General features: G+C 43.4%; 1 protein-coding gene and 1 long non-coding RNA gene across 3 annotated transcripts; one reads left to right on the top strand and one right to left on the bottom strand.

The window, feature by feature from the left end:
- Positions 1–46,031: 46,031 nt before the first annotated feature.
- On the bottom strand, positions 46,032–53,897 carry LOC112544801 (uncharacterized). The gene is made up of 3 exons (XR_012903230.1): positions 53,808–53,897; positions 47,078–47,313; positions 46,032–46,173 (listed from the first exon to the last, which is right to left on the bottom strand). It is a non-coding gene; the product is annotated as an uncharacterized LOC112544801 (long non-coding RNA).
- On the top strand, positions 50,123–134,377 carry FAM107B (family with sequence similarity 107 member B). Of its 2 annotated transcripts, none has more exons than XM_006117117.4 (4): positions 50,123–50,284; positions 120,735–120,918; positions 127,714–127,867; positions 131,169–134,377. In XM_006117117.4, exons 2-4 carry the CDS (start codon positions 120,791–120,793, stop codon positions 131,283–131,285), a joined length of 399 nt encoding a protein of 132 aa, XP_006117179.1. In that variant the 5' UTR covers positions 50,123–50,284; positions 120,735–120,790; the 3' UTR covers positions 131,286–134,377. The 2 variants fall into 2 exon arrangements, with proteins under 2 accessions (XP_006117179.1, XP_006117178.1); XM_006117116.4 differs by lacking the exon at positions 50,123–50,284 and adding an exon at positions 119,390–119,563.
- The last annotated feature ends 9,802 nt before the right edge of the window (positions 134,378–144,179 follow it).

The raw sequence follows: 144,179 nt of genomic DNA, 5'->3' as shown, positions 1-144,179 counted from the left end.
CAAAGCTGGCAGACATTGCAAGGTCCCCTTTCTGACTGGATGTTATGGTCAAAACCGGACACCTGACTAGTCCAAAGCTGGACCCGGGCTGGAAGGGGAGCTCTGACTGTTGTTCCAGCCATGTTGGAACCTAGTCCACTGCACTCCCTTGATATTCCTCTGCATCCGGTAAGTGTACCACTGCTATAAGGCTTGTTTTCTAATCCTTTGCTCATTCTTCTGCATCTTCTCTAAAGCCTCTCTAGTTTATCAGTGTTTTCTGTTGCTGCTTGCTGATAATCTCACCCATCTCAGCAGGGTACAGGAAACCACACATGCTCATGTTCCTGCTGAAAACGTCAATTTGCCTGCATTTGGTTGAGTCCAATAGTCTCTACCATGCGCTGACCCAGCACAGAAACCTCACTGCCTCCTCTTTGATAAGGGAAAATATGAGTAATGCAGTGCTGTCGCTATTGGATGTGGTTGTGCATGTGCCCTTTAGAATAACATTTGTTCTTCCAAACTTTTGTTAAACCAGAAGCTGGCCAAGTTTCATTGGTAATACTAGATCCAGGATTGTCAAAAATGTCCCTCTTTTAAACATTGCAGGGTTGCTGTAGCCATACTGGTCCTAGGGTATCAGAGATACAAGGTAGGCAAGATAGCATCTTTTACTGGACCAACTTCTGTTGATCTGCTTACAGAGGGGGGCCAGGAAAAAAAGCTGTTTCTCTCACACACAGATGTAGCTGGTACAATATAGGATATTACCTCCCCTGACTTGTTACTCTTTCAGATGAAATTTTTCAAGTTTTTTTCATAAGTTTTAAATGACTCAAAAGATGATGCTTCCACTATCCTAAAGATTAGTAGACTTTGCTGAGAAGACTTTTTTTGATGTTTACATGTTTAAATTTTTGCTTAGTACATTTCATTAAATCCCATCTTGTTTTCAGTGGTTTGACCTATGTACCAAAGCATTCTCTATCTTAGGTACTTACATGGCACCCATCACTCTAGTACCTGAGGGTATGTCTAGATTACACACCTCTGTCGCCAGAGATATGTAAATTAGTCTACCCGACATACGTCAATGAAGCTGGGATTTAAATATCCCCGGCTTCATTAAAATAAAAATGGCTGCCACGCTCTGCCGGCTCAGCTGATCGTTGGCACAGCGCCTACTTTGAAGTAGGAATAAGAGATTCTCCGGAAAAGGGCTTTTTTCCAGAGGATCGGGGCCAGTGTAGACGCTCTTTTCCGGCTTTTCTAAAAGCCGGAAAAAAGCGACGGACATTTTTATTTAAATGCCGCGGGGGATATTTAAATCCCCCGCGGATTTCCCTATTACGACCTGTGAAATTAGCATGCCCTGGGCCACTGTAGACGTACCCTGAGTGTCTCAGTCATTAATGTATTCCTCCTCTTAAGTAGGGAAGTGCAATTAGTCTTGTTTTATGGTGAACGAGGCATAGAAAATGGAATTAATTTCCCAAAGTTACAAAGAAAGTTTGATACAGCAGGGACTTGATTCCATATGGGCCAGGAGAGTTCAAGTACACAGAACTGCAAAAGAGAGAGTTCAAGTGAACATTACTTGCAGAGAAAAATGTTGCATTTTATATTTTTTGTTACTGTCATGTTTAGGTTAACTGAGTATTTTAATAACCAAAGCTTGAATGATTTTAGTAGAAATGTATTTTTGTTTATTAGGTATAGATAGATATACAGGGGCAATATATCAAGAGATTAGATAATTGGACAGGCAGCCAAGAAACCTGGGTTTGTTGTTAGCTCTGCCACTGATTTACTATCTGTTTTTTGTAAACTTTATGTTCTTCAATGTTCTGATGTGCCATACAGAGGTAATGTACTTCCCTTTCTGACAAGGAAGTTATGAAGCTTGATTTTAATGCTAGCAATGTATATTGAGACACTTTAATGGAAGATGCTTTAGAATTATTATTAACAATTCCACATCTCTCATTAACTGTTTATTTGCATTTTCTCCCTCTTTTCTACTTTCTCTTGGGGTCGCAACTGAATGGGAACAGCAAGAAGCTGCAGAGTCCCAGAAGGACATAGATTTGCCAGTCTCAGACAACGAGCCGTTATCAGGTAGAATGCAATGTTTCCTGTTTACTGTACGAAGCATAGCCTGGCTTTTCTAAATCTGCTGTAGACAACCCTACATCTCCATATAAAACCTTCTTAGAAGTGCAGATTTTCAGATCAGTGTAAATGACAAATACAGGCAGTCCCCGGGTTACATGGATCCGACTTACATCGGATCCCTACTTACAAATGGGGTGAGGCAACCCCGCACTAGCTGCTTCCCCGCAGCAGACCAGGGAGACGCGAAGCTAGCGCTCCCCCCCAGATGACCAGGGAGACGCAGAGCAGCTTTTCTCAGCAGACACCTCAGCTTGAGAATAAAGGACTGAGGGAAATGAGGTTTGGGAGAATAAAACTGAGCTCTGGAGAAATGTTTGGCTAGAGTTTCCCCTACAATATGTACCAGTTCCGACTTACATACAAATTCAACTTAAGAACAAACCTACAGTCCCTATCTTGTACGTAACCCGGGGACTGCCTGTATATCCAAAATAGCAAGTCTAAAAATCTGAGGAAAAGCCTAATTCAGATGTCCGTTCTACACCAAGAAACTATATTGGAATTTCTCCAGATTTACTCTGATGTGAGAGCAAAAATTGCCCCAAAATGTTCCAGGGTTTTCCCTAGCTAGTCAAAAAAATCCCATTCACTGAACTTTTTTCATGACGACAACTAGGTTTCATTCTGGTTAAAAACTGTCATGTTTAACATATGGGCTAAACATTTTCTTACTTCCAGTGGATTACTAGATGTGCCACATAAATAAGAAACCAATTTCTTGGTGTTCAGCTGCCATCAGTAAGAAACCTCTAGGGCTTGTCGAGGGCCCTGGCATCTCTTCAACAGCATTGACCTGGTAGTAATATGGAGCCACCAGAATAAAGAGTTTCCTTTTCTAGTGTGCACAACAAAAAGTATTTTGGAGGAATCCATTTTGAAACATAGTAGCCCTAGATATGCCCCACTCATGTTCAGGAACCATTCTCCTCCCACAGACATGTAAAGAACCTGCGGTACCAGGGGCATATGCTCATAGAGGGAGTGAATGGGGAATCTATTAATCTTCCCATGTAACCAAAACCTGCTTCTTATAGCTATAGCCAAGGAGAGAGGCAGCAGGGTGAAGAAAGGGAATGTACCATGTATTTCAAAGAATGTGTCTGTGTCTGTCTGTTTGCCTGTGTGTCTGTCTGCTCCTCAGCAGGGGGACATGCACTACTCCTCCATCTGTGCAGTGGCCATGGACAAGCACTTCTCACCTGGCCCCAAGCTGCTGTGGTGAGAGAGTGTTGGGGTTGTCCTCATTCCCAGCCCCACTCCAGAACAATGATTTAAATGAAGAAAAACAAAACTTATGAGTTAAGGACCCAAGCAATGCTGGGTAAATCTAGTCTACTTTATCTTTGAGGGTATGTCTATACTTGCATCCTAGTTCGAACTAGGAATGCAAATGTAGGCATTCGAAATAGTCAATGAAGCGGGGATTTAAATATCCCGCGCTTCATTAGCAGGATCTCGCCAGCACGTTACTCCGCTCAACAGCCGTTTCGAAAGTCAAAGTGCGTGCCGGGACGCGCTAATTCGAACCAAACCCCTTGGTTCGAACTAACGTTACTCCTCAAAAAATGAGGAGTAATGTTAGTTTGAACCAAGGGTTTGGTTCGAACTAACGCATCCCGGCACACACTTTCACTTTCGAAACAGCTGTTGAGAAGAGTAACGCGCCGGCGAGATCATGCTAATGAAGCGTGAGATATTTAAATCCCCGCTTCATTGACTGTTTCTAATGCCTACATTTGCATCCCTAGTTCGAATTAGGGTGCAAGTGCAGACATACATAACAAACTCTCTCAGGGTATCTTTGTTTGTCTGTTTGTTCAAGAACTGCTCCTAAATGGTAAGAGCCACCAAATTCTGTATACAGCTTCCCTTATCATAACTTAAAGCAAGATAAGGGGGTGGTTGTGCCAGGAAAATGGGATGTGCCTAGAATGGAATTGCTTCTCACAAAACCATACAGAAAAGAGAATCACCAAAAAGGTGAAAGGGGCTGCTGGCTGCAGGCACTGCCCCCCCCCCCATTCCTATGTGGGACTGCCCCAGTCCTGAGCTTCCCAGCCCCCAGACACTCTTTACAACGTCCACACTGCTATTGCGTTCTTTCGACAAAGTCAAAAGAACAGAGGGGGTTTTCCGACAGCAGTAAACCTCTTTCTGTGAGGAAGCCTTTTTCCGAAAAAGCTTTTTTGGAAAAAGGCATGTGTGGACACAGAAAAGAGTTTTTTCGAAAGAAGAGGCCTCCAGGAAAAAGCCCAGGTGCCCTGATGGCCACTGTGTCCAACGTTATCACAACTTAAATGCGAGAGTGTCCCAGCGGCGGATTTAGGGCAAGGCAAGCGGGGCAGCTGCCCCAGGCCCTGCGCTTCCCGAGGCCCCACACATACGCAGTGTCAAAGGGGGAGCCCCACGAAATTTCGCTGCTTGGGGCCCCGCGGCGCTGCCCTGGGCCCCGCGGCATTCTCATCCACCTCTGGAGTGTCCAATCAATGTGGATGCTATCTTTTGAAAAAGCAGATTGCCTTCTCGTTGCACTTTTGCTGTGGGGATGCTCTATTCCAAAAGAAGCCTGCAGTCTAGACATAGCCTCATATGGGGACATTGCTGGCTATTCCTCTTTGTCAGGAAGTGCAGGCAAAGTGCACAGTTTGCTTCATTCCTCACTCTGGCTGGGGAGTGGAGGAGTGCACCTCCAGCCCCTGTTCTGAGCCACTCCTTAAGGACCCAAGCAACGCTGGGTAAATGTGCTAGTATTATATGTGTTAAATTCTATGGCCGGTGATATACAGGAGCTCAGATGAGATGACCTAGTGATCCCTTCTGAGCTTGGAATCCATAAATCTGCAAATAAAATTCCAGTGTTAAATTGACTTAAGTTCTAGCTTATTTTACAACAAGTTGGAAGTGCCCTTTCATTAACATGCATTAAAGGAAGACACCTTATTGTGTATTTCCTATTTAATAACATATGCAGGGAGTACATTTTATAAAATACTGTACGGCTGTGTCTAGACTGGCAAGTTTTTCCGCAAAATCATCTCCTTTTGCGGAAAAACTTGCCAGCTGTCTACACTGGCCGCTTGAATTTCCGCAAAAGCACTGACGAGCTCATGTAAGATTGTCAGTGCTTTTGTGGAAAAACTATGCTGCGCCCATTCAGGCAAAAGTCTTTTTCCAAAAGACTTTTGCACAAAAGGGCCAGTGTAGACAGCAGAGATTTCTTTTCCACAAAAAAGCCCCGATTGCGAAAATGGCGATTGGGGCTTTTTTGTGGAAAAGTGCGTCTAGATTGGCCCCGGACGCTTTTCCACAAAAAGTGCTTTTGCAGAAAAGCGTCCTGCCAATCTAGACACTCTTTTCCGAAAATGCTTTTAACGGAAAACTTTTCCATTAAAAGCATTTCCGGAAAATCATGCCAGTGTAAAAGTAGCCTATATATAATACAGGGAATACACAATGAGGGATTCTCCTTCAATGCATGTTAAAAATAGGAGACTTCCAATTTGTTGTAAGGTAAGTTCTACTTTTTGTCAATTTAACACTGAAATGTATTTGTAGATTCATAGATTCCAAGGCCAGATGGATCATCATCTCATCTCACCTCCTGTATATCACCTGACATGGAATTTAACTTAACTACCACTGGTTTACATATGATTTTAATTCCCTGAGTCACACTTGACAGCAGAGCTGACGTCCTGGTGAGGCAATATCTGTGAAATGGCTTCTTCTATTCAGAGACTGCTGACTCCATTAAGTAACGGACGGGGTAGAGTGGTGACACATACATCATGACCATTCTTATTTTCTAACTTGCCATTATTTCTGTACTCCTTATAAAGGTTGAACTCCCACTAACTTCAGAGGAGCTCTTCCTGTGTAAATGTGACCACTACCTTGACCAGTACACTAGGGAACTGGGAACATCCAGAACTAAAAGCACAAGCTACCAATGGCTGAGCGACACAAATGGTCAACATAGGGGAGGGACCCTGTAATGCATACTTACCAGTATATAAGAACAGGGCTGGACCCTAAGGCACTGTATGTAATTGCAGTAGAACTTTAGAGTTTCGAACACCTGGGGATCAGAAGCTATTCATAATTCTGAAGAAAATGCTCTGGCTGTTCTTTCAAAAACTTACAGCTGAACATTGATTTAACACAGCTCAAACTTTTCTATGCAGAAGAAAAATGTTGCTTTAAACCATCTTAATATGAATGAAACAAGCACAGAAACAGGTTACTTACAAATACATTACAGTAGTGTTAATCATGTATTTTTTGGAGGGGGGGCAGTCTTTTTTTCTCTGCTTCTGCCTGATTGCATACTTCTGGTTCCAAATGAGGTGTGTGATTGACTGGACCATTTGTAACTCTGGTGTTCAAAACGCTGAGGTTCTACTTTATCAGTTTTGTTGTTGAGATGAATCAAATGAGAAACCAGCATGTTTCAATAGTACACTGGCTCCCTCTCACCCCTCCTATTGCAATTTGCTGTAAGTGTAATTAAAATGTATGTATTCTCAGAAGGGCTGTGGCTATATATGCAGTCTGGGCCGGTTTTGACACAGGCCCACCCAAGAAGTAGCTAAGTGATCCAAGACAAAGAAGGCCCCTTTAAAGCCTGTCCATGAATCTATTTAGAGTCAATCACATTTTCTTGGAAACTATATGACTTGCCTCATAACAATCATGAAACCTTTGTGAGCTCTAAATTTAACCCTAGGGTTTATTGTTTTAAAATATAAACTATCTTCCAGGCTTATTAAGTGCCACAACAAGGGGCAATGTTAACTTAATGAACCTAAGATTGTTTGACAGAGAAATAATTGTTGTGGTGCTGGCCCAGCATCATGAAGAACTCCAAAGTATTCTCTCTTGTAGGGGGAGGAATAGTGACACCTATATTGAGGTCACCTAAGGCCATGTCTTCACCCAGCAGAAGATTGATGCTGCCATAATTGATCTTCCAGAGTTTGATTTAGTGAGTCTAGTTAAGACCTGCTAAAGCTAACTCAGAGGGTGCCCCCATCAGTGAGTACTCCTCCTCCTGTGAGGAGTAAGGGAAGCAAATAGGAGCATTTGCTCCTGTCAGCCTCCTGCTGTGGGCACAGCAGGGAAACTTGAATCAAGTATGTCAACTCCAGCTATGTTAATTACATAGCTGGAGTTGCGAATCTTGATTTGACCTTCCCCTTTAGTGTAAACCTGGCCTCACACTTCAGTATAGGACAGATATTCAAAGCTGTAGTAATCAGTGATTTGCCCTGGTGCAGCGCTGGAAAATGTGTACTGTCACTAAAGACTATCATAAATGTACATTCAGAAGGGGGGTCAAATTCAAATTGCCCATGCAACCTTACATTTGGCATTTCCTGTCTTTTAAGTGCTTGACTTTACAGCCTTTGAAACACTCTTTTCACACAGTTAATATCATATCTATGCCATGTGTCAGAAGTTGTCTTGTGAAATATAAGGCCTGGCTGGGATCACTTAGTTGGGGTTGGTCCTGCTTTTAGCAGAGGGTTGGACTAGATGACCTTCTGAGGTCTCTTCCAACCCAAATCTTCTATGATTCTTTGAAATGGCGACAGAATTAAGCACTTGTGCCACATGATCATTTTTACAAACATTTTTTGTTCTGACTGCCCAATTAGCCTGTCAGCGTCAGATTCATAAACCTTCTTCACTGTGTAAGATAAAGAGAAACAAGAGGCTTGACTCTTCATTTCCAAATAATCAAATCAAGGAGCAGTCATTTTCAGGGTATTACAGAGCAGTGTTTCTCAACCAGTGGCACAAGTACTCTCAGGAATACTCGGCTACGTCTAGACTGGCATGATTTTCCGCAAATGCTTTTAACGGAAAAGTTTTCCGTTAAAAGCATTTGCGGAAAAGTTTTCTGTTAAAAGCATTTGTGGAAAAGAGCATCTAGATTGGCACGGACGCTTTTCCGCAAAAGCACTTTTTGCGGAAAAGCGTCCGTGCCAATCTAGACGCGCTTTTGCGCAAAAAAGCCCCGATCGCCATTTTCGCGATCGGGGCTTTTTTGTGCAAAACAAATCTGAGCTGTCTACACTGGCTCGAACAGGAGCAGCATAGTATTTCCACAAGAAGCACTGATTTCTTACATGAGATCGTCAGTGTTCTTGCGGAAATTCAAGCGGCCAGTGTAGACAGCTGGCAAGTTTTTCCGCAAAAGCAGGTGATTTTGCGGAAAAACTTGCCAGTCCACACAGCCCAGGAGTCCTCCTTTATATAGCCCACAGCTGGGCCCTCATTAGCAGAGCTGCCTCAGCTGGGGCTTCACTCTCAGCCCTCACTCAGGGCTTGAGTTTTTGCCCTTAAAAGGGCCAGTGTGGAGCAAACACCCTGTCACAAGGTACTTTTTTTTTTAAAAGAGGTACTTACAATTTTTTTTTTTTTTTGAAAAAGGAGTACTTTATAAAAAAAGGTTGAGAAACACTGTTACAGAATGCCCACTTCAACATGTTGGCAATGCCATAAGGTTTCATAGGCATTTAGCTTCAATGCCCCTTCCAAGAGTTATCTCTTGGTTTGCAATTTATCAGTGTTCCATTGATGAGAGAATCTGAACAAGAATTGTGAATAGAGGAGGCAATTTGGAAAATGGTGGGTATATTCCATCTACATCTTTGAATGAATCTGAAAAAAAAATAATGGAAGTTCTAAGTTTTCACATAAATTTGATTTTTTTTAAAGGGAAAACTACACTTTTTATTTTGGTTTTCAAAGCTTTTTTCAGTTTTTGATTTAAAACTTGGAAACTTTCAAAATAAATGCAAAATTTCCATGATGTTTTTAAAAGCCATTTTTCACCAATCTTTTGAACAAAACTTTTTGACCAGCTATAGTTAAGGTCTGTTTAGGTGCAAGATGGGATGGGAGACAGAGTAAAATCTTTGAATCTATTTATGCCAATGGGAATTTTGCTTCAGTGGGGCTAGGAAAGACTTGGCTTTTCCTTTTCCTTCTCTGTTGTTGAACAATGTGGACACTATTTAGATCAATGATGCCCAGACTGTTTAGACCGGTTGTACCACTCCTGGGCTTTTGTGACTGATATTCTAGGCTTGCCTTCCTGACCTTACCAATAAGTCTTTGTACCAGGACTGTGACATACTGAAGTTGTGTTCTTAGCATGAGTTATGGAGCATCTCAAGCACAGAGTATCAGCGTGCTCACCGCTGACGAGAGGGATTATCTACACAGACACTGAGGGTACGTGTACACTGTAAGCTTTTCCAGAGATAGAGCGTCCATACTACAGGAAAGCCTCAAAATTAGTCCGAGGCAGGCTTCTCTAATGTGGACACGCTATCTCAATTTAGAGCCCCAGGAGGCACTGGGGAGGAATAGCTTTAGAATGGCCCCGGTGAGGAGCTATTTCAACATAGCAGCAGTGGAGTGTCCACACACACCATCTGCCAAAAACGCTTTTTTGGAAAAGGGCTTATTCCTCGTGGAATGAGGTTTACCGCTGTCAGAAAAAGCTGTCTGTTGTTTCGACTTTTTTTCAAAATAACACAATTGCAGTGTGGATATTGTTTTTCTGGAATAATGGCTTTTATTTCAGAAAAATGGTGCAGTGTAGACACACCCTTCATTCGCAGCAAGTTGGGATGTGAATCTACCCTATACTAGCCTTCTGCCACTTCTAACTGTCCATGTGCACCCTGCTCTCACACACTACCAGTTCATGAATGTGTTTTGATCTAGTCCCATTTCAGAGTGTCCTCATAGGGAAATAGTATGGCATAGCTAGAGCACTTTAAATTCACACCCTATTGCACCCTAACTTTCCTATGTAGACAAGCGTACAAGACTAGGAAACCTTGAGTCTTTTCCCATTCTGCCACTGATTCACTGTGTGGCCTTGGGGAAGATACTTAGCCTCTCAGTGTCTTTAAAATGGGATACCTATGTGGGGAGGAACCATGAGACTTTATTAGGTAATCTCGGCACCATGATGTGAACTCTTTAGAGAAATGCAAAGCAGGGTTACTCTGACCACTTGACGGAAGGGTGTTTCAAGGCGTATCAAAGGGAAATGCCTGAACATATAATCTACAGCCCCAACCAATGCTGCAATTCTGCCATATCTGATTCAGATACTTCAAAAACTGAAAATCTTTACCACAGTTTGAGCCACTTCAAACCATTTAAGTATATTGTGGTTTCTTTAGACCTCTCCCACTTTTGTGCGCTTCTGTCACACCCAGCAGTGAGAAGATCAGGCTACACAAGGAAATTGACTCTTGAGCGTAGTTAGACTGTTCTGGTGCAGCATCGTGGCATACGCAGAAGAAAAGTGTAGCCTGTTGTCTGAAGGCTCAGTTTCTGAGCAGCATCTTCCAGGAGGCCCAGCTCAAAAGATGTGACCCACGACGAGGAAGGGTGAGGGCAAGTAGAGGTGGCTTTATATCACCCTTTTATTCCCAAATTCTGGGGCAGAAAGGAGGCTGGCCTTCCATAAGGAAGACTAGTCCCCAGGGCTGTTCTCATATACAGCTGCTGCTCCAGAGCTGCCCATGGACCACTCCATAGCTTACAAGTGATCTCAGAAGCTCATCTAATCCACTAGTTCCCAATCTTTACTCAACTTTTTCAAGCATATGGACCCCTTTTCAATCTATAAACATTTCTCAGCCCCCCCCCCCCTTCCTTGGGGAGAAAAAAAGAAAAGAAAGGATTGGGCCACTGCAGTGGGCCCAATCCTTATTTTTAAACTTTCCAGCCTCCCCCCCCCCTGCAGTACCGTTGCAGACCACCAGGGGTCCGAAGCCCACAGGTTGGGAACCACTGATCTAATCCAACCCCCTGCTCAAAGCAGGATCAACCCCCAACAAAATCATCCCAGCCAGGGCTTTGCCAAGCCAGGACTTAAAAACCTCTAAGAATGGAGATTCGACCAACCCTAGGTAACCCATTCCAGTGCTTCACTGCCTTCCTAGTTTTTCCTAATATCCAAAATATAGTTTTTCCTAATATCCAACCTAGACCTCCCCCACTGCAACTTGAGACCATTGCTCCCCATTCTGTCATCTGCCACCACTGAGAACAGCCTCTCTCCATCCTCTTTGGAACCCCCTTCAGGAAGTTGAAAGATGCCCTCAAATCCCCCCTCACTCTTCTCTTCTGTAGATTAAACAAGCCCAAATCCCTCAGCCTCTTCTCGTAAATCATGTGCCTCAGCCCCCTTATTCCTGAAAATAATCAGCATAGCGGCATCACGCAAGAGGGTTCTTCTTGCGTAAGAAGGGGCAGTGTAAACAGCTCCTTCTGGCGCAAGAGCCTCTTCAGCAAAAATGGCAGCTCTTCAGATATGCAAATGAGGCTTGGCGATATTCCACACTTAGCCTCATTTGCATATTTCTGGCACAAGATCGCGCCAGTGTAGACATAGCCTGGCTATATAGACCCTATCCTGAGGTTGGCAGAGGATGTCTCATGCAGGTGTGGGCCCTCACCACAGCCAGCCAGCAGCCTTGCAAATTGTGGTGAGGAGGCGGGGGTGGGGGTGGGGGGGAAATGGTGCTGGACTTGTAGCAAAAGTAGTTTAGGTTGGACATCAGGAAAAATTTCCTGCCAGGATGGTTAACCCCCGAAATTGTCTAGGCAGGTTGTCGAATCTCCATCATTGAAGATTTTTCAGAGCAAGTTAGACAAACACCTGTCAGGAGAGGACAAGAAGTGGCTAGCAGGCTGGATGTGGCCCAACCCTGACTCGAGCAGTCCAGCATTTCCCAGCCTTAGTAGACACCAGCGGTGATGCCTGGCTGCAAGGTGCCAGAAGAACAATCAGTTCCCAAGACCAAGCTAAACGCATCCCACCCATCTACACTAAACTTGAAAGCAGATCACAACAAGAGAAAATGCAATGTAGCCAAGCCAAGGTTATTCTCTCTGTGCTAAAGGAAATTCACGGGGTGGTTCCTTGCCTTGCTGAGATGGCATGGTGAGGCACTGCATCAAGAGCAAGCCATTCGTTACCCGCATAAACTCTGGGATTCAGTTTGCAGAACACACAGATTGGGGGGGGGGGGGAGGAGAAAGCACAGACTTATTGTAGGTAACTTACGAACAGAAAAAGGGTCCCAATTCACCAAATCAACTGATCACTGAGAATAACTTTAGTCCCTACTAAATGAGCTCTAGTCCTTACCTATTTTGCAGCATCAAGGTGATGATTAATTACTTATTACTTATCACAGTAGCACCAGCCAAGAGTTGGGCCCACAGTGCTACGCAAACACATAGTTGGAGACAGTCCTTTCCCTGAGGAGCTTACAGGCTAAACAGACCCATGGTGGGAGAGAAACAGACGCATGGAGAGGTTAGTGATTTAACCAAGGTCACACAGCACATCAGTGGCACAGCTGAGACTAGCACTCAGGCCTTATGACTCCCAGTTCAGTGGTCTACCCGCCCCCTCCTGGCTGCTTCTAGTGTTAGAATAAATGTTTCCACACCACTTTGTGAAATACTGCATGTGCAAAGCACTATTATTGAGTGCTCTAGAATGATTTTAGAAGTTTTGTTACCGCACCATTGCTCAAGGCTTTGTGAAGTCAATGGTGATAACTGACTTTGATTTCAGCAGCAATAGGCCCTAAATACTTTTGCGTAGCATTGTCCACGGGTAGAAAGAGCTGCGACCGCGCTGGCAGTCACATTGCAGTCAGCCTGTGTGCTCGCTGTCTTCAGGCTGTTTGGGGAGCATCTTGGGCTTTGCCTGCCTGCAGAAGAACCTCGGCTGAGCTACAGCCTCCCGCTTCAGCTAACACAGAGGGGACTTGCTGTAAATACTGCTGATCATCAGGATCTTGGTTTTGTCTAAGATGCGACAGCTTAGCGTGAAGAAAGCCAGGAATGGTCCACATGCTTGTTTCCATGGTGACCCTGGAAACTGAGGTATGGTTGTAGTGTGGGTAGCCGGGGCGTAGCCATGGGTGGACCTGAGTGAGCCGTGGCCCATGCCTTTTGTATCTAGGCCCATTCCTGCAGCTCTCCCAGACTTGCCTCATGCCCCAGCATGTCCCCCACTTTCCAGGTCTGACCAGTGCTCCAGACAGGGACTGGAGGCTTACCCAGCTCTGCCTAACTCTTGAGCCTGGGAGCAGGTTTGGGGTGCCAGGACTTATCCCACGCCTTCAAGTGCTGCAGTCAGGTAGCGAGGCCAGGACATGGAGGCTTATCTTCACTGCAAGAAGGGGTTATGGCAGCATGGACATTGGTATGGACTAGCAACCTGAATACATAGCCAGGGTCCCCAGCAGATTTGTGCTCAGGTGGCTAGCTGGAATTAACACCTGTGCTCCTTTGTCTTCACTTTTATTTTTACCTGTGCTAGCCAGATTAAAGTTAGCCTGGGTGTGCATACCTGAGCTGCATCTACATCTTATGTTGCAATGTCTGGGACAGGAAGGGATAAAGAGCCAGCTGAAGATAACAGGTGTAATAGGGGCAAAATGCATCTCCGGAGGAGGTCTGCTCTAGGGTGCACTATGTATCAATCAAACTGCTTCTTTCTGATTTTCACAAAGGCTTGGTTATAAAATATTGTATGTACCTTGTGAATGCCCATGGGTACCTTAAACAGGGATAGCCAATAGTTGTTTTCAACATCCAAGGTATATTCAAGATCCAAACTCCAGAGAAAACAATAACAACAATAATATGTAAATATAAAGATTTCAGGATCTGTTCAAAAGCTTCTGGTGGTCTGGATTTGGTTCGCGGTCTCCCTATAAACTATCCCTGCCTTAAAGGCTGACCAGCACTGTGTTACTGCTGTTAAGAACCATCCTTTGGGGAAAGCGGAGGAGGGATGGAAACATGGTCTTGTAGTAAAAGCAAAAGACTGACCCTGCATCTTGCTCTGCTACACAATACATGCATAACTTGAGGCAAGTGCTCGTCTTTCTAATGTCATGTGAAAATTTAAAGACAGAAAATCAGAGTAAGTGTAAGAAGAGACAGCTAGGGTCATATGTTTTCTTTTTTAAAGTGAAATAAGGTTTACATCCCCATTAACAAAACGGGCTTTTCTTTACACTGAACTTTAACTTGCTTGTGTTTTGTTTGAAAGCACAAGCGGCTTTGCAAAAAATTCCTCCACAACAGTCCACATGTTTATGATGAAAACAAGAGGATTTTACAACTTTTTTTTTTTATAAATCATCTACCACACTCCCTGGGTACTGAGTGCAATTAGAACAGCATATGTAACTTATTTGAAATATAATTGCTCTACGACATTTTTATTTCAAGGCTATGAGAGTATTTTCTTTTCTTTTGCCTGCAGTAGGGCTATTCCAGCATCTGACCATCCCGAGAGCTCTTACAATGGCTCTCTCCGAACGTGAATAGACAGAGGAAGTGGTTTGCCTAGCAACGGAACTGTATGGAAGCACTTGCTACCTAACTGTTCCTCCTCATGTCTCTTTCCATTGTAGTTGTTTGCTGTCACAGAGAAAGCAGCAAGTATGAATTTATTAGCTGGACCGGAAGTAAATTGCACTGTGATGATGATGTCTGTTTTTGGATAGTGGGTGATGGGCAAAGCTCCAAATATTTAGGCTGTGTCTAGACTGGCAAGTTTTTCCGCAAAATCATTTGCTTTTGCGGAAAAATTTGCCAGCTGTCTACACTGGCCGTTTGAATTTCCGCAAGAACACTGACAATCTCATGTAAGATCGTCAGTGTTCTTGCGGAAATACTGTGCTGCTCCCGTTCGGGCAAAAGCCCTCTTGCACAAATCATTTGCGCAAGAGGGCCAGTGTGAACAGCACAGTACTGTTTTCCGCAAAAAAGCCCCGATCGCAAAAATGGCAATCGGGGCTTTTTTGCGGAAAACTGCGTCTAGATTGGCCACGGACGCTTTTCCACAAAAAGTGCTTTTGCGGAAAAGCATCCCGCCAATCTAAACGCGCTTTTCCGAAAATGCTTTTAACGGAAAACTTTTCCATTAAAAGCATTTTTGGAAAATCATGCCAGTGTAGACGTAGCCTTAGTGTTTCCCTATAATTTGGAGACAAAGCATCCAGAAGTTGGGGAATCTAACAGACGTCTTATGGAGCTGCCAAACTGGGCTGTAAACTTTGTGAGATATATTATTTATCACATGTGGTCAGGCTAAAAATAGAAGAGAGACAACCTCTATCAAGTCATCTTGTCCATTCTCCTGCCAATGCTGGGACTTGCAAACTCTCCTTTGGCATCAGCACCCTTATTTCTCAGTGTGACTACTTGAGCAGGGCCAGTTTAGCTTGGCTACCTTTCAAGCTTTGTAACCAGAAAATGTCCGTAGTGACACCATACAGATTTTTCAAAACAACGTGTTATTTATTAGTCAATTCGAACACAACCATCAGAGAAATGCTTAAAATAACAAAGGAAGTCTACATCCATTCAGCTTACTCACACCACATTTTTTTTCTTGCAAATTTTGGGTCAGTTCTACTGTGCTCAGATGCCCTGCTACTGGGCTGGGAGAGGTGGATCATCTTCGCTTGCAGCATATTCTGGGTTAGAGTGAGATTCACCTATAATTGATGCAGACTGCTCTTTCCCCCTCCTCTCTATCTGGGGTGTTTAGAGTGATTTTGATCCTATGCTTAGGCCTCAGAAAAATAAATTCACTATGTTAGATGGAATGAGGCAGGTTTCCTAGTTAATAGCAGGTTTCCCTGTTCTCTTAAGGACCCTGGGCATTCTTTCTGGAAGTACCTAATATCTGCCATTGTTTCATGAGCTTCTGACAGACTTCTTTGATTTAACTCCATGAGGCCAGGCAGTTACCAAGGAAGTAACCCTGAGGCACACTCATGAATCCCATTTCGTTTGGCAGTGTCGGTTTCCTAGAATGGCTAGTGAAGCCTACAGAAACCTGGAAAAGTCCTATTTGAAGATTTAGAAAAAATAAGTAAGAGCTGCAGAAGAGATATAAACCTTCATGCTTTGGGGCACAAGCCAACATCTGATTACACTGGTGTAGGAAGGAACCTTCCTTGAGGGAAGAGTATTCCAGAACTGGTTACTTCAGGGCTACGTCTACACTGGCATGATTTTCCGGAAATGCTTTTAACGGAAAAGTTTTCCTTAAAAGCATTTTTGGAAAAGCGCGTCTAGATTGGCATGGACACTTTTCCGCAAAAGCACTTTTTGCGGAAAAGCGTCCGTGGCCAATCTACACACGGTTTTCCGCAAAAAAGCCCCGATCGCCATTTTCGCGATTGGGGCTTTTTTGCGGAAAACAAATCTCAGCTGTCTACACCTGCCCTTTTGCGCAAAAGTTTTTCGGAAAAAGACTTTTGCCCGAATGGGAGCAGCATAGTATTTCTGCAAAAGCACTGACAATCTTACATGAGATCGTCAGTGCTTTTGCGGAAATTCAAGCGGCCAGTGTAGACAGTTGGCAAGTTTTTCCGCAAAATCATCTGCTTTTGCGGAAAAACTTGCCAGTCTAGACACAGCCCAGAAGGTTTTGCACCATTTTCTAAAGCAGGGATAGGCAAAAGGGCCCTGTGGAGGCCCTGTTGCTCCCCCACCCCCAGGCCAACCAGGGCCCGGGAACAAGGGAGTGTGTGGCACTAAGAGGCAACCCTGGGGGTTGACTCTAAGCATCATGTGCACAATGGCAGGAAGCCATTTGCTGGCTCCCCCCACCTCAAGCCCTGATTGGCCTGGGAGTGGGGGAAGCGTGTGAAGTCTCATCCCACCCTGCAAGGGGCATGGCAGGAGACTTCATGTGCTACCCCATCCGCCCCCAAGCTCTGATTGGCCTGGGGATGGACGGAGCATGTGAAGTTTCCTTCCATCGCCAGGGACACAGGCACCTAGACTCTAGAGGGAACCGCCAGCTGTTCAGAACAGCTGGTGGTTATGGGCAGGGGGGTGGAGGCAAAGACTTCACATGTTCCCACACCCCCAGACCAATCAGGGTTTATGGGTGGGAAAACACTGAAGTGTCCTGATCCCGCCCCTTCTGCCTGAGGCTCCGCCCCTTCCAAGGCAGACTGGGGTCACTTCAAAAATTTCTGAAGTGGTCCCTGGTCAAAAATTACTGCCCACCCCTGTTCTAAAGGATGTCATACTGGCCAAAGCTGGAGATGGGATACAGAATTAAATGGACTTTCGGTCTGATCCATTCTGGCAATTCCACAGGACAGTGTGTGAGGGTGTGGACCAGATGACCTCTTAGAGTTACCCCACAGCCCCATGCATCTGTAATTCCTTAGGTCCTTTCATGTTTCATATACCATAAGCTCTCCAGCTGAACTTTTTATTAAGAGTCAATTTCACAGCTGGTGCAAATGAACATAGCTCCCTTTACTAATGTTGCTACATTAATTTATAGCTGCTGTGGATCTGGCCCTCTCAGCCTCTAAAAATGTGCTCAAGAAGCAGGATAGCTCAGTCCTATAAGACTAAAACATGTAGCTAGTTACTGAGGGAGGAAGCATGGTTTATTGGATAAAAGGCACTAGGCTAGGAATTGAAAGAAAGGGGTTCTATTAGCTCTACTACCGTACTGCTGTGCAAGTTGCTTCATCTCTCTGGTTGAATTTCCTTTTCTACCAAGGCTATTTTGACTTTGAGCTCTTCCAAGCAGGGAGTGGTTCTCATGGCATCTGTGTATGAAGCTTCAGTGTGTGTTACTAATGTCTGCAAGAAGAGCATTGTCTTCTAGCATTTCAGATATTGCTTTCCAAGTGCAAAGTTGTCGCTGTTTATATTTTTCAGTGCTTACTTTATTTCTGAAATGTGAACTTTAAAACAAAGCAACAGATGTCTTCTCTCAGGGAGGGAGAGGGGAGGAAGGCTGAATTTCCTGCAGATGGGAAAGTCAGACAGGTGGTGTCATCTTTGTAAATAGATTTGTTTTGCCAATTGTAATGACGCAAGATATTCCTCAACCATCCACTGCCCATAAAGCAAGTCTTCTATTTGTCATTTCAGGCAAGAGATTAAAAACCGAAGCTCTTCCTGTGCCAAAAGCCCTATACAGCAGCTCCTTTAGTCCCAAAAAGAATAGTAGTGGAGAAGCTCATCCTTCCATTCAGCTTCTCATACTCTTCTCACAGGACATCTTCGGAGGAGGGGAATATACTCTCTTCTGTTACATCTCCGAGTTAAGAGGAGGTAGAAGGAAATGATGAGAGGTTTAAAAGGAATATTAACAAACTAGTGAGAAGAAGAAAACTATAAGTTGAACCTCTCTAGTCTGACAGCTTCGAGACCTGACTGGTTCCAAATGATAGAATTTTCCATAACACTGGAGGTCAATATTGTGTAGCAGCATTATCGACACTACCACCGCTTACTGGGCTCTGAAAAGACATTCAGGGGTAAATTAGAGCTAAACAACAGCACATAACACTGAGGCTGCATCTAGACTGGCAAAATCTTGCCGCCTGTCTACACTGGCCGCGAGTATTTGTGCAAGAACACTGACATTGTAATGTACAAAATCAGTGGTTCTTGCGCAAATACTCTGACGCTCCCGCTCAGGGATAAGCCCTCTTGCTCAAGTATTCTTGCGCAAGAGGGCCAATGTAGACAGCAAAGTTAATTTCTTGCGCAAGAAAGCCCGATGGCTAAAATTGCCATCAGAGCTTTCTTGCGCAAGAGAGTGTCTACACTGGCACGGATGCTTTTGCGCAAAAGCAAATCTTTTGCGCAAAGGCACATGCCAGTATAGACGCTCTCTTGCGCAAATACTTTTAACAGAAAAACTTTTCCATTAAAAGTATTTGCGCAAAATCATGCCAGTCTAGATGCAGCCTGAGAGCCAGGACTGGTGGATGTAAACAAACTTTATGCAGGAAACTTGGCCACAGTCATGAAAAGTCGACATCCAGCTAACTAAAATCATGCCAGACCACGGATGTGTCTGGACTAGAGAGTTCTTGACTAGAGAGGTTCAACCTGTAGTAAGAACCAACAACACAGAAATGACAGGATTGGACAAGACATAAGGAGCATGTAAGCTAAATGTACCTACTATCTGAGTTGATACTGCAAAAACTATCAATATCTCCAAGGGCTAAGGACTCCATTGTGCATGGTACATATTCTCTGTAACATAGTACAACAGAAGGGCATCCAGGCCAAATGTGAGTGAATGTTGTAGTAACCTGGCACACAGGGTCACTGTGCTACTGTGCCTCTCTGCCAGGAAAACATATTTGGACTGGAAGGGTGAGGGGCAACTTAGTTCAGATTTTATGCTGGGCCCCCAAAACCTTCTGGATAGCACTGATATAATCTAGACCCAGGCCAGTGCCATAACCATTGACCCAACTTGCTTCTCATTGAGATTAAGTTTAATCGAGCAGAGCAAAATGTAACATGATCCGGAGGCTGGAAGTTGAAGCTAGACAAATTCACACTGGAAATAAATCATACCTTTTACACCACGAGAATAATTAACCAGTTTGCCAAGGATTATGATGGATTTTCCATCACTGACCATTTTAAACTCAAGATTGGATGTTTTACTAAAGGATCTGCTCTAGGAATTATTCTGGCTCAGTTCTCTGGCCTGTGCAATACCAGAGAGCAAACTAGATGATCACAATGGTTGCTCTTGGCTGTGGAATCTATGAATCCAAGAATCTGTAAGTGTGGGCTTACCCTGTCCCATGGGCAGGGCCATGATGAATTCTGCTTCAGGCACCAGAACTTTCAAAGGATTTCTGAAGTTCGAAGCAGCAAGGTTTACATCCCACAGAGGTGAATTTCAAATACAAATCGATGGGGATAGAACAGGGATGGGTAATTTTTGACTGGGGGCCACTTTGGAAATTTTTAAAGTGGCCCTGGGCCACCTTGGAAGGGGTGGGGCCTTAGGCAGAAGGGATGGGGCCAGGACACTTTGTGCTTCCCCGCCCACAGACCCTTATTGGTCTGAGGGAGGGGGAGCATGTGACATCTTTGCCCTCCCTCCCTCCCTCCCCCGACAACCACCAGCTGTTCTGAACAGCTGTCAGTTCCCTCTAGATGCCATGGCCCTGGTGGTGGAAGGAGACTTCACATGCTCACCCCCTCTCCCCACGCCAATCAGGGCTTGGGGGGGGGGAAGCTCATGAAGTCTTCTCCTGCCCTGCCCCACCCCTGCTAGGTGCGCAGTGCTTAGAAGTGCCGTGCCCCTTGCAGGACAGGAGGAGACTTTGCACACTCCCCACACTCCCAAACCAATCAGGCATGTCTGGTCATGTCTGCTCAATCAGGGTGTTGGGGCAGGGGAAGCATGCGAAGTCATTTGCTCCCTGCCCTTGGGTGCATGGTGCTTAGAGTCAACCACCAGGGTTAACTCTAAGCACCACACACTCTCTGGTCCTTAGGCCCGGATTGGCTTGGGGGCGAGGGAGCGGCAGGGCTTCCGTGGGCCAGATCAAGCCACTTGGTGGGCCGGATCTGGCCCATGGAGGCCCTTTTGCCCACTCCGGGCTAGGATTTAGTTTGACAAAGTCAAACAGAGCTGGAGTAGGCGGGTACTTGCTTATTGTTTTTACAACTCTCCTCCCTCAGCTAGTCTAGTGAGGGCTGCAGAACAGAACAGAAGGTGGTGCTGGGAGAAGGCAGCTGTGAGCTGGTACCTGGAGTAGTTAGGAAAGACTGCTCAGTGCAGTCCTGATGGGATTGCCTGAAGCTAACTAGAGCACACCCAAGAGTCCTGGAAACCCTCGCCCTTGTGTAGAATAGGATAAAAGGTGTGTAGACAAGGCAGTGTATATTTCAAGATGGTCAAGTTAAAATCTAGACTCCCTTTTAGGTTATAAAACATCTCAGGACGTGTTAGAGGGGGGTGAGGCTTTTGCCATCTTGACTTTTCGCATATATTAGTTAGAAAGCATTAGCAAGTGCATTCTACCAATATGAGAAAATAAGAACAGCCATACTGGGTCAGACCAAATGTCCATCCAGCCCAGTACCCTGTCTGCCAACAGTGGCCAATGCCAGGTGCTCCAGAGGGAGTGAACCAAACAGGTAATGATCAAGCGATCTCTCTCCTGCCGTCCATCTTCACCCTCTGACAAACAGAGACTAGGGACACAAATCCTTACCATCCTGGCTAATAGCCATTAACGGACTTAACCTCCATGAATTTATCTAGCTCTTTTTTAAACCCTGTTATAGTCTTAAATATGCATTTTATCCTGATCTTCTTAAGGTCCCTGTATCCTTTCAATAAATTTGGCAGGACTGCCAATGTCATGAGAGCTATCTAATCCGTTGTGGACTGGAGAGAAACAGAGAGAGACAATCTTCTTCATAGAAAGAGGTTTACCGCTGTTGGAAAAACCCCTCTGTTCTTTCAGTTTCCCCCCCAGAAGAATGCAATTTCAGTGTGGACATAACTGATGGTTTTTTTCGGAAAAACATAAGTTTTTCAAAAAAACCTGTGAAGTGTAGACATACCCTTAGTGGCTTGTACTTGTAAGACACCCAGTTCTACATGGCCACCTTATATCTTTGCTTCAGGAGCTTTAAATCTTTAAAATCATATCTGAGAAGCACTTTTTGGGGGCAGATCCTGAAGTGGTGTAAACTGACCTTGCTCCAGAGAAGCTGCTGGAACAATGCTTACTGACAAACCGATGATCTGGCCTCCCTAATGGTCCATCCCTCTGCTCTTAATATTTCTGAATAAGGCTGTTGTGTGGAACTTTGTGGGGACAGAACAGGCTGTTGCATTTTGCCTACTTAAAAGCTTGCTGAGGTTTATGCTTAAAGCTGTCTAGTCCTAACAGAACAGGACTACCAACCTGTTTGAGTTCCATACAGGATGGCTGTGTCTAGACTGGTCAGTTTTTCCGGAAAAACTTGCCAGCCGTCTACACTGGCCGCTTGAATTTCCGCAAAAGCACTGACGATATCATGTAAGATTGTCAGTGTTTTTGCAGAAATACTATGCTGCTCCCGTTCGGGCAAAAGTCCTTTTGCGCAAAACTTTTGCGCAAAAGTGCCAGTGTAGACAGCCCAGACTTGTTTTCTGCAAAAAAGCCACGATCGCGAAAATGGCAATTGGGGCTTTTTTGCATAAAAACGCGTCTAGATTGGCACGGATGCTTTTCCGCAAAAAGTGCTTTTGCAGAAAAGCGTCCGTGCCAATCTAGACGCTCTGTTCTGAAAATGCTTTTAACGGAAAACTTTTCCGTTAAAAGCATTTCCAGAAAATCATGCCAGTCTAGACGTAGCCAATGAAAATAAGTTGAACGAAATCAGGAAGACAACTTATCTGGGCTTCAGGATAAAAGACAAAGGTCAGTAGCCTAAGGGCTACTGGAAAAAGAGATTCTGAATGACAACTGTTTATCTTCCTTTGCTCACAGGCACTCGTTTCCATTAGCAGCTGGGGAGGGAGAGACAATATGTCTTTACATCCAAAGCCTTTAGAATAAGAGATAAATCTTTGTGTATGAAAACAACCAATGACCCTTTGACTTCATGCATCAGACTCTGGCAAGGAACATATTGAGGCAAGTGCTGGAAGAGAGCAGAAGCCTATAGACACAAATACTGACCTAGTGTAAATTGGCACAGATACCCTGATTTCAGTGCTGATTCACACCAGCCAAGCATCTGGCCCCAAAAGTGCAAAGATCTCGCACGCTCAGCCAGATGCTTAGCTGGTTTAAATCAGTGTCACTTTGCTGAAGTCAAAGGAGCGAGGCTTATTTACACCAGTAAAGGATATGGCGCCCTTTCTTTCTGGGAGTCTAACAGAGATCACATTCCTGAAAGTCATCCTTAACTTAACCAGGTGACAAATCTTCAGGGACCTTTAAATAGCAAGAATGACTAAAACATGCTTATTCTCCTGTAAAGAGGATGTCTCGTAGCAGATTTATGAAGTGGAGAATGCAAGGCAGGCAATAGAGGAACTCTTTGTAGTTGTAATATTGATTTGTAACCTAGAGTGAAAGGACAGGGAGGTCATACCCATGAAAAAAACTGAGGTATTCATATGATGTGCACAGTAATTGAAATATTCCTGTTCAGGAATGGTTTCCATTTAGCAGAGGTTTGAGGGGTTTTTTTTAAAATCAACCTTCCCTGGATTTTTTATATGTATCTATCCCTGCTGTAAATGTACTCTCTGTTCAAAACTCAACCACTGATACAGCAAGTTTAGTTTCATAATGATCCATTTTTCTAAGGCTCAATAGAACTATGAAGAACTCTCTTTGCCACATTCTCAGCCCTTCTCTCTGGAGGTCACTGACTGATGCATGGAGCAATGTATTTCCTGTTAAGTGTGGCTTTAAATAAGAGATGAATGAAGGAAACAGATGTGGAAATTTCTCCCTAGACTATCTCACTCATAAGAAGCCCAAAGCAGATTTGGTCTCTTTGTTTTGTGAGTTGTCTGTCAGCAGCATTTACATGGTCTATTTTTTTTTTTTTTTTTTTTTGCTAAGGACAGAGGCTGCTATCCTGACTGTGACATTATCATGTTGCCATTTGAGCAGGAGGGAACAGGGGGATGGAAAGACAATATAAGTAGAGATTTTGATAATTGAGGCATCAGAACTGCCATCATTCAGGTAAAACCTAAATGTGATGCCTGACAGAGTTCTTAATCCTATCAATGGAAGTACTGTACGGTTGTGCCACTGACTATAGTGTCTCTGCTGAATGTGATGACTGTACTTGTTTCCTGGCTTCTTATGATGACTGCTAAAAAGCTCCCAGCTAGGCCCAGCCATCTGAAGTTGGCGGAAGCAAGTTTTCTATCCAACAGAGGTGAACATTCATTGCAGTTAGTTTCCATTGTCACCAGCTTAGTTCTCTTGAAGGAAATATATTAATAAAGAAACCAATTACAAATGCAGTAACCATGGAAAACCTAACACTGTAAATCTTTAATCACTGACTGAAATCAATGAGACTTCCCATGCATGTTAGGTTTTGCAAGACTGAGCCCGCATAAAGCGGGTTCCCTGAAGAAAAAGCTTCATTTTGTGCAACTCTAAGCACAACTTTGTTGCTGCTCATTACATAGCAAATAATTATTATAGTCTATATATGCACAGACCCTTTCGTTAAATTGTCTAGCAAAAGCAACCCTCTAAAAGTTTGCAATTATTAGAGATGCAAGCATGGTGGTATTTATTTATGGATAAATACCATATCATTTTGTATCAGGAAGAGAAATCTTATCAGTGTTTTTACTGCATTAGCATGTGTCAAAATACCTTATACAGAATGACTTAAGAAAAATATAGAGTGCTTTTTCAAGTCAGTCATGCTCTGTGCTAGTAGAATAGAATAATCATTAATGTATTACTATTATTATTTTATGTTAATGTCTAGAAACCTCACCAAGACCAGGGCTCCGTCATACAAGTACCTAATTAAGAGACCAATCTGAAGAGCTAACAATCTAAACAGACAAGAAAAGTAGTGTCGATCCTATTGTACAGGTCAGGAACTCAGACCTTATTGATAATCTGGTTTGACTTCCTGCACATTGGGTGGGTGAGGTTCTGTAGCCTGCACTCTTGGGATAGGCCATAACCTCCAGCTCAGATACTCAAATCTTTCTTTAAAGACTTTAAATTATGGAGGCAAGGGAGAGTCTGAAACTTGTTCAAGGACACAGAGGACCTTGGGGCACCCAGGGAGGGTGAATGAAACCCTGATCTCTTGTGTCATTGCTTTGACCACAAGGGCATCTCTCCACTCACAGATGTATCCTGTCAGTGGGGAGCACTAGTATCACCAACCAAAACGGGCGCTGGGGTGTGTTACCCCAAAAATATTCTCACGGGAGACCACCCAGGGTTACACTAGTATGGGTTTATTTCCACTAGGTAAAAGTAAAGAGGAGAAAGCAGCCACCAAAGGTTTAAACTAAAGAAGATAGCACGCGCGCTCGCTCTCGGAAGCACACACCCCTCCATTCATTCACACCCATTCATTCCTGCCCTCAGGCAGTCACACACTTACACAGACACATGGGTTGCAGAAGGAGCCAAGGCATGTGGATCCTGGAGGGTCTGTCTGCTCATCATGGCTGGGGAAGCTGGTCAGGAGGGACACTGGAGAGGAGCTTCTCAGGAGCAGGGGAAGGGGGAAAAAAAGAGTCTCATATGTGCTTCTTCTATTGTGTCTGAATGGCCCCTGTGACTCATTCATCTTGTCATCAGGGAGCATGCCCAGACTTCCCTTTATCCAGCAAGGAGCATGCCCAGACTGCTGACTCATTGCCACGTGGTCCATTGTTCCAAAGCCTTCTTCAAACACACTCACACTCTCCATTCACTCAGGGGAGAATGCATCTTAGAGAAAGTTACAAGCAAGGTGGCTGAATGTTACAAAGATTACAAAGTTGCAGTTTATAGTAAGTTTGAGAGTTACACAGATTACAAAGATTGACAAGGATCACAATAAATTGCAGATTAAAACCTTAGACCTTACAGTTTGGTGTAGCTTTAGAAAATCCATGTATATAAATCTAGTGAGCTCAGGCAGAGGCTTTTTTATGCAACAGGGTGCTGATGATAGAAGTGATGTATTTGGTGTTTGTTATGATTACTTCAAGGCAGGGAGTGTGGCAGAACTCCCTGCAGCCCTAGTTACAGTACCATTCATGTCCTGTGCCTCCTTCTGGCATAAGTAATGTATCTGGGCTAATCAATGGAGCCAAATAGCTGCTCCAATCAGGAGTTTCGTAGGCACAGCATCTAATAGGCCAGAGTTCTGCTAGTCCCCTCCCTTAGTGGTTCTGAAGAGCTATTGTGTCTGGACACCATTTGGGGTCCTTTGGGCCTCTGACCTGTGATTCCTCACATCTCCCTTACTGGAGGTCAGCAGGAAGTAGTCTTTCAAGGAGCTCTGGTTTTCAGTCAGCCCTGGAGCTGAAGAGTGAAGGTCTCTTCTGCCATGAATAGTCACTTCCCTTTTTCAGTTCCTCCCTTCAGGTCTGACATCTCCTACAGGTGTGGCTGAGTGGGGCCATAATAGCTTGTTCAGCCTGTGTTGCACAGGGTGGGGCTTTGTATAGAAATCAGGATATGAACTTTTCAAAAATTCAGCGACACTCAGGAGCATTATTTCTTTAGACTATTTCCTACCAACCCAAGCATTGTAGCATTGTCTTAGCACATAAGACCTGAGAACAGAAATTGACCATGAAGAGATGGGCTGAAGCCTTTTCCAAGCAAAGGCTAATCAAACAGCAATAAACAATGAAAAGTACATTGGCTTTTCCCAACTTTCTTTTTAAAAGCAAAGTGTTGTTAGCAATACAGCGAAGGAGAGAGAGAGGGGTTTTTTTTAATGTAGGTTTTTAGTGAGATAAATGAACCAAATTCATTTACATATTTCAACTGAGTTTTGCCAGAGATGCATCAGGCTCAGTTTGTCTTTAGACACAAATAAAGATGTTTTCATTTGGTTCATTGGACAAGCCTTGGCTCAAGAGGATACATTTTCTTGGCAACAACAATTAAGGATCTGATAAAAAAACATTTTATATTATCAGCACTATTTTTTCCTTACACAAAGGATGCACTTCAGTGTCATCTTTTCTTTTTAAGAAAAACAGATTAAGGGCTCTATCTTGCTTCCTGTGGAATCAGTGACAAAACTGACACTGTACTGACTTCAACCACAGTCAGTTCAGAGTTTACATCAATTAAAAATATTTATCAGATCGAATAGCCTATTTCATAGGCGCTACTGTCTGGATTCTAACTCCATCTGGCTCTGGAATTGAGTGTGTGTGTGTGTGTGTGTGTGTCCCCTTATATTCCTAGAAGGGGTCAACTGTCTGGGGTTCACTTGGCCCTGATCTATACTAGAGAGTTATTTTGAAATAAGCCCCCTTACGTCAAAATAATAAATGGAGTGTCCACACTACCGAGCCTGTTCTTTCAAAATAATGGGCTGGTTATTTCAAAATCTGTACTCCTGCTTTCCACGGGGAATAGGGCTCATTTCAAAATTGTTAGTGTGGACACTGCGGTGCTGCTATTTCAAAATTACGACTCTCCAGAGTAATTCAACATAATTACTCCTCAGTGCTTCCTGGGGCTCTAAGTTGAGATAGCGCATCCACATTAATGGAGCCTGCCTCAGACTAATTTTGAGGCTCCCCTGTAGTGGGACCCATTATTTCAATTGTTATTTCAGGAGTTTTCAAATTTAGTGATTTTGAAATAGTTTCCTAGTGTAGACATGCCATTGGAGACCCAAGCCTCTTACAGCTGGACTGATGTGGTGCAAGATCTGGGTGCCACAGGCCTAGATGAATACAAGGGCATGGACCAGGGCCTAGAGTAGAATTTAGATTTAAACTACTTCACAGCACACCCTGTGCATGGCACATCTCAATTTCTGCTCATGAAGCCCCTATTCTTGGAGGATGAAAAATCAGTGAGTGCTTGGCCATGGATTTCAACAAGCATGATTGTAACAAGACTGACTCAGTGCTGGTTCTTATTGCCATCATATTCAAATACATAACTACCAAGCCCTTGATTTATTCGTCCTAAGGGTGCCTTAATAGTAGGTTTCTTTGCATTTCATTTCTCACTTTTTTTAAAAAAAGGGGAAAAAATAAATATATCTGTTGTTGCTCAGCTTGCAGATTCTGCTTGTTTTGCCAGCAGAGTTTGTAAATGTCTCTTTCCTGAGCTTTAGAGGCCTTACCAACCCCTCCTGTTTTGCTAGCAGAGTTTAAAAGTAATGCTGGGGAGAAATAGTCCATCCCAATTGTTTCAGTGGAAAATTTTTTTTGCCAAAATATTTATGACAGTTGCCCATTTCTGAAAAAAATTAATTACAAATGTTTCAGTGCCTGTAAGCAAAAACTAAAAATGGTTTGTTTTAAAACAGAAGTTTCTTGCTATTTGATGAAAATTCGATTGTTTAATTGCAGAAAACTTTTGATTTCAGCAGTTAATGGCTCAAGCCCCACACTTCCACAATTCCCAGCGTGCAGCCTGAGAGCTGGGGATAAGACATTGCTGGCCAAAGGGCTATGGCTCTGGAATGAATTTGCAGAGCAGAAAAGTCGAATACAGGGCCTGACCAGCTTTAAGAAACACTATGAAATTTTTGTCTTCAAAAAGGACTCACAGCAAATGTGATATTCACAACCCTGACACTTTTTGCCCAAACTCACCTCAAAATATATACTATTTACACTACTATCTGAATAATTTAAAACATTAAAATAATAATATAACAAATCAATCAACAAACAAAAATCACTTGAAGCAATCTTTGGGTTTGTTTGTTTGACCCTAAAAAGTGAGAAGTTAGGGTATGTCTACACTACCCCGCTAGTGCGAACTAGCGGGGTAAGGTATGCATACCGAACGTGCAAATGAAGCCTGGGATTTGAATTTCCCGGGCTTTATTTGCATAAGCCGGCCGGCGCCATTTTTAAATGCCGGCTTGTTCGAACCCCGTGCCGCGCGGCTACACGCGGCACGGGCTAGATAGTTCGGACTAGCAAGCCATTCCGAACTATCTGTACACCTCGTTCCACGTGTCTGGGCTGTCCGCTGCCCGCGTTTTCCGCCGCTTTGCTCCCCGTCCCCCTGGTCTGCAGACCAGGGGGACGGGGAGCAAAGCAGAGCAAAGCCGTGGAGCCCGAGGGCAGCAGGACAGCCATGGCGCGTCTGGGCTGTCCCACTGCCCCCGTGCTCCGCGGCTTTGCTCCGGACGCCTGTGGTACAGCAGCTGGGGCGCTGCCGGTTGGTCCCAACCCGGCAGCACCCCAGCTGCTCTGCCCCAGGCGTCCCCAAGTCAGCCGCTGCTGAAACTGACCAGTGGCTGACTACAGGAAGCCCCTGCCCTGGGCTTCCTGGAATCAGCCGCTGATCAGTTTCAGCAGCAGCTGACTTGGGGATGCCTGGGGTTCTTAAGTTGAATCTTTATGTAAGTCAGAACTGGCGTCCAGATTCAGCCGCTGCTGAAACTGATCAGTTTCAGCAGCGGCTGAATCTGGACGCCAGTTCCGACTTACATACAGATTCAACTTAAGAACAAACCTACAGTCCCTATCTTGTACGTAACCCGGGGACTGCCTGTAGACTAGTAGCACCTTAAGGACTATCAAAACAAGTAGATGGTGGTATGAGCTTTCCTGGGCACAACCCACTTCTTCAGATGACAGGACCCTGAAATCCACTAAGGACTTTGCTGTTGCTATTGATTTTATGTGGAAGATGCACAGCTACTTGGAGATGGGTGGGAAGATGAAAGCTTAAAATAGGCAGGCATATATTCTGACCAACTCTATTCAAAATACTTTGGGAAGCTGGTTTCAGCAGGGTTGCTGTCCTGCCCAATTTAGTAGCCTGAGTACCACTAGAATCTTGTAGGTTCTCCCCCTCCCCCAGCTTCTGTGTAAAAGCCCCATCCCAGGACATTGAGGCTACATCTCGACTGCACTGATCTATTGGAAAAGGCTTTTCTGAAATTTGGCCCGTCTACACTGGGCCAAATTTCAGAAAAGCTTCCTCCTTCAGAAAAGGCCTTCTTCCTCGTGGAAGGAGGAAGACAGGGCTTCCGAAGGAGCGTTTCTGCTCTTCTGCAAAAACAAAACAAAAACAAAAACACACACAAGCACATACCACCACACACACGCACACACACACACCCCAAAAAAACCACACACCGCAACCCAGTAGTATAGATATAGCCTGACAGAATTTAGCTATAAATACTGAAGGAGAGACTGCTACAGAAATCACCTTCGAGGCTGCCTACCACCACGCTGTATTTTTTCCTGAACGCCTTTAAAACCTGTGCATATAAATAACTGTTTAACGATATCAATAGTATAAGAACACTGGAAACATCACAGTTCAATTGACTTTGCAATCTGGATCCCTATGAGCGATCTTATTTCTGCATTGTTTTTTTATTTCAAGACACTGTAGAACAACATTTTAACAAAAACCACAATCAGATTAGGTCAGTCATGGGCATATTTAACAAAAGTTCTTGTATTTCCTGTCAGATAAACAGATTATGTTGATCATGAATGTGTGTCCTAGGGTCCATGTTTAATTTAATTTGCTGCCTGACTTCTATTTATGGTACACAAAATGATATTATTTACCATTAATGCTTTAAACAATGCCAGAAATATGCTGCTGCCTGGGCAATAGAGGAAAGAGGAGATGGCATTCAGGAAATGAGTTATCTGATTTAATTGCTGTCTTGTTTGGATGCTAAGGGAACCACAGCAATGAATTAACAGGATTCAGTGTTTGCACTGGATCCTGACAATTTCATCTTAATAAACAGCCAGGGCACAGGGTTCAGTTAATCATCCAGTGGAAGGGAGGGTTCTCCATTCCAAAGGGGTCTCAACGTTCTCAAGGTCCACTGGTTCTCAGTTCACCATGTCATGCAGGGAAAGGGGAGGGAGGGAGCACTCACTGCTAGTGGTGCTTCCTGCTGGTAATCCTGGGAATTGGCTCCATAAGGCTTGTGCTCTCCCTTGGGCGGTTTCTTCCTCTGTTCTGTTTCACTCTGCAGCCACAAGCACTCTCAGATATTCTGGGCTTGGCCTTCCAGCCAGGTCACTAAGATCCTCCCCTTCCAGGGCATTCAAAGTCAGTCCAGACCTGCTATCTCCAATAGCTGGTGTCTCCAATAGCCAGCATCTCCAATAGCCATCATTGCAGCCCTAGCACTGCATGAGGCTCATTAGCACCACATGCTGTACTCAGCGGCTATGTCTAGACTGGCATGATTTTCCAGAAATGCTTTTAACGGAAAACTTTTCCGTTAAAAGCATTTTCGGAACAGAGCGTCTAGATTGGCACAGATGCTTTTCCACAAAAGCACTTTTTGCGGAAAAGCGTCCGTGGCCAATCTAGACACGCTTTTGCGCAAAAAAGCCCTGATCGCCATTTTCGCAATTGGGGCTTTTTTTGCGGAAAACAAATCTCAGCTGTCTACACTGGCCCTTTTGCGCAAAAGTTTTGCGCAAAAGGAACTTTTTCCCGAACGGGAGCAGCATAGTATTTCCGCAAAAAGCACTGATTTCTTACAGTAGGAAGTCAGTGCTTTTGCGGAAATTCAAGCGGCCAGTGTAGATAGCTGGCAAATTTTTCCAGAAAAGCGGCTGATTTTCTGGAAAAACTGGCCAGTCTAGACACAGCCAGCCAGGATAGTGCTCTAGCAACTTGTCTCAGTCTTTCAGATGCTATTGCTGCTCTACTGCTCCTCTACTTGCCTCTTCCTATTAGGAAGACAATTAGGCCCTCCCCCCTTTCCTCTCCCCCGCCCTTTGCTGCCTCTGTATCAGAGGTAGTAAGGAGGGGAGCAGGAGCTGGTGCTGGGGGGAGTTGGCTTAAAAGCTGGTTCCCACCAGCACTGTCTCCACAGGGTGTGGCAAGGGAGGCAGAGGTGCAGCGGGAAATGGCATGAGCGAGGACTGAAGCAGTCCCCGCTTGCCCTAGGTTCTCTGCTGCACCACTGCCTTTTAAATATAGCAAGAACCATTGAAACCAGCCCCAAACAGCTTCCCAGGAGATGAAAGTTTCAGCTGTTCCCTGCCCAACTGCCAAAACCTCCAGTTTTCCCCTGATAACGTCTGTGATGAAGATATACTGAGTCACAAAAACATGGGACATATTAACATGTGTGAGAACACTGAGGGAATGGAATTTAGTAGTCTACCAAGTGCATCATTCATTTCCATATTTAAACATCTAAATTTAAAAAAAAAAAAGAAACTGACAGAATTTGCATTAGGTGGCTGCACCAGAGCTCTGTAGCCAAGCACTTGGTACAATTTTGGATAAGTGGCCTATATTATGCCCACATATCAGTGAAGTAAAAAAATGCACATGAGCAATTATTTGTGGGTATAAACAAGAATCTGAGTTTGAAGCTCCCATTAAAATCAAGATCCAGATTTTTTCTTCATGAGCGCTAGATCCCGCTCTGCCTTCCACACTGCACAACCCTGTTGGGAGTCAGTTGTGTTTCACAGGGAGAAAGTCAATGCAGAGTCTGGCTGTGTGACCACGCCAGTAGATCTGGACTGTAAGACATGGACTAGAAGACTGAAATTCAGGCATTAATAGACTTGGAGAGATTTTGATCAGTAAATATTGGTACACATAAATTTCATAGTATGCCTTCCTACAAACTGATGAAAAAGTATTTCCAGTAATGATGACAGAAATGTACAGAGAGGCAAAGTAAGCAAAATGCTGCTTGAGAACATATTAGTGTTTGATCTAAGGATATTTACTTTGTACATTTTGACATGTATTGTTGGCCCCATATAATTTCACACAACTGTGAATTTAAATGGATTAAAAACTAAAAAAAAAAAAACCCTGTAAAATAAACATCAATTTTATCTGTCAAAATTATATTAAAAAATTGAATTCTGCCAAGCCCAAGCATGAAGCACTTCTCTTCCCTTCCCCGCTCCCATCCCTGCTAATGTTTATTCTGGCACATTGTATTACAGCTGCATAGCAGGTTTAGTCCTTCATGTCTTCCTGCAGTGTTAGCTCCCAGCAGAGTTTGCCAGAACAGAGCCCTAATTGATACAAGACCTTGGCTGGAGCAGTTAAAGACCTTGTCACAGAGCAGAGGCCAGTGGCTGCTAGGCCTGCCTGCACGTGTAGTTGAAGTATAAAAGGACTCCCTGGAATGATATGAGAAGCACGGAGTGGGGGGGGGAGGAGAAGCAGCTTGGTGGTGGTTGGGGAATTAGGAGGTGGGGTGCACATCATTTCCAGGCAGGAAGGGGAAGAAAGGCAAGCTGAGAGAATAAAATGTGTGGGAGCCGCAGCAGATTAATAAACCCGCTGTCATTGATTGCTGCTATTGAAGGGATAGGAGGCTACAAGCAGTTCCTATGGCTGATCCTTTAGACACATGATAAATGTATTTTACTGTCTAAATTTTTTACTGTATCTGTTGCGTTAATCTAATATATCCAGTCCTTTCACTCATTAAATTATTAACCCATCAAAGACCAACACCTGTCTGGATTGCAAAAGTGCCAGTATTCTAATCAATAGAACTACCTGTGTGTGACGAAGGCATGAAGGATCTGGCCAAAAGGCTATGTCTACACTGTGGAGCTATTTTGGGATAATCCTGGTATCCCAAAAAAGCTATTCTGCATCTTTTGAGCAAGCCCATTATTTCAAAATATAATTAGCTCGCTATTCCAATGTCCCTGTAAACCTCGTTCCATGAGGAGTAAGGGACGTTTTGGAATAGCGCTCTATTTCAAAATTAACTCTGAATAAGCTATGCAATTTTTGTGCTCAGATTGCGTAACTTATTTTGAGCTACGGGTGCAGTGTAGATGTACCCAAAGTGTCTGGACCAAACTGAAAGGTGAATCTGAGTACAGGTCTATGCTACAGTACTAAGTCAACCTAACTTATTTCACTCAGGGGTGTGAAAAAGACACCTCTCTGAGCGATGCTAGTTACAGTGACCTCAGTACTGTCCACACCAGTACTATATCAGCAGGACATGGCTTCTGCTTATGTCATTATATTGATGGGAGAGTGCTCTCCTGTGGGCATAGAGTGTTTTCACCAGGAGCACTACAGCAAGGCAACTGTATCAGAGTAGCTGCACCGATGTAGCACTCTTAGTCTAGATCTGCCCTAACAGTGTCATTTATGCATTCTACCCTTAACATTGGCTACTCCTGGGTAAAGGACAAGTGTAAGGGGACTGCTGGCCCCTTACTAACACTCCATGGGGTTTTTGGTTGGCTAGCCCCCAGTACCAAAGGGAAAGGTTGATAAGAAAGATAGGAAATCAGGACCTTGAGGACCCAGGATCAGTGGGGAGAGGATAGGAGGGGTGCCATCCTCATTGTGAGCTGGATTTGCCTGGGTCACACACAGTGGGGCTGAGCTAAGGAGAGAGCAGGGGCCTGAGCTGAGCTGGGGAGCAGAGCCGTGCCAGCCAGAGAGAGCCAGACACACAGCCCAGAGAGCAGATCCTATGCTGGGAGCAAAGCTGCAGCCACAGAGTCTGAGAGGCCAGAGAAAGCAGCCCAGGGAGCTGGCGACAGAGCAGCAGAGGGTGGAACTGGAGCTGGGACTCAAGCTGTTGGGAGATGGGTGTGATGAGCATCTGGGGAGAGCGAGGGAGGCTCTGGGTCAAAGCCCAGTGCAAGGATTCACTGCCAGTCAAGAAGTCTTGCAGGCCGGTCTGAGGGGGGATCATAACCCCGACAGGGAGATGGATGCTGGCTAGGGAGGGGGCATCTTGCCAGCTAGAGCCTGAAGGTGTGTGACCCAGACCAGAGCAAGCCTCTAACCCACAGCATCCTTGCAGCACAGCCAGAGCCTGGGCAGGAGACCTGGGACCTACAAGGGACAGACTGTGAACTGCCCTTCTATTGCAGAGACGCTGTTTGTGATATCCCCTGCCACAGAGCAGGGTTTTCTTTTAACCTTTCCCATTTTTCCTTACTCTTTTTAAAATTGATTGCTGCTTATTAAAGGGTATTTGCTTTGACCTGTATGTAATGATCAGTGGGTCAGGGAAGCATCCAGCGCAGAGAGAGCACCCCGGAGTGGGGACATCCTGGCTCCTGTGTTAAGTGACCACGACAAGGTTGGGAGTCCAATCCTCCAGGAATCCTGGGCTCGGCTTTGTTGGGGTTATGAGGACTCTGCCACACAGGAAAGTGGAAGGGGAGCCCTTGAGGCCAGGCAGGCCTCTGGGTGAAGGAAGTGGGAGCAGGGACTCAGATCTTTTCACTAGCCCATTTCTCCATGATAATGTAGCAGCCTGGAAAGTTCCTCGCAATAGCAGACCATTCCCCTACTTACACAAGCACAAGGGCCTATGTATCATTCAATGCCACTGAAGCCTTGAAGCTCTGGATTCACAGTGTGTTGGTTAGACACATAGTTCATCCAATCATACATTAGAAACAATACCACATGATTTCTGTATCCAATCAATGCAGCACAGTTTGAGAACTGCAACTAATCCCCCTGAAATATGATGAATGATTTACGGATCAAGAATTATTCTTAGAAGAAATTCAAATAATGAATAAGTGTGTATGTTTTGCAAACAGGAAAAAATGCAAAATTCAATATATTAATAATTTCAAGTTCTTTACTCAGCTCAGTCTCTAGTGTATCTCCTATTCCCCTTTTAGCTGATTTCTTGGTTCGCTGTGATTTCGTCAGTGTTTCTTGTTATTAGACATAGCTGTGCCAGAGAGAGCCCTGTGAAACAAAATGGCTTGTTTCGCTATCCCTAACAAACCGGTCATCTTTCAACTTGATTTTAAAACACTCTTTGAGAAAAACATTTTTTGTTTTACTACAATTTACCTTGCCTTTCTTCCTCTCCCTCCAACTATGGTTTGCTAACAATCAGAGCCTATTTTCAATAGCAAAAGAGGTAACCATGAAACCCTTTTGGTAACCTTCCAGATTTTCTGGGAATGCTGCTGCAGATGTATGGAATACTTCCGGCTCCACCCTTTCCTTGTCTCTCACACTCTCTTTTCCTCCACTTCAGCACATTCCCATGATCCCAGGGACCCAAGGAAATTCTCAAACCTAAGCACTGTATCCTGTCTCCTGTAATAGAACCACATCAGTGGGGTTATATTTTCAGTTCTTTTTTTAGGTGCAGGTTTATGACACTGTAGGCAGTGACATATAAATTTGCCCTTAGAACCTCTGTCATGTTGTTGTAAAATTCTGTTAAAGAAACTAGGGAATAAGTAATGTATTGCATATGGGGTACACTGAAAAATTGTAAAGAAGAAAACATGGGGGGTGAGGGGGAGGGGAGGATTTGATGAGGCAGAGAAACTGCCTGTCAGCACAGAAGGGGTTAAAGAGACAGTTTGGGCCCAGCTATCCCTCTCTGTGATACCTGTATCCAATGCCAGGCCTGGAGGGTAGAGAAAAGGAGGGAACCTGACTCAGTTTGGGGTTGACTGGCAAAGAGGCAAGAGTTAGCTGGCTCCTTACAGAGGGAAGGAGCAATAGCCTGCTGGACAAGGTAGCCACCCAGAAACAAACACTGTCTTCCTGGCCAAAGATGACAGTGGAAGAGGCCTAGGAACACAAGAGAAACCTGGGTGACCAAAACACAGAAACCTTGGGATGTTGTGACCCACCAAACTTGTGGATGCCTCACCCAGAGGAAAATAGGACCTCAACAGGATTCTGTCCAGAAGGGGGCACTGCCAGGGACTTGGACTATAGGGGCCATCATGTCCCAATTTGAATAGACAGTGAGAGGAAGTAGTACAGGGCAGTGGCCATGGACTCCTTGCTGAGAGGTCTCATACTCAGGGCTTGACTTACACAGAGCCCTAGACTGGGACCTGATAGAACAGAAGGACCTGGGCCTCTTTTCCCACCTTTTCCCCACCTTAAAGGCTGAGGCACCTTGACCAAGCAGGGGGCTGGAAATCAAGCGCTCCAACTACTAGGCTACTCTGCCTTCCATGCCCCCTATTACACCAAAGCCGTGTCTAGACTTCTTCCCTTTTTCAAGAAAGGGATGTAAATTAGGCACATCGATATTGCAAATGAAGTCAGGATTTGAATTTCCTGAGCTTCATTTGCATAATGGCGGCCGCTGCTTTTTTTGAAACGGGGATTTTTCGAAAAAAAAACAGCAGTTTAGACGGGGCATTTTCGACAGAGGAGTACAGGATCTTTCGAAATGGGGCATTTCTGTTGAAAAGGCCCCATCTAACCTGCCTTTTTGTTTTTCGAAAAAGCCCCATTTCGGAAAAAAACGGTGGCCGCCATTATGCAAATGAAGCATGGGAACTTCAAATCCCAGCTTCATTTGTACTATCGATGTGCCTATTTTACATTCCTTTCTCAAAAAAGAGATGGAGTCTAGACGTAGCCTAACTGATGTTCTGAAGCTGTGAATCACTTTTAGATCGGGAACACCAGAATTTAATTTCCTAGAGTAGTTTGAATACCTCAGGATCATTTTAATTGGGTTCTGTATTTAGTCTGAATGATCACAAGATGACTCTGAGCAGTGATTAAATAATGGGATTAACACTGGAGATGGATTGAAACAAGAACTGTTTCTCTCAACTCCTTACAATCCAGGAAAGTAAACAACATGAGAACTGCAGCCGCATCTTGAGACCAAAACCCACCTGATAAGGCTTTTGAAAACCAAACACACACATTCACCCAGTAAATCCTCAAGATTTGGGTTGGCCTCTCTGAAAGTCTCCCCGTCATGCTGAGTTTCTGGCACCATCTCTTGCTCCTCTCAATGTTCTGTCTTACCAAACAGACAGACATTTACTGTCCTTTGCCAATGTCTTAGAGGAGTTCCAGAGCAAAGCTCAAGCATATCCACCAGGGGAACTCTCCCATTCAATGCTAAGCATCCCTTCCCAGACTGAGCTTTCAAACAATATCTGAAAACAATCCACATCATCTGCCTTGCCATCGCTGTTCAGGGCTTTCACTATGTGTAGTTTCAGGATCCAATCCATTTTTTCCGCACCTGTGAAGGCTGCCACCCGGATTTGCTCACACCCCTTCTCTCTAGCATTTCTGACCTACTTGCAACCTTGCCTCACGCTTGGCCAGTTCACGAGGATCCATAACCTCTGGTGATCTCCTTCCCCATGTATGAACTGGCAGGCCAATAGGCTGAGCCAAAGCACAATTTGTAGCAGGGGAGGCCAGAATGGGAATTCACTACTGCTATCCAGAAGGCTGCAAGTGAGTCTGCAACTGGGGAGCTCAGTACTCATAGAACTTTGCTGAATCAGGAATGTATGAGATGTGGGCGATTCCCAGAAGAGCAGGAGTGCATGTGACCTTAGGCTCTGTAAACCTTAGGCTGCTCTCTTGCCTTCTTGATACCACATGACACCAGTCTCCAGTGTGTCAAGTCTTTGCCAAACTTGCTCTATCTACTTTATTGTTAATGCAAGCAGGGGTGGACATAGGGCAGGGAGAGTAGGGTGGCTGCCCCGGGCCCTGCACTTCAAGAAGCCCCGCGCATGCGCCGTGGTGCCACCGCGCATGCGCTGTGTCAAAGGGGGGCCCTGCGAAATTGTGCTGTCCTGGGTCCCGCAAAATCGTCATCTGCCCCCGAATGCAACATATTACTTTACCCATCGGTCAGGTCGATGTGTATTGATTAAACATTATTAAATTTACTTCCCTATTCCCACCAAAATCCCCACCAGCAAACAAAATGTTTTCTCTATCCAAAGTCTTCTTTGCACTACTAAGGAATATGAAGGGAAACTCTAGGTTCAGAATTTATGTAAGGAAATATCCCCTCCTTGCCCCAAACTCTGGGAATTCAGATGATGGTGTAATTACTGAAGCTGTCCCTAGAATCAGTAGAGGTGGTAGAAAATGGCTTTTTCAAACAAATGGAAATTTTTCTATAAAATGTCCATTTTTGTGGAGTGACGTTGTTGATAAAAGAAAAAAACCTGAAATGTTTGATTTTAAACTGCAAAAAACCAACAACAACCAGAGTTCCACGTTTTCATTGATACTTCCTTGTCTGGAAAACATACTACTGTCTGTCCCAACCAGCTCTAATAGTGAAACTAGAATTTGGCTTGAGAATAAATGAAATAATTTTGTTCCTCTGCAAAGAAGAGCAGAGCAGTTTATAAGAGATACAGACAGAACAACACCCCATGATCTCATGTATTCAGCCACTTCACCCCAGTTGTTTTCACATGGAAGTCATGCGAGTTTTGTCTTAGCAGATAAGTATTCTCTTCTTCTGCAAGATTGGGGAAGGTATGAAAATGCATTAGGAAGATTCTATTATTCTGCAAAACAGAGGGGCCAAATATTTCAACCATAATATTGTATTGGTGCTAGGATGATTTTTGGTGTTTTATAACGATGTTATATTTCCTTAGCACACTTTGGGAGTGATTTATTTCACTGCTATCCTTCCAGGAAAAGCCAGCAGGAAGCTTTTTGTTTCCTTTTTCTCTTTGTGATCATGGGGATTTATTTATTACAATTGAGAGGCAGAGTTCCCTCCTGAGAGTAGGACTGACACCCCCCCGCCCCCCGGGGCTCAATTTGTAGTTCTGCAACGGCCTCAACATAATAAAAGAATATAAATGCAAAGCATACTGAATATATATGATACGCATAGTGGTGGTGTATGTAACCTAGGAAAAGACTGAGGATTATCCACAAATAATACACATACAATACGGTATCTTACTTTTCAGTCTGTCTCTCTATCTGTTGCTAGCAGAATAAAGAATGGCTGATTTAAAAGATGGTATAAATGTGAAATAATGTCAGTGAGACCATCTGGTTTTGCAGCCATCATTGTAAAGGACCAGAATTTAGCTAAGTGGGCGTTACACTGATATCAGTGCAGACAGAACATTTTATTGTGGCTGTTTTTTCTGTAATTGCTCACAGCAAGGGACAGCCTGATTCACTATTCATTAACATTCACCATTCCTTGAGATATGTATGTAGAGAAGATCCAGTTTCCAGGTGAAATGAATATCATGGTGCTGTCTTTTAGAGTGAGAAAGTATTACAACTCTAAAACAAAGACTATGTAGAGGAGAGTAAACCTTGACTTGACTAGTAACATTTGTAAATTTTAGACTCTCTATAAATATTCAGAATAATCTTACATGGCAGTGAAAAATATGAGCTGATTCAAAGCCCATTGAGGCCAATGGAAATGCTCTGGTTAACCTGGATGGGCTTTGGATTAGGCCTTGTGATCAAGCACCTGCACCACTGAAGTCAATGAGAGATATCTCTTTCACAGATGCAGGATCATGATCTCTACAAGGAAATGTGTACTAGTTTTTTAAAATTTACCCAGCATTAGTATTTATTTATAAAAGCTCATATTCTATCAGTAGTGGCAGATCATCCCTTCCCATGGGAAAACCTGTAGGAGGACATTATGTGGGAGAAAATCTCTAGGAGGATTTCCTTGTGGAGATGGTAACCTTCCACAGTATCTCAGGAAATGTGAGGCAGGATTTACTTTTCTGCATAATCGGCTGTGGGACAGAACCTGAAGGACCCATGGAGACCACAGCCATTTGGGTTCAGGGGGTCCTACATGATTTCTTTGCCCCCCAACACTCCCTAATGGGGTGGTTCTGTTACAACCTTGGTACCTGGGTGTTTCTGGATACAGCTTTCCTAAGTGATCTGTGGGAAAGAAAATACTACCTTAGGCTGTCTTTCATTTTTTCTCGGAATCTATGCAGGGTAGATGGAATTTGGAAAGATGTCCTCTCCAAATCTCAGCCCTCCAGTTCCGGTCCCCAGTCTGCCCCATCTCTGTCCCCTTCCTCTGTGCCAATCTTAGGCCAGGTCTACACTAGGGGGCAAAGTTGAACTAAGGTACACAACTCTAGCTATATGAATAGCTGGAATTGACATTCCTTAGGGTGACATACTGCATCGGCCCTGCTGCAAGGAACTGACAGGACAAACACTCCAATCTAACTGCCTTTACTCCTCGCAACCCAGTGGAGTGTCGGAGTCAATAGGAGTGCAATCAGCAGTTGATTTAGCAGGTCTTTACTACTAGACTCACTAAATTGACCCCAGGCAATTGATCTCCGCCGTGTGGATCTCCCAGTAAGTGTAGTCAAGGATTTAGATTTACTGAGTACCCTACGCAAGGAATGAACTGAGTCTCTACTTCCATGCAAGATGAAAAAATCCACTCCATATGTAGATTTGGGGGAGGAGAGGGTGTATAATCCCAGGGAGGAAGCTCTATGAAAATAAATATATAATTAGGATTGCAATTTATGGTTGGAGTAATTTGTATCAATCACATATGGAATTAAACTCCTGTGGAACTTTGGTTTGGAAGAATTCAGTCATGTTTTTCATTAATTTGATTGCTACAAGAAACGATTGCTGGTGTAGGACACAAAAACAAAAAATTCACCACCCACCCACCCGCCCACACAACCAGACAAACCCCAAAGCCATCTCTACTTTCCAGAATTCTAACTGTACAGATAAAAAAAGTTTAATTGTGCATTAAAATACACCGTGTTCTAGCGCCGAAATGTACATGATTGATTTGCAATCAAAGACAGCATCAAACTCCACACAATTTTCACTGTCTGAAAAGAGGTGAATCTTAATTAAAGAAATGAAGAATCAGGAAATTTTATAGTGCTGACCCTAGTAATGAGTATGGAAGGCAATAGAAATGAAAATGTTCCATCATATTATTAAGATTTTATTTTCAGGGAGTTATAAACTGGACCAATGGATTCTTCTCAGCAATGATACAGTTTGATCTCTTCTTGGATCTGAACTTCCCCTATATATTGTAATGCCTGGGGTGTTATAATGTCAAAGAAACTCTTTCTCATTCCAGTTCCCTTCTGACATTCATTTGCATCATAAATCAAATGTATTACTTTTCATTTCAACTGAACGTCAGGCATCTCCTGAGGCTTTATCCTGCCTGGGGTAGAGCAAAAAAGAAGCAGACTCTGACCTTAGGAAGAGAGCAACCTATCTCGCATGTTTTTCTTGGGTTGCCTCTAGGGTATTGATTTGTCACCCATGTGAGTTCTAGAAGCAGGAGTATTTGTTTTTTGGGCAGCCCTACTGCTAGGCAGAAACGCAGGATATTTTAAACTCACTTTTGCAATGATATTGCAGTCAACATGAATGAGACCAGTAGTGTGCTATTAAATTGGAAGTTCTATGATCATTGGTAGCTGGTGACCTTGCCATTGGGGGAGGCTAGCCCATGGCCCTTCCCCCTGTGCCTGAGGCCTCTCCCTTTTCCCTCACTATTGGCCCTACTCCCCCACAGGAGTCCAAAGCACCCCCGCTGCAGTCCTCAGCCCTTGTGCACCCCAGCCCTGGCGCATGGCTGTAGCACCTGCAGCTCCAGTATGCCATGCAGCCAGCACTAGCGTGTAAAGTGGGTGGACGGTGCAGCTGCAGCACGCTCCGCTCTGGAGTGCTGGGTGGCGTAGCCTGAGAATGGAGCAGGTAACATGGCCCCAGCTCTAGCTGCCCAGAGTCCCTGCTGCAGGGTAAATAGAATCCTCCTTTGTCTGGCAGCCTTTGGAACAAACATATTTTGTATCCAGCTGTGTACCATTAATCACAATATAGATTATTTGAGCTGTAGGTCAACCACAGAGTCCAACTATTAACATATGGGATGTGTCTATATCCCTCCTACAGAAAGATACAGTCTAATAGATAATTAAGTTTTTGAAAGACTGTATGTAAAGTACTCTGTTTTTTCCAGTGCTCTATGTGATTTGATCCAGAATCGTTTCCTTTCACTGAATGCGTAGAAAAAGAGGAAACCAAGGTGGCATCCTGGTCTTGAATTTTAATACACAGGAAAACTCTGAGGAAATCCCTTTTATGCCCCAGGCTTTATGTAAAGAAAAAAGAGAAAGCTATAATTTCATGATGTTCATATCCTTTATAATGCGTATAGCAGATGTTTTCTCAGATACATAACTGATGTTTCTGCTACGTTGTAGCACTAAAAATGACCATAGAACCCTACAGTCATACTGGTTTTGTTTATTAAAAGTCTAGACAACCATTTTAAAAATAAACAAATTCAAACACAGAAGGCTAGATCCTCATCTGATGGAAAGTGGTGTTGCTCCTTTGAACTCAATGGAATGACCCAGCTTGATGCCACCAGAGTATCTGCTCCATGATTTTGCAACAGAAAGTACCTTATGATTATTATTATCTTATTACTGTAGCAGCCAGGGTCCCTTTGCTCTAGGGATGATAGAGACGCCCAGTAAGAGACAGTCTCTGCCCCAAAGAGCTTACAGTCTAAATAATGTAATATACTTTTCTTTATTGTTTCTTTTTAAATATATATATATATATATATATATATATATATATACACACACACAGATAAGAAAACTCAAGATACTTAATAGAAACCATTTTATTCATAAGATACCAAGTATGCCGAATGATTGTGTTACATGATGTTCATAAATTAAATGACTGTGTACTTTTGGCCATAAATATGAATAAAAAAATAAGGCATATCTTGTGAAATATTTCTAGTGTATCTTTCAGTTTGAGAGATGATCTGAAGTGCAGCCAGCTCATTCATGGCTGGGATTCCAATACACTATTTTTGGTAAAATGTCTTGTATAGTAACTTTTATCCAGAAGGATCCCTAAGAGTTTTGCAAGTATTGTCTAGAGTTCACTAGACCCATTATTTGATAAGGCAGTGTAATTTAGTGGAAAAGGCACTGGACTAGGAGTTAGGACAATAGATTTCCATTTCTGATTACTGCTGATGTGCAACTTTGCGCAAGTCATTTAATCTCTCCATGCCTCTTCCACCCTTTGTCTGTTTTGTGTGTGTGTGTGTGTGTGTGTATGGGTGTGTATTGAGGGGTGGGCAGGAAAAAAGTGGTGGCCTGCCAGGGTTAGTCCCTGGAGGACCACTGCCACTACATTTACCAGTGCCTCCACTGGTATCGGGAGACGACAAGCTCTCGTTGTCTGCGGATCACTTTTTGCAGACATTGGGAGCAGCGGCAAGCGGCATGAACTGGAACACCACTTCCTGTCACTCCCATTGGCTGCAAAAGATCATCCATAGCCAATGAGAGCTGAGCTCATCCAATACCTGCAGAGGAACAGGTAAACATGGAGGTGTGGGCGCGCCAGGGAATAACCCTGGTGGACTGGATCCAATCCATGGGCTGGTATTTGCCCACCCCTGATATAGATATGAGATATTCAGGGAAGGAACTGTCTCTCACTGGCTGTGTCTACACTGGCATGAATTTCCGGAAATGCTTAAAACGGAATACTATTCCGTTTTCAGTTTTTCTGGAAAAGGAGCGTCTACATTGGCAGGCTGCTTTTCCAGAAAAGCCCTTTTTCCGGAAAAGTGTCTGTGGCCAATGTAGACGCGCTTTTCCGGAAAAGAGCCCCGATCGCCATTTTCGTGATCGGAGCTTTTTTCCGGAAAAGACTACTGGGCTGTCTACACTGGCCCTTTTCCGGAACAGTGTTCCGGAATAAGGACTTATGCCTGAGCGGGAGCAGAATAGTTTTTCCGGAATAGCAGCTGATTTTGTACAGTAGAGCATCGTTGCTTTTCCGGAAATTCAAGGGCCAGTGTAGACAGCTCGCAGCTTATTCCGGAAAAGCAGCTGATTTTCCGGAATAAGTGGCCCAGTGTAGACACAGCCACTATGTGTTTGTGAGGTGTCTAGCACAATGCAGTCTCTAACCTGTTCTTAAAGATCTCCAATGATGGAGATTCCATAACCTCCCTAGACAATTTATGCCAGTACTTAACCATGCTGACAACCAAGACGTTTTTCCTAATGTCCAACCTAAACCTCCCTTGATGAGTTTAAGCCCATTTCTTCTTGTCCTATTATCAGGGGTTAAGGAGAATATTTTTTCTCCTTTCTGCTTACAACACCCTTTTAGGTATTGATATAGTTGATATCATGTCCTCTTTCAGTCGTCTCTTTTCCAAACTAAACAAACCTAATTATTTCAGTCTTCCTCATAGGGCATGTTTTCTAGACCTTTAATCATTTTGTTGCTTTTCTCTGGACCTTCTCCAGTTTCTTCACATCTTCTCCTTGTGACACCCTTTTAGGTACTTGAAAGCTGCTATCATGTCCCCCCTCACTCTTCTCCTTTCCAAACTAAACAAACCCAGTTCTTTCAGTCTTATTCTAAAGCAACAAAAATGATTAAAAGTCTTCTCTGGACCCTCTCCAACTTCTCCACATCTTTCTTGAAATGTGGTGCCCAGAACTGGACACAATATTCTATTTGGGCCTAATCAGAGCAAAGTAGAGGGGAAGAATTATTTCTCGTGTCTTGCTCACAACACTCCTGTTAATGCATCCCAGAGTGACACCGGATGTTTTTGTAAAGATGTCAGACTATTGACTCATGTTTAGCTTGTGGTCCACTATGACCCCCAGATCCCTTTCTGCAGTTCTGCTTCCTAGACAGTGACTTCCCATTTTGTATGTGTGAAAGTGGAGCACTTTGCATTTGTCTTTATTTAACTTCATCTTATTTATTTCAGACCATTTCTCCAGTTTGTCCAGATCATTTTGAATTATGACCCAAAGCACTTGTAAACCCTCCCAGCTTGGTAACATCTGTACAATTTATTAGCATACTCTTTATGCCATTATCTAAATTGTTGATGAAGCTATTAAACAGAACTAGTCCCAAAACTGATCCCTGAAGAACCCCATTTGTTATGCCCTTCAATCATGACTGTGAATCATCGATAACTACTCTCTGAGAATGGTTATTTGAACCAGTTATGCACCCACCATATAGTAGCCCCATCTATGTTGTAGTTCCCTAGTAAAGAAGTGCATGCGAGACTGTATCAAATGCTTTAATAAAGTCTAGATTTGCTTCCCCCATATGCACAAGACTTGTTATCCTGTCAAAGAAAGCTATCAGATTGGTCTGACATGATTTGTTCTTGACAAATCCATGCTGACTGTTACTTATCACCTTATTATCTTCCAGATGTTTGCAGATGAATTCCTTAATTATTTGCTCCATTACCTTTCCTGGCAAAGAAGTTAAACTGACTAGTCTGTAGTTTCCTGGGTTGTTCTTATTTCTTTATTTATAGATGGGCACTATATTTGCCCTTTTCCAGTCTTCTAGAATCTCTCCTGTCTACCATGATTTTTCAAAGATGAGGGCTAATGGCTCAGATACCTCCTCAAATACCTATTAATTATATACAAACATTTTATGAAAAGGACATTAAAGTTGCACATCAAGCAGTCAAACATTTGGAAATGCCACAGTTAGGGTTCACTGAGCAGGCTTAATTTATTACCCTTATGCATATGCACTACAAGAGTCTTTAATTACATGATCACATACTATTTTTCCACAGGATAACTGCTTCATTCAGTGCTCCTCATTCAGTGTATGATCCCACGTCATGTTTACTGCATACTGTTCAATCCTTACACTAAAACAGAATTGTTAATTTCCTCTGAGACATTTCTGTGATATTCTCTTTGTAGCATATGAGTGCTCCAGAAACAGGGGATGGGGAAGAGAACAAAGGGGGCAACTGCCCTGGGACCCAGTGATTTGAAAGGGCCTGGCTACCACCACTACTGCATCAGTGGAGTCAGCTAGAGCCCTGGGCCCTTTAAATTGCCACCAGAAGCCCTTAAAATGCCCCTGTGTAGGACATTCCGGGAGGTGCTGAAAAGCTAGCGGGGGGGAGGCTAGCCCCAGCCCTGCCCTTTCTGCCATACCCCCCTCCCCAAGTGGCCTAGGGACCCAGCAAGTCTCTTGGCCCCCATCCATAAACAATTACACATTTATCTTCACAATGCATTGGTAAAGTGGTATTATCAGTCTCCTTTTACAGATGGGAAGCTGAGGCATTGAATGACTGAGGCCAAAACTGTCAAAATTATCCACTAATTTTTGGTACCTAATCTCAGATGCCTGTGGGCTAATATTTCAGAGGACTCAGTATTTTAAAACAGTTGTTTATTTGTTCATAGCACCACTCCAGTTGAATTCAGTTGTAGCTGTGAATATTCAGCACATCTGCAAATCTGATCTTTGCTGTCCTAAATTAGGCACCAAGAAAATAAGGAATACACAATTTATGGTCACCCCCCAAAAAAAATGTTTTCAGTGATTTGCCCAGCATCACAGCCTGTTCTCCTAGTGAAGACATAGCCTTACAGAAAGTGCCAAACAATCCTTAAAAACCACATATGGTCAGGACTATAGCTTTACATCTTACCCTAAAAAAACAAAAATAACTACAACAAAAAAACCCAGTAATTCCAACCATACACTAATGTCCATAACCATGCTGGGATAATGACTCAGTTAAAAGAGCGCCTCACCTTCTTCTGTACATCTGAAGTCTTTTATTCAACAAATTGTTGGATTTTTTTCTCGAAGGTTTCCCATATTTAAGTTTTGCTTATTGTCTAACCCTGCTTGGCTGCTGAGATGAGATCCTGAGATGGTATGGCTGAGTGCCATGAAAGAGATGTTCATTATTTGTATGATTCAAGATTCTGCTGCTATTGCAACTGTCCTTCACTGCAATCCAAGTTATTTGCTAAAGAAAAGTTTCCTAGTAATAAAAATACAGAATGACTAGGTGAATCCAAGGATGTAAAACATGTATTGCAATTAACAATCCAAGAAGGCTCATTAATGATTTGTGCATTCTCAAAGTATCTGTGCTGTTGTTCCAAATTGTCTTTTACTTTTCCAGTGTGTACTGTCTATATTGAAACAGATTTCCATCTTATATATTCTGTAATTTCAGATGCACTATTATTAATATATATGTTTTACAGAGGAGGAACTATGACAAAGAGAGATTAAATTACTTGTTTAGGATCACCCAAGAAGTGTATTGAAGAGTCAGAAATTGAACTCAGCTAGCCCACATACCCATCTAATGCTATCAGTTACACCAGTGGTCTCCAGCCTTTTTAAGCACGAGATCACTTTTTGAACGTAAGTGCAATCCAAGATCTACCTCAAATATAAATACCCTTGCCCCGCCTCCTTCCCTCCTCCTCTCCGAGGCCCCACCCTGGCTCACTCCATCCTCCGTCTCTTGTCTTGGAGTAAGGGATCTGGAGTGTGAGAAGGGCTCTGAGCTGCTCTTGGGGCAGGCAGTTGGGGTATCAGAGTGGGTTCTTGGTGTAGGTTCTGGGATGGTGTTTGGATGCAGGGGTGCTCAGGGCTGGGGCAAGGGCTTGGAGTGCCAGAGGGGTTCCTGACTGGGGTAGGAGTTTGAGATGTGGGCTCCAGCTGGGCACTACTTACCTCAGGTGGCCTCTGGGTGGTGGTGCAGTGGGGCTAAGGCAGGCTCACCCCTGCCCTGGCCCTGCACCACTCCCTAAAGTAGCCATCAAACTCCATCTCGAGTCCTGTTGTGCCCCTGTCTGCTCTGTGGAGCTAGGATAGAGTGGGAGGGGGCAGCCTGACATCGGCTCCTCTTCTGCCTCCCCTGCCCTGCACAGAAAACAGGGGGCTCCCAAGGGGGAGGGGCAGCTCCAAGGCAAAGGGCAGGAGATGACCAGCAGTGGGGGGAGGGGCAGCTGAAGTGCTGGCACTTGACAGCCTCTTGGCCAAACCAGTCAGGATCACCTGTCAAAGGCTCCAAGATCTACCGGTAGGTCTCGATCTACTGATTGGTGACCACTGAGTTACACCCTCATGCGACACTCGGATCCACAAGGATGCCTAGGTCTGTCTCCATGGATCCATTGCTTGGATTGGGGCTTCAATCCACTTTTAGTAATAGGCAGAAATATTAATTGGGGATGGGATAGATTTGTTTTATTTTTGGATAAAAAAAGAGAAGAAATAGACGGGGGGGGGGGGGGAGGAAAATTAAAACAAAAATACAGTTGGAGCTTACTCTTTGGATAAAGAAAAGAATGAGTCACTTTCCCAAGTAAATGAGATACCAAAAAGGATTTAATGCTTTACTATCTTCAGAAAATATCTACAATTAAAGCAAACCATATTTTTCCTGCCATAAAATTCAGTCCACTGCAGTTTGATCTGTTTCCTCTTTTAAGAGAGAGACAACTACAACATCAAGGAAAGACTCCTCAATCCCAGCTCTTAAACAATGTGTCAACCTGCGTGGAACATCTGGGATTTATACAATTGACAGGAAACCCTTTTTCCCATTGCCTTCTCTTTTCCCACTTTCCTCCCTTTCTCTTTTTGTTTTATTTTTATTATGGTACTGCCTAGAGGATTAGTCCTCAGACTTTTTACCTCATGCCCTCCTTACCTCATCCATGAGCCGGCACTAGGAAGGGGGCCCTGCCTCCAAGGGAAGATCATGGACATGGGTAAGAGAGCTGGGAACCAGGGCCAGCTGCTGGGGCTGGAGTCAAGAGCAGAGCTAGGTGATGCTTCCTCCCTGATTCCCAAGAGAACTGGTCCAGGTCCCAGCTACACTCCCCAAATTTCTCCATGTCCCTCTGGAAGGGCGTGCCCCATACTTTGGGGACTTTTGGTCTAGAGACCTGGGCCCTATTTTGCTACGGCACCATACAAATACACATTAAGAAACAGTTCCATCTCTGTCTAAATAGACAAAATAGACAAGAATGGGAAGAAAAAAAAAATTAATCCCCATTTTAAATGTGGAGAAATTGAAACACCAAGAGATGAAGGATATGTTTATGCTGCAATGGCACAGCTATGGTGTTTTACTAGTACCACTGTAGAACTGTAATGGAGATGCTTCTTACATGGAGGGAAAACTTTTCTGTTGCTATACTTAATCCACCTCTTCCTAGGGTGATAGGTAGATTGTTGGAGGAATTTTCCGGCCTAACCCCTTTGCAAAGGGGTGAAATTTTTCTTAGGCCTGAGCAAGGTGGCTAGGTCAAATCTGATTCTGAGGCTTAACCCAGGCTTAGGTGATTTGCCCAAGGTCACACAGAATGTCTGTGGCAGAGCCAGGACAGCATTCCCTATCCCCCAGTTCCAGTCCAGTACTTTAACCATGCAACAAGCCCGCCCCTGGCCTAACACCAGCACAATTCTCCTCCTCCTCCTCTCTGGCCCCCGAGGCAGCCCCAGCCTCACAGGAGCACTGTGGGGTGGGGCAGGTGCACACACCCTTCTCCTCGGGTGTGTGGGGCTCAGGCTACCAGTCCTAATACCTTCTCCTGCTCCCTGCCTCCCAAACACAACGCTCGCTAACCCCCTCCTTGGGAAGCTCACAGCAGAGCGTGACCTCCCGCCCCCAACTTCTCCCCGCAGACCCCCTTCCCCGGGAGCGCGACAACAAAGGAGGCGCGAGCTAGGTGCATGCCCCGCCAGCTGGGCGGGGTGCCGAGGAGGAGGAGCCGTGACTCAGCACCAGTCCCCGCCTGTTCCCCCGCCCCGTGCCGGAGCCAGGGCTTGCCTGTGTCTGAGCGAGGGCAGCAGCAGCGCAGCAGCAGCGGCGGCGGCACGAGCGCGTGTGGGAGCCTCTCGCGCGGAGCGCAGCGGGCGCTGCCAGCGGGGGAAGGAAGGTTCCTTTGTGGCAGCTCAGGGGCAGAGCCGCCCAGAGGGGCGAGGTAGGTGTCTGGGTCGCGCGCTCTGCTTTGCACTGCACACAAAGACTCTCTGCTCGAGGGGCTGTGCGTTTGCTGGGGGAGCTGCTGGAAAAAATCAAAGCCAGTTGGTTTATTCACGAGAGGCGCAGGGGGCTAGGGAGGGCGGAGGAAAAGCACCTTCCCTACGTTTTTCTAACTTAATAGCAAATACATCTCTTCCCTCCCCCCAACCTTCCCCCGCCGCCTTGGGCTGCAAATCTGCTCGTGTGTGTCAGGGGAGCTGCAGCTCCTGGCCTTTCATTGAAGAAAAGTTCCCTCTAGCCGCCCCATGCGGGGTGCAAATGCTGTCGGGTTGCATCCGAGGAACTGACCTGGCGGTGGGGGAGTGCCCCTTCTTTGCTCCCAGACAGAAACGGAAGGAAGGGGTCTGTGTGCCCGTCTTGTAGGGCTTTTCCTTAAGTGCCGTACAAAGGAAATTTAAAAAAAAATAGGCACAGAGAGTTGATCCTTTAAAAGGAAGGATGCTCAGTGAATCGTGGTTCCCTGGACAGATAATGAGCTAAATCTGGATCTGAAATCAGGGTTCTTGGCCACGAGGCATTTTTAATCTAGGGCAGAACAGTTATTTTTTGCAGATAATGGTAGGTTTCCCCTTCGTTTGGCTTCTACCCTTTTAAGGAGTTTGTGGGGTATCTTTGTTCGCCAGCATGTGTCTCCGAAGTAACTTCTATTTCCTGAGTCTCTTTCCAGCGTGTCTTTTCTGTGTTAACTCTTCATTGCTCTTCCATGTGCTAAAGAAGGTGGGTGAGACTTAGATCCTCTTTCCATTAGTCACAGACGTCTAACAAGACATCTAGGAATATATGTGTGCACTTGGATTGACAATTAAAGATACGATAGGGTGGCAAGACCTATTAGGTCATCCTGGCACTAAAGTGTGAAAACAATGTCCCACCTTGAAGTTCTGACGGTAGGCGGATGGATTATGAGCGTGCTCTTCCACTCACCAAACTTACCATAAATTGTGTAGCCACAGAGAATGTTTTTTTCCTGTGTTTCTCTTCTTGGTTTTACTCTTACAGTTTCTGATTTTGTCAGAATTCCCCTTAGTGTCTGGGAGGATGTAAATCACTAGATTTTTGTAATGCTTTGGGTTAAAAACCCAGTACAAAAAGTTAACAGCCTAGATACAGTTTTGCTAATAAAATCTGTGTTTATTTGATTTAGAGATCAGAAGGGAAACGGTGTATATTATACGTTTACAGGTAAAATTATTAATTCTGTTACGTCATTTGGCATTGTGACATCAGCCATATGTAGTCTGACTAGCCTGCAAGCCTGTGTACATGCTAGACTGGATTGTGAGGCTTTGTGGGACAATGTGCACAGGATCTCAGTTCTGCATAATGAATCTCATGCCTGTTTGTAGCAAACTCAGGAATGCGACAGGAACTCATGAACATTTAATTTAATTGAGACTTCTGAATAGTAAAATTAAAACCATAAAGAGTTATTTCTGAATGATATAATTGCTGTGTATAGTCAATGATAAGAGGATTGTTCCAAGTCACTTTTGGCAGTAGTAGTATTCTAAATTTGGGGAGAGGGAGGGTGTGCGCACTCCCAGGGGTTGGTTAACTACCAAATCCTATAGCAATGACTGGGATATTCACAGTATTGATTTCTGTTGAATTAGCAGAGTCATGCTGGCATGGAAGAATGCTGTGTTCACTTGTGTAGTTGATTGAGGATCTCATGGGATACTGTGCAGGCAATTGAAGCAGCAGTGCAACTCTATTTTTTTAAATGTTCCTTTCTGAAATGAACCTTTACGCCATCTGATGTTAATATTACTTGGAGCAATAATGTTGGGAAGATAGCTAATGCATCATATGGATGTGATACCTGCTTTTTTGTGGTGGGTGATATTTGCTTAGTCACCAGTGGTTAGGCCGTAAGCCCCCCTGCCGTGCCCCCAAAAATATTTTATTGTATTAAAATATCTTTGGGCCAGTTCATTCCTGCTGGAACTCCATGACACCACAGGTGACTTTGGCATGTTAAGTCTGAATTTCATTTTACATGATCCAAGAATGTTGGAATTAAATTTGCTGCACTATCCTCAGTGCTCAGGTAATATTAATTATTTGTGTTATGGTAATGCCTAATAGACAGTAGTGAGCTGTGCTGGAGAGTCATTTGAGGAGACCCTCTCAATCAACTTTTTTCTTTCCGAGGCTTCCCCCTCAACATGCTATAAAACTTCTCTGCCCCTCCGTGCCATAGTAATTGGTTTTCTGTATTTAAAAGTCAGGATTGGCATTAGGGGATAGCAAGTAGGGCCATTGCCTGGGGCCCCATGCAGCAGGGATCCTTGTCTACTTACACTGCTCATGCTTTGGCGTCAGCCCCAGGTGCCAGGACTCGGGGACCAGGACTTCAGTTTGATATGGTGGGGCTTTGCCTTTCTTCCCTGAGACCAGCAAGTCTAATGCTGGCCCTGCTTGGTGCCCCCCATAAACCTGCTCACAGCCCCCTTCCCCCGGAATCCCCAGATTTTGGATAACAACTCCTCTAAATATTCTGTCCACTTACTTTCTCTTATGTCCCTTAACTTGCAAACTCACTTCTGCAGTCCTTGCATCTTAATTCAGAAAAGGTAGTGGAGCATGGCTCCTCTGAACTCCAGCTTACCTTGAGGTTGCTAACTGCACTGAAGCATCTGCTGGTAACAGTCCATAGCTTGGTAAGTTAAGAACTAGGTGGTAACTGGAGTTCTGAATGTCTTTTCTGCACACAACTTTCTTTTAGAGCCCTGCAAATCTGCAAATATCTGCGGGTCTCCATATTCTCTGCAGCTCATTTTTGCAGATACAGATGTGGATACACATTTTTTTTATTTGTGCAGGGTTCTACTTATTTTTACAAGCTAATTCCTATAATAAACAAATTCATGTACATTTACTCAGGTGGCAGACTTTTAAAATAAAGTTGCCTCGTGTAACAGCCAAGTTTGAAACAGTTTGATAAGTCAAAGGTGCAATTCAGTGTATTTTTGTATAGTTCAATGCGTTTAAGAGATCAGTGCTTCTCAATGAGATCAAGAAGCAGTATTGATTTACGGAGTTGGGTAAAGTGTTCTTCATAAGAGCAGATGCAGAAAAATGATATGCAAAGATGGAGCACAGGAAGAAACAGTTAGCAGGGTTTTTGTATATTAGCTACAGGAAGGAGAAGAAGATGGAAGGATGTGACAGCAAGGCTAAGAATCAACCCTAAGATAAATGGAAAAAGGTGGCTTAAAGCTGAGTTGAAGCAAACATGTCTTCTTTAGGGAAGGTAGTTCTGGATAGATGGGATGATTGAGGGGAAAGAGGGTCTTAATCTTAGGGTTAGGGTTAGGTACTTGTATAGTCTCCCGTTAGTGAAGCATGTGAGCAGCTCCCAAACTTTTAATTTATTTATCCTCACAACATCTTTGTGGAGTAGGAATTGCTATTTTCCCGTAGGGGGAACAGAAATGCAAGGAAACAAAATAACTTACCCCTTGTCACAGAGGAGAGCTGTGGAACATCCTTTCTTCTCCCTACAAATCATGAGGAGTGAAACAAAGAGACATGGCCAAGCCTGACTGAGCAGACCAGCAGGAAACCACTTTTATCATAGGATTTGGTTTGATTGTGGTGTATGTAGTTGTGACTTAAGGCACATATTTATATGGCAACTACTTTTTGATAGAGAGGCCATACAACCAGGAGAGACCTCTGGAGTGTGAAATGAGTGTACAGGTGGGACTCTTACCCTAATCTCAACACAGATACATGGTTCTGTTCCAAGTGTTAGGAAAAAAGCTGCTGTCTGCCTTGCATGATGTGCAGTCACTACATGTGTGTAAAACATAACCATTCACATTTTGTTTTGCATATATTTTCATCTGTTAATGACCACACAAGGTGCATAGTAGTGGGGAACCGAGTCTGTGACTTCCCTACATGAGAGGAAATAGCATGAAGATTATCTCAGCTTCAGAGCAGAAAGTCCTGACATCTGTGAAGGGGAAAGGCGTGTTTTGACCAAACCAACACTTCCTCTGTAACTGTAATCTTAAAACTTTTCAGAATCTCCTGTCTGGGCTCTTTGCTTGCTTAATGACTAGAAACACTAAAGTCAAAACAACATTTTCTTACAACATTGAGATTGGTAGTTGGCAGTTCTGTGTGCAAAATTTATGTAATCCTGTATGGATTGTTTTGCACAACCCTACAATAACAAGTCTGTGTGTGTGTGTGTATAAAAGCAATGCAGAAAAAGATATTTTGATGAGGGAGCAGATATTTAATTTCAGGCTTCCAGCTGTGATTATAAATGAATAATCCAAAAGGGATTTTGGCTGCTGTGTGTGTGTGGAACTCCAGTAGGGCACTCTATTTTTTTTAAAAGAACATCTCAATTAGGCTGTCACAAATCCAAAGTAGGGTACAGAAAGTAGCAATCATGCCAATGTTTCTAATGACCTAGTGGAGTTTACATTTTAATATAGCTGAATATGTCTTGCCTTACATTCAGGGGTAGGCCTGTAGTGTGTCATAGACCTAGGCAAATGTATCCACAATTGTAATTCCACAACCAAAGCAAGAACTTGAAACCGTTTCTCGTATGTCTTGTTCCTTGGTTTTTCATATATTATTTTTTAACATTTCTGGTTTCATGTTGCTAGAGAATGCACAGGTGCGTACTCTCAAAGAAAGGGAGAAGCAATGCAGTCAGGAATTGAGGATGAAATTCATTTTATCCTATAGTCCAAGAAACCAGGGTTTGTGCAGTTGAGGAAGAGAAATCCCCTCCACTTCCTATGTCCGTATTCCAACCTATAAGCAGTACCAAGCAGTGATCCTTGTAACCTGCATGCCTGTGCAGCCACTCAGGAGAGATTCAGATGCTGCCCAGCTGATTAGCAGAGTGCCCAGGGCTAGGTTTTTTGTTTCTGTTGGTGGTGTGTATTTGCACATGCTTTAGCGCGCACAAAATTATTCTGCACATGGATGGAAAAATCCCGTACATGGATGGAAAAGTTTAGAGAGAACATTGCTTCCAAGATATATTGCAAATTCTGTATTTCCCTCTCCTGGGATATCCTAGCTAGCTACTATTGGTAGCCTTTGGCACAATCAATATGGAAGTCTTCTTTGTGACATGAAAAGGCACGGAAGACAGTATAGCTGTTGGGAGGGTTCAAAAGCTTCACCACTGGCTTCTCTCCTACCCCACACTGATCTAAAAGGGGGAGGGGGGGAATAGGCATGTTTTGGTCCTCTGTGCCTGGGTGATTTTTACAAGAGAACAAGTTAAGAATCTGAAATCTACTGGACTAATCCAGGGGAGTCTTTTCTCCCCTTACTTGTGGTAAGAGAGGTCCCTCAGCTTTGCGATCAATGTACATTTATTTAAGTGATGTATATTTGATCCTTGAAATAGCTTAATATAATTTAAAAAATATTGAATAGTCTAATAGCACCTTAAAGACTAACAAAAGACTAACAAAACATGTTGATGGTATCATCAGCTTTCGTGGGCACAACCCACTTCTTCACATGACTGCAGTATTAAAAGTCCAGATCCAAGAATAAATAAGGGAAGTGGGGGAGAGGGGGAGGAGAAAAAAGACAGTGAATAGATTGTTTTTATCAACCTCTTGTAATTTGAACAATTAGCACCTCCATTGTTTGCTCGGTTGAAGTCATAGGATGTGGAAGGTAGTGTGCCAGCCAGTCATTTTCCAGGATAGATTGTTGATGATATAATTGGGGGTTTCCCTTCATGCCCATAACTTTGTTTAGTTCAATAGTGAGGGTTCCCCCCTTTCTGAGAGACACTGATTTCACCGCCCCTGTGCCAGCTGAAGCTAGCTAATTCATGGAGTGAAGTGAGTTGAATCAGCTCCAGAAGGAAGCTGTGCCAGTCGGAGGTAGCTTATGGAGATGACATCCACAAAGTCTTTTTATGGTGAGAGAGAGAGTGCTGGGGGAGTGTGTGTTTCTATGAGGGGGAGATAATGGAATAATTCTTTCAGTGCCTTGTGTGTAGAGTGAATAGGCATTCACGTGACCTCATGTATTTACACTGTCCTTTGTTCTATTGAAAATAATAAATATCTAGGGATGTTAATTCTCTTTTAAGAGGACGTGACAAGAAGTGGGTCAAGAATGGTCTGCTATACATAAATACATCCTAGATCTAGGGCTGCACGTATGTATGTGCACTTGTATGCAAACTTAAATGATTTCTAAGGAATTAATTTACACTTTCGGACGTGCTGTTTAGACCCCTGCCAAGCAAAGCACTTAAGCACGTGGATCAAAGTTGTTTAGTTACCTTTGAATTCAGATTCAAAGTAAAGGGAAAATATTATTGTCAGGAAGCTCAGGAAGGCAAGGAATCTAGTTTGAACAAGGGAAGTAAGGGTGTAGCCATTTCAGTGGGTAACCGAGATGCATAAGCTTATCCGTTTTACCCAAATGGCTACTACACACAGCTCCCAGTCTGGCTCCCAACGAGCCACCTACCATTTCATATCGCTATCTCTTATACAGAGGCAGCAGCGAGGAGTGGGAGGCAGGAACCAGTACATGCAGAGAGCTGGCTTAAAAGCTGGCTCCCTGCATGCACCAGCTCCTGGGGAGCAGCTTGCTGTAACCGCTGACATTTTCAGCGGCTACATGGTTAGCCATTTACATGCATTTTAACATCTCTAATTTGGACCAAGTGAAATTTTATGCCTTCCTGGCAGGTCAGGAGGCATGAATCAATGTTTGTCACTCTCCCCATCAGCATCTCTGGGGGAAGCTAATGATCCAACCAGCGGGCTGAATTGAGTGGTGAAACCTGGTCACATGCCACCTGAGGCACGTTGTGCCATATGCTAAGAAGATGACTGGCAGGTCAGGTTGCTGAGTAGCACCTAAAAATAAACACTAGGTACATTGATCTGCTTTTTAAATTGAAAAATGGTTTTGCTCCTTTAGTTTCCTTGAAGTGCCACCAGCGAAATGGATGATTTGCCTTCAACTCCGTTGACTTGATAAAATCTTCTAGGTTTTCTCTCTTTGTGGTATTCCATAAGGGACTTCATGGAAGGGTATATGTGGTTAGTTACATCTGAGCTCTCTCTGGGCACGTCTACACAGCAGGGCAAAAGTCGAATTAAGATAGGTAACTTCAGCTACGTCAGTTGCATAGATGAAGTCAAAATAGCTTAACTCGGCTTTTGGCTGTCTATACAGCAGGAAGCCGAAGGAAGAACATTCTTCCTTCGACTTCACTTACTCCTCGCGAAATGAGGCTTACAGGAGTCCGAGAAAGAAGTCCTCCAGCTCAGTGTTATTTCGAAATAATGGCTTGCTGTGTAGAGACATGCATTTTGTTGTTTTGAAATAACGTCAGTTATTCTGAAATAACGTTGCTGTGTAGATGTACTCTTTGAGATGTAGAATGGGATACAAATGTCTCTGGGAGGTCAGTTTGTGAGGTAAGTGAGGCAGGAGGCCAGTGTTCACTTGCAGCCTAAAGATTTTTTTTTTGGCCTTTGGCCAGTTTAGATTATGATAATTATTCATTATATAGTGCCTTTCATTCAGAAGGTTTCCAAGGCAACTTGTTCTTGAAGTAGAGCTATACTGTAAAATATACTGAAAACAACTTACCGTATTTTAGCAAATATAACCCGTGGGTTATATTCGTTATTACAATCCCCGCACACCCCCTGTGGGGTATACTCGGGTGCGGGGTATACAAAAATGTTTTTACTCACCTGGTGGTGAGCGCTCTCCCGCCCCTTTTCCTGCTGCACAGCTGCCAGCCTCTGGGCAGGGGAGTGCTCACCTCCTGGTTCCTGCGCAGGATCACTCCCCCTGCCCCTTCTTGAGGCTGCGCAGGAACCAGGAGATGAGCACTCTCCCACCTGGAGGCTGGTGGCTGCGCAGCTGCAGGAAGGGCCGGGGGAGCGCACTCATTTCACCGCCAAGAGGTTTTGCGGCCGCGTGGGAACCAGGTGGGGTGAGTTCTCCCCCGTCCGGAGGGTGTCTAATTCCCCCCCCCCCCCACTCGTAGATGCCCTCCCTCCCCCGCACAGTTTAGAAAAAAAGTCTTGTATACCCTGCGGGTTATACTTATGTGCAGGGTATACAAGATTTTTTTCACTCAAACTGCAAAAACCGCGGGGTATATTCGATAAAAGACTGTATATATTTTTTAAAACTCTGCTTGTTACCTTCCCACTTCAATGCTCACAATGTCCAGCAAGACCTGCCAGAAATTTGGAATTTAGTTTTCCTTCTGACAATTCTTTACAGGAATGGGGGTGGGGGAAAAGGAGAATCAGTTTTGTTTGTATCTTTTAGTTTGCTTCTTTATGATATATAAGGAGGCTTGAAATGTATTTTAAAGGCATTTAAAATATTCACATTTTGAAATATCAAAAGTGTCAAATCTGGTAATTTCATCTCTCATCATGCTGGAAGTGTCTGGAGAATCCGGAGAGGCCCTTTGTGAGCAATTCTTACCGTCTGAGTCTATATGCCCAATATGCATGAGTATCTTTACTAATACAAGTCCTAAATCCAGTGAGACTACTTGCATATGAAAAGTTTCTTACATGTTTTTGTGTTTACAGGATTGGCTCCTCCGGCCTAAGGGCTGAGATTGACCATCCTTTAAGAAAAGTGTTTTTCTTCTGTTTCTCAGGACTTTGAATCAAAGGGACGTTAATAAAAATGCAAATCTCAATACAAATTTCTTCCCTACTCAGTTAACTGAATTTCACCTTCCTTGAGGCCTGTGATTTCATAGAATTACTATTTCTCCAGTTGTCCCTATATTCTTCCAGGAAAAACAGACTGTACTAAAGCTAGATTTCTAATGTAAAAGATTGCTCAAATACCCCCTCCCTTCCAAAAAACCCAACCCAAACCAACAACTTTCAGGCTGTCTTAATAATTGAAAAAAAAAATCCGAATCTGTTGTTCCCCTTTGTATGTGGTCTTTCAAAAGGTTAATGTATTAAAAAAACAAAACAGAGACTTATTTAAAATTGTAGAGCGGCAGTAGGCATTTCATAGATAAAGCTGCAAGTGAAGTTGTCCATGCTTGTTTAAGATCTGCTGTAAAAGTTCTGGAGAATACTACAGTGTTTCGACTGCATTGGGGCAGTTTACTTGGGTGTGACTAGCTGGTTGTGGGAGTAAAACCTTAACTCTGAATTTCCTAGGTTTCTGGTTTTCTTTCTTAACTAAGATTCATGAAAAAGTGATGTACGCACTAAAAACAGATTCCTGAAGCTAAACCTTAACCATTTTGTTCAGTACAGTTATAATAACTGAATCATTTCTCTAATGTATGTGTTGTTTATTATTCACTTATATGATGCTTTACAAACACAAAGCAAGACATAGTCCCTGATCTTCCAAGGAGCCTGCAATCTACACATAGAAAAAGAAAACGAAAACTAGTAATTCATAAGACGATTATGGCCCTATAAAAGCACTTTTTATTACGATTTTTGGTAGTGTTATTCATATATAACTTGCTTTTGTTTTCATCTGTTGAATATCCGGTTAACTCATCTCTAGTACCCTCAAATTGCTTGATAGACATAGAGCCCAGGAGTCTGATAATCTTGATTGTATTTGCTCACTTGTAGCTTTGAATGGCAATTATTAGTATCCCAGGATACCAAGAATAGGAACATAAGAACTATCATAACAGATCAGAAAACCTCATTCAAAATCCTGTATAATATTGGTATAGTATGTACTGTCATAATATTTGGCTGGCTCCATAGGAGTCCCTAATTCCTGTTTTATCTGACAGTGTAGTTTTAGTTGAGTTGTTTTTTTCTAGTCTGTTCTTAAGCAAATGATACAATGTGAAACTATATGGCAGGACATGCAATTAGCTCCCTGTTATAGCTGTGAAAATGAAGATGTCTAGCATATGTTTGTATTAGTCCAGACATTCCATATACTTTCTTTTCATTTCCTTGTGGGCATTATTGCTAGTGCATATTTTCTACCATTAAAACAAAAAACCAAAGAGTGGTTGCTGGAACTAAAGAATCCCCACTCTCTGAAAGGAGACACTTGGTGCTTTATAGGCCATTGAATTGGAAGAGTGAACAAAGATACTTCTGTACATTTCTTGCAATTAAAAGCATTGCTGCCATTGCATGTAAAATGAAAGAGCTATCTAGATACCACTAAGTTTGTAGTCTGGAGGGAATGTCACCTAAGATTTAGTGCCAATTTTGTGTGTGTGAGGGGTTTTGTTTTGTTTTGTTAAAACCACATAATTTTTTTATTATTCCTAATACTCTAGCAGATCTTTGTAACAAGGTTTTAGGAATACCACAAGCTGCATTGTGTTATGAGGGGAAGTGTTCTGGTAAGGTGGGTTTCTCGCTCTGCAATGCACTGCTGTGTGTGATCAGTCTCTCCTTGTGAGTGAGTGGTTGAGTGAATGAATGAATGAATGCTAATAATCCCCCCAATTAAATATGGGGATTGGTGAGCTGTTGGAACCCTGTAATGATTCTTAAAATGCAATATTGTAGCTAAGTAACACACTAAGTATGAATACACTTGTATTACATATAATACCTTGACAAGCTGTTTTAGTACATTGTTTCATCTATTTTAAATCTGTTTTGAAAAACTTGGTAAATGTTTGTTAAATCATTTTTAGGTGGAAGGTATTATAAAAGGACTGTTACACAACAAAGCGCACCTCTGAGATGAGCCTGATCAACCTCCTCTCTCCTCCCCTCATTCAATTTTTGGAATGTTCAGACCCAAATCTGCACTGTTCAACTTCAACCACTTTCTAACTGTATGGAATTGTGATTTGGTCTCAGAAGAGACTTTTGCAGAAAGAAAAGGCAGCCTGTAGATTCAGGCTGGATGTGTTTTATATTTTCTATGATCCAAAGATTCGGACCTCTTAAATCCAGGAATTTACTGACCATTTTCACTGGACTGTACTTGCATATGAGAATTGTCAACACGTAAAAATATATAATAAAAGGGACCACTCTTGCTTGAGCATTGGCCTGCTAAACCCAGGGTTGTGAGTTCACTGCTTGCGGAGGCCATTTAGGGATTTGGGGCAAATATTTGTCAGGGATGGTACTTGGTCCTGCTGTGAAGGCAGGGGACTGGACTCGATGACCTTTGAAGGTCCCTTCCAGTTCTAGGAGATAGGCAATCTCCATTAATTTTTTAAAAGGCAGTTGACTACCAAATTTACAAACCAACTACCATTAATAATTATTTGACTCATACTAGTTGCGTGTGAACACCTATATAAGACAATGCCTGTCTCAGACAGCTTACAGCATAATTACACAAGAGTCAATGAGTATAGTAGGGAAATCAGAGGCCCAGAGAGGTGAACTGACCTGCCTACAGTAAAAAAAGCAGATGAGTGGCAGATCAAGACTTTGAAGCCAGACTCTTGCTCTGCGTGGATCTGGTCTACACAGTCTTTGTACAGGTTTATTTGAGCATAAGACAACTGAGGAAGTGTTTTTTTACCCACAAAAGCTTATGTCCAAATAAATCTGTTAGTTTTCAAGGTGCCACAGGACTCCTTGTTTTTGTAGATACAAACTAATAATGCCACCCCTTTGAGACTTATACCTATAGTAAAGCGCTTTTATACTATTATTACTGTTTGCACTAAAGAGTTGCATTGCTTTAACTATGCTGGTACAATTTTATGTGTCAACTAGTACCCTCTCTGCTGAATCATGCTTTCCTTGTCTTTGCATGCAACATTCCTATCTTGAAAATCTGATAGAAAGTTTTAATAGAGCCTTCCCCAGTAATGGCTGTTCCTTTCATTGGCACTTCTGGGAGCTGAACTACTTTGAAAATCTAGCCCTTGTTGTGGATTCTGGCCACGTGTCAAAGCTGTACAGTCGTCATCAGAACACTGAGAGTAGTTCAGAGATGCGGAGTGTTCTGGATGAATGAAGGTGGCATTCATAGGTTGACTTTAAAGAGACAATTGCACTGTCTGCAATAGTACAGTTGTTAGATCCCCTATCTGGTGAGAGAAGAAGGGTTATGTCTGGCAGCTAGGGCATTATCCTGGGACCCAGGGGACCTGGGCTCAGCTTTGTTGCATCACTACAAACTACCTGTGAGAGCTGGGTCATATCATCTCTCTGTGCCAAAGCTCTCCATCTGTGAAATGGAAATAGCAGTATTTCTTTACCTCACAAGGGAAGTTGTGAGGATAAAATACATTAAAGGACCGTGAGACATCTAGACACTATGGTGAAGGGTCATGTATCTCATAAAGAAAGTCAGGGCTTGTCTTCATTGCTGTGGAGATTGATGCTACAGCGGTCAGTCTTCTAGCATTCGATTTAATGGGTCTAGTAAAGACGTGCTAAATCGAACACTGACAGCACCCCTGTTGACCAGGATACTCCTCGCTGTTGCAATGAGTAAGGAAATTGGACAGGAGTGTTCTCTCATCGACCTCCTGCAGTGGGGTTGCCACAGAAAATCGATGTAAGGTACGTCGACTCCAGCTACGCAGTTGTCATAGCTAGAATTGCATAGATTACATCGATTTTCTCCAGCTATGTAGACCTGGGCAGAGAGAGATAGAGATCCTGGCTAAATTGTAATTCTAATTTTTACATTGAGCCTCTCCAATATCTTCTTATGGTTTTCTTTTGCAAAGTTATTCGTCCCTCCCTGAAGAGCTCATGTCAGCAATTGGAAATTCCCAATCAGATACATAATTTAGTATTCTGTTGTGGTGGGTGTGGTTTCTGAGCTGTATCTCTTGCTGCATGGAAAACTCTGCAATTGAAACTGTTTTGCCACTGAAGCTCAGCACTGTAACACATCCTATGTGAATGTTGTTTTTCACTTAGTTCATCCTGCAGTAATGAAAAGCTTTGTTTTGACACTTAATATGTTGGAAAGTCATAACTGAAGGACACCTATTGAAAGGAATATGTGCATATTTTAAGAACTATTCTGTCCAATGAAACACAGATTATTGTTAAATCCTTTAAAGAAATATGTGCTTAAAAAGAAGCTTATTTTTCCAATCGCTTAGAGAAATTAAATTGATAAGAGTACTGTCAAACAGAACACATGATTTCTGTTAGCAAACCATGTTTCAGGAAATGATCGTTTGAAGAGGATGATCAGTGAGAATTTGAAGTGTAAATTCAGGCCTATCTGTACATGCTGGTGTATGTATAGGCGTTACTGTTCATGTTTGAAAACACTATAGACACCACAGTTCTTGTTTTACTTGCAGAATCAGTCACTGATACAGGGTTGGTTGGTTTTTTTTTTAAAGAAAACTGTTTAGCTTTCTGAAAAAATGTCTACAGATATGCAACATTTACTTTCTAAACTCAGACACTGAAAAACAATGTCACTGTCAGGCAAGGATTGCACTTGGGAAGTACGAAACTACCAATACCAGTCAAATCCTGTCATGTATTCATAATTAGGGATCACTATAAAAGGACTAAAATAAAGGATTCCCATTCCTATTGCCTCTGGCATTCTACTGACCAAAAGGAGAACAGAAGTTACATGGTGCCAAGTGCAGTGTTTCACAGTATTTTTTTAAGATTAAACTTCTCTGTAATTGATACACAGATTTTCTAACACACCCTAATTAAGATGTGCAAACCCAGTTTAGAACAACATGGTTGGCTGAAATGGAGATGGAGAAATGTAGTGTAGGAAACCATATACAGGGAAAAGGAAAAATGATATTCAAGATTTACAAACATCAAATAACTTTATTAACAGAAAAGAATGTAGATCAGAGTATTCATTACTTCATACTTACCCAGAGCTTTGTATATGCTGAAAGATGCACAAATAGACATTTATCCTTCTACTATTTCTCTGAAGTATAGAAGTATTGGTGGTTGTTGTGCAGATGGGGAACCAAAGGCAGAGACCTGAAGCGATTTACTCAGTGCTCTTTATAATTGGAAGTAGAGTTAGCTAGAATTTGAACTTGTGACTTTGAGGTTTTCATAGGATTTTTAGAAAAATTAGACATTTATACAGGAAGGATGTGTGTGCACTGCACTGTTATTTCGAGATATACACACATTATTTCAAAATAACACTAGTTATGTACACAACCATTCCGTTATTTTGAAATAATTTCAAAATAATGGATGGCTTATTCCGAAATCTGTAAACCTCATTTTTATGAGGAATAATGCCTATTCCAAAATAGCTATTTCAAAATAGTGGAGAGTCTACACATACCTTATGTCGAAATAGCCCCTCACCAGGCCATTCTAAATTATTCGTCCCCAGTGCCTTCTGGGGCTCTAAATCGAGATAGCACATCTACATTAGGGAAGTCTGCCTCAGACTAGTTTTGAGGCTCCCCTGCAGTGTAGACATACTATTCTGGAATAGCTTATTTCGAAATAGCCATGCAGTGTAGATATACCCAGAAAGAATGAGAGTCTTGTGTTTCAAGTAATAAACCAACTGCTAAAAAGGTAGAAACATACCTAATGGGCAGCTTAGGCAGTTGTGTTTAGAGGTCTAACTGTGAGTGTTTTTTTAATTATGTACAGTAGTACTGATTTTTAAAATCAGTGGTGTCAAGTTAACATAATGGCCATACTGTATCAGACCAGTGATCTATCTTGTACCTTATTTTGAAACATCTGGGACTGACCACTTTTGAAAACAGGGTGTTGGACTACATAGGTATCTGAGCTGACACAAATTAGTGATTCGTCTGTCAACTATGCTTGTTACTCTAGTTCAGTGTTTCCCAATTTTATTTGGCCACAGATTCCTTTTAAACTCGAAAGAATTTTGTGGCACCCCTAATAATAGTCTTATATATGGAGCTTAAAAAGTAGACCACAAATAAGTAACGATAATAATAAACAAATGCTAAACAAGCTCATGAGATCAACATTTAGTTTAATTGAACATACTTAAAAACAAAAATCACATGACAAATAGTCCTCAGCGTACCTGCGTTTCTTATTACTTAGCTGCAATTCTTTATAATTAGCTTGAAATGCCTCAGTATCTTCCTTGCTGGTTTCAGTAACAACTGGAGTGTTTGAAGTACTCACTTTTTTTCTTTAATGTTCCTTCTTTTAGCCAATGATCCATGGGGAGTTTTGGTAATTTAAATTCTATGTGTAGATATTATTAACTTGTCATATTGCTAATGTCAGTCACATGATCCACGCTCCCTGACAGTGAGTATGGGGATTTCCGGTGTTATATGACACGCGATCTCACCACTGACTGAGGTGCGTGCGCAGCGCTGAATAGGGAGTAGAATTTTCTCACAGAATCCTTATTTTCACTTCAGGGAACCCCAGGGTTCTGCAGAACACCATTTGGGAAACACTGCTCTAGATCATATCATCTCTATACAGTAGTTACTCATTTAACACATGCCCGCTTAACGCGTTTTCGCAATAGCACGATTTTTTTTGAGGGGTCGTTTTTCGAATAACATGACCGTCCCCAAAGTAACACGAAAATAATCAAGTGGCAGACTACTTTGCGCAGCAGTATAAGTTAGTGAAAACAGTGCTAATATGCATGAGTGGATGAATACATGTGGTCACAGCGCTCCTCCACTCACTCATGTGTTTATCTTTGTGTTTTAACAAACCCCGGCGACTTGTGTTGCTAGCTATCTAATGTTGACATTGATGACCCAGCACCAATGAAAAATTGAATTTGCCGCTACCACCTGAAACGCAACCCCCACCTTTTCCATTATTTTTAATGGGAAAATTGACCCTGCATAGCATGTTTTCGCTTAGCATGAACATTTTCAGAAACGCATCTATAGGGTTAAATGAGGAATTACTGTACAGATTATAGCTGAGTTGAATTCCCAAAAAGGAAGTTAATTTGTGTAATTCCTAAGGCCTTGTCTACATTACCGAGGCTTGTCAACCTAGAAAGGAACATGGAGGTAGTTCCACCTTTATCTTGAAAAGCTGTTTGGTGGCAGCAGCATAGAGTCTTAGAACTAGAAGAGACCTCAAGAGATCGAGTCCAGTCCCTTGCCCTCATGGCAGGACCAAGCACTGTCTAGATCGGGGCGCGCAATCATTTTTGACTGGTGACCACTTCAGAAATTTTTGAAGTGGCTCTCGGCTGCCCCGGAAGGGGCGGGGCTTCAGGTGGAAGGGGCTGGGCCAGGACATTTTCCTGCTTCCCCACCCACATACCCTGATTGGTCTGGCAGTGGGGGAGCGCACAAAGTCTTTGACCCGCTCCCAGGGAACAGCCAGCTATCTGAACAGCTGGTGGTGCCCATGCCCCTGACGGTGGGAGGAGACTTTGTGCACTCCCCCAGTACCTCCAAGTCCATCAGGGCCTGGGGAAGGGAGAACATGCAAACTTTCTTGCTCCCTGCCCCCGCCCTGCAAGGGAGCACCCTGTTTTGAGTCAACCACCGGCTGACCTTTGCAGGAGACTGTGCTGCTTTCCTTTTGTGTTGGGTTTTCCTTCTTTCGTGACACTTCTTTGTTTACAAGTTCTTCTGTAGGGAGATTTTCTCTTAATTGGGTTTCTTAACCTCCTCCAGAGTAATGTTATTTTAAAGCGTATCATACTTTTTATACTGCAGCAATAGTTTTGAAGTTTCAAAAGTTAAAGGCCCTGGGCCAAAATCTGGGTAGGTGTATGTATTGTATACACACCCCATAAAAGCAAACAAAAATCTGCCTTAAAGCTGTGGAAAGATACTTTCTCTGTCCTTGGCTGCATTCTGGACTCCAGATGTTGTCTTTGATAGGCAGAGCATAAAACCGAATAGTCACGGTTGCATGATGTGATGCAAACATTCATACATCTTCCAGAACCAAGCAATGGTTTGTGTGAACACACCCTTCTGCAGTCTGTTCCTACTGTAGGCATTAATGCACTAAATAATGGGGTGAGGAGTAGTGGAAATTATAAGTGTATGTCTTTTACAAAATAGATGTGCATGCTTTGGGGGATTTGACTGGATTAAAATTTTTTTTTCCAGCTATCAGAATTTGACCTTTTTTCAGTGAAAAGCAATTTTTTAGATGTATTTATCCAAAAATAAAATGTAGAATGTACATTTCTGAACCTTGACCCATAGCTACATGAAACCATTACTTGTTAGTATAATGACTGAAACCATTCTGGCAAAATCTGAATCAAGTAAATTGATGAAGCAGGTGACTATTAACAGATTTTAATGCCAGTATCTCTCTTCCTGTAAATATGACTCTTATATTTGAAGCTGAGATACTGGGAATGTTCTACATAAGCCACAGGATCACTTTTTAGGCTGGATGTCAGGTAGATACAGGAAAGGATGTGTTACCACTACAGGTTGAACTTCTATAGTCCAGACTTCCATAGTCTGGCAACATCTGTGGTCCAGCATCCTCTGCTCCAAGGCTGGAGCATTTGCAGGGAAAAGCTGGGCCCTACCCTCAGCAACTCCTCTTCTTGCCTTCCCAGAACTTCTGGAGCATGGCAAATAACTCATTTATGGCTCTGAGTGAGGGGCGGAGATGGGGATATGCTCAGCAGAATAGGCAAGCTAACTGCAGAGCCCTGCAGCCAAGGCCCAGGAGCTGAGAGAGTAGCTCAGTGGCCACAGAGCCCCGTGCATTCCTGCAGGGCTGTGGTCCTGGCCTCTAGCCACAGGGCTCCGCAGCCACCCTGGTTCTTCCTGGCTCTTCTCCCGAGCGCCCCCTCACCCAGTCCCTACTCAATCAATGCCGTCCCCTTTGCTGCTGCCAGAACAGCCCCTGTGGCAGCAGACGGGCTAGCATTGACCTCCCCTGGTCTGGCAGATTTGCTGGTTCGATACCAGTCAGGTCCCACGGGTGCTGCACTAGGGATTGTGACGTAGTGGGGATGCTGTCTGCTTTTGTGATCCTATGCTGCTCTGTGTCTGTGCAGGGCCCAGCGGGAGATGGGAGTCTCCTGAGCCAAGACACACAGACAATGGCCAGAAGCTTCACACCTAGCCAGGGGAAGGAGTTCGAACAAAGGAAGGCGTGTTGCTGCCTGGGAGGAGTGAGCGAGGGGTGGTGAGGAGAAGGGGAATTCTGGGGGAGGAAGATGAGCAAGGCAGACTAAAGCCAGGACAGGGAGGTTTCAGGGGCCCTTGAACCACTACCCTCCAGGAGGGATAAGGCTGTCCACGCTCAGTGTATCCTGCTACCATTGCCTGTGTCCCGAGAACCAATAAAACCTCCTAATCTACTGGCTGACTGAGAGTCGCAGCTGGCTGCGGACAGGGGGTGCAGGGTCGGGGGCTCCCCAACGTGCTGTCACGGGGAGTTACAATCGTGTACTTTTCAAGAAATTTCATAGGTGCTCGTGATTCCCTTTTGAGAATTTAGAAGGAGAGGGGCATGGGTATGGCAGTATGCATGAAATGTGCAAACTTAAAAAAATGCGGGCTTTGTGGTGTGTATCTGTGTATTGTGCATTTCAGCTGATGTTTGTCCAGGTGTGATTAGACAGCCCTGTGAAATGGGTGTGGGTGAACGCCCTTCCCACATCAGTTTAATCCTTGTTTAAAAGTACACAACTTTAAAAACCTAGTTTACACATGCACCCATGTGCCGCTGGGTTAAATGATTCTCCAGCCCCACTTCCCGCAAATAGCAGCATGCTCCCAGGAGTTTTTGCTAACTTTTGGCCTCCAAATTGACTCTTGCGCTGGGGGAGATCTACCAATTTCTGAAGAATCTTGCTCCTGTTTTCTTGTGACACAAGATCATTCTGTGTCAGAGATGGTTTATTCCTGGGTGAAGCTCCTGACAATATGTCTATAGAGTGACATATTTCTGCATTTGGAATTAACCAAATTACCAGGTGCCAAATAAATTTCCCAGGCAAATATATATTTGGAATCTCCTATAAAGTCTGCGAAGGCCCTCCATCCCATACTCAGCCCAGTTGTTCCAAGCTATCCTGACCACGGAACTGGCCTATGAATATTGTCAATATATTTCACCAGAAGAAAGGAGAACCTGTTTCAAGGAAGCACACTTAATATATGGTAAATTCATTTGCCAAGTGGTGTTGCCTTTTATCTTTGGTGCTTGCTCTTTACAAGGTGCTGTATGCCCTCAGCTTCCATTGGTGCCCACAGAGCTTCAGAATGCTTAGCACATGGCACAGGAGGCAGAATAGGAGAACGGGCCTTGTTTAAATAGGAAGACGAATTGATACATACTCAGTACTCCTCCTCCTTGTCTGCAACCAAATGCGCTCCCCACATGGGTGGCTTCTCCCAGACTAAAGGGGACAACGTAGGAATCCTTAATTTTTTTTAAAGCAACAGCAGATGGATTAGAAAATGTCACTTGATATGAATGTGTGATCAGGTCAAACCTCCTATTCTTTTCCTGGTTATGAAATCTTCCTTGTTTGCTCATTCTGTGTTTGTGTTATGCTGTATGCTTTAGACTTGCCTAATGTGGTTTCGCAGTGAACCCTTGAAAGCCTGGACTGTACTAGAGCTGGGCAGATTTAACAAAAAATCGTGCAACTGAACAGTGTTCTAGATTCTTCTCCTCAGTCCCTAAATGTTTTTCAGAGTGGTGACTTTAAAAAGAATTGATTGAGAAAGCAAGCCACCTTAATTTCCTTAACACAGTTCAACTGCCATATGGTGGGTATTTTAGATGGGGAAATAACGGCTATACTTTCATTTTAGCTAACTTTCTAATCTGTAAACCACACATGAGGCTGAGGGGGGGGGGGAACAGAGTGTGTACTTCTACTCTTCTCTTACTCATTAATTATCAAGATACATTGCTCATTTATCATTGTCCTGCGTAAACTTTGTGTTATCTGCATGGGTTATTCTAGTACTTCATTGACCTCAGACATCAGTCTTGGAAATCAAATGTTAGAAAATCGCCCATCATTTCAAACTGATGAATGGAATGGAAGTGTGAATGGAAGTGCATCTCATTTTGGGTTTTTGGCTTTTAAATATTAACCATCAAACTGACTAGGTAGCCAGATGTTAGCATGATGAAAGTGAAGCAGTGGTATAGGGAATTGCAGTCCTTTTTTAAACTGGAGATATTTATTATATAAAACTGGTACAACTATGCTCTCTCTGTCCCTCTGGGTATGTCTACACTACTCCACTAGTTCAAACTAGCGGGGGTAATGTAGTCATCTGCAGTTGCAAATGAAGCCCGGGATTTGAATTTCCCGGGCTTCATTTGCATGAAGCCGGCCGGCGCCATTTTTAAATGCCGGCTAGTTCAAACCCCGTGCCACGCGGCACGGAGTAGCTAGTTCGGATTAGGCTTCTAATCCGAACTAGCTGTACTCCTCATGGAACGAGGAGTCTAATCCGAAGCCTAATCGGAAGCCTAATCCGAACTAGCTACTCCGTGCCGCATGTAGCCGCGCAGCACGGGGTTCGAACTAGCTGGCTCATGCAAATGAAGCCCGGGAAATTCAAATCCCGGGCTTCATTTGCAACTGCGGATGACTACATTACCCCCGCTAGTTCAAACTAGCGGGATAGTGTAGACATACCCTCTCTTACTCTCTCCCCTGCACCTCCTACCCTTGCCACCCAGGGTTCCAGGTTGGTCAAGTCTGCTTACTAGGAACAATGCCAAAAATACCTGTGGTAGCTGAATAATATATTGCAAGTAAAGACATCACAGACTCTGGGTACACTCGGTCAAGACTGATATAATTGGCATATTCCTATAAAATAGAGGAATCTAACTTTCCCACCCTCCTCATTCCTTTGAGTCTTATATTTTAAGTTGACCAATTCCTTTCCTCTCCCCAGGTTACCAACTTTGGTCCTTTTAGGGTATGTCTACACTGCGGTGCTATTTTTGGATACTTCCATATCCCAAAATAGCTATTCCATGTCTTGAACGCATGCTCATTATTTTGAAATATCTTTTGAAATAACAGGTGCGCTGTTCCAATGTTCCTGTAAAACTCGTTCCACGAGGAGTCAAGGACATTTCGGAATAGTAGTTTATTTTGAAATTTGGTGCTGTGTTGACAGCACCAAATTACGAAATAAGCTATTTTGAAATACACTTGAAATAAGCTATGCAATTAGCATAGCGCAAATTGTGTAGCTTATTTTGAGGTAAAGGTGCTGTGTAGATGCACCAACTCCGTGAGGTTCTAAGACGCTCTGCTTGTGTGGGTTGGAGTATATGCCTAAAACATTTTCAGGCATAATTTCTACAGTTTTTGTACTGCTGTAGCTATGGCAGTTGGCTATATGACTTTTTTTTTTTTAATCAGTGCAATACAACTATTAGTGTTGATGAAGCTACACTGGCATAAAAGAATAAGTTATAAAAATATAGCCACAGTAATACCAGTGTAATGACACCCACACTAGGAGTTGGACTGCTCTATCTCTATCAGCCTAGTTAGAGTGGCACAATTCTTGTGGATAGAGTTTTCAGAAGGTTCTCAACCTGGGCCTTAATATGACTGATATTCATGTGTATCTTGCAGGACTGTTTATATTTATTTATTTTTAGTACATATACAGAGGTCTGAGGGCAATGTTCTACCAGGAAAAATGGAGCAGTCCTACCACTTACGACTGTTTCTGATACTGCTTTCAATAAAGCTTGATTTAACTAAATGCACTGTCTGGCTCTCTGCCCCTGTAGTAAATAAAATAGATGTATTCTATTAAGCTGTTACAGCTCATTTTTTTAAAAAAAATAGTGGCATAACTGCTTTCTGAGTTAAACACTGGGGTGGGGAACATTATACAACAGTGCAAAGATGGTTAGCAAATATCCTCTATTCAGATGAATTGTAACTATTCACGTTGTATTGTTGGTTCTAATTTTGTGGCTTTTAAAAAGGTTCCTCTTTTTTTAAACCTGATGAACATTAAACTTCTCAGCGCCTACCAATGATAAAACATGCTAGGATACTTGGATGGAATTCATTTGAAAGGTCTTCGGCATGCTATATATTCGATGCAATGCCATCTTCAGAGTTTGAAAGCAACTTTTTTTTCTGTCCAGGTTTTGGCAAATCTTGATCCTCCCCCCTCCTATTTCGGTTCAATGAATATTGCTGTTGTTGATGCACAGTCTTCCTCAACATTACTGGGGTTCTACTGAATTTAAAATATCTGAGCTGGTATTGGACAGCTGGAATCCTTCTAGCCAGAAGAGGAAGAAACATCTCCTCCTTCAGCATTTCCGGAAGTTCTTCTGTGGGTGTAAGTCTCTTGCTAGACACTGAAGTGGTCTTAGGAAAACACTTATGCAACTCAGACTCAGCCTTCTGTTGCTTGGAGAATCAACTCTGCTGCCGTCTGTCAGATTATCTTTTCCAAAGTGCCGTGTAATGATGATAAATTAATGAAAGGGGCAAGTAATAATTCTCACTTCTTTCCCTGATCACCTTCTACTACATTGTGGTTGACTTATCTTCAGGCCCAGTGGATTATGGTGTATCCACAGATCCAAGTACTGAACATCTTCCTTGGAACTGTTGCAGAGCATTCAGAGAGAAGAAATGGATAGAAGTCCACAGAGGTAGTCAGTAGAACTTGTGCCTGGTCTCTGTTGAAATTGGAGCAGCATTTGTATCACTTTTGAGTGGTTTGTTTTTTAAGGGAGATAATACACTACACTGATGTTGTGGTTGCCTGGAGATGGGGCTCACCAGCCCCACTGCTGCCCAACTGACCGGGGTCCTTCCAGACCACAGATGTTGCCAAACCAAAGAGTACAGGGTTTAGGAGATTAAACCTGTAGAAACAAAACCCCTGTTGTGGGCTTTCTGCTGATCTGCTGGGTGGCATTTGAATCTCCCCTGAGTGTCTGCACAAGCGCACAGCATACAGGGAGCACTACCAAACCCTGCAGGGGGGATTACAGAGTAGCAAAGAGGAAGAAAAGATGTCCAAGACTTAGAAGCATGAGAGTTATTTCTCATGTATGTACAAAGGGCTCTGTTGCCACACAGATTCCACAAGGTTATGGCACCGTGTCCCCATCTTCTGCCCTCATCTAGAGCCTCCCACGTGCTCCTCCCACATCTTTCTGATATTGGAGTGGGAGAGGCAGAATTCCACTCCTGGTGGGGTGTCTGCAGTCACCTCTGCATGAGGACCTGAGCTGCAACCCTTTGCTACCATCTTCCCCAGCTAGAATGCCATGAAGGATGGCAGAGTGAGCCTGAATGGCTATGGGAATGCAGGCTGAAGCAGCTTCTGGGCGCAGCCGGTGTAACATCTCCAAAGAAGTTGATGCTAATGCACACTGAGCTGTCCTGCAACTTCACCCCCATCCCGAGAATACACCTGCAGCAGCCACTGATGATTGCTGGCTGCAATGGGAGCCACAGATTCTTGCTGTGTGAAGTCCAGAGTTCCAGGAGTTCCACAAGGAGAACATGAAGAATGTTACTCTCTCACTGGCATCTAGGTCCCTTCTCTCTCTATAGTACCTGACTTTACTCCCATTAGGATGTAGTTGTCCCCAACCTTAGAAGATGGAGCATGATATAAAGTCATGCCGGCTTGTCTTGAGAGGAGAAGTCGTGCCTCTCTAAGTCACTCGTTTTCTTTGAGCAGGTTGGCAAAGCCGTGCATCAAGGAGAACTAGATTATAATGTAATTGGACTTTCAGCGAAGTTTTATCAGAAACCACGTGGCATTTGCAAGCTGCAAAATGGCAGTTATGCAGGGAAATCTATGATGGGTAGACTTAGAGGCAGGGAAGGAAGGAAGAAAACTCCACACAGAAGTCCCACTGTTCAGCAATACTTCACCCAGCCTCTAGCAACTGTGATTATGGGACTCTACTTTGAACTCTAGCCATGGAAAATGGGGACTTCTCTGAGCTGTCAGCCTAGGGACAGAGGAAAAATCATCCTTTTTTTTTCCTGTTTACTTTCCTGGCCTGCCTCCGAGTTAATTTTTATTTAAATATTGTTTTGATTTGAAGCCTTTAAAAGGAGTGCACATGCGCACAAACCTCCTCCAACCTCGGTCTCTGATTAAAGAGTGGCCACAATATCTCCTTTTGTTTTCTCGTTCCCTTAGCTCTTGCTGGGATAGGTAAATTGTTGTCTAGTTGCAAATTGCCATTCCTTTGCTGCAGTCATTTGCTAATTGTGGCATGGCAAGCAATGAGCTCATACAGAGTTACTGTGCTCAAGTTACTGAACCACTTCAGACCTCTTTAATGAAAACCTTCCTCCTTCAGTTTTGTTTGCAGTTGTCCTAAGCAAGCAATAAAACTTCTTGTATTTGAAGCTTTTAAAAATAAAATCTTCGCTATTATTTAAATTGCAAAATGTGTTTGATCCCTTTCCTATTTTATTTAATATTGTTACCTTAGTTCTGAAGGGGCAGTTTCTGAGGAGGAAAAACGTCTACTTAGCTAAACCATTTAAATTTTTCATAAAGGAAACTTTATTTATAACTTACCTCATTTTGTAATGAGTTGAATGTCCATTTCACTTAAAGATTTAATATAGGAGCATGGATCATTCCCAAAGCCAGCACAGCTTTTTGGATATCATAGAATATAGATGAGATATACTTTACTGTGGTTGTGCAATAAAGTGGCAAATCAGACTAGTTATGGCAAAGCTTGCATAATTTATCTGGGGTGTAGACACATGATCTCATGACACAGAGTAAATTCCTGCAACCATGAGTGGTGTGTGAGTACTTTGAGATTAAAATGTCAACCGTTGCTTACAAAATCTGTGTCACTTCATCTTTTCAAATGTGACTCTTCTCCCTTCCTTTCCTCCTCCCCCCCTGCAGCTGAGATGTCAGGTTCTAGTGTAGTCTTTAAGTAAATTGAATCTCTGACTTTGCATGATATTGAAAGGTCTATTAATTGTACTTCATTTTCAAAGTGCTTTTGTTGCATAAATACTCATATTGACATTTTTCCGTGTGTCTATGTTGGTGATCTTACATTTCTGCTATCTTTTGAGTTGGGGTGATGTCACGCGAGGCCATTGCTGTCCAAATGAAAGATTTTTTCCCTTATGGTGACCACACCACAAAAACAATACATTTTGTTGTCATCTGATGTCCCTTCTCTTCAGAACTTCAGTGAAAATTCCAGTGTGGTGATACTGTAATTTGAGAAGTAAACATTCTTTCTGGCTGTTTTTTTTTTTAAATTTTTCCATAAGCAACCTTATTGTCTTTAACACAGCTTACTATCTTTATAATCATTTCAGTTCTAAAAAGCCCTAGTACTCTTGGTACTGCTTAGTAAATTACACTTTAAAAAATATAAAATCTCTGTGGTCTTGTTGCTTTTTCCATTCTCCTTTTCCAGGTGAGTTTATATTCTTGCATTTCCGTGCATTCCTGAGGACAGGGTTGGGAGAAGTAACTATTAATAGGGAACAGGGCTCAAAGAAACCAGTTCAGGTTTCTCTTTATTACATTAAACTGGCAGACTTGCCAAGGCCTTTGTTTACTGTTCTTATGGTAAACTGCTCATTTAAGAATTTGTGCCTCAAAATGCAGCCAGGCTCCTGCACCTGGCTTTTTGTGGTTTGTTTTGCGTTTGATATACAAGTGCTGTTTTTTATTATCTTGATCTTAATTCTAATACATGCATCCTTAGTGTGCACATGGAGAATCTTTATCAAAGTCAGCTAGTAAATTAGAATATTTGAAAAATCCACCCCGTAGTTTTGATGGCATTGCTTCTAATCGCAGTTTTGGGGTGAATCTTCCCTTGGTGGCAGCCACAAGAGGGTGTCCTTCAGATCCCTGTCTGTGTGACAACTTTGAATTCGTCCCTCTATGTATGAAATATCTATCCTTAGGCTGGTTTGTTCAGTAAGTTAGTCACTGTCTTCACATTACCCTACCTACACTGAACTTCAGAAGCCCTTTGCGAGGCATTTTATGGAATGCATGTTTAACGCCGACAGATGAAACTGAACCTGGGACCTCTGGAGATTAGAACGTGGGTCTCTTCTGCATGAACTAAAAGCTAGATGGCTGGTAGCAAGGTTGTAGGACAAAAAGACACTTTATTCTCTTTGTATATGGTCTTGGTGTCACTGGATGAGACAGTGCCCCACAGCCAGAAGGTGTGTGGGTTACATATGTAGTCAGCTTCGCACTAGAATTTAAATTATGGTAATACTAGCTGCAACTTCCCCTGCTGTCCCTACTCTGTTCCTTTTAACTGAGATTGAATAATGAGGAAGGGAAGACATTCTGAAACATCAGATCACTTGCTTGTGATGTAAAACACTGAAACTCGCAGCGCTTGGGGAATCCTGATTTGTAGACGCTCCTTCTAGGCCTGTATTCAAATATTTGTATTCACGAATGCCAAACTGCTTTTATGATCTCCTAAGGAAGAATCACTAAGCCTGAAGTGCAATATGAAAGCTGATTGTGACTCCTTTAGAGGAACTGAGTGCTATCAGTCTAATAAATGCTTAGATAAAGGATATCCATGGTCATCGCAAGTTAAGGTGTAAAACTCTGGCAAGGGTCAGATTTCACAAATGGTTAAAGAATATTTCAGTGCTTTAAACTAGCTCTGCTGATGGAGACAAATTAAGAAAGTTATACTGTAATTTATTATTCTGATAGATTTCCTTTTGTTCATGACTTGACTTACAAGTTACTGCATCTCTCTTGGTTGAAGCATTTTAGGTGCATATTTTGAAGCTTTTTAGTAGTTGTACCTGTGGCAGATGAAGCAATAACACAAGTCAGAGGTAGAAATGACCTGTCAGATTATCCAGTGTCACTATTATCAGTGCAAGATTGTTGTATCATGTTAGATCCTTCCGTTTATTTTTAAGATCTGTACGTGCAATGGCTTTAATGCCTTCTGATCTTGGCCTGTTAGCCTTCTTTTTCCATTCCCTCTGTGATACAGCTTGGTTATTATCAGATTACCACTAACTCAGTTTTAGTTCTTCTTGCCTGCTTAGTTTGAAAGAGTCCCTCTGAGATCTGCTACCATTTTTAAGTCTGAAAAAACTGTGGGTTATGCTCACGAAAGCTCATGATGCCATCTACATGTTTTGTTAGTCTTTAAGGTGCTGCTAGATCATTTGGTTTTTTTTAAAGTTTTTCCAGTTACGGACTAACTCGTCTACCCCTCGGAAGCATTTTAAGTCTGTCAGTCATGGATTCTCTGCTTCCTTCTCGATGTTGCAGGCCTTTAATCCTCTGTCATTTGTCAGATCACTGCAGCAGTGCAAAAATTATAAACAATGAGAGGTGAGCATGCAGTGTAGAACAGTTGTTTCCTTGACTCTTCTCTCCACTATAGTCCTGGTCAGGTAAGGTCCAACACTACAGCCATGGATGGTGGACCAAGATCTTCTGCCCACACTAGCACAGTGGAGATGAATTTATGCCCTTTAGCATTTGTTTATTCTCCAGCATAGCACTGTTAGAAATATGTATCTAGTCACATTTTTGTGCCTCTGAAACAGCAGAAGGATTTCCCCCCCACTTTTTATTTACTTAAATATCAGGTATGAAGTAAGTGTGTGGGTTCGGGTTCGGATAGATTGGGAGATGACAATGATTGTGTTTTAGTGTATTGTACTATTCTTTGTAAGTTTGTTTTTCTAGACATTGCCGGGCAGGGTTCTGAGTCCAAGGCATGTCTACTTCAATAGAAAATGTAACCAGTGAGAGAATGAATGTTAATGAGATAATGGAAAATATTTACAAATGGAAAGGTCTGGCACTAGAGGAAGAGGAAAATATGCAAAGAAAACAAAAGAAAGGCCTTAGTTTCACATGTTAATTATGGATTAAAAATTTACAATTTAAATTATGAGACTTAATCTGATAGCTAAAATACAGTTTTATAAACAAAGTATAGGGAATACATTTTGGGGGATAATCTATTAAAAACAGAGCCAACATGATGCTAAGGGGCTTGATTATAGAAGGCTTCAAGCCTCCAACCTCCACTGTAGAACCAGGCCCTTGCTGTTGGATTTCTAGGTATAATTTTTGCCAAGTAAATACTGTAGTAGGAAAGATGATTTGAGAAGGTTGTAATACAGGTATTGAAAAGTACTTGATTCAAAAACTGAGACCTAGGTTGCATTGACATGCCAGTGCAGTTCAGACAAGCATGTAACAATTAAGTCTTTTCTGTGCTTACTGGAAGAATAGCGCTGTGGGAATCGATTCCCCCAGGGGTCGATTTAGTGACGACCTGCTAAATCAACCACTGATCGCACTCCTGTCAACTCCAGTTTTCTACCGGTTTGAGAAGCATAAGGGGAGTCGACGGGAGAGATTCTCCCATCACTCCCCTGCAATGAGGATGCCACAGTAACTCAATCTAAGGTATGTCAACTCCAGCTATGCTATTCGCATGGCTGGAGTTGTGTATCTTAGTTTGACATTGCCCATAGAGTAGACCTGGCCTTATAGGAGATTGAGGAGAAATGTTCTGTTTTGTCCATAATATCAGTTGCATCTGTGTACAGATAATAAATATGTATTATTGTTTAAAGTTATTAGTAAAAATGTACATTTATTGTCCATTTGAAAGAAAATATGTACAGCACCAGAAAGACATACAGGGCCAGAATCACAGGTGTTACTTCAAAACATAGACTTAGGACAATGAATGGGAATTAAACATACTTAAACTTATAGCTTTTGATTATTTTCATGTTTTTCATGCCTTCTTTATACTGCAAATTTCTATTACAAAGCTAGGGGAAATATGAATTAAAACAAGGGAGAGGGAGTTACGGATACAAAGCACTATATACATTTAATTAAATTGACTGGGACATACCAAGAGGGAAACGGTATATACTATATTATGAATCTGCATTTATATTTTAGAATCACTTGGCTCATAATAATGCAGTGAAGGCGTGTGATCTTGTCTACATCTGATCTGATGGAAATAACTACAGAGATGTGTGTACTGTATTAAATCCTACAAGCCAAAATAAAAAACACTATTAGGAAGTGTAAAAGTAACATAGATGGAAATGTAATTTCTTTATTATTCAAATAATGATAAAAATATAGGTATTTTTAGATACAGAGGTAAATAATGAATATACAAAAGATAAGTCTCATGTTTGCAGATGTAAGTTCTAGATAGCAAATCTCTGGAGATAACGTAAGCAGATCAAATATGCTGGTGGTTCTTTTGTAACGAGTGATGAAGTTAGAATGAGAACCTTGGGTTCATAACGACATCTGAAAAGAAGACCAGGTCGGACCAAAGAGGACCAAAGAGTGGGCATTGTTCCCTCTAATTTTTCCCATGCATGTGTGGAATTAATTTTGTTATGTGCACCAACATGGAGTTGATGTGTGGGATGGAAGAGTGGAGGAAAGTTCTTAGGGCAAAGTCAGCGGGTTGAAAGCAGGTGTGTATAAGGACTCCGGCTGGGGGTGTGGGATCTGAGTAAGGCCAGGGATGAGGGATTCATGGTGTGTGAGGGGGCTCAGGCCTGGGGCAGAGGATTAGCATGCAGTGGGTGAGGGCTTAACCTTGGCTTGCAGGCTCTGGGATGGAGCTGGAGATCAGGATGAGGTGAGTGGTGTACAGACTGTCCAGAGACCACAGTGGGGAAAATAATCTAAGCCTATGTCTATACTTGCAGAGTTTTTGTGCTGTCAATTGCACCAGTGATAAGGAATTAGTAAAAGAACAGCACTTCTCACTTACTTTCATAGGTGTCATTCATGTTCACACTTGCAGCACTTTGTCGCAAATGAAAGCAGTGCACCGAGGGAGCTGTCCCACAATGCATCTCTCCATTTTGAAGATAAGCCTTGAGAAAAAGGTGGGGAGTGATCACGGGGCATCCTGGGTCCCTGTACATTATCCTCTCCCCAAACACTGATCAGTTCCAGTAGCTCAGCACTTTTCCAAGCAGGATATCATGGTGAGCTGAGTAGTGAGCATTTGCCACGAAAACAGAAAGGGGAGTTCAAAGTTCCTGGGGCTTTACACGGGGAACAGAGGAGCAGAACTGTTGGCCAGAGTGGTCACCTAGGCACTGTGGAATATCCTTCAGAGACAAAAAGCTAAATAAAGAGGAAGACACTTGCACATCAATGCAAAAGAATCACCAGTAAGAACAGTGTGCCTCTTGTAGAAGTTTTTTCTGTTTTCAGTGAAACAATCATTTGGCAAGTATACATGTTTCTGCAGAAAAAGGGGTTTATTTGTTCTTTAAGTATAGGCATACCCTAATAGAATAGTGGTGTGCTCTATAAGGACTAGGAATGTTACATTTCGATTAAATGGTTAATTGAATAGTGAATGCAATTTGCATAAACTATTTGATTAGTCGATAAGGGCACCTCGATCTTAGAAGTATAGAAACAGTCCCAAGGCTGTTGCTACACTTCCAAGGTGAAAGTGCTGCAAAGAGCATGGGGCCAGGGAGGCAGTACCCCACAGGCCTTGTGCTCCCTGTGGCATTTCAAAGCAGCAGCACCGCATAGATCCTAGGGTCAGCTGGGGACTCCCCTGCTGACCCTGGGCTTCATGAGGTGCTGCTGCTTTAAAATGCCGTGGGAAGCCTGGGGATTCCCCAGCTAGCTCCAGACTGCATGTGATTCAAAGCAGCAGCGCCATGTGGTAGCTCCACATTGTGCTCCTTTTGCTCCCGTGGTTCCCACAAGAGTCCTGCAGTTTCACAAGTACTGATTTGTATGCATTATAAATTTGTATCTGTGCCAGGTTTTAAAGATCTGCACTAGTTTTCCTGCACCTACTGTCCAGAGTCCTTCCTTTCAGACTGGCTGTCTTTTTGAGGGTCTGTATGACAGTGGAGGAAAGTTACTAAAGCAGCCCTACAGAACTACTGTTCATGGCTATGCTGGATGTAGGAGTTCATGTTAATTTCTTCAGTCAGTATAAAGGCTTAATGTTTGTTGCAATGTATGATTTTTAGATCTGTCATTTTTAGCTGGAATCTTGCAAAAATAGGTGATCTTTTTAACTTTTGGAAATATTAATTTGTAATTTCTAGCCTAGGGTTACTTCAATATAGCCAGCATTTGGAATTTCATCTTGACAGTCAGTGAATACGTCTCATCTAAAGCCTACTGAAGTCAGTGAAAAAAGATGTCTGTTGATTCCAGTGGACAGTAGATTGGGCTCTTATGTACACTTGCTGAATAACTCATCCAGGAAACTCTTTTGTTTTCTTTTGAAGCTCCTGGAAGGATGATTAATATTGTGCATGCTTACTCCTTTGAATTACAGGCTCATTGATGCAAAAAATAACAGTGCTTATCAACCAAGAAACTACAACCTAAATGAAAGCAGTTATATTCTTATTGATAAACTAGGCAAATATAACTTAGATAGGGCCACGATAAGGTGGGTGCATAATTGGCTGGATAACCGTAGTCAGAGAGTTGTTGTTAACGGTTCTAAATCCTGCTGGAAAGGGATAACAAGTGGAGTTCCTCAAGGGTCTGTTTTGGGACCCGTACTGTTCAATATCTTCATCAATGATGTAGATATTGGGATAGAGAGTACGCTTATTAAGTTTGCAGATGATACCAAACTGGGTGGGGTTGCGACTTCTTTGGAGGATAGGGACATAATTCAAAATGACCTTAGCAAGTTAGAGAAATGGTCAGAGGTAAACAGGATGAGGTTTAATAAAGAGAAATGCAAAGTGCTCCACTTAGGAAGGAACAATCAGTTCCATACATACAAGATGGGAAGCGACTGTCTAGGAAGGAGCATGGCAGAAAGGGATCTAGGGGTCATAGTGGACCACAAGTTGAATATGAGTCAACAGTGTGATGCTGTTGCAAAAAAAGCAAATATGATTCTAGGTTGTATCAACAGGTGTGTTGTAAGCAAAACTCGTGAAGTCATTCTGCCGCTCTACTCTGCACTAGTTAGGCCTCAGTTGGAGTACTGTGTCCAGTTCTGGGCGCCACATTTCAAGAAAGATGTGGAGAAATTGGAAAGGGTACAGAGAAGAGCGACAAGAATGATTAAAGGTCTAGAGAACATGACCTATGAAGCCAGGCTTCATGAACTGGGCTTGTTTAGTTTGGAAAAAAGAAGATTAAGGGGGGACATGATAGCGGTTTTCAAATATCTAAAAGGGTGTCACAAGGAGGAAGGAGAAAATTTGTTTCTCTTGGTTTCTGAGGACAGGACAAGGAGTAATGGGCTTAAAGTGCAGCAGGGGAGGTTTAGATTGGACATTAGGAAAAAATTCCTAACTGTCAGGGTGGTCAAATATTGGAATAAATTGCCAAGGGAGGTGGTGGAATCTCCCTCTCTGGAGATATTTAAGAACAGGTTAGATAGACATCTGTCAGGGATGGTGTAGGTGGAGCTTGGTCCTGCCTTGAGGGTGGGGGGCTGGACTCGATGACCTCTTGAGGTCCCTTCCAGTCCTATTATTCTATGATTCTACGATTCTATGATATTAGCATAATACTCCAGCACCTAAAGTTTCCATTAATGTCTTTGAAAATAAAAGGATGTCCTGTGGCTTAGTTCCTTTTGTTACATGGGATCATAGTTTTTCTTAGTTTTGGATCTTGAATTCCACATATAGCTGTAGTCTGTGATGACTATCACAAAAGAACTATGCAAGCTTCTCACCCCAGCACCGGCTACTGCCTAACATCCCCAACCCCCACCCGCTGTCTCTGTAGGAGGCAGTAAAGGGGAGGACAGGCAGGTCTGCGGAGTCCCCAGCTGACCCTAGGATCCATGCAGTGCTGCAACTTAGAATTGCTGCAGGAAGCACGGGATCTGTGGGGTACTGCGCTCCTGGCTCCGTGCTCTCCACAGCGCTTTCACCTTTGAAGTGTAGCAACAGCCCTGGGACTGTTTCTATACTTCAAAGATGGAGGTGCCCTTACTGACTAATCAAATAGTTTATGCAAATTGCATCCACTATTCGATTAGCCGTTTAATGGAAATGTAACATTCCTAGTCCTTATAGAATACATCACTATTCTATTAGGGTATGTCTATACTTAAAGAGCAAATAAACCCCTTTTTTATGCAAAAACTGCAGAAACATCTACACTTGCCAAATGATTTTTTTGTGGTGAAACTCAGAAGTTTCACTGAAAACAGAAAAAACTTCTACAAGAGGCACACAGTTCTTACTGGTGATTTTTTTGCATTGATGTGCAAGTGTCTTCCTCTTTATTTAGCTTTTTGCCTCTGAAGGATATTCCACGGTAAAGGGGAGGACAGGCAGGTCCGCAGAGTCTCTCAGAGGCAGTAGCGTTAGGGTAGGGCTGAGGGCAGGCAGATCTAGTGCTCCTGGGGAGCTGGCTTTTAAGAGTCAGCAAAGGGTGAGGGAGGATGTGTGTAGCTGACAAGATTAACTGATAAGCCCAGGCTTGTCGGTTAATTGTGTAGTTGTCTACACATTGACATCCCTGATTATTATTTTATTTTGTACAGACTAGTTGGTTTGAAAGCTATTTCTCTTCCATCAGAATGACAGTAAAGTGTTTTCGCCCAGCTATGTGCTGTAGTTAAGGTTACATCAATGTTTCCATAATAAACTCCTTGTTTCCTATAACTCTGTTGTATAATACTGATACATTACAAAGTTCTTAGTGTAAAATGGTTATATTGAGACTTAAAATTTGTCTGTTTTTTTTTTCCACACCACCCCTGCCTCTCTGCATCTGATTAGCATGGGCTTAAACGTAGCTGAAGGCCTTTTTCTGCTGCCAGAGTAGTGTAAAGGGGACATAGCGTAAATGAGAAGCAGGTGCGCTGTGTTACAGCTGGAATGTAGGGATGGTTGAATGTAGACAGAACAATGTTTTTCAATAATCGTGGGATGGTAAAGGTAAAGAGTGTTAACCTACAGTAGAAGATGTTAACATCCCCAAGGTTTGCACACTGAGGAGGGAAGCTTTTGAGAGTGACTGCAGAAGGAACACAGGGCTGTGTTTTTGATGGGTGTAACTTGGAGCAGTGCTGTGTCTCTGCTGGTGCTGCAGCAGTTTATTCGTGTAGAGAATTCTGACCCACATCATGGAAGAATCAATGAACAGGAGTAGCGTGATGAAAATCAGAGCGCCCAAGTGATATATGACTCAAAACAGGCCAGCTGTTCTGTCTTCCAAACCCACAGTGGTAGGTGTTGCACATTTAGGGGAGCTGGAAGGATGGATGGAAAACCACTTACTTCCCTTAGAACAGAAACAAATGGTGGCTGCTTCTTATTATTCTTAAATGTGACAGCTTGAAATGTAGAAGGTGAGGAAATGTGTGAGCTGCCATTCTTACAATTGGTGCTGACACAAATGCATGTTGTTTTGGGTTGCGTTTTATTAACTGGTCCATGGGTCAGTCCTCTCTAGTTCGGCAGTTGAACTCTGAGTTTGTGCCACTTGCATGTGTATGTGAATGATTTTCTGTGACCTGGGACCACATCATTTAGGCAGCATGAGAGGAAAGTAATAGAATCAATGAACCTGCTCTTTAAAGGATGAACTTGTATTTTTTAAACAAAGTTTTGAGGGCCTCCGAGTATTAATCCCAGCGGCTGTGACTCATGGATAAAGGTGAAACATTAATTTTTTTTCCAATTTTAAAATATTTCCTTTCCCTGACACACTCATAATTTATTAATGCTGCATAGTATAGCCTTTGGTTGTTCATGTACTGAGATTTGCATTTATAAAAGATGTGAACTGCTTTCTATGTGCAGTTTATTGGTTGAGGAAGCTTCTAGGGGTAACCAGCTATGTTATCTTTAGTGAACAGACCCTTAACAATATTACATAAAATCTTCAAGTGCTGGACATGGGGACTGTTTTATTGAGAACTAGTGAACCATTAAGGAGACCTTTTATAGCTGAAAGTGTAGTTAAAAGTTAATTGCTGTCTTTGTGTAAGCTTAATTCTATGTGTGTTTTATTACTTTGAGCTTCATATTTTTTTAATGCAAAATGAAATGAAATAATGAATAATTGGGTGAGGACTTATAAAGGAAATGGAATATTAGACTTCACAGCACAGGAGGAAAGAAAAGGTGATCTCATGATGTAAATGTTGAGTTAGGAGTCCCATGGCATTGTAGCAGACTATCAAATTGTATTCTTAAATTCTGTGCTGAAAAGAATAAATTCACATCTTATATTATTGGAAAGAGTATAATTTTTTTACAGTAGAGTAATTACTGAAAATCCCAGTGAAAAGCAATTATTGTAAACTGAAGAGAAATGAACTCTCTCTGTTCATAAAGTCTCAAAAAGTAGCCTTCAGAATTTAAGGACATGCTCAATTACTCTCACAGGTTGTGTGCCATGAGTACAATAGTACTGGATTTGGAAGGAGGGAAAAAAATATAATGATTTACAATAATTTAATTATCCCAAATACCAGTTCCCTTGTGAAATGGGGAATGTACTTCTCAATTATGCAGGAACGCGGTCAGGATACATTGTGGCTGCGTCTAGACTGGCATGATTTTGCGCAAATTCCTTTAACGGAAAAATTTTTCCGTTAAAAGTATTTGTGCAAGAGAGCGTATATACTGGCATGTGCCTTTGCGCAAAAGATTTGCTTTTGCGCAAAAGCATCCGTGCCAGTGTAGACACTCTCTTGCGCAAGAAAGCTCCTATGGCCATTTTAGCCATCGGGCTTTCTTGCGCAAGAAATTAATGTTGCTGTCTACACTGGCCCTCTTGCGCAAGAGGGCTTATCCCTGAGCGGGAGCGTCAGAGTATTTACGCAAGAACCACTGATTTTGTACATTACAAAGTCAGTGTTCTTGCGCAAATACTCGTGGCCAGAATAGACAGGTGGCAAGATTTTGCGCAAAAGCGCGCGCTTTTGTGCAAAATCGTGCCAGTCTAGACGCAGCCTGTGAGTGTTAATCAGGCTTTCAAATACTATGGCAGTCGAAGCCACACAAGTAACATCTAGGTTATCTCTCTAATCTAAAATATTTCTGCTCTAGTTTCCTGTATTGGTAGCAGGTAACATACTCACTTTTCTTTGAGGAATTTTAGTTTCTAATATCTTGGAATTTAGATACCTGTACTTTAACATTTAAAATTAAATTTGTCAATGTTTCGATATTTTGGAAGACGGAACCACTACCATGTTAAAAATTCTAGGCAGAACCTTCAAAAAAAGTAAAGGCAATCAAGTTTTATCTGTAGTGCAATCTTCAGGTAGGGTGTCGTTTGGGAAGTATTATCCTGTTGCATGCTGAAGAATGTTGTGCAGCAACTTGGTGTTATCAGGAACAGGTTGTGTGAAATGCTGACCAGTTGGACAAGCTGGGTAGGAAGGAGCCCAGGGAAACAGCAGTAAGGAGTGGGAATGCCCAGACCTTAGCGGCTGATTAGAGAGTCCCTGGGCTGAAACCTGGCAAAGTGGGAGGCCTTGGTTCCCTAACCAGCCACTGGCAAGGTGGCATGAGTTTGGAGAGAGGGACAAGAACATTGGAAAGTCCTGTGGCAAGGGTGCGAGGGCCAGGAGTTGGGACCAAATACCCTCTTGTGAGGACACTGGACTGTTCAATATTAGGCTTTCTGTTATCTCAGAAGAGATGAACTAAATAATGACCAGGCAGGAGGTGCCAGACCAAAAAAACTTTGGTGTGCCTGGCCAAAAGGGGCACCTAAGTTCTCAGACCTAAGTTCTCAAAGTTAGGCTCCTGAATCTGTATTCAGCCACTTTTGAAAATCTGATCCCGAGGCTCTGAAACATAGGCTCCTAGTTCTGAAAAATGTAGCCTGCTGTATGGAGCATATATAGCTATTAAAATATAAATTTAGTTTAAGTATTGTGAGCTGTATCTGTTCTCTAACTTGTTTTATTTTAACTTAAAACTTTTCTACAAAATATTTAATGGAGATGTCTTTGGGGACCAAAGTGATATGACTGTAATCCAGGGCACAGTTACTGAAATCCTGGCAACAACCTTTATACCTCATCTTGTTTGTACCTTAAAAAAATCACAACTAGAACTTGTGGTTTCATACTGCATATTTAATATTTTGTGCAGCAGATGTGAGATTGTGGCGGTTGCTAGTGTACGGAGGGCCCCATTTTTCTTTGCATAGTGTGGGCTGTGTGAACAAGGTCACAAGGCATGGAGGCTGCCATTGAGCAACATGGTCCCCTCCCACGTGGTGTGACCTCACACACTTGGTATGTGGAAGGTGACACTGTACAGAGGATTCAATTTTGCTCTTCAAAATGGGGTCCCCTTTGCTGCATGGGGTCCCAGGAGAAAATAATTTATTAAAATGGGTTTGTGACAGCAAAAAAAATTGTGAAGTGCTGATTTAATGGCTCTTGAAGCATGTTTTCAATAGTATTGAGTTTAATAATGATAGTTCAACACCATGTGCTGTAACTTACTTAATCTTTGCCTGTTCCAGACTGTTCTGTTGCTCTGAGACACAGACTTTAATCCAACATTGATTTCTGGGGAGGTGGATCAAGCAATGGGCTTATTTTTAGTAATGTTAGATCAGCCACACATTTCTTTCAAAATGAACCACAGAATCTTTAACTTTCTTTCTGAATTGGCAACTAGGGACCAACAAAAGAGACTTTGGTTAGTATATCATCTGCAGGACAGCAGGTTTTGTTATTAGTGTCTCTTTATTTTTACCATTCCCATCCTGAAAAAATTGATGACAAGACAGATATGATCATGTCAGAATATCCAATAGCAATGTATTCTGCTTTCATAGGGAATATGTGAGTGGTTGATGTCAATATATACACTACTGTGCTTGCATTGGGCATTCCTTCTTAATGAAAGTGACATTATAAATTCCTTTCTGAATTCATTTTTTCCCCACTTCCATTTAAAAGATGGGGGTTTGTGTGATTGCGGGGGGGAGGGGAGACTTTAAGTCCTTGTATTTGCCAGGATAAACCATTTTAGAAGAGGAGTACAGGCAGTCCCCGGGTTACGTACAAGATAGGGACCATAGGTTTGTTCTTAAGTTGAATTTGTATGTAAGTCGGAACTGGCCAGCAGCAGCTGAATTGGACACGCCTGGGGTAGAGCAGCTGGAGTGCTGCTGGGTTGGTCTGGTAGCGCCAACCCTTGGCGTGGCGGGACCAACCCGGCAGCACCCCAGCTGCTCTTGGGGACGCCTGGGGCAGAGCAGCTGAGGTACTGCTGGGTTGGTCCAGTAGCGCCGCACCTCGGTGCTGTGGGACCAACCCGGCAGCCCCCCAGCTGCTCTACCCCAGGTGTCAGCGAGAAAAGCCTGGTCTGCTGGGGGGGGGGGGGGGGGGGGCGCACTAGCTGCGCCCCCCCCCCCCCCCCAGCAGACCAGGGAGACGCGGAGCGGCTTTTCTCGCCGCAGAGGACGTGGGCGGCGGGACCGCGGCGCATCTCGGCAGTCCCGCCACCCGCGTCCTCCGCGGCGAGAAAAGCCGCTCCGCGTCTCCCTGGTCTGCTGGGGGGGGGGGGGGGCGCTAGCTCCGCGTTTCCCTGGTCTGCTGGGGGGAAGCGCCCCCCGCGCCGCTGGAGGCGGCGACAGTGGGGGAGGCACCTCACACTAGCTGCACCCCCCTGTTCGTAATTAGGGGTCCGACTTAAGTCGGACTGACAACCCGGGGACTGCCTGTACCTCTGTGTAAATAGACGTTTATGAGTAAGAATGATGAAACAGTATAATAATTTAGTAATCTAAACAAAAGCTGTTTGTGATCAGAGTTACAAGTTAGTTGTTAAAAGCTTATTTTAAAATGAGCATGAGACAAATGAACTATGCATGCCTCGTCCTATTAGACTTAATTGCTTTCAAGTCTTGAAAAACCAATCCTGTGTATGTGCATATCTGAACTCTAAAACACCTTTCAGATTGATGGTATCTCTGGTGAGAGCTTGCCTATACATGTACTTAACCTCCATGGTTGATGAATCAGAGAACATGTGACTACTTGATTACGTTGAGAAAAAGGCATGCCTAGAATTTTTAATGCAAGTGAAGAGAGCAAGGACTGGATTTCCTGTGTTTGTGAATCATAGTGTCATCTTCATCTCTCCCTGCTAGGGTTCTGTTATACTGTGCAACATTTGTATAGCCCAGCTGTGGGAAGCCCAGCCACCAGCCCTCCACCGGGACTGTCTGGCCCTGGAACGTCTGTGGTTCAGAAATGCCGGATCAGAGGGTACCGGTTTACAGAGGTTCAACTTGTAGTAGCCTGGGAAATGGCATTGCTGATCTCAGGCCTCTCTTACTCAGCAGCCTGTACAGGCCTCATCCAGGAACCTGAAAGCTGTTGCTGTCTCTTAGTAATGCCTGAGTCAAGGCTGGGTTGGGTTGGCTTAGTCCCAGGTATCAATTGGAGTAAAGAGTCCAGCCCATTTTCCAGGGGGCCGCTGGAGGGGGAAGCACCAATCTCACCCAGGAATTCAAGTCTGTGTCTCAGGATCGCATCTGATAACATCCATCCCCACCCCAACCCACCAAATTCCAGCACTCCCCACTTGGGAGTGGGTGTCTTATTTAGCAAACATTTCTTAAAAAATCTATCCTACTCTCCTCCCTTCACCGATGTTACTATGGAGTAGATTTTTGGGAAATGTTCATTAAATTTAATTTTTTAGTTTTCACCTTCCTACTACTCGAGCCCTCAACAAACTAGATGTTACTCCATCTCTAGATCTCAGTTTCCCCATCAGGCTTTACAGAGATAGAGGAACATGGTGGACACACCTACCAAGTTAACTAGTCACCCAGGGAAAAGCTTACCAGCAGTGTTCCCGCTAAGATTTTCCATCCGTGAGTGGAATGAGTGTTGTCTTGTGTGCCAGCAATGAGGTTGCATGTGCTTGTTTGGATGTGTGCCACTGTGACACCCACCAGTGGCGCTGCTTCCCAAGAGACTCTCCCAGGTGGTGCCCCCCCACTTTGTGGGGAGAAGGTGAAACTTGTCTCTCCTCTCCTTCTCCCCCCCAGGAGCGGCGCTCTTCCTCATGGGGCTGGCTGCGAGTCCCCACCTGAGGCAGAGGGAAGCTGCTGCTAGCACCATAGTTTGCAGGGAGTTACAGGTGCTAAGGATGGGGCAGTGGCGGGGGGGGGGGGCGGCGAAGGGTTGGGGACAGGGGCAAAAGAGAGGTGCAGGATGGGGGAAGAGAGGTGCAAGGGGCCCCAGCCCCAGGAGCAGCCACACAACAGCCCAGCTCCAGCTTTGGTCAGCCACCACATGGCCAGTTCAGGGAGCAGTCGGGAAGCCACATTTTGGCTCTGAACACAGCTCCGCTGCTATAGTGGCTCCGGCCCCCCCACCATGCATCCCTGGCCACCCAAGCAGGCCCCTGACTGGCCTGGCCCCTCCCAAGCCAGTCCTGCCCCCCCTGCCACACAGCAGGTCCCAGCCTCAGCCACCAGAGCAGGCCCTGATTCCCTCCCTCCATGCGGCAGGTCCCAGCCCCTCCACCACGCATCCTCAGCCCCCTCCGCCCCTCCAGTAGCCTCCCCACCATGCCACCTCAGCTGGCTCAGGCCCAGAGCAGCCGCCTGCCACACCACTCACCTTCCAGCAAGGTGAGTGCTGCTGTGCCACTCTGCAGAGGAGGTGGGTGGATGGAGAATTTTTTTGTGCATAACCATGCACCTTAGCAGGGACTTTGCTTACCAGTGACATAACAGCGATGCCCCCCCCCCCTTTTCAGACTTCTCTTGCTAATGTGAGGACATGCCACCATCTCTCGCTTTCATCAGCTGGGAAAGAAGTGATTGCCATAGCACTTTTGGGCATGCTCATCCTGAAAGTGGAAGACTCCCAACTCACCACGATTTCATGATCGCAGGTGCCCTATTGGAGTATTCCATTCTCAAGAGGAGAGGCGGAGGCACCGAATGCTTAGTGTGCTGCACTACGGCCAGTGATAAGTGGCAATACTACTCCGGCTCGTAATGAATGCCAATGGAGACCAGAACGCTTGTTGACCTACTATGGGCTAGCAGCTGTGGGAACAAATTATCAGTGAACTTTAACCTTAAGCTATCAAGCTGGAAAACTGCCAGCCTCTAAAATCTCTTGTCATAATCATTTCAGCATCCCTCATGCAGTTCACAGAAAGAAACCCCTGTTTATCATCGGAAATATTTTACATGTCAGTGGTTCATAAAGCAGGAGAGTAATTAGGCTACACCACACAATAATGGGTATTTTTCCTCTTACTGAGGGATATGGTTACAGAGAATTTTTAATCCAGAAAACGTGGTGGTTCCCACTGGATTTCACCTTTATTTTACAAAGAAAATATTTTGCATCTGAGAGCTAAATTATTTTAACTTCCTTAATTAAGAGTGATGATTGGAGCATGCAGGCTAATAATAGAATTTAATTCTATTACACTTAATGTGAGAGCTACAATAATGGATTTATGTCCTATTAAAATGGTTATTTCTTTGTGTGGCATTCGCTGTAGCTCGAAATTTTCTTGGCAAGTGACATTCATTTTCATACAGTGGTGGAAAAATGGAGAGACACCAGATCCGTATTTATAATTGTTACCAGTCAGGAACAAGGCATCTCTGTTATCTGGGGCAGCCTGAGAGATTTATTATGAGATGAAATGAAAATGTCAGAGCAAAAAAATAAGCAATACCAAGCCTATACGCAGGAATTTCTGGGGAGAGGTCCAAACTGTGGGAGAGACTGGGGGCTGCACCCCTCCCCCCACAACCCAGCTGCACTCCCCACAGCCCAGCCCCACCCCCGGCCTCGCTCCTGGATGAGGAAGTGGGGAATCGGCCCCAGCCTTCCCCAGCTGGACAGAGCACAGGGTAGCGCACCTTCCTGTTTTTCCCTGGCTGGCCAGAGCATGGGGAGGGAGGCTGGAGCCATGTGCCACCCTTGCCTTCCCTAGGTTGGCATGAATTGGCCCCGTGGTGTACCATAAAGGACCGTGTGTGTGTGGGGGGGGGGGAGTGCATTTGCACCCTTCACACCCTTCTTGTGTACGGGCCAGAATATGGTTGTTTAGAAAAAGAGAAGTTTTTCCATAATGGAAAAAGGAAAAAAATCCCCCAAAATAACTTGAAATCAAAGGAAAAGCTCAGTTATCAGAAGAAACTGGGACCCACGTATGTTGAGTAGTGTGATTTGTTAGCATAATTGCATGGAAAGACCCATACATAGAGACCTACAAGAAGTATGTTGTGTGTCGTTAAGTATCTAGTTGTTAAGTATGTGTATGTGTTTCACCCAATTACTTTGGCTCAGGTCATCCTCTCCATCTATGCTGAAAGCCTTCAGGAGTGTGGACTGTTGGATGCAGTGGCACCGGGATGTGGGAAAGTGCTACCTTCACAGCATCATGCCTGGCCTTCCTAGTTCCCAGGAGTGTTCTCCCTCTGAATCTGCTTCCTGGAATTTTGGAGGTGGAGCTAGAGACATGACGTGATGGAGCAGGGGAACTAGCCCCTGTCTGTGGCAGCATCCTTTTCTGAACCCATGAATTTCTAGTGAGAAATCTGAGTGGGAATTACTGCATCTTGAAGTTGCATTAATTCCTGCCTGTCTCATCATTGACTGTGCAGTTGCAAGAGGACTCTGGTAAGATCATTCAAAGGCCAGTAAAGAGCCCTTCGCTCTGCAGAGAATAGATTTGACTGGAGCAACAATGTGGAGGGAATGATCTTCCAAGGGAATGGGATGTTGCCTTATCTGTGGATCCTGGGATGATGGATTTGGGAGAATGCACCTCCTGTTTCCTCTATCCTCTTCCCAACACCTTCCTTTGGAGAAGATGCTTTGAGAGGTGCTCTAGGGGGGAAAAACTTGAACAGTATCCTGTGCCCTCTCTATTCTTTTCTGAGTACCCTATAACAAATATAAACTCAAACAGTGTCTATTGAGAATATGTATATCAGGTTTTTTGAATCCTGTTTAACTCTTGTTCTCTAAAGAAGAAAGTCCTGCCCCCTTATTTCCTACAAATGTAGCAATGATACAGCTCCATATTAAGCATTGTTCGTGTGCAAGGATCCAACTTTCAACATTCAGTACCTTTTAGTTGTCATCATTAAAAGTACAACACCTGGCAGTTAGGACAATCTGGGTTTACCACATCTAGTCTCCTAATTCTGAAATGGCTGAATAACAGGTTGTTTTTTGGGGAAGGGGTTGTTATTTTTTCCTCCTTTTGAACTGAGAGCAAGCATGGAACATTTCTACACATAATCTTCTGGGGATAGCAGCTATCATTAGTTGTGCAGATATGGGCAGAAGGGAGAGAGGGACAGTAGATGTATTTTGTTTTGGTGGTTTCTTTTAAATGAAGAAACACTTATGCAACATTGTGTAACTGCAACACATGCCAACTGGAGTTTCCAGTCCTACAAACACGTATGTGTGTTGCTTAACTTTATATCATAGAATCACAGATCACTAGAACTGGAAGAGACCTCGAGAGGTCAAGTCCAGGCCCCTGCCCTCACGGCAGGACCAAGCACCATCTAGATCATCCCTGACAGGTGTCTGTCTAACCTGCTCTTAAATATCTCTAGGGATGGAGATTCCACAGCCCCCCTAGGCAATTTATTCCAGTGTTTAACCACCCTGACAGGAGGGAAGTTTTTCCTGATATCCAACCTAAACCTCACTGGCTGCAATTTAAGCCCATTGTTTCTTGTCCTACCCTCAGAGGCCAAGGAGAACAATTTTTCTCCCTCCTCCTTGTAACAGCCTTTCAGATACTTGAAAACTGCTATCGTGTCCCTTCTCAGTCTTCTCTTTTATAAACTAAAGAAGCCCAATTCTTTCAGTCTTCTCTCATAGGTTCTGTTTTCTAGACCTTTAATAATTTGTTTTGCTTTTCTCTGAACCTTTTCTAATTTCTCCACATCTTTCTTGAAATGTGGTGCCCAGAACTGGACACAGTACTCCAACTGAGGCCTAATCAGCACAGAGAAGAGCAGAAGAATGACTTCTCGTGTTTTGTTCACAACACTCCTATTAATGCATCCCAGAATCATGTTTGCTTTTTTTGCAACAGTCACACTGTTGACTCGTGTTTAACTTGTGGTCCACTATGACCCCCAGATCCCTTTCAGCAATATTCATTCCTAGACAGTCACTTCCCATTCTGTATGTGTGAAACTGAATGTTCCTTCCTAAGTGGAGCACTTTGCATTTGTCCTTATTAAACTTCATCCTATTTACCTCAGACCATTTCTCCAGTTTGTCCAGATCATTTTGAATTTTGACCCTATCCACCAAAGCACTCAGACACAATTGAGGCCTAATCAGTGCAGAGTAAACCAGAAGAATGACTTCTCTTGTCTTGCTCACAACATTCCTGTTAATGTTAATATACAGGCAGTCCCCAGGTTACATGGATCCGACTTGCATCGGATCCCTACTTACAAATGGGGTGAGGCAACCCCGCACTAGCTGCTTCCCCCCAGCAGACCAGGGAGACACGAAGCTAGCGCCCCGCCCCCGGAGTGGCTTTTCTCAGCAGACACCTCAGCTTGAGAATAAAGGACTGAGGAAAGTGAGGTGTGGGAGAATAAAACTGAGCTCTGGAGAAATGTTTGGCTAGAGTTTCCCCTACAATATGTACCAGTTCCAACTTACATACAGATTCAACTTAAGAACAAACCTACAGTCCCTATCTTGTACGTAACCCGGGGACTGCCTGTATGTGAGTCCATGGGAAATTGCAGTACAGGCAGTCCCCGGGTTACGTACAAGATAGGGACTGTAGGTTTGTTCTTAAGTTGAATCTGTATGTAAGTCGGAACTGGCGTCCAGATTCAGCCGCTGCTGAAACTGACCACCAGTTCCGACTTACATACAGAATCAACTTAAGAACCCCAAGCGTCCCCAAGTCAGCTGCTGCTGAAACTGATCAGCAGCTGATTCCAGGAAGCCCGGGGCAGAGCAACTGCCTCGGGCTTCCTGTAGTCAGCGCTGGTCAGTTTCAGCAGCAGCTGACTTGGGGACGCCTGGGGCAGAGCAGCTGGGGTGCTGCTGGGTTGGTCCAGTAGCGCCCTGCCACGGGCGTCCTGATTCAGCCGCTGCTGAAACTGACCAGTTTGAAGTAGGAATAAGATCCTCCGGAAAAGGGCGCTTTTTCCGGAGGATTGGGGCCAGTGTAGACGCTCTTTTCCGGCTTTTCTAAAAGCCGGAAAAAAGCGGCGGACATTTTTATTTAAATGCCGCGGGGGATATTTAAATCCCCCGTGGATTTCCCTATTACGACTCGTGAAATTAACATGCCCCTTCCGGAAAAGGGGCCAATGTAGACGTAGCCACAGAGAACATTTTTGAGCCTGTTGGATCTCTAATCTATTATTGATTTCAGTGCAGTTTCATCAGGGATCAATTTGGCTCATTGTATTTTATTTATAATCCAGGATGTATATGTAGCTACAGCACATCCCTGGACAAAGTTTGGTACATAAGGGGGAAATGTGCATGTTTCCATCAGTATTTTGTTAATTTAATTATAACAGCCGATGCAGCATTTAATCTATTTGACTTCTGTTATTGGATTACTAAATCTTACTTAAAGAACACTTGCATTTAATTTCTCCCATCTATTACAGTGAGCAATACGCCTTACAGCTTTTAAGACTGTTAAAGAGCTTTGCAACTTCCTCTGTGCTCTACTATATCAATAAGCTAATATTTTTTGCTGATAGCATTTTGTTTTGAAATAGGAGATGTAACTCTGGCTTTTGCTTCACGATATCTATTTCCTGCTACAGTGGTGTAAAAAAATATGTAATTTTCTCTGACATTTTTTTCTCCCCAGGGCCAATGAACTTCAAAAATGTTTAATGGGGGAAAAAAAATAAGTAGGGACAGCACTTCATTACATGCTTAAAGTTAACAAATGCCACTTGAGTGCAATAGTCTAAAATAGCATTTCCACTTGTATCTCAGGAAGTGCAGTTTTTATAGCTTTCTTAAAAAGTAATGTGTGCATTTCACTAATCAGGATATGATTACATAGAAGGTTTCCTAGTTAAGCCCAGTGACAATGACAGCTGTTAATGGGGACGGTAATTCCATTCTAGGATGTCTGCAATTGATTTATTGGTTCTTAGCTCTGAATTTTAGAATGTATGGCCAAGTTATCAAATGCAACTAGCGATTTTTTTTCCATTCCATGTGGGTTTTGTCTCTTGGTCTTCCTTTGCTTCTTATATGTGCAGAGAGTGATTGAGGTTCCTCTCCACGGCCTTCTCGTGGTTGCTGACTTGCTCATTCTGTGACAGTGATGCATGTTTGGTCACTATGCCAGATGTCTCATAGCTGCCCTGTTGCTGGTCTTAGCATCACTAGTGCTGCCTCCTGAGTCCATGAACCTAACTTGTAATTGTGTGCATTACAGGAATGAAAACCACCCTAATTAAGTGGATTTCACATTTACAGTGTACTAATTTAACATAAACTAGGGGGCTGTGCCCCCTGCATGCTGCGCTTGCCAACCTCCCTCTCGCGGGGGATAGGCAACTCCGGCTCTCCCCTGGCCACTGAGTAGGGCTGGACTGTGGTCACGCCAGCCTGGGCCCCTTCTCCCTCCCTGCCCTCCACCAGCCCAGGTCCCTTCTCTCTCTCCCCACTCTCCTGCTGTGCCAACTAGGGTTGCCAAGTGGTTTAACCAAAAATACTGAACATCCTCCCCTCCCAAAAAAACCCAAAAACATTGGGGGGGGGGGGAATTCTGTTGAGGAAAAAAAAAAGGACCCCGTTATTAAGCAAATATAATAAAACAGCATTAAAACAGCATGGCCCCTTTAAGTACGAGACAGGAGAGGTTGAGCATTAAGACCCAGGGAAGGCATTGCTTCCCCTTGCTTCAGGTCTTTTTGCTGTCGGCTGTCTTGTTTTCTTGATCAAGTCTGTCCGTCTCCCTCCCCAGGTAAGCATAGGGGTTGGGGAGGGGGGAAGGGGCTGGGAGCTGGGCCCAGTTGCTGAGTGTGTCTTAGGGTTGCCAGGTGTCTGGTATTTTCGCCTCCTGGCAGGGAAAAAACCCAGAAAATACCAGACATCTCAGGTGTCCAGTATTTTCTGAATTTTTTTTACCGGACAGGAGGCAAAAATACCAGACTCTCTGGGTCAATACAGGACACCTGGCAACCGTAGTGCCAGCCTGGGACCCACTTCTCCTTCCTTCGGTCCCTGCCATCCCAGGCCCCTTCTTCCTCCCTTCTGGCCCCTTGCTGCACCAGCCCGGGCCCCTTCTATCTCTTCCCTCCCCCACCCCTGCCATGTCAGTCTGGGCTCCTTCTCCCTCCCCTGCAAGCCTTGGCCTCCCCTTCCCCCCCATCTCCTGCCTCCCCCTGCTATGCCACCTGGGCCCCTTCTCTCTCTCTTCCCTCCCCCCCACCAACCTGGGCCCTTCCTCTGCCCCCCTCCCCAATCCTAACCTTCCCTCCTCAGCTGCAGCGCATGCCAGGCCCAGCTCTATCCCCGGCAGCTGGCGAGGCATAGGAGTGTCTGCCCATCCCGCATGGGGTGCAGTGAGATGCAGGTACTGCCATGTGCATGTGGCTCTCCGGGATACTGCAGCCTGCTGAGGTGGGGAAAGCAGCAGTGCCAGGGGCACTGTCTCGTCCTATCCCCAACGCAGTCCTGCCTGCACTGCTCACTGCCCCAGCCCTGTCCAGAAAGCCCAGGGCCATCTGCTGGGAGCAAAAGGGAAGGAGCAGCCACAGTAAGTGCAGCCACTGAGGAGAGGGTGAGTCCCGAGCACTGCACACACGTACACACACACACCGCCCCGGGCTGCCATGGCTGTAGGGTGGGGTGGAGGAAGGAGAGTAGGGACTTGGTTTAAAATACCAATTCCAAGTGGCGAAGGGAAGCAGTGACATTGGGCTCAAGCTGGGAGAGTGGGGAGAGAGGGAGGAGGCAGGCAGGATGCAGAGTGGTGTGATGATGTCAGTCTGTCGTCCTGCAGGAAAAACTTTTTTATATATATAGAGAGAGAAAATGCTTTCCCCTTCGTTTGGTTTCAAGTGAACAAAGTCTTTGTTTTCAATCTGTATGTCCTTTTTCTTTGTTCCTGTTAATTTTGAATGTAGGCGTATTTCTTCTTTCTCCCGCTCCTACACAGTAGAACTTCCTATAATTACGAGTGCTTTTTTTTACCTGTTAACATAATGTTTCTGCAATATCAGGAAAGGGGCTTTGCAACATATGCCATAGTTGGTAGGAAATTCTGGCGCAAGAAAGTTGAACTAAGGAAGAACCCCATCTGTTGTGACAAAGTGTTCATAACAGATTACAGGAACATGTAGCTTCTGATTCTTTAGCTGATTACTACAGACTAACGATATTAATGTACTTGCATTCATTTTATTAGCTTGTGATTATTGTAAAATAGTGGCTCTCAATCTTTCCAGATTACTACTGTACCTCTTTAAGGAATCTGATTTGTCTTGTGTACACCAAGTTTCATCTCACTTAAAAACTACTTGCTTACAAAATCAGACATACAAATATAAGTGTCATAGGGCACTATTACTGAAAAAATTGCTTGCGCTCTCATTTTTACCATATAATTATAAGTAAATTGGAATATAGCTATTGCACTTACATTTTCAGCGTATTTTGTGTAATGCAGTAAAAAGAAGCCATTGTCTGCATGAAATTTTAGTTTGTCCTGATTTTGCTAGTACCTTCTAGGTAGCCTGTTGTAAAACTAGACAAATACTTAGATATGTAGACGCACCCTGGAAGACCTCTCTGTATTCCCAAGGATATATGTTCTTGTCATTGAAAACCACTTGTGAAAAAAGGACAGTAGACAATCCAGTGAGTATCCAGAAAATGATTCAAAGGATATTTTCAAAAGTTATTCATTAGTTCCCATAATATAAGGACTAGAGGACACCAAATGAAATTAATGGGTAGCAGGTTTAAAACTAATAAGCGAAAGTTCTTCTTCACACAGCGCATAGTCAACCTGTGGATCTCCTTGCTAGAGGAGGCTGTGAAGGCTAGAACTATAACAGAGTTTAAAGAAAAGCCAGATAAATTCATGGAGGTTAGGTCCATAAAAGGCTATTAGGGAGTAGGAACGGTGTCCCTGGCTTCTGTTTGTCAGAGGCTGGAGATGGATGGCACGAGACAAATCACTTGATCATTGTCTTCGGTCCACCCCCTCCGGGCCACTGTCGGCAGACAGGCTACTAGGCTAGATGGACCTTTGGTCTGACCCAGTACGGCCATTTTTATGTTCCTATACTTGCCATCATTTCCTGTTTCCTGGTATATGATGCTGGAAGCAACTGGCACACTGGAAATACTGATGAAAACATAGACAGGTTAGACTTATCATGTGCAAGTGATTTAAGAAACTTGTACTGAAATCCTAGCAATATGGAAGTCTAGCCCCTATTGAAATCCCACTTAGTGCCTATTTCCATTTTTAGGCCCCTAAATATCTTTATATATTTTGGCTCCTGGTCCTTTGCTCTATTAAGGACCACACTACCCACCTACTAGAATTTGTGGTGTTTGTCTATCGGAATGCACAGATCCAATTTTGTGTAAATTAACTTAATTCATGGAAAGTATGCCCTTTTCTCAGTGCTACAGGCCATTTACTTTGTAAGTAATTTTTAAAATATGGTCAAATACAGCATCTGAGTCTGACCTAAAAGGGAAGTGTTACATTTCTGTTTAGCAATCCATTGTTAATTAGTAGTGTAACACTGCCATTAAGCAAATGGGTTGGGAAACTGTGGCTATTGCAAGTAGAAAGATTCATGTGGCAGGTTGGAACTTTTGAGCAATTTTGGGTGGCAATGTTTATAGGAGGCTGGGGAGAACCAGTTCCTCTATTTTGGATAAATGGGATCTGCACTAAGCCAAGAATTTGACAAAAAAGTAAGAACTATCCCCCAAATGATTAGGGGGCTGGAGCATATGACCTATGAGGAGAGGCTGAGGGAGTTGGGTCTGTTTAGTCTGCAGAAGTGAAGAGTGAGGGGGGATTTGATAGCAGCCTTCAACTTCCTGAAGGGAGGTTCCAAAGAGGATGGAGAATGGCTGTTCACAGTAGAACAGAGCAGAACAAGGAGCAATGGTCTCAAGTTGTGGTGGGAGAGGTCCAGGTTGGATATTAGGAAAAACTATTTCACTAGGAGGGTGGTGAAGCACTGGAATGGGTTACCTAGGGAAGCAGTGGAGTCTCCATCCCTAGAGGTGTTTAAGTCTCGGCTTGACAACGCCCTGGCTGGGTTGATTTAGTTGGGATTGGTCCTGCCTAGAGCAGGGGGCTGGACTTGATGATCTTCTGAGGTTTCTTCCAGCTCTATGGTTCTATGATTCTAACCCTCTCTTTAAAATTACTCTGCTTGCATTTCAGGATCATGGAACAACTTCAATATCTGAAGGATGTTTTGGGGCAGCCCATCTAGAGAAAAGTGTGGCTCCTTTCATGGACCATATTCACTCTGCTTTGAGTGCAAAAGCCATTTCCCCATCTTTCAAAATTGTGTTATATCCCTGTGGCACCTACAACAGTTGCTTACATGAAAAATTAGTAGCAGGGAAGTATTTAGAGGGATTTTATAAATTGCTTAGCACTGGCAGATCTCTGATCCCATTGAAGTCAGTGGAAGTTTTACCATTGATTTCAATGGAAGCAGAGTTGGGCAATCTCTGAAAATCCTTGTTTAGTTCTTTTAATGCAGTTTAGCACAAAGAAAGGAGGGGCTGGTATCTTGTGACCATCCACCTAAAAGGGACTGCCATCTTAGGCTCCACAGACCGCAAGTGGTTCACAAGCAGTAGTTTAAATACAGTTGGTTTAGGCTCTGAGAGGGAGTCCATAGTACCTCTGTTTGCTAAAGAAAGGGCTTTGGAAGATGAGGAATTTAGATGAGGAGACAGGGTTGAAATGAATCTGCTACAGGATTTTAATTAAATGTATCAAGCCATTCTTTCTGCATTAACTTCTCTTTGCTCTTTAAAAAAACAAATAGGCCGTTTTTACTATTAAAAGAGTGCAGGCATCAACTCACATGCCCTTCCTTGTCCTTTCTTTCTAACTCCTACGCAGAATTGGATGGTAACACTGCGGTAGTGTTCCAGGGGTCCTCAATATGGTAACTTTCCTCATACCTCCTCATCAGCTGCCTGCTGCCAGCCTGCAGAACAGGGATATCTGTTGGCCTTCAAATTTCTCCTCATAGAGTAGCAGAAATAGGTCTGACAGGCAGCCCACCGAGCTGCCTTTTCATCGAGTGAATACAGAACAGAGGCCACTTCAAAAATGAAGTGGTACAGCTGGCAGTTGGCTGTAACTGTCACAAATGAATAGCTATTTATCATATGAATTGGGCAGCTGTTGTCAAAATCTGAGATAGGGGCATCTTCTCGGCTCATCAGTTTGAAAGGTAATTTGGGGCATCGAGGCAGTGTTTATAATATAATCTAAGGCGAGTGGAAGTGGGGAATGTTTTTTTTCAAAGTCCCTTCTCTTTTCCTCTGTCCCCTAGAAGAGCTGAATGTAACCCTTTCCAGAGCCACCTGTTGGCTGGCCATATACGAGTGCTTTAGGGTACTTGTACGTAGCAGCTGGGAGGTACATTTCCCATTGTGAGAAGACGTACATGTGCTATCTCCGCTAGGGCTATGAAATAGCAGTGTCGGTATGTGACCAGGAGTTAAGCAGAATGTTCTTGAGCAACTAGCGGGAGCTGCTGCCTGTGCTGCGGCGGTCAGGCAGCTGTTTTTAGCTAGCATGTGCATGTCTGTCCATCTTGGAGTGACCCCTCCCAAATGGCACTTCCTCCTTCGGTTGCTGTGTGTGCTGCTTCCTCACAAAGAACCAGACACTGACCTAGACACTGGTTTCCCATCTGTTGCTGCAGTCTGGCTAGTAGGGACGTGATGGTCTGCATGGTTAAGTGGTTAACTGACGAGTGCGGGCTCATCGGTTTACCTTCACGGTTACACACACGCCCCTCTTCCCCACGTTGCTGCCTTTGTATCAAAGGGGAGCCAATGGGGGAGCTGGTGCACAAGGAGAGCTGGCTTTTAAGCAGGCTCCCTGTGTGCACTGGATCCCTTAGAGCCACTTTCCCCCTTGAATTTTTGATTAGACAGTGTCTGGATTACTGCCCTGTTCCCTTGCTCTTCGAGGGCTTGACAGCAGATAAACTGTTCAGAGAAATGATCATTCTGATATCGCCCTACTTGCCTTCTCAGCCCTAAACTATCCCAGCTGTCCTTTGTTAGAGAGATTGCAACTAGTCTATAGCGGTGCTCCTCTCATTTTCCCTCAAACTATCTCTAATGAAAAGCACCATCTGGTTTTGTGCAGTACATTCTTGAAGTAGACCAGTATATTTATGTAGCTTCTAATCTGTGCTGCTGGAGGGTAAATGTTATCTGTGTGTGTGTGCACAGCTTTCTGAATATGTTTGGTTTTTATTTTAAAACCATGCCATTCTAACTCTGTGAAAGGAAATATAAAGGCCCAAAGGATGCTGAAGTTTGTAAGGAAAAGATCTACAGGTTTGTCAGTCATAGAGGCATTTCTTTAGAAAATGATGCCCTTCCATCTCGGGAGAGGCGCAGGCTCTGTTGCTTTATCTGCTGTAGGTTTTATTACAGATTTTCCTGAGTCTTCCTGTGCGACCAGTATCTGTGCTCATCCCACACCTGTCAGGGATCCCACTGTTGCCTATGCTATGGTGAGCCTTAAAATCTGCTTGACCTCCCCCCCACCTCTCTCTCTCTCTCCCTCTCCCCCCACTTTAAAAGTCCAGGATGTCACGTGATGTCTTATTAAAATAATTATTATCGATGCCTTGTTTACTGCATTCTTCTGCAAACCCTCCTCCTCCTCTTTATGTTTGCTCTCCATCTTTTGCTTTATGTACTTAATTTTAATAGCGTGGCTCCTTTATAATATCTCAGAAATGAAAATCTTGATAAAATAGGTTGAGGCAGAAGACAGTGGGTCTGGCCCACGAAAGCTCATCACCTAATAAACCATCTTGTTGGTCTTTAAAGTGCTACATAGTCCTGTTTTTTGTTTCAGCTAGACTAGACTAACACGGCTACATCTCTATTACTGTTCTCTCTCAACACAGCATCTTTGATACAGAGGGAGGCTAGAGCCAAGACTTGCTGTTTGGTCATGTTAAATGTTTGTTTTTTATCTGTAGCTGAGCAGAGAGAGTGTTTGGTTCATGGCGAGAGTAAATCTTGATGTTAGGCCACTATTTCTTTTGTTCCAACCCCCTTCTCTCCCCTGGCTTACATCTTTTGTGGAATTCTTTTAACGTCTGGAGGTTTGTTCCAAGAAGTTTGTTCTCAAAGGGAAAAGAGCCCTGCAGAATCAAGAGATGCTAAAGAGTTTATGGGACCTAAATGTTGGCTTAGTCAAAAGGCATGTGCGGGAGTTTTCTTTTCTCAGGCTGTGAATGCAAGGATGCAAACACCTGGAGGAGACCCTGGTACTGAAAGGAAATGTAGTTGAGTCACATCAGCCAGGCCTGAAGATGTATACAGTACAAGTACGCTTTTTTAATATGGCCGATTGAGGATTTTTAGGAAACTGGTAAGCTGGCTAAACAGCATAAATTGTGCTATTTTTAAAAATGGAGTAGTGTTCTGTGGGTAGTAGAGTTTGCAATTGTCTAATAGTCACCACCCACAAAATGCTAGGTCCCATGCTGCTTTGGGGAGTGGTGTCTCCCCAGTGAATTGCACTTTCTTGTAATTTTCAGAAGGAATCTGGAGTGCTCCCATCCAAAGTGCAGAGCACAACAGATGGCATGAGGGCAAGGCTTGCAACGTCCCAAAGTCCACTGTGTTCGAACCTGCAAGTCGGTGTTGCTTTATTGCAACAGGCATTCCCAACTATTGTTTGTAATTCACTGCCCACATTTTTTCCACTGTACATTCTTTGCGGGTTATGGAGTATTTATGCTTTGGATTTTTTTCCATCTTTAAAGCACCTTAGGCTCACTGACTAATTAAATCTCTCCTAACAATTTAACAAATGTAGAAATAACTGTATGTATCTATCTTTCCCCCAAGCCTTCTTGACAAAGAATTACAAAGCAGATTTTCAAAATAGCTCAAGATTCATCCACTTCTGTTTAGGTGCCTAAAGACCATGAAGTGGTCATGTCTTTAAAAGCTCTGAGCACTTTGCAGCTCCGTTTGTTCTTAATCAGAAAAACTGGGAGCTAAGCAATCTTACAAAATCTGGTCCTAAGTGGAGATGCTTTTAGCAAGGTTGAAAATCTGGCCCTGTATGAGGCAGAAATATAAACTAGACATTATGAATTATATTAAACTGAAGAACTGCTGGGGAATGGGCTTTTCCCCCAGTAATAAAACCAAACTGCATTTGGGATCACGAATAAGCTTTCCAATACCACCATTTTTTTTAAATGTAGCACTTTATATGACATACTTTTGTCATGTTTTTTCTTCTTCTTTCACTGGCAATTTCTGCTACTGTCTGTAGGAAGTCCTTTACCACTGGGTGACACTGTTTGACAATGTTCTTTATGCTCACTACACTAAAGCCTGAAGAAGCAGCTAAACTTCTGATTTTCCATACTAAAACACCTGGAATTTATTTTAAGTATGCTGTCTTCATATGAAACCCCAAAATGTGATTTATTCCGCTGTGCCACAATCTGGCTGGTATCCTGGTGAAACATCGTTGATGTCAGTAGAGTTACACAGTGGGTGAATTAGATCCAGTGAGCTCCCTCAGTAATCAAATTTTCATGTAATCTAAGGATTGAAAAAAATGCACTTTTGTTTTGTGCATGGATTAATGTTGAAATGCATATTAATAAATTTCTAATTACTTTTGGGGGAACAATATTAATGCAAATTATTCTGTCACATTTATTTCCCTTGAGATGACCATTTGAATGATCTGATTCTAGTAAAAGTCAAACTTGCTGCTGTATGCACTGATTAACATTACAGATCTTCAGTGAGAACCAGACTTCATACACTTGGTTACATATTTTTAGTAAATCTTGCTTAATCCATATGAAATGAATTGTGTTTGTGCATATCCCTGCACAATATTTCTTTTACTAATGCAGAAATAAATGTGGTTTATCCACATGCATGTATTCTTTGGAACAAGCCCAGGGTAGGATCAGATTGTTCCCTTGTCACCAGTATGTGTCCGCCCCCTCCCCTCCTTTCCCACAGTGGCTATCTCATATATGCATTGGAATAGCTACAAGATCACAGTGTTACCCTTAATAAAAAGCAAGTAGAGAAATTCTGATAAGCCAAAGGCATACCTGAGCCTGAATAGCCTGATTTGGTTCTTGTCAGCATCCACTGACAGGCAGCATGGCTTAGTGCAGAGGTGGGCAATATTTTTTTGCCAGGGGCCACTTTGGAAATTTTTGAAGTGACTTCGGGCTGCACAGGAAGGGGCGGGGCATCAAGCAGAAGGGGTGGGACCAAGATACTTCCAGGTTCCCCACCCACAGACAATGATTGGTCTGGGAGTGAGGGAGTGCCTTTGCCCCCCCCCCCCCCCACACACACATTCCCCTAGGTGCCCATGCCCCTGCTGTGGGAGGAGACTTCCTGGGCTGCCCTGCTCCTAGGTCAAATAGGGTCTGGGAGCGGGGGAGCATGTGAAGCCTCCTCCGCTCTGCCCCTGCCCTGCGAGCACTGCGTGACGTTTCAGATCACCATGCACTCCAGGCAGGACGGGGCAGGCTTTGCATGCTTTCTCGCCCCCAGACCCTAACTGGCCTGGGGGCAGGGGAGCAACAGGGCCTCCGCAGGCTAGATCTACCCTGTTGGTGGGCCGGATCTGGCCCGTGGAGACCTTTTTGCCCACCCCTGGCTTAGTGGATAGGGTGCTCGACTGGAACTCAGGAGAGCTGGGTTCTCCTCGCAGCTGTGAATGCTGGGGGCCTTGTGCAAGTCACATTTGTTTCCTGTGCCTCAGTTTCTGCATAGGTAAAATGGAGTTTAATGATACTTTCTTTACTCAAGTGTTTTGAGAGCTACTGATTAAAAGCTCTATACAGGTGATGTTATCATTGACCTGTTGGGATGTCTTGGGCAGGTCTCTTCCCCTTTCTATGCCTTTTTTTCTCCTCCCACCTTTATATCTATCTTATCAATTTGGATTATTTGTTCTCTGGGGCAAGGCCCATCTCTTACAATGTGTATGTGCAGTGCCTGGCATACACAATATGGCCTCCAGGAGACTCCACATGCCTACTATAATACATTTTAATTAATGGTGCTTGTCTCTCTTCTGCACCTTTTGATTCTACCTCAGTCTAGCCTGTTGTTTGAACAACTCATCTAGTATGGAAATCTGTCTCTTTACATCCTGGAAAGGATATTTTTCCTTCTTTCCTTCCCTGTCCTAATCAAACAGTGGTATTTGTGACGGCAGCTTTTCACCATTTTATTCTAGCAGCTTCCTTTAGTTACATTTTTGCTCAGAATTTTAGTTAATCTGATAATTCACCTTGTCTCAAAATTACTTCTGCAAAGGTTTTTTTCCCATAGGATCTCGCAGCCATAATGCAAAACCTTCAGGAGAACTAAATACAGACTCTGTCCATTAACCCTTCCCAGTGTCTTTGGAAAGTGTAAACATTCTCAGAGCCATTTGTCTATTGCTGCTCATTCTTACTGCATGCAGATTACAGAACTGTGGCTCACTCCTCAGCACAGCTGATCTGTTGGGAACTGTTCTGACCCAAGGAGACTCCCTTATCCAGCATAGCCCTTAATATATGAGCTTGATTTCCCCTGGAAGCCCTGGGATATAGAACGAGCTTGGTGGTGGTCAAGAAAGAGATGCTAGCTTATCAATATGAAGGGAGAAACAATAATGCGGTCACTGAAGAAGTGTAGAACATTGCCACGTTTATCCTGCTCTTCTTCCTTTGCGTGTCCATAAATCTTCCAGTGCAAACATCTTTACGCAGATATTTTCTATTCTGGCTGCTCCATCTGTGTTTGGTTGCTGTTACAGTCACTACAAGTATTTTGAGTGGGTTGGGGAAACAAACTTTTAAATAATTAATTGGATTTCCTAGAGGTTTGCAGTGGTTTAATTAGTTTAATATCCACTCTTTATAACAGAAATAGTTATAGCTAGTAGTGCCTGCTGCTTTCTGGATTCCAAATCCCCAACATTAATGCAATATTTTAAGAATAGATCCCGCACCACTTAAATCAATGGTAGTCTGGCTTGTCACCAGTGGGAATAGGATCACCTCTTGGCAGACAGGTGATTAATGAATCTATTAAATGCTGATGGAAGTACTGGTCAGATATCTCTTATCCAGCACCCTCAAGACCTGACAGGTCCCAAACCAGGGAATTTCCCAGATTAGAGAAGGTTCCCTGCCACAGCCCCCAGCTGCTGAGTCTGCCAGCTCCCGGTAGGGGTGGGGAGAAAAGTGCAGGGACTACCTCCAGCCCTTGCTGAGCTGGGCTGCCTGCTGGGTTGCTGGCCCCGCTGACTTGGCTAAGCTACCTGCCGTGCTTCAGCATCCTGCAGTACCGTGGGCTGTTACTGGCTCTGGCCCCGCACTACCGCAGGCTGTCAATAGGGTTGCCGGGTGTCCGGTTTTGAACCGGACAGTCCAGTATTCGAGCTTTCTGTCCGGGAAACAAATTGAGAAAATACCGGACATACAAATGTCTGGTATTTTCTAATTAAGTAAGTTTTATTGTTAGCATGAGAATCAGTATGTAGTTGCATACTGCCTGGCTGGTAGACACGTTCACGCTGAGTGATCATGTCTGCCAGCCAGGTAGTACGCAGCCACGCAATAGAGAGGAGGGTGGCGGGGCTGGGCAGGATGGAATCCCCAGGGCCGGACTCGCCCATGCGCCCTGTGGGACCATACACGGGATGGGCAGCACCCGGAACCTGCATGCGCCTGGGTCAGCCCCACTCTCTGCCATCTGGTTCCCCCCCGGCCATCCCCGTGCCACCTGACCCCCTCCTGGCCAGCCCTGCTTGCCATCGGCCGGTTCCTTCCCCCAATCTCCCCTGGCCAGCCTCGCTCCCCACTGGCCGGTCCCCCCTTCCTCCCTCCCCCGTTCTGAGATCATGTGTGTCCAGTATTTTTTTGAAAGCCATCTGGTAACCCTAGCTGTCAGGGACTGGCTCTGGCCCTGGTAGAGTTACTAGGGGCTGCTGAGGGCTTGGGCTCCGGTCCCAGTCCCACGGCAGCCCGCCGACTCTGGCCCCACTTCTGCAGGCTGTCCAGTGCTCCAGCCCCACTCCCTGATGTAAGCTGCTGGGGCTGCCGGGGATTCAGGCTCCTGCCCCAGAGGCTCTGGCCCCACTTCTGCAAGCTGCCCGAGGCTCTGGCCCCAGCCTATGCTGCTGCAGTCTTGTTGTCAGCCCAATCCTGTGCTGCCAGGGGCTGTCCCAACCTGGTCCCGGTGCCACAGGTAGTTGGGGGCTGCTAAGGATTGCTGCTGGCTCCAGCCCCACTTTTGAGGGCTGCTGCCAGCCCGTCCCCCATCCCACTGATTCAGCCCAGCCGCTCCTGCCATTAGTCTCCTGGGGTTCTCTGATCCAGGAACATCCATGATCCGGTTGCCGAACTAGAGAATTCTGGCTTTGGGAGGGGCAACCTATACCTTATTTTTTAGATTTCAGACTGGTCTCTAGCTACCCCCATTGAGTGCCATTCTAATCAACAAAACATTCCAAGATAATGTTATGGAGTTTGTCTCAGGCATGTCTGGCTAAATTGCATGTCGCTTATCAGGCTCATAACTTTCCAATTCATATTTTCACAAGCTGTGTGATAATGGCAGATAGGTTCCAGAAGGAAAGGCTGCAGCTGTATTAGAGATGAGATTAACAATAATTAACCATAACCATATGGATTTAAACACAATGTTAAAACAATGGACTCTCTGTTACTGCCTTCTGTCTACACAGTAATCCCAGGCTTTCAACCTTCACCACGTAGATAAGATGGGGGGGCACAATGTAAACTTCCTAGTTTTAGGGAAGTTTTGTTTGTGTTGGGCTGCTCTGGGTAGAGAAAAAGAAAAATACAAATAGTGGAGATCTAAATAGTCCAGATTTGCTACTTTGGCTGCTCCCTGGCATTGAAAATCACTTAGGCCGTGTCCAGACTCAGGGGTTTTTTCGGGAAAAGTAGCCTTTTCCCGAAAAAACTTCCCCTGCGTCCAGACTCAAGCCGCGTTCTTTCAAAATTATTTCGAAAGAACGCAGCTTTTCTTTCGATGGCGATAAACCTCAATTTACGAGGAAGAATGCCTTCTTTCGAAAGTTCCTCTTTCGAAAGAAGACATTCTTCAATGTAAAGAGGCCGTCTTCGAAAGAGAGCATCCAGACTCGCTGGGTGCTCTCTTTCGAAAAAGCGGATTTCTCTTTCGAAAGATCCGCCTGCAGTCTAGACGCGATCTTTCGAAAGAGGCTCTTTCGAAAGAGCCTCTTTCGAAAGAAGCCTGCAGTCTAGACATAGCCTTATTGTCTGACACAAAATAAAGTAGAATCTGGGTGAAGATTAATGGCTTTTGACATTCAGGAAGTCAGAGTAGCTGATCTAATGGTCCCTTTCTGGCTTTAAACTCTGTGCAACTCTGTTTGCCGCCCTGCTGGGATCATCTTAAACCAGCTCCCCTCTTTCTCTGTAACATTCACCAGAAAACTACTCTTTACTAGGGCTGTCAAGTGATTAAAAAATTAATCATGATTAATCGCGCTGTTAAACAATAGTAAGACTCCAACTGACCCTGGCTCTGCATTACGCTGCCCCTTTGAAATACCACCGTAGGAGCCCAGGATTAGCTGTGTGGTGCTGCCCCTTGGAAACACCGCCGCAGAGTTTCAAAAGGGCAGTGCTGTGGGAGCTGGGATCAGCTGGAGTCCCCAGCTGACCCCGGGCTCCTTTGAAACCCCGCTACCATCAGATAATTTTGAATTGCTTCACAAACAATAATGAAGTGGACATCCCAACTCTTGTCAGAGACAGCTTAAGTTATCCCCATTTTGCAGATGGAGAAATAGAGACATGCGGAGGTTCTGTGAGGAGTTCAAAGTCACCTAGGAAGCTTGTGCTGAAACCAGGAACAGAAGCCAATGTGGTGTTCATCCACCATAAATAATACAGCCTCTCCCTGAGTTACGAACGAGTTACGGACCAAACACTTGGCCGTAACTCAATCTGTTCGTAACTTGGACCCCATTGAGTTACACTCGACTGCGCTGTTCGTAAGCGCGGGTTGCGTTCATAACTCGGGAACCGCCTTTACGACCACTCCATGGGAGCTTTCGTCGTAAGTGCGAACGGTCATAACTCGACCGTTCGCAACTTGGGGAGCTGCTGTAATACACTGCAACATAGATTATGAGGATGTTAAAACAATGATCACTATAATGTTTCTCATATGTGTACTGCCATAGGTCTACCCCACTTAGGCTATGTCTAGACTGCAAGCCTCTTTTGAAAGAGGCTTTTTCAAAAGCCTCTTTCGAAAAAGAGTGTCTAGACTGCAAGCAGTACTTTCGAAAAAGCAAGCCGCTTTTTCGAAAGAAAGCAGCGAGTGAGTCTGGATGCTCTCTTTCTAAAAAGTCCTGTTGGCATTCAAGAACGCCTTTTTTCGAAAGTGCTCTTTCGAAAAAAGGCATTCTTCCTCGTGAAATGAGGTTTACCGCTGTCGAAAGAAAAGCTGCATTCTTTCGATTTAATTTCGAAAGAATGCGGCTGCAGTCTAGACACAGGTGAAGTTTTTTCGAAAAAAGGCTACTTTTTTCGAAAAAAACCCTGAGTCTGGACACAGCCTTAGGGACAAGTAAAGGCCACAAGGTCCCTGACCCTTTTATAATCTAGGGCCAAAATTCTTGCCATCTTTAGATAGACCCTCCCTGGAACAAGAGCATGATCAGACATTAAAGCATCATTTACCTCATTCTTCTACTCCCAGCCAGCAGCACCAGAATCCACCCCTCGCCAGCCAGAGTCACCTTTTGGTCACCCAAAATAAATGTTCTTGCCTTGACGTAAATTTTATGGGATCCCCTCCTTCGCCCCCAGAGGATTCTGGAATTAAGAGTCAGGCTAAGACTTAGGACCATGGCTGGTTTTGGGATCCCAGATGAGTAAAGTATGAGAACTCTTCCCCTAGGTTAGAAAAAGAACTAACCGTAACTGGAGGAGTTAATTCTTCATGTTGGGTTAAAATGAACATTCCTAATTGGGGATCGCTTACATTCCCTATGAACAGATATTTGCACAAAATATTATAGTGGTGCTTAGTTGGTATACACAAGCAACATTCAGATGTGCACAGTTTGGAAGGAAAGTGGAAATTTGTGCAGCATGAATTTAAGCAGCCTTTTACACCCAGCCATGGTTGTGCAAGGCTGTGCTAGTTATGTAATTTCTGAGTAGAGGCATGCTGAAGTATTTTCATTGTAATGCCTCTGAAAATCAGAGAGGGAGAGTGGAATCATATTTCTCCTAAAAGAATGCCTTAGGGTTACTTGTAACAAACCACAAGTCTATGCAGTAGTTTAAAGAGCTAAAAATGTAAGTCTTTCAAAAATAGCGTTTGATGGGTTATAGTATGCTCAGAACAGATGTTCAAGCTCTTTAAAGTATAAAATTTCACTTCAGGAGACATTAAGCAGTTGAGTGAATGCTTCTGTGCAAAATTAATTTCAAAGTTTATCTAGGCAAAAAATAAAAATTAAGTGAATAGTCCTGGTTGCTTGCTCCAATGTAACCCTCTGAGGCCTGGATATATTTTAAATCTATCTGTCCATCCCTCCTTCCTTCCTTTTTTTTTTAATTTGTGAAGTGGACTCAACTCTGCTTCTGCTTTCACAGCTGGAAATAATTGTGGGTACAACCTGAAGTGTGTAAATGTTTCATATGCATAAATTTACAAATGTCTGGTGTTTTTTGTTCTCTCAAGAAAATTTTGAAATCCAAATTCTGTATCTGCTAGGGGAAAAACCACATTTTAAGGTGTTGTCCACTCTAAAGCAACCAAAGCAAAACATTGAGACTTCCTAAGGGGCTGGTAACTACCAGGATATTTTGGCATGAATTTCCCATTGTTGCAAGAACTAGTAGAAGCACTAGTGTAGAGAAGGCTCCTGTAGTTGTCATGTGGTAAAGACTAGCCCTGGAGAAGGGTCAGATGACACTGTTAAAAATGCTAGTGACTGCCTGTAGTCCTGTTCATACTAATGCTCGAACTGTTGCTACGACCAGGAGACCTAGCCCAAAAACCCTAATGGAAACACATTTAATACATGAAATATGAAGAACATTTAAAACAAAAAATAGTCGGTGTCTTTATAGATAGCGTATGGAGTGTATTTATAGACAGACTTGCCAAAATTCAGTTTGTAGGTTCTCAGGCCATATTTTTCTATCAGCATGTATAACCTAATAAAGATTAATGGATCTATTCTGGCCCTGCTGAATATGTTGGCAAAACTCCTATGGATTTCAATGGAAACAGGCAGAATCTGGTTCTTAGTTTTGATTTACTGAAGTGCTGATAGGATAGCTTGGATGACTCTGCAAATAGCTTTCATTCATCTGAAAATATAAATCTTGTACCTGATCTGATCATTTTAACATATGGCTTTAGTACAGATAGGGCTCTGCCAAATTCAGGGACCATTTTGAACAATTTCACAGTCCTTAGAATTTTTTTAAAATAATAAATGTCATGATTTCAATGTGAAATTTCAATGTAAATGTTATAATTGGAAGGGTCCCGACCTAAAAAGGAGGGTTTTTTGGGGGGTGGGTTGTTGCAAAGTTATGGAGGAGTATGGCACTGCTACCTTAATTTCTGTGTAGCTGCTAGAGTTGGGCTGCTGGAAAATGGCAGCTGTTGGCTGGAATGCCACCAGCAGCAGTGCAGAAGTAACAATGGCATGGTATGGTATTGCCTGCCTGCCTTTTGTGCTGCTGCCCTCAATCCACAGCTGCTACCCACGTCTGGCCACCCAGCTCTGAAAGCAGCCATGCAGAAGTAAAGTGGCCTGGGTGCAGTGTTGCCAAGGTTACTTCTGTGCTGCTGCTGGTAAGGTGTAGTCTTCAGAGCTGGGTGGCTGACCAACAGTTGTTGCTCTCTGGCTGCACAGATCTGAAGGAAATACTGAAGTAAGGATGGCAGTAGTGTGACACCCCTCCTCCCCCCAAATAACTTTGTGACCTCCTGCAATTCTTTTTTGGGTCAGAATTCCATTTTTTTACTCTTTGTTGTATAGGATAAAAGCTCATAAGAGACCAGATTTCAGTCTGTGACCTGTTTTCCATGGTTGTGAGTTTGGTAGGTCCCTAAGTATGAAGGGGGCATTTTCCTTGGTTATTTGGATACCCAAATACCTATGCTGTTGTGTTAGAAAAGTCAAAACTTTTTTGGTTCTATTTAGCATGGAAGACTGTGGTTAATAAGGGCTTCATACAAAATTCACGTAAAGCTACTTATATACATAGACTTGGAGTGATTAGATTTTTATCAGTAAACATCGGTTTCACTGTTCACACTCACCCACCAACAAAAAAATATTTCCATTGATGATAGCAATTTACAGATAGAAAAAATAAGAAAAAATGCTGCTCAATAACTTTAATAGTTTGATTTAACATGTCAAACTTTGTACAGTTTGACATGTACATTGACAATTTGTGTTTTGCTCTACTATATATTTGAGAGAGTTCAGCGATGTACTGCTTCCTTATCATAACTTAAAAGCACAGTAAGTGTTTCCCAGGGAAGTGGGATGTGCCTAGAATGGGATCGCTTCTCATAAAACCATACGGGAAAGAGACAGAATCACTAGGCAGGTGAAAGGAACTGGCTGGGGCGGGTGTCCCCCCCACTCAGGACTGCCCCAGCCCCAACGTGTCCCACCTCCCAATTCACACAGGAATCTTGCTAGTTTTTCCCCTTCTTCAGGGAATGAGGGGAAAGTGCACAGTTCATTGCATTCCTCACTCTGGCTGGGGAGCACAGGCAGTAGACAAACCTGGACCTGCCCCAGGTGGGGAAGAAGCACATCTTCCTGGCTGTGCTCATTGGAGCTGCAGCGGCCACGGAGAGGCACTTCTCACCAGGCGCCCAGCTGCTGTGGTGAGAGAGGACTGGGGTAATCCTCTTTCACCTTCGCAGCCTGCATACAGGAGCAGCTCGAGGCCGGCTGCGGCAGCTGGTGCCCCAGGTGGAAGCTGCGATCAGTGCCCCCACCAGCATGGCCGACAGTGGCCATGACGTCATCATTGGGCACCCGGGCCGGCGGCGCCCTAAGCAACTGCCTAGTTTGCCTAGGCTCACGGGCCGCCCCTGCCTGCATACAGAACCCCTCAGCCCCAGCAGGTACATTTTTATTTTCCAAAAAAGCAAAAATGAGTTCAGTTAAGGACTTGAGCAACACCAGGCAAATCTTCTAGTGGCTAATAAAGAATTAACTTTTTGGATCTCAACATCTACTGACATTAAATAATCATTGTCCAATCCTCCCATTGTCTAATGCCCTCATAATTTCCTACAGTTGTGAAAACTGAACTCAGTAAAAATCTAAAAAATGTAAAAATAAAGATGTCAGATTTATTTTAAAAAACCTGAATTCTGTGAGGCCCCAGTCTACAGTAGGGATGCTAAAAAGTGGGTTATTTTGTAAATGTGTAACTGCTGAATTTTTCAGCAGATAAACCTTTTCATGCAGGAGGGAGGTGGCTCCATGGGATCTCCTCCCCCTCCCCTCCTACATGCTGCTGCCTCTGATTCAGAGTCAGAAGTGTGGGGGGAAGGCAGGAGCGGGTGCTTGTGGAGAGCAGGTTTTTAAGCCAGCTTCCCATGAGGTGCCTGGTCCCCAGCCCTGACTGCTGCAAGCATGGGAGAGCAGGCAGCTCCCAGGGAGCTAGTGCCCATGAGAAGTCTACTTAAAAGCTGGCTCCCGCATGCGCTCCCCTTCTGCTGTCTCTGATACATGTAACCACGAAGGTTAACTGATGAGCCTGGGTTCACTGGTTAACTGTTTAAACGTGTACACTATCACATCCCCAGTCTACAGTACTGGATACAGCAAATAAGTACTTTTATGTTGCTGCTCAGGCAATGTATTACAAAACACATTGAGGAAAAATAATGTGCCACTTCTGTGTCCCAGAGTTTCAAACTGAGCCAAACCTATCCAACACCTGTATAAAAGGTTTCTTTACTTTGCATTAAGGTATTGGTAATATAGTTATATGGACTATGCACCATCAGTAGCTTTACATATTGCTAACAAAAATTGAGTGGAGCCTCTCCAGTACTCACAGAACAAAATATTTGTGTTTTAATTTTTTGTACCAAAACTCACTCAGTATTGCCTCAGAACTGAGAGCATGACACCTGTCTGGGATACAAGGGCTTTCTTTGCTTCCAAGTCTTATATAAAAGGCAAAAAAATATCTCTGGCTAGTAGCATCTATGGTACTTTTCTATGTCACTCATGAGCAGGGCTTGGGAAATTTTTAATATTAAGCCCCAGCTTCTTTACCTCCAACTCATTCATCAAGACAATCCTGACCTAAAACATTTACTGTGAGTCTTCATAGGTTTTACTGCTGCCCATTAGGGCTCTGAATGGCAGCAGTGAAAACTGATAGGACACTTTCCGGTTTTCATTTGGCTGCAGCTTGACAAAGCTCTTCACAGCAACAGAGGCACCAGAGCTGTTTGAGTGTAGACTCAGGAGGATAATGCTGATTTTTTTTTTAAACATTCAGTTCACTTACAGAAGATTTGAAGTTTTTTAGGGTTTTTTTTTTGGGGGGGGGGGGAGATTTGCAAACATAGGGCTAGGAACTGTATTTTATTTTCTTTTTAAATAGAGAAGGTTATATTTTTTTTAAGAAGCTGGCTCTCACCTGGAAAATAATTGCATCAATATGAAAACTGGTCAATGTCTTGGCAATTTTCACTGCTGCTGTAAAGCAGACAAATTAACAAGAGCAAAGTTCTTTCCTTCCACCCCCATATACTGGAAGTGGGCTATGCTTTGTCATCAGGATATTAGGTTTTTGGCTACGCAGTTTACTCCTCTCTCTCTGTTTCTGGTAAAATACTCACGCCCTTATATGTCTAGGAATTTGCCTTTAGTAATTTCCATATTAACAAGATTCCATATTCAGTTCTGCGTTTCCACTATGGTAAGAGGCACGTGCATTGAGAATTGCACGGCCCCAGACAATGGCTCAGTCTTTTACAAGGTAACGCAGACACAGATGCTTTTTAAGGGCAAAATGGGGAAGAAACCTTGGAGGATGCTTTCATTACTTCCAGTGAGATATAAAGAGTTATATATAGGTGTCATCAGGAAGGCCTGCCTGCTCTACAACTAAGAATATTCGAGTAAAATGGATAACACTGGAAAAGTAATTGGAACCTTATTTTACTACTTGAATGGGGGGGAGAGAATATTAGGTTGAAAAGCAGTAGAAAAAGACAACATTTCAGTATGTAGTACTGAAATGTTTCTAAACAGAGCAAGTGAATGTAATGACTAATTAATTTACATTTGTAGATAAAAGTTTTTGATGAACATTTACTCTAATGTGCAGTGGAGACATTTTTGTCTGAACATGCATTAAGTTTGCAGGTTCTGACTTGAAAAAGGGTTTTATCGAAGTGGACATAGTTTGAAATCAGCTGAGCCAAAGTTTAGTTCAGTTCCCAGTTCCGCCACTGTGCAACTCTCACAATAGGTTCCTAGTTCATGACTGCAGCTCCTAGGCACTGTGATAATACAAATGACAAGTAATAATAATTCTTGTGTAGGGAAATGCAGGATTGGGCATACTGGGATTTTGCAAAGGCACTAAAGGGAATGACTTGAATGAGAGTTGAGTCCTCATTTCCTTATGTCCAGTTGGAAGTCCCAGATGGAGTAATTAACAGCTAAAGCCCTTTGGTTTTAATATTTACCAGTCTTCCTCCCCCTCTCCTTCCCCCGCCCCCCCCCCCAGCATTGCGAGGTTTGAAAAACTCAGTGTTTGGGTTTTACTGGGGTTTTTTGTTTTTCTTCTACCTGAATTTTGGGTGAGCCAGGATCTTTCTCTTCTCCTTGTTGCAGCAGCAGGGAGCAAAAGGGGCAGGGAACCAGGTCTGGCAGTTATGATCACCTGACGGCTATAGGGACAGGTCACAGGAAGCAAAAGGTTTCCTTAATGGCTATGCCATGAATAGCTGACACTAGGGATGTAAAATCCCTTTAAATTGGTCAGCCAGTTCAACGTGAAGTTTAACTGGTTGACCAATTAAGTGTGGGGGGGTGACACTCCCTCCTACCTGCGCTCCCCACCCAGGGCTGCCATGGACAGGGGCTGCTTCCTGTCTGCAGCAGGCCCTGGGGTTGGAACAGTTCCTTGCCTACAGCTGACGGGGAGCTGCTCCAGCCCCCCCCTCCTCCCCCCCCAGTTCACTGGAACTGGTAAGTATCACCTGTAAAGTGTGATGCTTGCCGGTTAACTTTTCACATCCCTATCAAACATCTCCCCGTCTTGCTGCTTCCCCTTTGTGATTATTTATTGAGTTTTCACCCTTTTTACAAAATGTGGCATAAACAGTGATAACTTCCTGGGAAATTTTAAACAAAATTCAAACCCAAAAATGAAGGGCCTTATTTATAGTGTAACAGTGGGGAGCCAGATTTTCAGCTCCTAGGCAAGCAGCTATCATCTGAAGGCATTCTTTTTACACTGGTGACCTCAGTTCCTTCCACAAAGGGTCAAATGTTACAATTGGATAAATCTTTATATTTCTTTTTTTGAAAAGAGAGAGCATGCATGAGGAGAACAGTGTTCAAGCAATATTTAAAATAAACCCTGTGAAATCGCTGCTGGATCCTTTCTGATGCCTTCCAAAGTAGACTTATGTTCTGCAAAATGCTTGACCAAACATTTCCAAAAATAGATTCCTTTTCTATTTCCAGAAGCTTTTATGGTAGTAAAATGATCTCTGAGTTGTGCTTTCCTTGCTGTAGGTAATTCTGCATGGGTTATCTGGGTGTGAAGCAGCAATAAGAGTGTTGGTAGTTTGTTTGTATGATCATAAATGCTTCTAAAATATTATGTATTAACACCACCTGTATATATTTGATTCTGTTTGAATTGACAAACCTTGTGTTAACACAGAGAATCTGGATTGTCCTATCCCTTAAGAACGAATGAGTATACAGCTGTGTAGCAGAGCTTATTAGAAGGCTGCAATAAAGTGGTCCCTCACATAAAGCTCAATATGGTCCTTTCAGCCAGAAATGTACTTTTTAATTTTATGTGGCATCTTGACAGTATAGTGAGAGACATGCAATAAATTGTTAGTTGCACTTGCAGCATATGAGAAAATGCTAATAACCCTGTAATAATATAGATGCAATAGAAAACTGGAAAAAGTGGTAGACTTTTTGTGGTTTTGAGGGGAGGGTGTTTGTTGATATCGATAAAGGATTTAGATGACATGAACGCTGTGACAGCCAAGTTTTGAGTTACTACAACCAACATTGTTACCTAATATTTACATTAGCACCAAAAGTCTAAACAAGAATTGAGGGTCTATTGAGTTGGGCACAGAGCACAAGCATACAGAAATAAAGTCCCTGCCTTGAAGGATTAAAGGGCTAATGCATAAAATGAACCTTTTACTCACAGCAGAGAGCAGGCAGGTATGCTCAGGAGTACTTCCAGCAAAGTCAGCAGGTCACATGTGAAGGGTAGGGGAAGAAACTGTATGATTCAGATAAATTATTCAAATGGAGAAGCCAAGTGGCTTGATCTTTTCAAGATACAGAAATCCAAAGTAATTCCATCCACTCCATTGAAAAAAATTATGGCATTTCTCTGGGTCTGTGCTCTCCAAATATACCAGACTCATCTCCCTGCTGTTGGAGTGTTACTGGCATAACAAAAGGACCTGATCTGAAGTTCATTAAAGCCAGTGCATTTGGGAGTCTTTCCATTGACTTCAGAGAACTTTGGATTGGGCTAGTGGAACAGATGTGGGCCCAGGCTCTGAGCTCTTTTTATATAGAAGTAAGTAAACAGACCCGGTCTAATTATTAACTGGAGTGAAACTGCTGGTTTTGTGCTCCATTGAGTAACAAAAGTAAAGCTCATCGTGAAGATTTGGTTAAAGAGGGAATTCAGCTTTTGCTCTGGAAATAAACGGAGAGGTCTTTCTCAGTTTCTCTTGGAAGCTGTCTATTAAAGGGTCTACAATGTTCAGCTGTTCCATCAACCATGATGATCGAGGTCTGTATTTCTTTATGCAATGTCAAATCAGTTTATCTCTGGAACACAGCCTGCTGTGAGGGTGTTTTGAAAACCGCATTGTTGGTTGTTTCCTATGAGTGCTTGGTTGCAGAGTGCCAGTTTCTACTCAGTGGGGCTTGGTGATGGTAAATAAAGGCAGAATTTGGCCCAAGATTTTTAATTTCAGATGTAGGTGGTCTGTGTGCTGTTAAATGTAACTAGGTATTAAACACTGCAAACAATTTCAAAACTAATTTGCAGATTAGCTACCAATAAAAAACTTTTTTTTTTATCATGGCTTTTATTTATTGTAGAATATGCAAAGGGCCTGATCCTTGTGAATCCAGTGGAGTTTCATTGACTTCAAATGACTAGAGCTGTGCTAGTTTACACCAGCTAAAATATGGTCCTTGGTTGTTAAAGTTGTCAGGTTTGGACATGTTATTCTAACTGTAATCAAGATGTGAATTATCATTCTGAATTTGGGAAATATTTTCCAAATTAATGTTTTCCTTTTTTTCTAAGAAATAACAAACATTTATTACAAACATATCCTTCTGCTGCGTAGCAGTCCTGCATTATAATACTGGACTTACTTACGAGAGACCATATTTTCCACTGCGATTATTACATGGGGTTACTGGTATTGGGAAATGAAGTCCCAATGGACTCCACATATATACCTAATTAATATAGTAATTATATTTTCAGACTGCTATATCTTGCAGTTTTATACTCTTGGGCCCTGATCAAGTGAAACACTTAAGCATAGGAGTAGCCTCATTAATGTTAACAAGACAATTCAATGCTTGACTTTAGGCATATGCTTAGTTATTTTGCTGAACTTTGTCCTCAGTGTAAAGTTTTAATAACTAAGAAGATCTAGTTTATTGAAGCCCACAGTCTGAAGTATTTTGAGGAAGAAGTTGTTCCTCAATTTCCTCAGCTCCCACCAAGAATACTCTGATTTTTTTCCCCCCATAATTTACGAAACTAGGATGCATTGCTCTATAGCCTTATCTCTACCTACTGTTAAATTCTGTCTGTCTGTCTGTAAATGTTACCAACATAACTTATTTTAGCTGTATGAATGCAGTCACCAATTCTGTATTTCTTCATGAAAAGGGTCTTTAAATGTTGTTTTAATATAATTTATTTTTGTGTTTTACAGATAACTTAAGTGACGACACTGAACTCAAAGATCCGTATCTTATTCCAAAAAATATCATGGCTGAACCAGACTACATAGATGAAGACAACCCTGAATTAATTAGACCTCAGAAACTAATCAATCCTGTGAAATCATCCCGGAATCATCAGGACCTTCACAGGGAGCTTCTTATGAACCAGAAAAGGTGAATTCAGCTCCCCCCACACACTGGCTGACTGCTGCTGCCCCTTTCCCCACCCCTTCACCCCGTGTAACTGCTGAAATTTTCAGCAGTTAAACAATTATGTAATTACACACACTAACATACCTTAGTCTGCACAAACATTAAACTTGCAGGCAGCTGGAGTGTGATTCTTCTCCACACTAGTTTGCTGCTGTCTGTGTGAATCCTGCTACTGTACATTAACAAGTAATTATTTTGCTTTGATCTGGTCACTTTTGAAATGGGACTAGGTCAAGGTGAACAATGTATAGCTTCAGAGTCCACAGAGTACACTGAATATACAGCAGGCTAATGCAAGGTAGGTTCACCTTGCTTCAAACTAAAAGTAGACAAACCCTAAATTACAATTGCTGCCCATACCCATTTAATTTTATTTCAAGCGTGTGCTGGATTGAGATGACTAGTCTTTTCCCCTTGGTAGCTGTCTTGAATTCTAGAATCTTCGTGTTTCTTTTAAAAAACACATATATAGTTAGTTATCTTGCAGTAGCACCTAAAAACATCAGTCAGAGAGCACAGGAAAGAAGAAAGTTGATCATATCATGAAGCACTGCAAAATCTGCTCTAAATGGCATTTCATTTGGCTACACAAGTAGGCAGAGTTTGAGTTGTGGGCAGGGTTAGAAAAATGTTAATGCTATTTCCTCCTCTCTTCCCCCCCTCCCTTACCCCCAACTTGGACTCCTTATTATAGAGGCACCTTTAGGCCACATTTACTATTGCCGAGATTTCCCTCTTTTCTGCTTTAAATTTTGTGGGTTCTATTTGTGTCTATGCCTCTTGCTCCACTCATCTGAAGAAGTGAGCTGTGCCCACGAAAGCTCGTGATACTATCTATATTTTTTGGTAGTCTCTAAACGAGTCTCACTCGTTTTTTAAGTTTTCTTGTCGGTTATATAGTCTTTCTTACAACCAAGTTAGGTATGTATTTGGATTTCCTGATGCATCTCCATTACTATACATTATGTAAATGTTGCTTCCTTCATGCTGTCAAATGATACATAGCATGCTGCTTTGTTTATGTACTGTTTAAGAGCTAAGGCCTCAGATCCTGTTTCTGTTGGCACCTGGACTCAGCCCAAAGTTATCTGGGTTTTTGTTTTAAATTAGTCAACAATGGAGGGGAATAATAACATAAAAAATAATCCACACACCCAGAATATAAAGTGAGTCAGATTACTTGAAAGAACTGTCAGTTTAAACAGTATTAAAGATTTGGCTGATGTGAGATGATATCTCTTTGCCAATACTTTGCTGAGAGATGTTCAGTACCCTCTTGTGCTTTTTACTTCATGCTGTCAGAGTAACTGGTATTTTCAACTTGACTCCCTTTATTGTCATTAATGTATTGATAAAAGCCATGGTCTGAGCTCTGTCATGAGACCTGTCAACTGGTACATACTTAACAAGGACATTAGTCTGCAGCCTTGGGCAAGCTATGGAACCTTATTTTCACACCTGTTAATTGGAAATTATGCTTCCCTAATAATTTGCAGGAGCGTTGTGAAAGTTTCAGTGTATTAGTTCTGAGGGAATTCCCTGCCAAAAAATTAAAAATTGTGTGCACAATATTTAAAAATTCTGCGTATTATCTCTAAATAAATGTGGAGGTTCCAGCATTGCAGTGCGGCGCACGAGCCACTGGCTGCACGGAGTGGGGAGATGACCCTACCTCTCCTCCATCTGCTCTGAGCGACTAACACAATGCCCCTGCATTGCTGGAGAAGGATACATGACCATATTTGTGGCGTCCCTTTAATTCCATATCAGAAGTCATTTTAACTTTGTTGTGGGGAAGCAAAGAAATCTGTGGAGATGAATTCTGCACATGCACAGTGGCACAGAATCCCCCCCCCCCCCCCAAGAGTAAGTATGTACAAGAAGGTGAAAGATCGTTATTATGCATAATTAACGATTGGCCTCCTCTTACAAGCTATACTTGTGCAATCCTACTTGGGTCAATAAGAAATACTTGCATGAGTAAAGGTTTGTAGACTTAGACCCCACTCCTGGAGATGTTTAAAAAGGATTGTTTTACTGTTAAGGCCCTACTGAATTCACAGCCATGAAAAACACTTCACAGACAGTGAAACCTGGTCCCTTGCCATGTAATCTAGTCTTTTTGTTTGCGTTTACCCTATAGTATATAGATTTCATGGGGGAGAATCAGCAGAGTGGCACAAACGGGATCCTAGCCCAATAGGAGGTTGCAGGAGTGGAGGGGTGTGGCATATCATCCTTGCCTCTGCATTGCTCTCCAGCTGCCCAGCTCTTAAGGCAGCGCTGCCACTAGCAGCAGCTCAGAAGTTAAGGTAGCAATACTGCAACCCCCCTTAAAAACCTTTGAGACTCCACCAAAATGCCTTTTTTGGGTCAGGACCCCTCTAATTACAAGACAGTGAAATTTCAGATTTAAAGATGTGAAATCATGAAACTCACGATTTTTCAAATCCTGTAAACATGAAAATGACGAAAATGGACCCTGAATTTGATATGGCCTTATCTTAATAATTGTGACCGAATATATCTCCACCATTTCCACAAACTGCATACTGTGGAAATAATGTCTGTACAAGGTATGCATTGTTAGGTATCATTTACTATAATTTGCTGATCAGTAACATCATGGCAAAATGCAGGTAGGAGTGTTAGATCTTAGATGTGAAGTTAGAAAAATAAGTTGAAATCATGACTAAAAGCATGTTTTCCAGATAAGTCTGAGGATGGCCAGACCTATTCCTAAGAGACCAGAGGTGAGCTGATACAGCTCCCCACACAAACCAGCTATCTGCCTAGGCCACCGTGGACAGATGCTGCTTTGTGGCAACCTCCCCCATCCCCACGTGCCTCACCCGTCCCCATGCAGCAGCCTCTCCTGCCCCCTTCTATCAGAAGCAGCAGTGCAGGGCGGAGGGGACAGGGGACAGGCAGCATTGTGGAGCTGGTGCCTGGGGGAGCTGGCCTCAAAGCCGGTTCCCCCCAACACTGGCTTCTGCTTGCCCCCCCTCACTGCCTCTGTAGGAGGCAGCAAGGAGCGGGGGGAGGCAGGTGCACGGAGCCAGCACATGCAGCGAGTAGCGAGCCAAAAGCTGATTCCCCACACATATTGGCTCCAGCCTGCCCTATCAGAGGCAGCATCATCGGGGTAAGGGGTGGCAGGCGGATCCGGTGTTCATGGGGAGCCTGCTTAAAGCCAGCTCCTCATGGGCATTGGTTCCTGCTCCCCGCCTCTTGCTGCCTCTGTATCAGAGGCAGCAAGGGTGGGGGAGTGCATGTAGTCAATAAGACTTGATTTATCAGTTAATCTGATCAGTTAATCATGTAGTGGATTGCACATTCACATCCCTGGTTTACACTCAAAATATATCTCTTAGTAGTTAAAAGACATGCTTTACTGTTTTTATCTAATCTAATATGTTTATGTTGAGTGTCTGGGCACTCTATTTAAAATAATCAACGGGCACATTAATCCATTAAAGGAATAATAGGTTTGTTATATTTTTACTGTCCAGGAAAGGGCTGGAAAGTACAGGACCTAAATTACCGGGAGCAGATCTGGGATGGGGTCAGGAGGTGGCGGTATTGCAGTCACTCTGTAGCATAACCAAGGCTGGTTTGAGCCAAGATGTGGCTGGTTGGCTGCAGCACATGTAGCCATAGCTGGGAGCGACTTACATGCAAGGAGGCTTTTTGTGAGCAGTGCGGTTTGGCGGCTACAGGCCAGGGCTGACACAGCTACTCAATAGTCTGGATTGTGCCCAAGTACGTCACAGTTGTGTATATACTCCATGCTCAGGTAAATTGATATGGTTACAGACAGATAGTGTTTTGGTCTGATAGTTTGTTCTTCATTCTTCTCTTTATGCCAGTGCAATTCATGGATATGTAAACTCCAGAAGATCTGTAATAGGTTCAGGTAGATTATTTTAGATTATAGGACTGCTGTGCAGAAGACACATGTTTTGGCATATGATTTTAAGTGTGTGAGAGTATACACAAGTACATGTTAAATAATTGTAATTTATCAATTTATAAATGTTACATATATTCCCTCGATATCAATTAATATAATCAATTAATATAATAAAATTCATATGATGTAATGACATTTTTTTTTAATTTTTGAAATGTTCAGTTTTTAGGAGTAGTGGAACAAAGCTGAAAATGAACGTTGTCCTTAGCCATGTTAGAACACAGTATTTAAGGGTTTTTCAGTGGAACAGTCCTATTCATTTAAATATTATTTTAATAATTTTGCATTTTGTCCAGTGCCTTCCATCAGATCACAGTGCATTTTATAAACACCGTTTTAGTTTCACAGTGTCTCCATGAGCTTGTCTAAAGTAGACCAGCTTTTAAAGGGGTTATATTTGATGGCCCTTCTAACAGATATGCATATTTTACAGGCTGGCCTTTTCATGGAAAGCATAGCTCAGCAGAACTATTATATACGCTTTGTATGGCAATTAAGCAAAACAGCAGAATCTTGAGATTTAATTAGTGTGATATTTGGAATCCTCCTCCTTCCACAGCAAAGTCACATGACAAGGGATGGGTGGGGGAGAGACGCTTCACACTGCATCCCTTGCTTAAAAACATTTAACTTTGCCCATTTCTTTAAAGAGGCAGGATGACACAGTAACAGAGCCCACTCTCAACAAGAAGCATTACAGATTTTGTTGCCCTTCTTCCTTTCTCGATATGTCTGGTCAAATTGACTAACTACAATGTTTATGAAGCAAAATACAGGACTATGTAGCACTTTAAAGACTAACAAGATGGTTTATTAGATGATGAGCTTTCGTGGGCCAGACCCACTTCCTCAGATCAAACAGTGGAAGAAAGTAGTCTCAACCATATATACTATATGTGACTATTTTCTTCCATTATTTGATCTGAGGAAGTGGGTCTGGCCCACGAAAGCTCATCATCTAATAAACCATCTTGTTAGTCTTTAAAGTGCTACATAGCCCTGTATTTTGTTTCAGCTACACCAGACTAACACGGCTACATTTCTATTACAATGTTTATGGCATTCATCACCATAAGCACAAAGTAGTCTCTGACCCTGCAAAATGTCTGCAATCACAAAGAATAGCTGTTGGACGAAGTCTGAGTTGTGGCTATTCCTGAGATAAGAGATGGGCGGGTGACAAAGGAGACTGAAGGGAGACACGATAGCCCAGACTTAACTGGTGTTAATTAAAATACCATAAACAGCCAATCAGTCTTTATTAGACTGACAGACATTTCCATGTGGGAGAGATGGGAGCGGGGAGTGTCATTGCATTAGGACAACCAAACTGCCTACATGTCCAAATTTTAATCTTCCTGCTTAGTTCTTAATATTCTTCCTTTTGTCTTTGGTGTAATAGGATTTTGAGAGGGGATTTTGAGAGAGAAACCTTTTGCATATTTAATGTTGAAATTTTCCCAAAAGCCAGAGGTCAGCTATTTAAATCTAAATGAATCCTATACTCAGTATAATAGTTCTCCACTGACAATGAAATGGGCACATTACACAGAGTCCAAATGGATCAGAGAAGGTTGGCCGTTAGGTGTGCATGCATCCTGGTTTTTGTTAATGGGCTTAAACATCAAAGATTTAACTGCTAGCACCAAGACATTCAGAGACATTTGGGGTTTCCTTTCTTATGCTCTTAATCCACAAAGCATATTTAGGCTGCTCTGAATTAAATCTTCTTTTTCTCTTTAAGGTTTATAAAAGCATAAAGCACCTTAATGTAGTCTGGAGTTTTTCTTTTCTTATGTAGAGGAGGAATATCCTATTACACGGAAGAACTGTGCTGCCCACAGGATCCACACTGCTATGATTTGTTGTTTTGAATAGCAGCAGTATTTAATTTTAGAACCTCATTAGTTTATGCTGACGTGAAGTATTCTTTTGGTGTAAAGTTTTACTACTGGGGGTGGGAAGTGAAGACAAGAAAACAACTGCTACATTTTTAATTCTTTCCTGGGATTGGGAGGAAGGGAGTAAACACCAAAATCCTGTGGCAAGTTTTAAGCAGTCAAATCCCAGTATTGTTTCCAGGAAGAACTGAAGCTTCTTGCTGGGAATTGGCCAGTCTGTTCTCTAGGACAATCCAAATGCTGCTGTAGAAGTCTACTGTCTCTTAACTTCCCATAGAGCTTTGGGTTTCACTTGACAACTCTGTGTTCTCAGTTAAAATGGTTGACTATTGCAGCTACCCACATGTAAAATTCCCCAAAGTAGAGAAAATAGCAGAAGCCACAATTCTCATGAGTAATATGGCAAAAGTCCAGGTGGGGAAAAACTGTTCCACTGTCACAAATGTCTCTGCATAGACTGTCATATGCAGACCTGACTGAGTAAAATCTATGTGATCTGTTGGTTAAAATAGGGAGCTAGGAGACAGGGCTCCCCAGTTCTGTTCCTAGCTGTGCCACTGACTTGACCTGTGATCATTGGTACTTCATTTCCTCTGGAATAGGGAGAAGGCTACAGCTAAGAACTTGAGAGTGTGAGTTAGCCAGGAGGAAAACTAATATATATACATATACATTAAAAAGAAATGCTTCTAGAACTAATGGGGCCTGAAATTATTTTGGTTAGTCCTCATCTCTTTTTAATACTATTGCGTATAAACACAGAAATATTTATCCTGAAAAATGGTAGTTATTGGCTAACTTAAGGGAGATGTGCGTACATTTCTGTGTGAATATGCAATTTATTAAAAGCTCTTTTCTCTCTTTCTCCCCCCCCCCCCCCAGAGGTCTTGCACCTCAGAATAAACCAGAGCTGCAAAAGGTGATGGAGAAAAGAAAACGAGATCAAGTTATTAAACAACAAAAGGAAGAGGAAGCACAAAAGAAAAAATCGGACCTGGAAATTGAATTAATGAAACGACAGCAGAAGCTGGAGCAGGTGAGAAGGGAAATGGTGTTAAGAAAAGGTGGAGAAAATCTCTGGGCTAGAAATTAGACTAGGCTGAGATTGATGAGGTGGCTAAAGGAACCTTCTGTCTTTGTAAGTATTTGTGTTGTGTCTGTGCACGTAAACAACCCTTAGTAGATTTTATCCTTGCAGCTACCTGGGAGGTGGGAAAGTATTATCCTCATTTTACAGATAGGGAACTGAAAAACTCCAGCTAGATTAAGGCCTTACTCACCCTAGGAAGAGTCAAAGCTGCATTATGTTGTATAGACACAGCTGTACCAGCACAGAAGTGATTTTGTTGGTGTATCATGTACCAGTGCAACAAGTAGGCTACACAAGCATAAGCACCTTTATGCCCTGCACCTTCATCTCCACGAGAGGTTTTGCTGGCTTGGGCTATGTCTACACAGCAGTGTTATTTAGGAATAACTGATGTTGTTCTGAAATAACTCAGTCTGCATCTACACCACAAGCAGTTATTTTGACATAATGTCGAAATAATGTTGAGCTGGAGGACTTCTTACTCAGACTCCTGTTAACCCTCATTGTACAAGGAGTAAGGGAAATTGGAGGAAGAGTGCGCTTTCTCAGACTTCCTGCTGTGTAGACAGTGCTAAAAGCCAAAAGAAGCTATTTTGACTTAAGCCATGCAATTGACATAGCTCAAGTTGTATAGCTTGTTTCAGTGTTAGTCCTGCTGTGTGTAGATGTGCCGATAGCTACACTGGAAAAAATCACCCCCCCTAAACAATATAGCTATGCCAGCAAAACTTTTAAGTGTGCATCCAGTCTAAGCAACTTGCTTAGGGAAGTACCTGACCAAGCCTGCATTTGGACCTAGATTCCTGATTCTCAGGCTAATCCTCTGTCCACTAGACCATCCTTCCTATCCCTCCCTTGAAGAACTTTTTTTCAAAGGTACACAGCATTATTGTACGTTATCTTTTAACATAGCTGAATACAGGTCACACATCTAGGAACAAAGAATGTAGGTCACATTTATAAGATGGAGGGCTGTTTCTCTCAAGTGGGAGCAGATGGGTAGTACTGCCTCTGTATAAGTAGTAAAATGACCATTACTGGAATCCTATGTCCAGTTCTGGTGCCGAATCTTCAAAATGGGATGTTGAAAAACTAGAAAGATTCCTATAATAGCTACAAAAATTATGCAAAGTCAGGTAAATATGCCTTAAAGTGAGCTGCTCTCAGTCTATTTAGTTTTTTAAACAGAAGGCTGATGGTGATTTAATCATGGTTTACAAATACCTATATGAGGAAGAGATTTCTGATAATAGATGGCTCTTTAAACTAGCGAAAAATGTAATAATGAGATCCTGAAGTTGGATGCAGAAGCTAGACAAATTCAGACTAGCAATGAGGTGCCAGTTTTTAACAGTGAGGGTAATTAATCACTGGAACAATTTACCTAAGGTTGTCATGGATTATTCATTAAGTGCAGTTTTTAAATCCAAGTTTGGATGTCTTTCTAAAATAAATTCTTTAGCTGAAACCAAAGTTATGGCCTTGATGCAGAAATTATTGGGAGAGATTCTTTGGTCTGTGTTCTGCAGAAAACCAAAGTAGATTATCATAAACCTGTGGTTTTAAAAATCTGAGTTTATTGCCAAGCCTTTTAAAAAAAAAAAAAAACCCTGACTGCCGAGATTGTGACTTGCAGAGGGCATCGGTGTGTTTATGAAGGAGCTTTGTTCTTTGCTTATATCAAAACAAGTCCAGACACACCAAAATGCTCTTGAAAAAATGAAATGACTCAATCAAAAGCAGTACAGTATTTTTTTATTTTAAAAAAACAATTTAAATAAAAAAGTCAAACATTAATCCTAATTATGAGACAATTAATCCAGCTAGTCTAATTAAATATTAATTAATTACATCCCAAGACACAAAAATGTTTAGAAGTTAAGAATTCTTGAGGAGCGACAGATTCTGTTTTTGTTTTTAAATCTTTGCCCTAACGAAGAGTCAAGTCTCAAAGTACATCACCACTTGCAAGCTCCCTATCCTTGATTGGCCCAAGTTCAAATCTGGAAAAATAAATCCTGTTGTGACAGGAAAAACCTGCCCCATAGCAAACAGTGTTGCAACTCTGCAGGTATGGTAGGAGTGACATCAATTGACAAAATGATTCACTGTGGAATTCATAGCCATTCTTTTTTATAATAAGCTATGTCCCCTGTCACAGAGCGAGAAGGCAGAGAGCTGGGTTTGAGTGGTATGTGATCCCTGTTAATCATTAGGAAGACCCTGATATATTCAAATGAACAGTTCCTCTCAGACTTGTGTTTACTGTTCACTTTCCAGAGAGTTGCTTCCTCTTGCCTATTGGCTCATAGATCTGCTCTCAGGACTGGCAGGATCATTGTTATTCAAAGCAGTTAATACACAGCATTCTTTACTTGTAGTATATTACTACACCTCTAGATGCACAGTAAGAAACTACATGTCCTAATGCTTTTTTGATGGCGGCCATGTATGGGCAGGCATGCCAGGTGATTTTAAAATGTTAATTGGGCACTGAAAATGTCTGCAACAGATGGGTTGGAGGAACTGATGTTTTACTCCTCTTCTGCTCAAGACAGGCAAAGCAATTGGAGATGTCTCCAGTTACACACCTAAATCCATATTGAGATCCCGGAAGCATGCATGTTAACCCTGCTCTCCTGTGCTCTCAGGTCATGTCTCTAACTATGAGAAGACGCTCTGGAGGTCGATCTTCTAACATTTGATGTAGTGGGTCTAGTATAGACCCACTAAATCGAACGCCGAGGGCAGCCTTCACCGGCGTCTGGTACTCCTCCCACTGTGTGGATGCCACCATGGCTCAGCTTAAGGTAAACCAACTCTAGCTACACATTTTGCGTTGCTAGAGTTTTGTATGTTAAGCTGACCTGCCTGGTCTAATATAGACCAGGCCTCAGTGGGAACGATTGTTCCCCTCCTGTGCTGGAAGGCAGAAGAGAGGGCTTTATTTATGTTTAAATTGCAAGGAAATTCTCATGGATATCTCCAAGACTTACTCTCATTGTCCCATCACATAATTGTGGTTTACCCCGTGTGTTACAGCTATTTCTAAGCCAAGTGGATCTTCCAGGAGAGGTGAGTTAAGAGGAGATTGGAGTAAAATAAAAAATGTAATACTCCTCTCTAAAAGCCACTTCATCTGTTTTTATTAAAGTATGTTCTGCTGCTTTTGAGGTTTTTTTGAGTCTACGTCTCCTTCCTATGAAATCAAAGCTTTACATTTTTTTAAACCCGATTCTCATTTCAGCTGGAACTCGAGAAACAAAAGCTCCAGGAGGAGCAGGAGAATGCACCTGAATTTGTGAAAGTCAAAGGCAACTTAAGGAGGACAGCCCAAGAATCGGCAGAAGCACCAGACTCCTAGAGGAAGTACATGCTAAGACTTTCAACATTCCATTCCAGCTGCAGAGAAAGGCTTCTGAAAGTTGTCTCACCCATTTGCCCTGGAAAGGGAAGATACACGACATCCAGGGATGTTTACTGAAGATGGGTTTTGAATTCCTGGAACCTGTGTGGATTAGAAGTCTGCAACATAAACAGATCATATGCACCAAACACAATACTGAAACCAGTGGATACACAGCCTGTTTTCAGTTCAGGATTATGGACATGTCTGAAGTGCTTACTAAGAGACTTAAACCAGGGACACAAGAGAAACTCCTTGAGTGTTGCACTGCTTGGGTTCTTCTGATCCCAGTTGAGTGGAGACATCAGGCTTATATTTTGCTTTAAAAAAAAAATCTCTGGTCATATTTTATGGAACGATGCTGTGCAGGGTCATTCTCACTTTCTTTCCATTCAGTCTGTATAAACTCTGTTTTGAAAATGTGGTTTCCTGCACTTAATTTTGATAAGGGTTAAATGTAGAGTGAAAGTGGCATGAGCTGGTCCTTGCTGGCCATTTCATAGGCTGTTACCACTAGGAAATTTTTTGCAGAGAAATAGGAATGTTTGAAATTCAGGGGCACTGTGAACAGCTAAAAAAAAGTTTTCTGTGACTAAATTCTGTGGTGTACATAGAATTTGGCTCTTCAGAGTGCAAAAATATTAATATTTTCTCACCTGGGCAAAAATCAGAGACTGATTTCTCCTCTCTCCTTGAATGCTTCCTTTCTCCCAACTCCCACTCCAGTAGAGCAATTGCACTGTACAAGACCATGTAGCTCCACTGGTGTATCTTTCGCTGATAACTCCTACTGGGAAAAGACCCACCCTCTAGTTTTGATTCCTTAAGGACTGTTTGGTCTGCTGGCATAGTCTTTCTCCTCTGGGACCTACAGATCTCAACTTAGTGTTAACAGATCAGTAGCATTAAACTCAGAGTATTGACTACAGGCATTTGAAATAAGGGCCTGATTCTGTCTTTGCTCAGAGCAGCTTGAAGACAATGGGAATTCTGTGCACAGATCAGCTACAGAATGGTCTCATTTAAATCTCAAACTCCCCTCCAAGGCTATTGAAATGAGAAACTTTTCCCACTGTTAGATAAGCTCTAATGTGTTTCCTGAGACAAGAGGAAAGATGGGTTAAGGGAACCAAGTTCTTACTCCGTTGTAGGGCCATATTTTATCCCTTACTGTAGTCTCTTTTACGTGCCGCCGAGTAAAATGGTACTTGGTCAGGGTGACAGAATTTGGCCCCCAGTGCTTATGACTACTGCTTTTCCCCTGTCAGGAAACCCTGGAGTTAGGGAGGAGACTGTTCATGGAATCCCAGTGCCTCTGCTGGGGTACATGTGCATCTCATTCCTGGGAGTGGTGCATATCCACACCTGCCTGTCGTCTTTGTTCTAGAGTGCTAAACAGAAATAAGTGTTCCTTTGTAATTACAGCTGTGCTAATTGCTTGAGAATCTTTTCTCTTTGCATCAGCATTGTATGTGTGTGTATCTGCAAGATACTATTTTTCTCTCTTGTTTTTCCCAGGGTACTGGAAATGTAAATACAATTCCAGTATTGGACCTGGGACATAGCGTTCACAATTAGCAGTGTTTCTTCAAGGTGTCAGGGTCAAGCTCTTTTTTTTTTTTAAGACACAATTAGATGAGAAGTAAATTAAGTTTTGAGAAGCGTCATTATCATTCATTTAGATTGCCAGTGCCGTTCATGTGGAGGAGATTAAAGGTTACAAGTGATTTTCAGATCTGTTAAGTCTGTGGTCATGGAAAATGGAGGGCACCACATTTTGTAAATTCTACCATATTGTATTCTGAGGAAACATAAGTGTAACTAAAGCAGTTTTTTCCCGGCTGTCTTGTTTTCCAAGAAGGTCTTCCTTTCTAGCAGCCAGTTATTCAAACACTTTCTGACTGGATTTGCCTCTTGTCTTCTGTTCAGACATCCCCATGCTCCAATTTTCTATGCTGCACCCCCCAGCACAAGGGCAGTGGAAAATCGTCCTTCAGAAATTGTACCTTGATGCTTAGCCACTGCTGTTGATCTTTCTGTCCCACTCTCTGCCTGGTGATCTCCTTTAGGTCTGCTGGATTCCAGTTCCACAGAAAGCCTGAAGAGACAGTCTCATCTTGCCTGACCAGTACATTTCTTCAGAAGAGGCTCAGCTTCTGCCATTTCACCTCAACGTACGTGGCCACCCTGCTACTCTAACGCAGACATAAGAAAAAACAGGGCCTAATCCAAAGCATGCTGAAGTCAGTGGAGAAGGCTTCCCATTGATCACAGTGGACTTTGGGTCAGGCTCTCTTGGGACTACAGGATGGATATTTTCCACTTCCCATTTGTGGTGGTGAAACCAGTGTGGTTAAATGTAGAGGGATGATCTGACTATTATTTCTATGTACAACATCGAGTCATTTAAAAAAATTCTTCATTATCAGTAGAATGACTTTAAAAAAAAATCTTAGAAATTCTGCTGTACTTTGTCAAGGAACCCAAATGTCAATCTCATAAGGATTTGGCAGGCAAAACTGGTTTGTTTTTTTTTAAAATCAGGATCCAACATTGGTTTAGATGATGCAGCCCTTAGGTCATACTAGAAATCCCATTGAGACCAGAGGCTACTTGTGTAAGTATCTGATTATCAATGTAAGGAAAGGGATTTATGTTCTGGCCCTCTGTTACATGAAAATGTAAGCAATCCTCTGTCTTCATTGAGCTATCTTCTTGAATTAAAAGAGGCTCACTTTTACCACTTTCTGCCTGTAATAGGGCGAGTCAATTTTTTTTAAACTGTTTGTGTTAGTATAGTAGTAAATGTAGAATATCTTTCTAGCTCTTAAAGCTGGCTTTAATCATCTGTTAATATCTGTCGTTGTTTGAGTGTACATATATAAATATATATAAATATAAAAAGGGAGCCTTAATAGGTGTGTTTTCATAATTTAATATTTTTTGTATTTGCTCTTGTATAATTGTTTTTAATGAAAGGTAATACAAAAATGAAAGTGGAATACTTAGAACCAAAGTTATGCCTAATAAAATCTACTACATGCTTGGAATATGCAACTGTCTCTGTCTTGACCTGCTGAAAGTAGTTTTGGCGGTATGCTGAAAGTTATACAGGTCATTTCAAAATGTCATTGTCTGTCCTTTTTTTTCCAAGGAACAATTTCAAACCCACACTGACTTGATTCCTATAACATGTCTCCATAAGTATACGCATATGACATAATGGGTAAATTACTTTGGCAGAGACAGCTAAATCTTACTGTCTTTTTTGCTTTTTATTTTCACAGAGAATTTTTAAAGACTTAAAATCTAGGCAGCCTGGAGAAATGATTTAGGAAAGAAAAGGAATGCTGAGCTATTCAACTAGTACAAATGAATAAGGGGGTGGAAAGAATTAGGAAAGTTTTTGATGGGATTAAATAATTCCTGAAAGCTATTGTGTGTAACTTTGCTGACTTTATTAAAGCACACGAGGAGGCCACAACCAAACTCATGGCCATGAAAAACGTGTCATGGACTGTGAAATCTTCCCCTCTCCACCCTCCCCCCCCCCCCCCCCCGGTGAAGTCCGGCCTTTTATGTGCTTTTACCGTATGCTATACCAACTTCACAGGGGAAGGAGGGAGACCAGAGTTTCTCAAATTGGGGATCCAACCCAAAAGGGAATTGTAGGGTGTCACAAGGTTATTTTAGCAGGGATCATGGTATTGCCACATATACTTGTGCTCTGCCTTCAGATCTGGTCTCCTAGCCAGTAGCCACCATGCTCCAACTGCTCAGCTTTGAAGGCAGCACTGCCCCCTGCAGAATTAAGAGTAGCAGACCCATGACCCCCACCTCCCCTTACAATAACCTTACAAAATCTCTCTCTCTCTCTCTCTCTCTCTCTCTCACCCCTCCAATGCCACACTAATTTTAGTTTTAAATAGCGGACATCATGACAGCTATGATTTTTACAATCCCATGACCATGAAAATGACCAAAATGGGCTGTGAAGTTGGTAGAGTCCTACACAAAATTCATTCCATAAATCAGTTCATTCACCAAAAAAAGCAAACTAAATTTGGCCCGTTTCAAAAATAGTAGCAAGGAAAAAGTGCTGATCCTGATCCTGCAATGTGCTCCTGTCCAGCAAAGCATTAAAGCACACTTATTCCCCTGGAACTGGTTGTCTTTAAGGTAAAGCACATGCTTAAGCATTCTGCTGGTTGGGGTCAGTGTGCTCAGCACCCTCAAGGACTGAGGCCTTTAAGAGCAAGATAATAATCTATAAAGGCAGACTGGAAAGATGCAGAGGGAGGAAGATGGGCCTGGGGAACATGTGGGTGTGCAATTCAGTCTTCCTCTCTAACTTGATCATGATGATGACAATGAAAACGTCAACCGAGGCGCTAAAGGCAGCCTAGAACAGGTGGTGGACGGCCAATAGTGAAGTGGAGTTCAGGGGAGGCAGAGAAAGGCAGTGAATTCAGACCAGATGTCAGGAAATGCTTTTTTCCTTTAGAAAATACTCAGCATGTGGAATGGATCCTGGCAATGCTGCTGAAGCAGAGACTGGAGCCACTCCAGGAGCCATCAGATGTGGAGGGAGGTAGACGGGGATGGAGTGTTTTAATAAGGGAAACGTTTCTATGGCCTGCTAGAAGGATTGCTGCTTCTCATGCCCCCGCCCCAAACATATAGAAACGTGTTTCAAATTATCCTCTAGATATTTCGTTCCATTTTCAGAAAGAAAGAAAGAAAACAAAGCACATGGGATGTTTGATCTGCTTTTGTAGCAAGTCCAGCAAAAAAAACCAAAACCAAAAAACTGTCTTCCTTTGTATGTCTGCAGATTGCATCGTGTTAAAATGGCTTTGCACATACTTATCTGTTGTATGCTTGCTACAGGGTGAAAGCCTGCTCAGCTTTGCTCCTGCTGTTGTGTGCAAACTGGTGATGGCATGCCATATTGTGTGGGGAGTCAGCTTACTCACTGCTACGGTTGAGCCAGCCATAGATTTTCATCCTTGATTAAAGAATACTTCTTCATTAAGGCGTGATGCCATAAATCCAGCTGATGTAATGATTTCTAGAGTGGGGAGGAAGAAGACTAAGCAGTGTGACTTCTGATGGGTCACAACCTGTACCATCAGAGTGGGTAAAGGGAGGGAGTGAAGTGAGTTGTGATTCCCAAACGCTCTTCCTATTTAGGATGGAAGGGCTGGCAAACCTGTGTGTCCAGGTAAGGGATGAGTTCTGGAAAACCTGAAAATACAGGTAAGATCATTTTACTTTAGTGTCTTTTCACTTGACCAGCCTTTCATTTGAGGAGCTCAAGACTTGCCACGCTTTGTGACACAGGTAAGTTTTATTAATTCACTTGATTGATGTGGGGGGAACCAAGGTGCAGAGAAGGGGAGAGAATTGTCTGAGGTCATGAAGTAAGTAGGCAGCAGCAATGCTGACAGAATAGGGACCTCTATTACTATGCTCCAGCCACTGGACCATGCTCCAGCCCCCACATTTATAACATGCTTCAGGCCAAGTTAAAAGCCAGGGATGACTATAGGGATGGGAGGCCAAAGAATAGACCAGTGGTTTTCAAGCTACCGGTCACAACCTAGTACTGGGTGGTGGAATGTCAGGCAATGGGTCTTGTTGCTGCAGGAGGATCAGCTGATCAATGGAGGTGCTAAGGAGGCTACCTGCCTGTCCTGGCACTGCAGACTGCGCTGCACCCCAGAAGTGGCCAGCAGTAGGCCCAACACCTAGGTGGGGACGGGAGAGAACACACAGGGCTCTGCGCACTGCCCCTGCCCCAAGCACTAGCTCCACACTCCCAATGGCTGGGAACCTGCTGCTGGCTGCTTCTGGAGTGTAGCATGGTCTGTAGTGCCTCAGTATTCCCACTGCAACGCTGACCAGGAGCTGCTCAAGATAAGCCCCTCCTGCCCTAGCCCTGACACCCCCTAAAGCTGGAGCCCCCTCTGACACCCAAAAGCTCAGCCCCATCCTGGAGCCCTCACTCTCATCAAACTATGTTGGATTGCGGGCAACAATAATTTTCTTCAACTGGGTCATGAGAAAAACAAGTTTGAAAACCACCAGAGTAGACAGTAAACCACCAATTGGGTTGGCCATGCTTTAGAAACTGGCTAGGGATTGAAATTGTGTCCGTTGGTGATGCATGCATTCTAAGGAGGTAGGTAGATAGGAAACAATGCTGCCTGCAACGTTTGTGTGTGAGTGACAGTAAGCAGACCTCGGGGTTCACACATCTCTCCAAGCCTAAAGATGGGCTTCATCCTGCTCCATTAAAATCAAGGGCAGGCAGGGATGGGTTTGGCATAGTGTGTAATAGTGGAGTTACACAGAGAGACATCCTTTGGGAAATGCAGTCAGGACTAACAGGTCATTTACTGATGGCAAAGATGAATAGGAATTAGCTTTCTTCATTAGTAACAGGAAGTGAAACCTGCTAACCCCAAATTTTTATATTTAGCCTTTCATGGGGAAAATTTTAATTGAAGTTCATGTCTGTTCTTCCAGATCAGTTACTTCAGGATCTGGCCAGTGAGTGGCAGGATTTCGTTGTTAAAATCAGTTTAGAGACCAGTTTCCTTACATCTGCAGCAGTGGGACTTAGGGTTAAATTTTTAGCACCCCTTCAGGCCTGGTCTACACTAAAAAGTTAGGTCAACCCAGCTATGTTGCTAAAGGATATGAAAAATCCATGTCCCTGAGCGATTTAGCTAAACCAGCTTAACTCCCAGTGTACACAGTGCTAGATCAATGGAAGAATTCTTCTGTCAACCTAGCTACCACTTCTTGGGGAGATGGATTACCTTTGCCAACGGGAGAGCCCCCGTCTGTCAGTGTACACTGTAGAGTACAGTACAGCATCTGTACCGCCGTAGTATTTCCAGTTTACACAAGCCTTAAATCCTGTTTTCAAAAATAACTAAGCACAGAGGTCACTAACTTCCATTGGGAATTAGGTGCCCTAAAACCTTTGAGCATCTGGACCTCAGGAACCTAAATCTCATTATAAGCCAATGGCACGTAGGCTCCTAAATCACTTAAGACATTTTTAAAATTGTTGTTGTGGTTTCCTTTAGTTCCCAGCCCTGTGGATTGTCAGGATATTACATAATTCTGAGATTATTGTGCCAGTGCATTAGAATTGACTCCTCATTTACAAGGGGCCAGATTTTCTTCTCATTTAGACAGGTTTTAGTGTCACTTCAGCAGAGCTACTTCTGATTTACACTGGTGTAATTGGCAGGGGAATTGGATTCTATGTACTCCCTTTCTAGTGGCCAGAGGTTTTCAATACTATCTAGACCCCTCTTCTGCTGCCATAGAGACTCCTATGACAGGGGCACCAGTGCAACTCTGGTACATACATATGGAGATTCTCTTTGTAGGAGATCCCTATAACGTATCCAAGGTCAAACAGCAAGTCTTTTGCAAAATGAAACATCCAGTTTAATTCAGTGTTTTAATCAATAGACCCTGCTGCTTCTTCTGTCGACAGAATCTAATGTAGCACATGCTTTCCTTGTTTGCAGCCTCATGGCCCTTTGCATTACTATTTTATCACTCACTTTGACTCCCAGTTCCTGCTGCCCCGCCAATCTTCCTCGGACTTCGCTGATTTCTTGGGGCCAGTTTGTAGTAAAAGAGGCTGGCTAGTAATGAATGCTATGGCAAGGTTGTAAAATGAGTATTTTGGTCTGGAAACTGCATTGCTATTCATCATATTAGAACCCCAATCCCTCTACTTGGAAGAAAAGAGGAAAAAACGGACTTGTATGTAGGGAGAAATAAGTTTTAACTGCAAAAAACCAAACTAGGAATAGAATGGACATGAAAAGCCCAGGACTCAGAAGATATAGTTTTTTCATGTTCTGCTGCATATATTCTGTGTGATAATGCACAAGTCACTCAAACCCAAGAACTAGACAAGTGGTGACTGGAAATAAAGTGTACATTTCTGATACTGAGGATGATTAACCATTGGAACAAATTACCAAGGGTCATGGTGAATTCTTCATCACTGGCAATTGTCCAATAATTTATTGGACAAAAGTCAACATGGTTTCTGTAAAGGGAAATCCTGTCTTACTAATCTGTTAGGGTATGTCTACACTACAATGTTAGTTCGAACTAATGGACGTTAGTTCGAACTAACATTCATAGGTGCTACACTAGCGCTCCGCTAGTTCGAATTTAAATCGAACTAGCGGAGCGCTTAGTTCGAACTAGGTAAACCTCATTCTACAAAGACTAAGCCTAGTTCGAACTTACTAGTTCGAATTAAGGGGTGTGTAGCCCCTTAATTGGAACTAGTGGGAGGCTAGTCCTCCCCAGGTTTCCCTGGTGGCCACTCTGGCCAACACCAGGGAAACTCTATGCCCCCCTCCCTTAAAGGGGCACGGGCTGGCTACGGTGCCCGTGCCAGGTGCAAGCCTGCCAGCACCCAGCCAGCAGACCCTGCACCTGGCATGGCACAGAGCCACCCACCCGATGTCCCCCAGCCCACCTCCCCTTCCCGGGACCAGGCTGGCGGCTCCCAGGAGCTTGCCCAGGACCGCAAGAGGCGGGCACCTTCCTGGGCTAGTGCAGACATCGTGGACCTTGTCCACGATCTCCGCACTAGGCACAGGAAAGTGGCCATCTAGGGCAGGAGAGCTGCCAGCCTGGCCACCCAGGAGCAGGTGTGCATGAAAATCAAGGGGGTCCACTGAGACCCCCGACCCTGAGCCCTGAGCTTACAATGGCCGTCCTGGGTCAGACCAAAGGTCCATCTAGCTCAGTAGCCTGTCTGCCGACAGCGGCCAACCCTAGGGACCCTGGAGGGGATGGACTGAAGACAGTGACCAAGCCATTTGTCTCGTGCCATCCCTCTCCAGCCTTCCACAAACTTTGGGCAGGGACACCACTCCTACCCCCTGGCTAAGACTACTCCATGGACCCAACCTCCATGACTTCATCTCACTTCCCTTTAAACTCTGTTCTAGTTCTAGCCTTCACAGCCTCCTGCAGCAAGGAGTTCCACAGGTTGACTCTTTGTTTTGTGAAGAACAACTTTCTCTTACTAGTTTGAAGCTTGCTACCCATTCCTTTCCTTTGGTGTCCTCTAGTCCTTCTTTATGGGAACTCATGAAGAACTTTTCTGTATGCATCCTCTCCACCCAACCCCTGCTTTTAGAGACCTCTATCCTGTCCCCGCTCCATCTTCTCTTTTCTAAGCTGAATAGTCCCAGTCTCTGTAGCCTCTCTTCATCTGGGACCTGTTCCCAACCCCTGATCATGTTAGTTGCCCTCCCCTCTTCCAGCCTTTCTCTTCCCCTCTCCCACCTCCTTTTCCCAGTCTCCCCCAGTTTTGTTCAATAAAGACAGAGTCAATGTTGGAAGAAACGTTATCTTTATTTTGAACATCAGGAAGGGGGGCTAGGGAGGGGTAAGTGGAAGGAGGTGAGGGAGGAATGGGGTACGAGCCCCCGATGGGGAGGACTGGGCTGGCTCTGTGGGCTTCTGGGGGTGGAAGCTCTCCTGCAGCCCCCCAATTGTCCCCTCTCCCCAGATGGCAGCCTGCGGCAAGTGCAGCCAGTCTGATGGCCGAGTGCTATGATGTGCCCAGTGTGGGCACTCCGGGCACTCCAAGCCAGGACTGGTTTTCAAGCGGGGCACCCCTGAGAACTGTCTGTCCGGGGTGGGGGTCGGGTCCCTTTAAGTGCAGCCCTCGGCTAGCCTGAGACAGCATCTCCATGCTCTAAGTCCTCCTCTGATGCCCTGCCGGCACTGCTTCTGGCCATCCTTAAGCCCTGTTCAGGGTCCACTCAATGTGGACATGCTAGTTCGAATTAGCAAAACGCTAATTCGAACTAGTTTTTAGTTCTAGCCACGTTAGTTCGAATTAGCTTAGTTCGAATTAACTAATTCGAATTAAGTTAGTTCGAACTAACTCTGTAGTGTAGACATACCCTTAGAGTTCTTTGAAGGGGTTAACAAACATGCGGACAAGGGGGATCCAGTAGATATAGTATACTTGGATTTTCGGAAAGCCTTGACATGGTCCCTCACCAAAGGCTCTTGTGTAAATAAGAGGGAAGGTCCTTTCTTGGATTGAGAACTGGTTAAAAGACAGGAAACAAAGGGTAGGAATAAATGGTAAATTTTCAGATTGGATAGGGGTAACTAGTGGTATACCCCAAGGGTCAGTCCTGGGACCAATCCTTTTCAACTTATTCATAAATGATTTGGAGAAAGGGGTAAGCAGTGAGGTAGTAAAGTTTACAGATGATACAAAACCGTTTAGGATAGTCAAGACAGAAGCAGACTGTGAGGGACTCCAAAAAGATCTCACCAAACTGAGTGATTGGGCAACAAAATGGCAAATGAAATTTAATGTGGATAAGTGTAAAGTAATGCACATCGGGAAAAATAACCCTAACTATACGTATAGTATGATGGGGGCTAATTTGGCTACGACAAATCAGGAAAGAGATCTTGGAGTTATCATGGACAGTTCTCTGAAAACTTCCACGCAGTCTGCAGCGGCGGTCAAAAAGGCAAATAGGATGCTAGGAATTATTAAGAAAGGGATAGAAAATAAGACCCAGAATATCTTACTGCCCCTGTATAAAACTATGGTATGCCCACATCTTGAATACTATGTACAGATGTGGTCTCCTCACCTCAAAAAAGATATTTTGGCCTTGGAAAGGGTTCAGAAAAGGGCAACTAAAATGATTAGGGCTTTGGAACGGGTCCCATATGAGGAGAGGTTAAAGCGATGGGGACTTTTCAGTTTAGAAAAGAGGAGACTGAGGGGGGATATGATAGAGGTCTATAAAATCATGAGTGGTGCGGAGAGGGCCGATAAAGAAAAATTATTTATTCGTTCCCTAAATAGAAGAACTAGAGGACACCAAATGAAATTAATGGGGAGCAGGTTTAAAACTAATAAAAGAAAGTTCTTCTTCACACAGCGTGTAGTCAGCCTGTGGAACTCCTTGCCAGAGGAGGCTGTGAAGGCTAGGACTATAATAGAGTTTAAAGAGAAGCTAGATAATTTCATGGAGGTTAGGTCCATAAAAGGCTATTAGCCAGGGGATAAAATGGCATCCTTGGCCTCTGTTTGTCAGAGGCTGGAGAGGGATGGCAGGAGACAATGCTTGATCATTGTCTTCGGTCCTCCCTCTCTGGAGCACCTGGTGCTGGCCACTGTCGGTAGACAGGATACTGGGCTAGATGGACCTTTGGTCTGACCCAATATGGCCATTCTTATGTTCTTATGTTCTTAAAGCAAGATTGGATGCTTTTCTAAAAGATCAGCCCTAGGAATTATTTTGGGGACACTCTATGGTCTGTTTGATATACAGGAAGTTAGACTAGATCCATGTAGCCCTGGGAGGGAGGGAGTCACAAGACAGGAGATCACAAGGACAGGTCTGCAATTAGGGTGGCAAATCAGACAACTGCCCAGGGCCCTGCAAAGCTGTTACATGCTCCAGCCCTGCCACCTAGGGCTTCAGACAAGACTCACAAGTGAAAAACAGGCTTTGAATGTACCACACTGTATTATTATTTTTCCCGTCCAATTCCCCTGCCAACCATACCAGTGTAAATCAGAAGTAACTCTGCTGAAATGACACTGGTATGAAACCTGTCTAAATGAGAGAGAGAATCTGGCCCCTTGTAAATGAGGAACTAACTCTAACACATTTCCTGTTCAGGCTATACATGGTAAATTGCCTCTTTATTACTAATGTAGTTCGGACACTTCTAATGGAATCCAAAATAAGTGTTTTTATTAAAATTTGATTTTTTTCTTAAAATATTATGCTAATACCTTGTGCTGACGCTTTTGAGCGTCTGCCCAAGCTACCAGCTGGCCTTCCCCTTCATTGCTCCTGGCTGGGTTTTCAGCTTTAAAATGCTAATTCATTTCAACTGGTACATAATGCTGCCATCTAATGGTTGCAATTGATACCAAAACAGGATTTTTCCAGCTCAGGTACGTTATTTTACTAATACACGGATAGCAGCAGAATTTCAGAATAAGGGTTTTTATCAGCAGCTTTTTTTTCTAGTATAGAATTTAGGGGCCAATCCTGAAAAGTGCTGAGTACTCAGTTCCTGTTAAATGTAGTGGGAATCGAAGGCATTTAGAACCTCTTTGGAAGTGCAGGATTGGGTACGGTTTTTGATTATTTAATGTTTACATTGTGGTAGTATGTAAGGACCACAGTATAGTTGGGCCCCATTGTGCAAGGCACTGTATAAACCTATGGAGCCAAGACTAGGCTTCAGTTCTTGTCTCTTAGCCTCTTGCTCAGTCTAGTAAACCAAGCTGCCCCTCTCAACATTTCACATAACAAATAAAGTGGGCAGAAAACTTCGAAAAAATGAGACTTTGGAGATTTGTAATGTAATGTGAATTTTCACGAGGAGTAACGGTAGTTCGGAATAGGCACCCTAGTCCGAACTACTTAGTTCGAGCCCCGTGTAGCCGCGCTGCATGGGGTTCGAAGCAGCGGGGATTTAAAAATGGCGGCTCCCCGCTTATGCTAATGAAGCCCGGGAAATTCAAATCCCGGGCTTCATTAGCAAGTGCGGTATGCATACATTACCCCACTAGTTCGAACTAGCGGGGTAGTGTAGACATGCCCCCAGAGCCTTCCAGGACCTCAAGGTCTATCTCTCTTTCTCTCTCCTCCTCCCCTCACTCTGTGCGCCCGGCCAGGGGAGCTACCACTTCGACTATAGATCCATATCCATTTGCCAACAATTCAGCATCAGAGCTCAGCCACTTTCCAATCCAGAGGCTATGGATGTGCTTTCCTCTTTCATCCTTCCTTT

Source organism: Pelodiscus sinensis, chromosome 1 (assembly GCF_049634645.1).
Source record: "Pelodiscus sinensis isolate JC-2024 chromosome 1, ASM4963464v1, whole genome shotgun sequence".
NCBI lineage: Eukaryota > Metazoa > Chordata > Testudines > Trionychidae > Pelodiscus > Pelodiscus sinensis.
This window is presented reverse-complemented; position numbering and strand designations above follow the sequence as displayed.

Excerpts from the sequence above, each read along its gene's own strand:
- FAM107B (XM_006117116.4), top strand. The coding sequence starts at position 119,530 with ATGTTCAGCTGTTCCATCAACCATGATGATCGAG. Across the intron at positions 119,564-120,734 it reads CATCAACCATGATGATCGAG|ATAACTTAAGTGACGACACT; the intron begins GTCTGTATTTCT and ends TGTGTTTTACAG. Across the intron at positions 127,868-131,168 it reads GACAGCAGAAGCTGGAGCAG|CTGGAACTCGAGAAACAAAA; the intron begins GTGAGAAGGGAA and ends TTCTCATTTCAG.